This window comes from Chelonoidis abingdonii, chromosome 7, assembly GCF_003597395.2.
Source record: "Chelonoidis abingdonii isolate Lonesome George chromosome 7, CheloAbing_2.0, whole genome shotgun sequence".
Taxonomy (NCBI): domain Eukaryota; kingdom Metazoa; phylum Chordata; order Testudines; family Testudinidae; genus Chelonoidis; species Chelonoidis abingdonii.
Window position 1 is genome coordinate 37,811,736 of NC_133775.1, and position 144,179 is coordinate 37,955,914.

Below are 144,179 nucleotides of genomic sequence, written 5' to 3' on the forward strand. Positions count from 1 at the left end.
GCACGCGAGCCATGGTGTCACCCTCGGCCGCAGGGCTCCCGAGTGGGCAGAGCAGGGCTAGCGGCGGGCGGGCCCAGCACCGCCCCGGGGGCGGACTCCCGCCTCCGCTGGCTGGAGCCGCTGCCTCTCCCTCGTCCTGTAGCTGCGGCAGAGCAGGCCCTGTGCCGTATTGAGCAGTTAGCTGGTCAGTGAAACCAAGAGCGCCGCACAAGTGGCCCAAGCCAGGACAGGGAACGGGGGGCACAGAATCCACTTCGTGTCCGCTCCCGCAGGGTCCTACACTTGCAGCTAATGAGCGGGGTTGCTCGCTGGGAGTTAGTTTCCGGAGTTTCTAGTCCCGCAGCTACACGTGGGTTTATGTAAACAACTTTCGCCCGGGGTTATTCAGGCCTAATAAGGGCAGTTTTCCCTGCCACAGAGCAACAGAAACTTGCAGGTAGGTGCTGTGTCTTGAAATGAGCGCACAAGGTAATGGCTTGTAGTGGCCCATTGTCAGTGGTATTCAGGGCCAGGGCCCACATTTTGGCACCTGAGGTGGGGAGCTTAAATGACGCCTCCATGTCCCCTCGCTTGGGCCAAAACTTTAAAAGGTCTCAATGCTGCCTTCTTGCTGTTCTATTCCTCTCATGGTACTGCTTTGCTACCTACCCCAATAAAGGAGAACTAACAACTTAAAATGCATTGTTCAAAAATTTGAAATATCACCTAACTTTCAAATGTCCGAAGAGCAAATGTAACTTCTCTTGTCTGCATAAGTAAACGATTAGTCAAACAGATAAAAATGCCAAAGTGGTGCTTTCCATGCCTTCTTAGTTGCAAAGATTTGAACTGCTCCCTGCTGAAGGTCCACAGTCTGGGCCAGCTCATGCTCTATTGAAATGTGTGCAAGGCCAACCAGCCTCTCCTGTGTCATTGTGGAGCATAGATGTGTTTTTATTAACCAGCTTGGAGAAGCTGTGTTCTCCATTGGCAACTGTTACAGGAAGTGTTAGAAGTATGCACAGAGCAACAAAAGCATTCGGAAAGAGGGTGGTCGTCTTATTTGTGCACATGTATTCCAGAACAGCCTTTGGATTTGATCCTGCTGAAATGCATCTTGAAAAGGCTTTCAGTTCATCACCTAAATCACTCACACCAATATCGCATTGCTGGTCTAGGTCGTCTTCAAGTATTGTGAGGAGGTCTGGAATATCACAGAATATCCCAAATATACTGCTGTGTTCCCTAAGCTGCATGAAACGTTCTTCAACTGACTGTATTGCATAATCTAGCATCTGGTTAAAAAATTTAACTTTGAATTGTTGTTTGGGGTCTCTTATGGGATTATCCCGTGCCTTGTAATCAAAATGTCTTCTTCATCGATGACTCTTGTATTGTTGAATGGATGGGAAAATAGCTTCAGTGTGAAGTTCCTCTGCCAACTTCTGTGCACTCTTCAGAACATTTTGAAATCCCTCATCTGACTGGTAAGACTGTAGGTAGGACTTTGCTTTGTCCAGTTGTTCCATTGCTCCACATATATCAAGGTCAACACCTTGGATTCTCTTGCTTACAACATTTCTTTCAAACAATATGTTACGCCACAACACTAAGCCACACAGAAATTTGAAGTTATGTATGTTTCTGGTGATTCCATTTCCTCTGCCACTTTTCTCCCACCAACAGTTCCTGCCATAGCATTATCCTCCATAATGGCAACTATCTTCCCAAAATGGTGTTCCACTCGACTTTCCCATGGTGTGGCATTCAGTGGTTTCAGTGAGAGATAGGATGCTGCATCACTGACCACCAAGTTCAATGAATGAGAACTACATGGGGAAAAAAAGCTGAAGGGTTTAACTCTCGGATCCGTGTCTGTACTCCTCTGTTCTTTCCTCTCATGTTGGCACCATTATCGTAGCTGACATGAGAGGTCAGGGCTATCGCAATTCCTCTATCTTCCAACTTTTTAAGAAGCACATTTGTCATAGCAGCTCCTATAGGATCATCAATGTCAATACATTCTAGAAAATGCTCCGACAATCACCATTGCAAGGACATTTTCACTAGGTTCTGTTGTTGTTACAAAACGCACCATTAAAGTCATTTGTTCCATATGGCTGATGTCAGGGATGCAGTCCAGAATGACAGAGTAATATCTTGCTGACTTCAGCTCTGCCACAATCTTCTGTTTCACTTTTGTTACTAGTAACTGAATAATCTCATTTTTAATTTTTTCCCCCCCCAAGGTAGTGGCGTGTGTACATTTCTTGGGTGGGGACTCTTCTTAGGTGCTCCTGGAGTACAGCATCAAACTCAGCCATTAGCTGAAGAAGTTTAAGGAAGTTTCTATTGTTTGGCACATACAGCTGATCTGAAGTGCCACACGGTGCTAGGTTTTGGATAGCAAGCAGTCTCACAAAGGCAATGAGCCTTTTCAGAACATTTTGCCAGTAAAGAGACTGATGCAACCTTCTCTTGATGCTGATCATCTATGATGGCCTTTAACCTTAGTCTCATCTCAAGCTCTTTCCACCTATAGAATGTCCTCTGGTGATTTGGTGCCTTTTCATGACATGTCAGATTTCTAGCCAGATTCTTCTAGTCTGTTATGTCTCTTGTGCCCTCCTTCCTCCAGCACAGCACTCCACCATCTCTGTGCATCTAGAGCAGAGAGAATACATATGCACCAGCAGCAGACATAATTTTCTACACTCTGGATCCTAGTGGCACCCTCCCCCAATCTGAGACCTGAGGAGGCCACCTCAGTTTGCCTCATGGTAAAGCTAGCCCTGGTGATATTACCTCGCCTTCTCACAGGGCCACATCACCATTGCATAGAAACGTGGAAATGAGCACCTATTAGAAAGTTCCCTAGCAGCCAACAGAGAGCCAGTCCTGACACCAGCTTTTAAGCAAACCTTCCCAATAAGCACAAAATGACCCACTGATATTGTCAGGATTTTTTTTCTACATTTCATGAGAGCAGAGAGATGGGCAGTGTGATCAGTATTTGCCTTGGGCATGCAATGGGATGGAGGCTCCTTGCAACTCTGTGATTGGTGTTTTTGAATGAAGCAATCTGCCTCTTGGTATATGAGCAAGTTTTATATCCATGCTAATAACTAGGCACCCAATATTAATTGGGACTGCTTTTGATTTTATCTGTGTCTCTTTCAGGACAAAGGTTAAAAAGGATGGACTTTTCTCCCTTTGTAAAAAGCACATAAAAACAGCTTCTGGACATTGATGGCACCTCTGGGTCACTTATTTATCCCCTTCTCCCCATTTGTCTCCTTTGAAAGCATGAGAGTTTGCTTTTTAAGAGGCAAAAAGGGTTTCTCACTACACTGTTACTTTATTTTCTCCCATCCTTGCATATGAAGAGTTTGAGATTTGCCATGTAGATTTATTTTCTTGTTTGCCAGCTGCAGCAATAAGCTTCTGTTACTTTTTAGCTCCTCTGCATAGCTTGCAGATATATGCTAGATAAGGCACAGGCATAAGTTAAGGCACTAAAGCAATGTGCCTACAGGCCTGAGGCATGTAAGACAATAGCTTAGCTCAGCAGTGCTCAAACTGTAGCAACCCAAGAACCTCCATTTTGATTTAAAGTTTTTCAGGGACCCTTGCTCTCATCCAACCCTTGCCCTGCCCCTTCCCAAGACCCTGCCCCTTCTGACTCCATCCCCACTCTCTCTGTCACTTGCTCTCCCCCACCCTCAGTCACTTTCACCAGGCTGGGGCAGGGAGTTGGGGTGCGGGCTCTGGGAGGTGGGGGCAAGGGTTTGGAGTGTGCGGTGTGGGCTCCAGGCTCCAGCCGGGTGGCACTTAGCTCTGGCAGCTTCCGAAAGCAACCAGCACATCCCTCTAGCAGCAGTTCCTAGGTGGGAGGAATTCTGCGAGCACTGCCTATGCCTGCAGGCACCATCCCTGCTGCTCCTATTGGCTGCAGTTCCCAGGCAATGGAAGCAACAGGGGCAGCACTCAGGGTGGGGGTAGCACACAGAATTCCCTTGCTTCCCCTGCTGTAGGGGACGCAGGGACCGTGCCAGACACTTCCTGGAGTGGCACAGAGCTGGACCAGGTAGGGAGCCTGACTTAGCCTTGCTGCACTGTTGGACTTTTAGCATGCAGGAGGCACTGAGAGGGAGGGGGATGAATTGATTAGCACGGCCCGTGGACCCCTGGGGTACCTTCGAGGACCCCCCATAAGTCCACAGACCCCAGTTTGAGAAACACGGGCTTAGCTAAACAAGATATAAGGCCCAAAAGCCTTCACATACTGCTGGTTAAGTGTATAGCCCCAGTTCATAAGAGAACACTGTAGCAACTAAACTCCTAATGTAGGCACAGGATTTTCATTTGTAGCAGATTGGAATGATCTGCTTTTACACATCCAGACTAACATGGCTACCCCTCTGATAAGTGAGGAACATCTGCTGATGTCTGACTACAAGAGTGTCGTAGTAACTGACATGTTGTAATATGCTTGAGGTAGAAGGCCTAGTAAAGGCTGGGAGAAGAGCACCTCACCCTTAGTACAGTGGGGAAATACAAATAAGGAAAAAGGGAAGAAACCCCTAGTGAATATGCATTAGGCATAGCAGCGTCAGCATAACGCATTATAAAAGTTATATCCCAGCCTGTGTGGTTAGGAGTGAGGAGAGATGTAGCTCTTGCACAATGAGGAAGATAATGGCTAATATTGCAAGGAATCATAGAATATCAGGGTTGGAAGGGACCTCAGGAGATCATCTAGTCCACTCCACAGCTCAAAGCAGGACCAATCCCCAGCCAGATTTTTGCCTCAGATCCCTAGATGGTTGAACTCACAACCTAGGGTTTAGCAAGGGCCAATGGTCAAACCACTGAGCTATGGAGATAGTATATAGATGCTCAGATGTACATTCAGTACTACTTCTACCTACCTTGCTGCGTTGAAGTGATTGTGACTAACTATTATTAATAAACCTACTACAAATAGAGAAGGTTGTTCTTAAAAGTGTGAGTGTTGTAATGGCACACATTGCAACTGAATAGTAATTCTAATACTGGGCCTGATCTTGGGACAAGAAGTTATCAAACTTCAGTGTTAACTTAGAATTCATAAGTAACTAATGCACAATATATGGATCAGGCAACAAGTCTCATGTCTGAACTGAGACCCCGAAGGGGTAACCCCACAACCTGTGGCTTAAGCCCAGGACAGATTTAGCTTACCTTGGATTTTTACCAAAGTTAAAATCCATGTCTCTCTACAGTTTGGTAACTGTCACAAACACTAATTCTCCAGAGTATGGGACTTCTTTTTCTCTTCTGCTCTTCCCCTTTTCTGTTTCCTTTGCTTCTAGTTTTTAAAAAGAAAAAAACAAAACAAACAAAAAAAACCCACACAGCCCACCTTTGTAACAGATGGAAGGTTATAGTATCCTGGAAGGAATAATCTATGGTCACACACTATTCTCTCCCTTTCCCCATGGAAGAACGCTCAAGATCTTCAGCTTTGGACTTTCTTGGCATGCCAGAGACAGGATAGGACCCTTGTGAAGCACCACCTGTCTTCCCATCTCTAGGTCTCAATAGGAATTGTTAATGTGAGAACATCCCATGTCATTTCACGTGCACATCAGCCTCTCTGCACTCGGTGCATTCTCATTTGTTGTTACTGATTAGTCATTTGACTTCAGCATCTCACAAGAAGGGAATTCCATGTGGTTTGGGGGTATATACATGCACATAAAGGGGGGCCTAGTAAATTGAACTGATTGAGAATAAGTAAATGGTACCTAAAATTGAATAAGTAGTAGCAAAAGGGCCCAGTAACCCAAAGTTTGCAGTGGTGGGAAGCCAATTTTATTTTATGCACCAGTAGGCCCCAGTAATTTAGAATCTGTCCAGAGCTGTGAACAGACTGGCACAGTTTAGCAAAAGTCCCAGAGCTCTTCCAGACTGTAACCTTGAGCCATCCATCATGAAGAAACCATGCAAAGTGTCACAGCACCTGGTAGGTCCCAACAAGGTAAATAGCCCCTGTGCTACTAGACCACATGCTAGCTGACAAGGGAAGAGAGGAAGCAATCCCCAAACCCTCTGCTGTTTAACTCAGGATGCATGCCCCCATCTAATAGAAACAGAGCCTGCTTAGCCTTTCAGAGTTGAGAAATTGTTGAAGCCAGTTAACTAGGCACGGGGGTTACCATTTTGGGATGGACTAATACAAACTAAGGATTGTGGAGGAGGTTTCATACGAGTGGAACATAGCCAAGCTATTTTTAGTCACCCTCATCCAGAGGGTTTCATGTGTCGCAGCCCAGGAAGCTGTGTCACATTGCTTTGGAAGTGCCTGAGCTTCTTGTAGCAAATTCCAGGAAACTAAATCAAACAAGGTAAGTATTGGAAGACCAAAGAAAAAGAAATCTACGATTACCAGAAAAAATAGAAAGCTTAGTTAGTTCCCTATAGGTCTAGAGACCTTGTAATTGTGTATTTTGTAATCCATGGAAAATGTCCTGTAGTCAGGCAGGCCAACAGTCTCTGTGCTTTTAATTTATAATTCCTAAGTAATCTTCAGCACAAAAGCTGACAGGAAGAACATAAAAAGCTCTTTGGTCAGTAGCCAACATGTTGCCAAAAAGAAAGAGTTTCTTATGGGGGGGAGGGTCAGGGTTAGGAAAGCAAGTGAAGCAAATTGCTTTTAACCTAAGTTTGGCTGAATGAAGTTAGAACTGATGACCCAAAAATATCTAATTAAATATATTTTAAAAATTAAAAATATTAACATATAAGATTCAGCATCCTTTCAGACAAGGCTATACCTGATATAAATCTAAAAAAGTAACTTTATAAAAATAGAAGTAGGGTAAAAGTAAACCCTGCTCACTACCCTTCTAAACCTAAGGTATGGCCTGGGGAGAAAGAGGAAACAGAAGCAAAAAGGTAAAAACCCTTATGTACAATTTATATTGTTCTGATGCCTCCATGGGCCAAATTGCAGGCACAAAACTGCAGGTTCAAATTTTCAGTTAGTTAAATCAAGAATAAGTTAATTAATAAGTTGTTGTGCATCATTAACCCAAAAGTGAAGTATCAGGCTAAGTATGTTTGGAATTGCAACTAACATGGCCATGATAAAAATGATGCAACATATAATCTGTTTTTTTACACAGGAATTATTCTTTTAATGGATTACTCAAGCCTCTAAAACTGCTACCCATAGCTTAAGTCATGGTTATTACTCTAGGTCCTGATTCAAAGTAAAATGTTCAACTTATTTCTTGGTTGTTTTTCTAAATAAGCCATGTGTCAATATCTTACAACCTACGTGTGTTTTAATATAGGATATGATAACAAGAAAACACACCTCTACTTCCCAACTAGACTATTTAACATATTTTTAATAGCCAAACTAGGGACAATTAATTATTTTAAACCTTTAAACCAAAGGAGATCTAGAGGCCATGATGTAAACAGACCTTCATACATTTATGGGCCAACTTGTCACACCTATTCAATTTCTTTGATTCAGGGAAAGGAAAAATGACTTAATTCCCAATTTAAAATCCTATATTTTTCAAAGTGGGTAATAGCATTTCCCTTAAAGGTTAACATACCAGAAGCTTAACAGAGACAAGTTAACACAGATGTTTTCTAGCTGAGGGCTTTGATTAAAAAAAAAAAAAAAAAAACGACATCAACTTTATTGGTTATATGTTTCAAAATTGTTTATAATATAATTTAAGGAAAGTTCCACTTTTCTTATCACCCACCATTTTTGGGAGGTAGTGAAAATAATCAAATTTAAAAGGTGGTAATTTCCCATGAATAGGGGAGGAGTACCTCAGTGTTGTTTGAGCATTGGCCTGCTAAACCCAGGGTTCTGAGTTCAATCCTTGAGGGAGGGATTTGGGGCAAAAATCTTTCTGGGGATTGGTCCTGCTTTGAGCAGGAGGTTGGACTAGATGACCTCTTAAGGTCCTTTCCAACCCTGATATTCTATGATCATTTCCCCAAGGGTTGTACCAGGAAAGGGACATGTCTTTGCAGGTATCCAACAACAATTCAGGATCCTCAGAGGAGACAAGCCAGAACTGGCTCACAGCACGATGTAACTGGCATCATTTTTCCTTCACTGCAGCAGCCTTAATATCCTGACAGTTGGTTTGGGGAGGCTCCTGGCCACTCAACTAAATACAAACTCTCTACTTCCAGTATTTGACTGTCATGTGGAGGAAACAAATGGACTCTTACATAACTCCAAACAGCATGAACGCTAACATTGTTGTAATAGTGATCTAGAGCCAACAGCACCAGTCTGCTATAAGAACACATTTTTGTGCCCTGATATTATCCCCAGAACAGTATGATCTTATCCTCAGATGGCAGTATACCAAATTTGGGGAAGACTAATAACCAAAACATGGGATGGTATCAAGTTTATCACCTAGACTAATGATGTCAGTTTATATATTTGAAAAAGATATGTACTTAAAAGGAGTCTCAATGGTTAAATCAGTTCCCCTACTCCAGTAGTGTAATCAGGGGAGCCAACCCCTAATAAGCCCTATCAAGTTATAAAGAACATATAAACAGAAGTGACCCTTGGCTATGAGCTAGTGAATGTAACCATGTCGCCTTTGGTAAACTGAGAAAAGGTCTTTCCACTAATCAACAACTCTAGGATGGGAGGTGGATAAACCTACACTCAAGAGTGTTAAATAGTCACATTCAATTTGTGCACATTCCTGTTGTGTTAAGTTGGCACACTGGATGAATTCAATTCTTGTAAATACGCCGTAGTGGCTTCTTTTCCTCTCACTTATCCTACTTTGTGGATAGGATTACTGCTTGTCAGCAACGAATACAGTATGGCATGAATCCTTTGCTCTGCATATGGTAAATGTGTTAACACCATCACTAATATCCTCTAATTTTTAAAATCAAGAAGGGTCCCATTAAGGATTTGCAGTTGCTAATTTGTATTGTTGACACTGTTTTCAGGAACATGGAACAGGAAAAAAAAAAAGGCACCTGTTTAAATGCCTGTCAAAAATCATCATTAGGAGCAATTGGACATATGAGGTTTGACACCACACCCTAATCAAGACTCATTTAATTAAAGTTGCATTGTGGAAAAATCCTTGTCTTTTCCAGCGACTCTTTGCCTGCATTTGATCCAGATAAGGATATGTTCAACCTGTTGGCAGCTGCCCACTTAGTAGGTCACCTTGAAGACAGTATCTACAAGGAATGCATCAACATTCTGCCTCTGGTACTTGATCACCAAATGACCCAAACATGGAAAATTCCACCAGTGTTCTATTGCTCTGAAAAGGGGCATCAGTACATTTTCAGGTACAATAGGTTTGAGATGGACACCATTGTGTGACCAAAAGGGTACCAACAGAACCAGCTGTCATGTTCTATCAGGCTAAGTAAGAGGCTCTTATAGAAAGGGTGATCTACAGGGAGACTACCAATATTGCGCAGTGACCTACCATCATAGGTACTTTATGGTCAATTTGAGTGTAAGGCTGCAAACTCAAAATTGTTATGCCCCAAAAGCACATATTGATTGAGCATGTGACAATTCCCTCTGAATCTGTTACCTGCATTGTGTTGTGTTATATGAAAAATCAGGAGTTTAAACAAAGTGTAAGGCCCTAACTTTATGTGAGAAGATTTATTAACGATCACCCTATCAAGCAGAGGAGAGAAGGGGAAGACTTGTAGCCTAAAGATATAGGTATTTGCTAGGTAAGGCATAGGCATAAGTTAAGGCAGCAAAGCAATGTACCTATAGACCTGAGGCCTGTAACACAAAAGTTTAGCTAAGCTAGGCATAAGGCCCAATAGCTTTCATATACACACTTAACCAGGAGTAACCCCAGATCAGAAAATGCTGTAGCGACTAAACTGTTAATAGGCAACCACAACATTTGAGTTTATAGCAGATTGGGATATTTTAAGTTGGGAACAACCACAGATGTCTGACCATAAGAGTGCCATAGTAACAGGCATGTATTCTAATATGCTGAGGTAAAGAGGCCTAGTAACCTATGGGAGAAGAGCTCCCCAGCATTAGTAGTGTACTGCAATACAAATAAGAAAAAAGGGCAGAAACTCCTATTGAAGTATGCATTGGTATAGTGGCATCAGCACATCACATTTTACAGTTGTATTCAGGCCTGTGTGCTTAGGAGAAGGAAAGGATGTAGCTCCTGGGTGGTGCCAGGATGAGGAAGATAATGGCTAACATTTCATGAGGATGAGAGTATATGGCTATTCAGGCATACATTCAATAATATTTCTACCTACCCTGCTGCACTGCAGTATTTGTGACTGCTGACTATATTAATAAAAAGAACAAGAGAACAAGAACAAGATGCATCCGAAGAAGTGGGCTGTAGCTCACGAAAGCTTATGCTCAAATAAATTTGTTGGTCTCTAAGGTGCCACAAGTACTCCTGTTCTTTTTGCGGATACAGACTAACACGGCTGCTACTCTGAAACCTATATTAATAAAACTATGACAAATACAGAAGATTTTTTTCTTAAGTCTGAATGTTAGGAACCCTGACATGCACAGTGGCAACTGAGCATTAATTCCAATACTGGGCCTGATCTTGCAACAAGAACCTATCAAACCTCATAGTGGTAACTAGCCATTCTTAGGTAATCAATATAATTAATACAGAATCCATAGGTCAGGCAACATGTATAAGCTCTGTTTCTTGGATTCTTTATTCCCTGTTTCAGAAATATCACATGAAAATACTTGCTGATTACAATCATCCAAACCAATTACAGCAAAGTAGGTACTGTGTTGGCACAAAAATCAGCAGTTAATGAAATACTTCTGAATGTTGGAGATAACTAATATGGACATATAACTGACTGAGTGGTCTCTTGTTCCACCTATTGCAATGTTTTCCAGTTCTGTTTATGCCTGATCTACAAGAGGTTGGACAGCATCAGTTTTTTGGCTGTGGACATACATCCTCACTGCAACTAATTTTTCCAGGGAATCTTCTCATGCCTATGAAGTTATGAATTGAGTAGCTAGTCTGTGCACAAGTTTTACAATTGTTTGATTCATACACTTCTGAGGGAGCTGGTAGCAACCTCTATATTTAAGTTACGTAACTTAAAAAAAAATTAAGTACTAACACCTCTGTTATTTGCAGCAGGGCTTTGAAGCAGGGATAAAGCCTTGGGACTAGAGACATGCCTTTTACTTGTCTCATAAGTCAGGCTTAGCTGAGTTATGAACTTTTAAAAAATTGCTATTCCCCTTCTATTGCTTATGCTGATCAGATAATATTTGGCAGCATGCAATTACTAATTTGACATATGAACATTCTAAAGAACCAGGCTCATACTGCCAATGCAGCAGCATCACCACACTACTGGGAATGCCTGGGAGCTGTTGCAGCAGCTGTAGCTGAGGGGGAGGCAGGGCTGCACCTGGCTTCCCCCAATCCAGCAAGTAGGCTCTAGCAACCCATCCTCAACTCTCTGATAACAGTCTTTTTCTGTTGCCAAGTCAATGTAGTTAGTTCAAATCATAGAAGTGCTACAATTTCAAGGTTCAAATCCTGCTGATCATGGGGCTATTACTGTTACACAAATGAGAAAGATGAACACAAATTCTATTAAAAAGACTGAGGAATTTTCAACCTGAATGTTGTCTTTTTGTATGTGGAGTAAAGTATTCAAAAGATTAAGAAATGCCAGATTTAAGGATGCCAGTACTATCTTAATTGATCTCCTTTGTGCTTATACTTTATGCTATAGCCTTTAACCATATGCTGTCTTTTTTTGGCATAGATCCCCTGCCTGTTTCATTGCTCAGGATGGACACACAAGGAGCACAATTAAAGTTATATGTACAGCCTTAAATTTGGCATTTTGTAATTTTTGACTGCTGAGTCGTGCACTCAAATAACATTTTAATGTAGGTTTTGTTGTTTGTTTTTTAAGGTGGTGGCTTAACAGTGAATTGGCCAAATTCAGTGGTGGGTCCCAGAAGAGTCTGGAGGGATTCCAAGTTGGTAAAATTTACACATTCTTCTAAGTGCCTCAGTATTTGTTCTCCCTCAGATTTACTTGCTCCTCCTACTTCTTATCTCTAAATTTGGCCCATTGAGTGCCGAGGAAGTGTGACTGATCTACTGAGGGGCCAAAAGAGGAGAGTAGCAAGAAAAGCAGCTAACTGAAGGATAAAAGAATGTCTACCCTACTCTTTAATTTACACATTCTTCTGGTTCCTGAGCATCTCAGCATCTGTCTAGTCAAAGTTACTGCACAGCAAACTGGGGTGTAAAGCTATGCTGCAACTTTTGCTGGCTGCCTCTATACTCACTGCTACAGATGGCATGTGCAGATTGATGTAAATTCTAACACTGCCCAATATTGGACTTCACCTACAAATGGAATTATTGTTGAAAATAGCAACAAGAACTGTGACTTGCTCCAAAATGTCTACCGGAATGGTTATCGGTTCTGAAAGCTCCTTGGAACTAATCATGTGTTAATGGGATTTCTTTATTCACATAAGAGCAGGGACCATAAGATCTAAATTGCCACTATGTAGGACAGGTCTCCTCCAGAGCAAAGTGGAGGCTGCAGCTCCACTGTCTGCCACCACACCAACTCTGTTGTTTCCTGTGCTGGAATCCCTCCCTCTGCTGGTGTCAACACAGGAGAGATGGGGGGAGTGTGCTGGGGGAAGTCTCAATACTGATGCAAAATTAACATTATTTTAATTTACTTTTTATAGTATTAGGTGTTCCGATTTAATAACAGTGGAGACAAGTTTAAGAACTATTTCTCTGTACTTGTAGATAGACCATGCTTGGAGAATAGCAGTTTATATTTGTTTTCAGTTGCTGGTCTTATTTAATAACACTCAACATAATTAAAGAAATTTAGAAAAATTTCCATCTTTTCCTAATGTGACAAGCCCAAGAAGCTTCAAGGAGATTACCTCCTCCTTGTCCAGATATCTTCATTTATACCCCCCCAGTCCAATTGCAGACTCAAATGCAGTTTTATAACTTCCATATTGTTGTAATATTCTACATAGCTTATTTCATGTAATGTTAGTTATTGTATCAAGTGTTTGGGATGAGTTTTTACTTGGGAGTAAAGCTACTTGACTGTAGTCATACAAACCATTTGATAAAAAGGCAAACATCCAAACAGGAGAGTCCCTCAAAACATGCAGCCTGCTCCCCATTGCTAATGACTGTGGAAATACTGTTTTTCCTAGGATTTCAGACAGAAGCTTTAAAAGGCATACGTGGTTGAGACAGTATCTGAAGACTATCTAAGCTAAAGACAAATTAAAAAAAAAAAGACTTTATATAAAAGTAGGGATAGTTAGGAGTTGAAATTCTGTTTTAAATCATTGAACCCTAATAAAAATAAATGAATCTCTCAAATGAAGGGCTAAATCAGAGTTCAAAATTGTAAGGGATGTTGAGACAGTTCTACCCACAAGAAGACTGACAAATACCACCCTTGCATGTGCAAAGAGATTACATTTTCATGAGCTGATGTTACCAGGACTATTCCATGACAGTTTTAAACCAATGAAAGCATGACAACAACAAATAAATATTTAAATCCAGCCAAGCCTGAAGGCGTGTATCTTTCACTACCCTCCAGTCAAGCTATGGAAGGAGTAGAGTATAAATCTTTTCACTTGCAGCTGCATTCCCCTTTCACTTTTATCGCAGCCTATTCATCTAATCTCTTTCAAGCAAGCAAACAGTGACAAGACAAAGAAGCCGCAATAAAGCATTAAGCGGCAACCACAAATTAGGTTGCCATCACCCTTTAGGATGGGCTGCACCAGGTGCATATAGCCCATCCATTGACCTCCACGGATGAAGTTATGCCCTGCCTTTGCAGTGTTACTTTTCCACAGGCTTTCCAAGCACATGGCACAGGTCTAGCCTTTGGGAATGGTCTTGTCCAACACAGCCAGCCTCACTATTATGCCTATTACCAAACTCATGTCTGTATTAAATACAGATTTGCATTTTTCTTTGTTTCCCCCCACTGTCAGTCATGTGGTGTACCACACTGCAATCCAATTTAAACTCGTATAGCCAGTTTCTGCCCATCAGCGGAGGCCCATTTCCTTCAACTACAAATTAATTTAACAAGTAACAGATAATTTATAAGTTACAGTGACAGGGAATCTCTATATAATTCTATAAAAAGATACACCACAGGAAGCATTTTTTGCACACCCCTTCAGAAATCACAGACTTGGCCATTCCCGTATCTATTTTCATTTTCAATATTACATCATTTACTTTTACATTAAGATAATATGGCGGAAGGGGACAAGATGTCTGTACATTTTCTATCATGTACTGTCTTACACATCCTTTCATCCAGGGCTCTGAAGCAGGTTGTCCCAACTCCTCCAGTCATGTAACTAGTTCAGTGGCTCTACTTGTAGGCACTGAGAGCTTCCTCTTGGCATATCCTTTGGTGCACTACAGAGCACTGTGGCAAACCTGGTGTGGCATCTCCTCTTACAGCACTTTTACTCCCTGCATTAAAGCAATACTGCTCCTGATAGTGTGATGTCCCTAAACAGCAGAAACATAGCTCCCTCCATAATCCAAAGAGACATACTGATCGGTGTAATCATCCTTTTCACCTGGCTGCTGATGCCTTTTTTCCCCAGATAAACTGACCTTTCTCACTGTGGTGTATTTTCAAATTTTGGCACCTCTTTTTGTGGATTTAAAGAGCAGTGTGAACAGTTCCCTTTAGTGGCACTTCCTTCTTGTATGTAACATTCAGTCACCACTTAATTCAGGGCAATTTACTCCAAAAGACAAAATTGATTTAGTTTACTGCACAAGACGACCAGGTTCTTGGGGTAAAGAAGTTTATTATTTTTTTTTAAAAGCACAGTACATGTGGTTTTAGCCATCAGGGTTAGGAAGACAACCCTTTATTTATTAGTCTCTAACATCTTTATTAAAGCACCACTTAAATCTATGTATGTTGCAAAACCCTCCCTCTTCCATTAAATTGGAGAGTCCATATTGCCATGTGTAGCCATTTTATATATAAAAATGCCCATCCTTCTCACTAGTTGTTACATTCACAGCATATAAACAGATGTTAGATAAACATAAAATACCATTTCTGCAAGGTTACAACATAAAAGTTATTTCTTAAGATCCAGAGCCTTAACATACATGAATCGAAGAGAGAGAAAGCAGGCTGCTTGCAAGGCAGAGGCACATAACTCACTACATCTTGCTTCAAGGTGGCTCTTCCTGTGCCAGGAAACCCCCTTACAAACTTAAATTGTTACCTTATAAAATTTAAGAATTATCAATACACTACAGAATTAGATTTAAGGTTTCCTTGTGATAATTTGAGTGGGATATTGAAAAGTAAGTGAAGTACAGTTTTAAAATAAGTAACAGCTTCTCTTGTTAAACAGGGAAATGGTTTAGATTATGTATTCCTGGAAAGGATACATATGCTAACCTTGATAAAGAAATAGATTTAATTTGAATTTAAAAATATTCATTAGAGCTCCTTGAATGGCTTCTTTCAAGAAACTGAATTTAAATATTTTCTTTGGTTTCATAAGGATTAGTTAAGATCGCTCACCTTTGCCTATTTATAAACTGTTTCAGTTATCCAAGTTAACTGAAACAGGACTTTCCAAGAATTAAACAAGATTCCTTTACCCATCCATAACCTTTTGCATTCTCTATAATACTATAAACTAGGACTTACTACTAATTTTGAAAATAAAATACCTTTGACCTTGACTCATTTAGAAAGGAGTGCCCCCACCACTGGTAGGCCCACTCAAAAGAGTAATCTATGTTAAAAGCTCTTTACAGAGACACATACAGGAGATTGTAACAGAAGTAACCAGGTTTTATTATATGTGTTTTATTAAATTTCTTTCTTTAAGAAGATCGTCCTATTTAGTTGTGATGATTTTACCTGTAGCATCTAAGGCATGGCAAAGATCCACAAGTAACTAAGTGGGAGTCAAATCCCGCGAAGGGCATTGAGAGACAGTTAAGATTAGAGAAACAAATGTTAGGCCACGTTTATACATTTTCAGTGATTTTTGGAATAAAATTTGGCATTCAACAGCCTTTCTACCCTACAGGGCATGATGGGAAGTGGAATGTGTGGGGACTCTGTTATGCCTGATTTCTAGTGGAATGAGATCCTTGAAGAGTTGAAGGAAAAAAAAATATCAAAGAGCTGTGCATGGTCCCTTCACAGATCTCCCCCCTGAGTTTTAAGTGAAGGCTATCAAAGTAGTCCAGGCAATGACGACTCGGGGTTGGGGAGGAGGTGAGGGGAGAAACCCTAGCAGTCAGTATTGCCTCCTAGTGGTGTATGAGTAATTGTGTGACTCCTATCTCCCACTAATTCAAACCAGTAACTAAATCCTTGTGCATCTCTTCATAAATTTAGGAGTAAGGATGTGATTTAAATTTCCATTAGCAAAGAAATTAAGTGTTCAGCCTAAATCTGCATGGCAAATCTGCCCCTTTATGGTGAGATTTTGCAGTGGTCTCCGGAGAAGGTAGCTATGGAGAATAACCCACGACATCCTGCAGTACATTAGTACAATAGGGTGTGTTGTGGATGGAACTATAAATTCTTCTTTTTGGGGAGGAGGCAAGATGATAAATTCAAACCCTTACCATTCCTTTGACATGGCTTTTATGTTTTACAATTCCATAGCCAAATAAAAAAAGTAAAGTCACATAAAATGGCCACCCTGTGAGCTTTGATAAGTATCCAAATTAATTTTAAACTAAAATGAACTGCTGTTTAGCAAGTCCACTAATTTATTCCAGCCATCTGTAGCAGTGTAAACAAAAGCTTTTCTCCAAAAATGCTTCATACTTTTTAGATATAGCATGGACTAAAAATGCAATATGATCATTATGAACAAAAAACATGAGGGAAGAGAACCCACATATTTTCACACCACAAACATCTTTGACAGTGGTCATCACAACTCAGAGGTATTAAAAAGTAAAGCATTCTTCTGGCATAGTGTAATGTTTTCTATTTAAATGCCACCAAATGTTTCTTCTAAGATATTGTGGTAGGTGGAAAGATCTGGCACTCAATTCTTTCTGTCCATGGTAATGACACATTTTAGGCAAATCTTATGTTGCTGAGTTTGAGAGTTTAAGTCTAAGTACTGGGTCATACTGCTTGTATTGACTAACTAGGAGACTGTCCTCCATGCACACCTCTGTCAAATTGTCCATCTGCAGTTAGACACTTTCCTTCTCCCAGCCCTATCCCACGACATGCTGTGGTTGCTATGTTGCTAGAATTCAGGTAGAGAGGATGTATAGCATGCATGTGTGTAAACAGAAACTCCCATGAGGCCTGATTATTCAAAGGTACTGAGCACCTGCAGATCCTTTCTATGTACATGGGAGTTGAGGATGCTCAGAAGTCAGCCCCAACGTACTGTATATGTATGAAAAATACATTGGGCCTCATTTTAGAGATGCTAAGGAATAACCTAGTTAGGTTGGGCCAAATCCCTTCTGTGGATTTTTCTCCATGAAAGGGCCATGTCACCATTTCAAGTCACCGAGTTACCATAGAGTTACCCCATTGGGGTGAAGTAGTTTGCCCTCTTCTCTCAACACCTTGTGGAGCAAGCAGAAGGCGTGACCTTTCAAACTGACCAATTTCTGATCTCCATAGGAAAGATCTCATGGATTTTGGAAGAGTCATGAAGGGCTGTTCCGTTCACACAAAGACTGAGTGCATCTGTGCTACTTCTACAACCCCTGTGGCAACATGCCTCCCCACGACCAAGGGCTTACATGAATTCCACTTTGGGAGCTGGTTTCAGTGTGTGTGGGGGCGGGGAGGGTTTGAAAATGAGAGTATGTTGGAGAATGGGGCCCTTATCAGATATGTAAAGGGGCTTTCAGGTTTCAAGTGACATGCAGCTGTGAAGACTAGCCACCCACTCCCATGACTGTGGTGTCCCAGCCATGCAGAACAGGCTTCCATTAAGTTATGCTCTAGTCATATTAGAGAAGCAGATAGAACATATCTTTGATCAGGTAACAACTGAAACATTTATTCAGAGGTGATGCCCTGCCTAGCTCATGGCTGCTCAGAATACGTTACCTCTGATCCAGAGGGAAGCACACAGGGAAGTCACAAAGAGATCAGGCTCTGAAAAACGCAGACACCTCATATACTGTCTACCACAGATCACTATACGTACACCCTGTGATAAAGCTTTTTGGGTGGAAATTTTGTAGTTTTACTGTGCTCCACAGACTAATAATAATAAAAAAAAACAGGATCTGAACTGGTTGTTTTGTCATTTAGAAAATAGTGCTGGTACTTGCAGCAGAGTTCTATTGAACTGGATTTTGACAGCCTTGCAAATAGTTTACAAGATATGAGCTTTTGACAACAACAAAAAACAGTAGGCTACTATTTTGGATTACCAGACAGCCATCACTTAACTAACAAGTCTTTAGCTTTCAAAGAGTTTTCCTCCCTTTTTTCAATTTCTAGATCTGAGAGATAACAGAAGTGCAATTGTTCCTAAATTTACAATATTCCTTTTTAGTTGCAGTTCACCCTTTGTCTTTACATTAGATCTAGAAGCCACTATATGGTTTTTCATGAACTGAGACCTCAGCCTTACACTTAGATATTGACCAGATCAGTTTTAGCTTAAGAAAGGAGTCAAGGGTAAAGTTTCCCTCCCAAAAAAAAGTTTTCAAGTAAATTAACTATTGCTTGGAGTTCTTTTGTTAATAAGTACATTACAGAAGAAAACATATGTTAGCATGTAGTAACCACTAATATGGCAAAGTAGTTTTGTAGACAGGATTTACTTAAACAAAACCCACACACCTTAGTTTTAATAATAAAGACAAAGTTACCTCATCTGATCTTGTAAGAAGAGCATTTTCCTTCACTCTCTCTGCCATTAGCATGTGTGATATATTAATCCCCACAGGACTGTGTTTGCAATGACCTTGCTTAAAATATAGACCTATTCCCTTGGATTAGAGGTGACATGACTTACATGTTGTCTTAGTTCTTTAGTGGTGTTTGAGCCCATTAGCTATATATTAAAATACATTTTCCAATTTGGAATTATTGCAGTACACAGTAGCTAGTTTTATTTTTCTTGGAAGCCAAATACATGCTGGTTTTTTTCATTAAAATGATATCTATGCAATATCTGCCTTTACCATTGCTCGTTGAAAATGGGATAAACAGATTTTGAGAGGTTTTTTTGGCAATAAAATCTTTGTACTATAAAAAAAAAAGTCTATGAATTACTGTCATATGCAGACTTCCATTAACTTGCAATTATGTTTACGTTGGGCTTTGAATGTGGCATTTCCAGCCCTATACACAGTACAAAGTGCTGCTTCTAATTTAACAGTTAATACATAGTTTAAAAGTGTGAAATTAAATGCACCTCTACCTCTTTAGAATGCTGTGCTTGGGAGCCAAAAAAATCTTACCATGTTATATTGAACTTGCTTTGATCCACTGGAATGCGCAGCCCCGCCCCCCCGGAGCACTGCTTTACCGCGTTATATCCAAATTCATGTTATATCAGCTGACGTTATATCGAGGTAGCAGTGTATTTCTTCAGGCCTAGGAACAGGCCTTTCTGCGAGTCTGTACAGTACCTGGCACAATAGGGCCCTGATCCTGAATGTGGTACTGGATGCTATCAAAACAAGTAGATACAAATAAGTACAAGAAAGTGCTCAAAAGGTCCTTGATTTAGGACTACATAAGTTATTGCTGGCTGCAAAACCAATGATTGGGGAGAGGAACATGTCTGGGGGAAATTGAAGAAGCCAGCCCTCTCCTATGTGTAAGCAAGGGAAAGCAAAGCAAGTTCAGCACAGGAGGAAGTGGTAAAAATAGAGGAAGTGGTAAAAATTTAGGCGCCTAAAGATGCAGATAATTACTTCAGGGGTTCTCAACTCCTATTGCTTGGTAGGCACTTTGGAGGGCACCTAGTGGCATTTATCTGCATCTTTAGGAATCTAATTACCTTTGAAAATCTGATTCATCCTGCCTCCTCCCCAGAACCCATATCTGCCTCTACATATGAATTCCATTTGGAAACCTGTAAGAGTTTTGGAGAAAGATAGAGTGGGGATAGGAAGGACTGAGAAATAGCCACTCTCCATGGAATGCTTTCCTAGGCAATTTACTGTTGCTAAAATCAACTTAGCTCTCTATTCCTGCTGGCAGCAATGGAGGAATATTAGAACAGGTCTCCTTCAGAGTCCCCTGGCATGCACAGCCTCTAAGATCATAACATGCACACCTGAAGTGGACATTAAAAATGAAATTAAATATACATAGGGGCATAAGTATGATGGGTGGAATGCTTATTGTCATTAGTATAAAACCACAAAACCAGCATGCATACAAAGCATTTAAAATTCTTATATTTGTGCTAATAAAAACAGAAGTATCTGGAAGAGGCCCATTGGGTTGACAGCCTTATCCATAGGCTATCCTAGGGACTTTACCTATAATAAAGGAGGGCAGCATTTGACTAGAGATCTCAGGTATGCAATTCCTGCTGACGACAATAGGAGCTAAGAGCAGAATTTAATGCTGAGCCTCTTAAAAAGAGTTTTTCCATTTGTTTTTCTATATTAAAAAGAAAAGAAAAGAAGTTTCTCTTCTCCCCAGCTATCAGGAAATATTTTTCTCTTAGAACAAAAAAGAGTTAATATTAGAACAGTGGAAACTTATTCCTCTGCGCTGTCTGTATGCTGGAAATTCATATTTTGCTTAGTAATTGGAGTTTAGTTACTATTCAAGAAAATCTGTGTGACCAGACCCACTGACAAAATGTTTAGATGTGCAAGAAGAATAAGGCTATGCTCTGATGTGCACATGTAACTCCTATTAATACCAATAGACAGTTACCGTGAAAGGCAGAATATATCTTATGCCTTAAACTACATCTTTTTAATACCTTACAGAAATTTACATTTTGAAACAGTTCTTTTATGCACTGCAATTGTCAACCAAGTAACAGCAATTCTAATAAATTCTGAATCCAGCATTTGAGGAGCTTGAAGAACTGGAATCTAAACAGTAGCCTCTTCTTGACAGGACCAGCTGGAGTTCTATTTCTAATTTGCTGTGAAGAATTAAGTGACTGAATCCCCATACTCTAGAGTATTTGACACAGAAGTCAACTGACTCTTGCATTTGAAAAGTTGCCCCCTAATTTACTCAGTTTAGCATTACTTTCTACTCCTGAGAAGGCTAAATAGTATGTGTCTCAATGAAAAACTTCAAGCTTCTACAATGCCACAATTATGACTGATTTTAAAGACCTAGGAAGACGAGCATTGTAGGACTACCAGATCACTCCAAGGGTTGGTAATGGGACATGTAGCTTTTCATTTCTAGCTCACCAGTACAAATCTAGGCCTGTGGAGATGACCAGCCATCAAATAGGTAAATACCCTAGTTGGTATTTCACTCCTGTCCCTAGTGGGTAAGTATCCACACCTGATAGTAACCTTCCCTTTCACTGAACAGGGGAAAGCAGCACTAAGTAGCAAGCTATTCTTACATTATTTCATCCTTTCCCAATAATTAACAGATGAAATTTACCTGTGAAGATAGATAGTGAAGCACCTCCACAGCAGATAGGCCCTTAACAGTTTGGTGCCCAGAAAGCAAATGGGAAAATTAGGAAGACAAAACCTAAACGAGATTTTCCATAGAATAGCAGCTTTAGGAAAGGAGTTGTTTTTGGATTAGTTTGCTGTTGGCCAGGTGACTCTTACCTGCCCAGGAGGGAGCTGCTCTCTAGTAGGCTGCCTGGAAGCCAGCTGACATCTTTTCACCCAAGTTCTACAAGAGCTGCTCAGGAGGAACATGCAGGAAGTGAAGGAAAGGTATTAGAAGATATACCTATAAATTACATTCAACTCCATCCAAGGACTAGGGGATATAGAAGGAAAAAGATAATGAGGTGCTTTCCCAATGGAAGATTAGATAACTGATGCTCATATATATAATAGCAATACTTGAGTGTCCTTGGTGTACTAACAATCTAAAATCAGCTGAGCTAGTATATTGGCTCATTTTGACAAAGTTCCATGAGCACATCATAACTACCATTACAATTGGCAATAATTACCACCTCACTGGCAGTCTCAGCAGAGAGACACTAATCATGGAGTAAGTAGAAGGAATGAATTCCTGCAGGAGGTGCCTGCAATACATGAATGGGAGAAATTTTCACTACTGCTTCCAGAGCGAACAGCTTTCATCCCAGCTTTTCCTCGTGAAAGTCATTAGGATAAGCCAGCCTGTATCATCACTTCCCCTTCAATTTAATTAACTGAACAAGAGATCACTATATCAAGCCAAGCTGAGTCAATGGGATTAGAAAATTCTCCTTATCCAAGCTCATTTGCACTACGGCAAGTAACCCATTATCACAAATACTGCCAATCAACCCTTACTTTGTTGAGGTTGCTTTTCCCCCATCACATACTTAATGGTATGAGCCTTCTGTCAGGTGGATAAACCACTTTGATACCTTCCCTTCTCCTTCTCCTTTCCCCCCCAAGAAAGCACTCATGCCTCAGTTCTATGTCTCCAATCTGTTTATTCTCACTATTCCACCACTTCCTCAAATTCCCCTGTACTGTCTCATCTTCCATCAAACCCTATGCAGAATATCAGTCCAGCCAACCACAACATTTGCAAATAGAACTTTTACACAGAGCAAGTCCCTCTCTTTTACACAATTGTTTCAGCCAGATACTATCTAAAAGGGGCTGTCACAAGAAGATCCCAACTTGCATGAACAAAATCAGAATCTACTATTGGCACACTATTCCTTTTTGCACCATGCACTGTCTCTCAGGCAGTGCTGGATCTAAGCCAAGCAGCAACTGCATGGTGTTGCTAAAGCTGTCTGTTAAGCTTATTTCGCAAAGAAGTGCCAGCAAAATAATGTGATTTTTGCTCTTACATTCCATGTCCAATATATCCAAAAGCTCCCTTTCCCAGATCTGTAGGAATGATCACCTCTCACAATGACAGCTCCTAAACCTCCCAGATTTTAACCTGCCAAACTGCATAATAATATTCTGTTATGACAGCTGAAACCTTGCTGGTGGAATGACTGCCCTAGTCCTGCATAAATATACTTCAAAAAATCACTAGAATATCTTCCATATTCCTTGACATGTTTTAAGCACCCATATACTGCCAAAGCAATTTAATTTAAAAAAAAATTTGGCAACTGACGATCAAAAACGTGATGTGATATTATACTCACTGCAAATTAGAGTCTGTATCATTGCTGCTGGGCATATTTAATATAATCAAAGAAAAAGAGCACAGTATGAGAATCTTTCCATAGTCATAGAAGGAATCAATAATGGTCACATAACTGAAGCTATTATAAACAAACGAAGCAATGCACCATTGGGCAGATTCTTAGCTAGTGTAAATTGTCAGAGTTCCATTGAAGTCAATGGAGCTATGACAACTTATACCAACTGAGAATATACTCTCATTTCTGCAGTTGAACCATGTTGTAAGAGTGACTGTCAGATCTGTTTGTTGCATTTATCGGTTATCTCATCTTATTCTTATATTGTAAGCTCTGTGTTAACACATAACAGAGAGGGCCTTGATATATGACTGGGCCCCTTGGTGATTCCATAATAAATAATATAATTTGCTTTAGGCCTGATTCTGCCACCCTTGCTTGTGTTGAATATATTAATGGACCACCTAATATGTGCTACTCATTAGGAATGCACGCTGTGATCATACAAGATATAGCTGAGTACCCTCAGTGGGAGTTGAAACTGCCCAGGGTCAGTGGGATTTGAGGATTCTCAATATCTTCCAGGGCTGAGTCCTAACTGATTTTGCTTTCTCTGCAACCAGTTTCTTTTAAATCTGCATCTCCAGTTCATGCTGCTTCCACAACAAAATGAAATAGTAATATTTGGGAATGCAATTCTAGACTGGAGCTGTATGTGAAAGGGAAATTGGATATATGAATACTGTAGGATCTACATATACTGATGACTTGTTATACATCTTTTAAAAAGGTGGAAACAGGAGATTTGAACAAGATGACTATGTCTAGAATGCCTTTGTCTAATGTTTTAGAGGAAAATATGGTTTGCAGTTAGATTTCATAGCTTTTATTGAATTTAAAATATTTTATAAATAGGGTAGTATCTATGGATTATGATTTTTAATTTTGAAATGTTAATTTAGTAGTTACTTATGCTATTAACCAACTGATAAAGTTTATATCTGATCACTAAGATAACAGTGAACTATTACATTTAAAAAATGAAAAACTTGTATGCTGATGAATTTGTAATTCCCTCATGCACATTGCTGAAGGGATCTTTTCAAAGCATATCCAACGTTGCAGAAGATCTGTCTAGGTGTTTAATGATAACTTGCTACAAAATTAGCCAGTTAGAAATGTTATTCATCTAGACATCTCCGAGTTCTGGAAAGACTGAGAAACTCTACAGTGGAGTGTTTGCAGACATGGACAACTTGGTTGCCTGAGGTTTAAATGACAAAGTATTGATTAAAGTCTCTCTCTCAGTTAAGTTTTTCCCATTTAAAAGAGGGGAATCAAGAGCTGTTTATATTTCTATTACAAGAGACTGTGAACGAACAGAATTTCCTCTCCATTAGGGTTGCTTCATGCTACCTCATTGTAACTGCCCACTGGTAGGGTTGCTAGGTGTCTGGTTTTCGACCAGAACACCTGGAGTCAAAAAGGGACCCCGGCGGTTCTGGTCAGCACTGCTGACCGGGCCATTAAATGTCCGCTCGGTGGCACAGCAGGGCTAAGGCAAGATCGCTGCATGCCTTGGCTCCGCACAGCTCCCAGAAGCAGTGGTACATCCTCCCTCTGGCTCCTGTGCTTAAGGGCAGCCAGAGACCTCTGCATGCTGCCCCTGCCCCAAGCACCAGCTTTGCAGCTCCAACTAGGAACCTGGCCAATGAGAGCGGTGCCTGTGGATGAGGCAACGTGCAGAGCTGCCTGGCTGTGCCTTCATGTAGGAGCCAGAGGGGGGATACGCTGCTGCTTCCGGGAGCTGCCTGAGGTAAGCGCAGCCTGGAGTCTGCACCCCTGATCAACTCCTGTGCCTCAACCCCCTGCCCCAGCCCTGATCTCCCTCCTGTCCTCTGAACCCCTCAGTCTCAGCCCAGAGCCCCCTCATGCACCCCAAATCCCTCATTCCTGGTCCTACCCCAGAGCCTGCACCCCCCCCCCAGCCAGAGCCCTCACTCCAATCCCCTGCCCGGTGAAAATGAGCAAATGAGGGAGGGTGGGGTGAGCAAACAACAGAGGGAGCGGGATGACAGGGAAAGGGTACTCAGTTTTGTGCAAGTAGAAAGTTGGCAACCCTACTCACAGGAAGATCACAATAGTTTATTAGCTACTCTGCCAACCTATCACTGCTGCCATGCACTTTACAATGAGGTATGTGAGTGGTCTTCCTGCTGGTGCCAGAGATTCTCCTATGACTATGACCACCCATTTGGCAGCCTGCGTTACACTATAGGACTGGACTGACTCACAGCCAGATCAGAACCAGAAACCGAAGTGGTGGGTGAAAGCTTCCATTGCAACCTCACACTCCTGAGTGTTCCTCAGCCACAGATCAAGACCTGGGTTTTCTGTACACTGTAAGATATCCCGTTTAAAGCATAGCTGATTTATGTGCACTGTGAAATTCTAGAGATATGCTAGTATCATTCAGTTTTCTGTTAACAGAAGAACAATACAGAGGGATTGAGGATTTATTTCAGATTTACTTTTAGTTAACTTTGTGACTAAGTGAAGGGTGCTGGCAGCCCTCATTGCACAGAAGAGGTGAAATGCAGGCTCAATTGAAGTGAATGGAGTCTTGCCATTGACTTCAGTGGGGCCAGGATATCACCAAACATGTACATCACAGACAGTAACCTTGCAGAGTTTCCAATGCTACCTAAGTCCAGAACTGGGGTCTGGTTCATGTCCATTTGATCTTCCTTACAAGGCTGGCAACAGTGATTCCTATTGTGAGGTGGATGGATGTCTACTAATAGTTGGACTGAGACTACCAATGTTGTTTACAGGACAACAGATGCTTAAGAGTGAACTTCTGACCTTGTGTAAGAGCTAAATAATATCAGTAAGAGAATATGGGCTTCATTCTATTCCTGCTAATTTCACTAGAGGCCCAATCAAATCTTATGTAGAGAACTGAAGACCGCAAATGTATTTTAAAATATTTCAGATTCCATCCACCCCAATGCTTATTGGCCATATTACAAAGTTCAAAGCTTTGTGCTTCCCCTGCACTGATGATGACATTATTAAACACAGAAGTGCAGTACCCTGTTCAGAATTCAAATGTATCTGAGCCAGATTTTGTACACAGTAACCTAACATTAAGCACCTCAGTTAATGTGTGGGCCTCTAAGTAATTGGCATCATTTTCATAGGCACTGAGCAGCTGCAGCTACAGCTCCCACTGAAGTCACTTTCACTTCTGTTACTGATTTAGGATTTAAAGAACTTTTTATTTTAAGTTTTTTTTAAACAAGAGACTTGCATCTCAGCTTTCAGACTGATGTCCAAAGCAGAATAAATTAGATTCAGCAGCAGCATGAAGCCATCACCCTCTACCTGTTCTCTGCCCACCTCAGATGAACAGAGCTGTGGGAGGTTTCTCAGAAATACAGATAAATGCCTATGTGTGTTTGTCTCTTAAACTTTTTTCTTTTCCAAGAAAAACCTTGGTATGTTCTGATATGTCTTTCTTCATCCTGCCCCAGCCTCTTGCTTTTTGTGTTTAGGTTTCCTACTTCTTCTCCATCCCAATGATTTTAAATGCCAAAGTAGCACCCCCTTACTGCCTGTGCTCTTCTCCCCAGTCTCCCCTTTACATTATCTCCTCCCCATATTTTGTTGTTCCTTCCCTGCCTCTATTCTTATCTTCTGTGATTCTCTTTTGCAGCTTGTTATGACTTTGAGTTCTTTCCCTAAGAGACCCTACCCTAGTATTCAGCATCATTACTTTCTCTCCTATTAGTCTCAGATTCATTCTGCTCGGTCCAAGAGAGAATGTGTGAGCTCAGTGCCAGATTGGATAAGTAAGTACTTTTTTTAAAAAAAGGATAGCTTGCTAAAGTAGTGCCTGAGATGAACTGAGTGTTTTTGTATATAAACTTCATCTAGTTGTGTGATTCTTTTGGAATTATTATTTATGCTCTTGCTGTATTTATTGTAGTAATTAACAGGTCTGCAGGGCATAAAGGAAGACTACTCTTTTTAAAGAAGAGAGCCATTACTTTCTGTCTGATGGGTCCTGTCTCTCTTGGGATGCACAAAATCTGTGAGGAGTGGTAGTCAGGTTTCTGTTTGGAGATAACCCAGGGCACCAAAGTGGGCCTTGAAAAATATCTTTCTGAAAGAGAAGGTTTGGAAATAATGGAATTAATCTAGCCTCAATGCAGGATGGTGGTTCCTTCCACTCAGGATGATTTTACATACTGGTTAGCTTCTCAATTTTCAGCTTTTTAGAAGAAGAAACATGCCAGTGGGGGACGATATAGCTTTTCCTTTTTTTGTGTCTGCCACAACAGAAAAACATTAAGAAATATTTTATGAATATCAAAATTACTTTTATTTATGTTGTATTTCACAATGTATGTCACCTCCCATTACCAAATGTGCTGCAGCAAGGTGTGAAGTTAACGTAACATCACACTGAACACAACATCTTTGCTCCATGGGGAGATATAGCTATAAGTGCTAAACTACTGGTAAAACATACATGCTCTAAAAACTAGGAGGATATGGAGATGTCTAATCTATAGTTTAACATGTTTCTCATTACAGCATGCACAGAGACCCAGTGAAATAGTCCTCCATGCATTAAAATGAAAATTAAAATGATTAGTAAACAAAGGAGAAAAAAGTTAACAGGCCAGATTCTTTACTGTGGTAAATGAGTGTAGCTCAGTTGCAATCAATACTAGTTGAGGATTTGGCTCATTTTGTGACAGGTATAATTAGAGCATGAAGCAGAGGAAGTCCACTACTAGAAACTGTCATTTACAACCTTCAGCAAAACATCAGAACCTTCCTGAGCCTGGCAACTCTTCTTCAATCCTCCTACAGGCTATTCTGGTAGAGACTCTCTCTAATGCACAGCATGCTATAGAAACCACCCCATTTTCTGTAGCTTTATACTTCAACTGAGCCTTTATGGGACTCAGGTGCCCATCAGGAAATCACCTGATCCCTTCCCAGCTGGGTGTGCTAATCCCCTATACCAGGCCCAAACACCTTTTTCTAAAGGGGTGCACTTCAGAACAAGTCTCTCTGGCTCCAGGCTCATTGGCCCTTAAAGCGACAGACTATCCTCTTACAGCATACTTACATATTTTTCTGAAACAGGGTCTAAGCACAGTGACCAGCAGCATCCCTGCTAATTTGACACTAGCCGTTTGTTAGCAGAGAATATGAACTGTGCCAAATATGTGATGTTTTTAGGTGGCCTGAAGACTATGATGAAGTCCACAAACTCATTGTCACTCAGATTTGAGTCAAGGTCTCCTAAACTAATACTTAGCCTCCATATTTCAGCTTTCCTCTGCATCTCTGGTGGAGATCTGACTCTCCCAGTGTTTTTGCTGTGTGGTCCCTTTAAGTGAAAGTTTATTTTGACTTTGTATACAAAGCAGAGCAGAAAGTCATCCTAACCAATACAGAAGATTATGGATTTGACAGAGCACAATGTATATCAAAACAGTTTTAATCATTACCCCCTGTTTTAATTACTACTTGACACATTATCTCTATTGTCCTTCTACAAGTATCCTTTTTGAATTAAATATTAAAGGCGAGTCACAGCTGAAAATATGTGCAGTCTACAAAGAAAATGGCTTTGAACTATTTAAAATGATTTATTGTCCACATTTCTTTATGAATATTTATTTGCCATAACGAAAGTAATTTATTGAAGAGAAAACATGAGGCCCGGTTAACTGAACATTTGCATACCCTATTGGTTAAAAAGGGAAGGAGAAAATGTAATGCTAAAATCATGCTAATTCTATATTTTTTCTCTTTATAGTAGTTAATTCAAAATATTGCATGTGGGCAGAATGCACATGTTGGGTTTCTTAGGAATTCAGAGACTGAAAAGGAGAGATAAATAGCCTACAAATAAGTGTTCCAATCTCTTACATGTTTTCATTCAGAAAAACATAGATGTTGTAAAACATCATGTGTATTGTTAAACTTTGGAGAGAGCCTACCCATTTGCTTCCAAAATACTCCAGCTTCCTATTTTCAGCAAAAATATGTGCTAGAGATCCTGATCCTGCAAGGTGCTGAGGGTCCGCAGCGATCTGGCAGGCACCCCTGATTCCCACTGAAATCAAAGGGAGGTGAAGGTGCTCAGCATCTTGCAGGATAGCGCCTTTTGTCTGTACATATGAATACATAACACCAAATGAAAGATCACACAAAATGAGCAGGACACTGCCCTCTCCTGTTCATCAGCAGAGGAAGAAAATGATTTGCAGGATTTGATCAGCTGCCTAAAATTTAAGATTTCACCATAATGAATACAGAATTAATTCTTATATAAGAAAAGCAATCACACACTGAAATTAAATTGAACATGCACCTTGTAACATCTTTGCAGCATGTTGATAGACAGGTACAAAATAGTCCTGGACAGAGTTGATATTGATTTTCATATTTTCCTTTCTTTTAGATTTTTTAAAGATCTTTCTTTTAAGTACTAGAATGCAAATGGACAAGTTGGATTAGTATCAACAATTCAATAAAGAATTTCAACAGTTTTTTACAAGAAAACTTTATTTGTAACAGTACAGTACATATTGTATTTGAAAAGGATGAATTTAAGATGTAATAATACTAGATTAAAGATGGTTATGTGGTTAAAACATAGACCTTGGACTTGTCACTTAACCTCTCTGAGCCTCAATTTCCTCCTCTGTGAAGCTGGAATAATAATAATCCCCTACCTGAAAGCAAGTTGTGAGACTAATTCATTAACATTTGCAAATTACTTTTTGATTCTCAGATGGAATGTACTCTAGAAGTGCAAAGTATTGTTATAATTTACTCTCTGTAACTATTTAGTTTTGGAACAGAGAATACAATACATTGCTCTCTCTGATTTGTCTGAATACCACAGTCTTAAAATTCTAGCTGTTGAGTTTTTCTTGTAGTCAGTAACAGGCACACTGTGTTATTTGTAATTTATGTTCAGGTTAACTCCCAGGTCTTCTTTAAACTTCTGCTTTTACAATGTTTTACAGATAATTAGGTCTCAGGTGGCTGAGTGGTGTAATGGAGAGTGCCTTGGCCTTCTAGAGGGTGAAAGGATTCAGAGGTATTGGCTTTGCATCCTGGCAGAGTTGCAGTTCTTTTAACAGTGAGGGTAATTAACCATAAGAACAATTAACCCAGGGTTGTGGTGGATTCTTTATCCATGGCAGTTTTGAAATCAAGATTAGAAGTTTTAGTAAGAGATATTCTTTAGTTCAAATGGGAATTAATTCAGGGAAGTTCTATGGCCGGTGTTATGCAGGAAGTCAGACTAGATGATCATAGTGATCCCTTCTGGACTTACATTCTGTGAATCAAGATATTCCTGTGAACTAGCTGAGTAGAATGACACCTCCTGGGCCTGTGAATACACTAAATCACAGACAGTGTTTACATCGTCCGAGGTCACAGTTGGTATCAGAGCCAGGAATAGACCCCAGGAATTGTGATTCCAAATCCCATGCTCTAAAATTGGCTACATACTTTTGAAACACATCATCATATATTCTGAAGTATTCTTTAGTTATACATCATTGGAAATCTATTGCAGACAAAATGCCTGCTTAATGTTCCCAGGTAACACAAAACTTTCTACTTCTGGTAGTCTACCAGATCCTCAATTTACTTGCAAAAGCAAAACTGTTATTCACAAGTGAAGCTATCCAGATACATTTCCTCTGGTTATTATCTGCTGGACAGCTAGAATCTAATGGCTAAAATCTATATCTGCTCAACATAAGAACAACTGGATATGATACTGGTATCTTATGGTTCCAATCAGCCTCCTGGTATTATAGTAGTACTTCTATTTAACTGTATTTCTACTGCGCTCGGTCTGCTAGAGTTATGTTAGTTATTTTACATGGCATCTGCATTGTATATTGTGATAATTGAAAAGTCAACACAGCCCTGAGGCAGCATCACAATGGGATGGGAATAGTCAGTGGCATAACTCAGAAGAACGAGACAGGCAGGCAACAACAGAGGGGATCCACTGGCAACAACTGAATGTATCTGCATAGCAGTCAGGTTGAATCAGTATTGTAGAGGGCCTAGTAGCCCATGGAGCAAGACATGCCAAGGTATGCAGTACTGGCAACAACCAAATAAAGCAGTGAAGCAGTCAGAGAGAATCTGGACTCATGATGTGATAACACCATATGATGTCATGTTGCAGGGTAAATGAAGTGTCGCTATCTGTGAATGTCTTTGTCACATACAATCAACCCTTTATAGGGTAATTCCGATCCATTTGCTGGATAGTTTCTGTTGCCATGAGGATTATTAAATACAAAGCTAATAGTAGGTTGTTCCCTTCATCTGTTTTTTAAAGAGTATTTCAGAAACACGCCATATATAAATAACTGGCAGTTATTTGAATATTCCTAATCAGAATCAAATGCAATTACTCAAATTAAATGGCCAGAGTGGGGCTAAGTATCTTTTCCTATTAGCTGCTGTGGAAAGACAAATGACCACAGATGTGGTAAAATGGGAGTGGTGTGGAGAAATGAAATATTTCTTAACTGTACTGTCAACTTTTTTTCTATGAGTTCCTTTTCACAACCCCAACCAAACTTAATTAGCATGTGACATCTGTTCATGTGGCCAGGGTATGATCCTTGTGACCTGAAATGCTGTCACAGGGGCAGGTGATTTTTTCCATGAAGCAGGCAAATAGGTCTTTAAAGTGGAAGGTGCTAGGTTCTGTGCAAGTATTTGGCTCTACATACTGCAGCAATGCTGCTGGAACCTGGACCCTCACTACAGAATACCAGAGGGAGGGACAACGTAAGAATGGCCATACTGAGTCAGACCAAAGGTCCATCTAGCCCGGTATCCAGTCTTCCCACGGTGGGCAAGGCCAGGTACTTCAGAAGGAATGATCAGAACAAGTAATCATCAAGTGCTCCATCCCCTGTCACGCATTCCTTGCTTCTGACAAACATCGGCTAGGACACCATCCCTGCCCATCCTGGCTAATAGCTATTGATGGACCTATCCTCCATTTATCTAGTTCTTTTTTGAACCTTGTTATAGTCTTGGTCTTCACAACATCCATTGGCAAAGAGTTCCACAGGTTGACTGTGCGTTGTGTGAAAAAAGGCTTCCTTTTGTTTATTTTAAACCCGCTGCCTATTAATTGACTAGTTCGGGGCATCTTAATTTGTGGGAGCATGACCCTGAAATGGATTCCCAGAGATCAATTGCTGAGTCACACCCCACTGGTTGGGAAACTCACTCCTTCCAAAAAAAAAACCCAGTAATATCACAATGGACTTGGCCCAGTAAAAGCCAAGTCAAGAAAGCAAGGAGCAACTCTTTTCCTTTCTTCCTTTTGCCTCACCACATGCCTCCCCTTATTGTTCCCTAGCTAACCCGGTAGCAGCTCCTCAGACTTCCCCCTCTTCCTCCTGTGTGAGTGCACACTATTTGTAGCACTGGGACTCCTGTGCAAGTTTACTGTTTGTAGTGCTGGGGCAGGCAGGTCTAGGACAGCCCATAAATAAAGGCCCACTCCATCAGTTAAGGGGGAGGGGCCACTGTGTGAGTACAGGGGATAAGTGAGAAGTCTTTTATAGCTGTCCATCCCACTCAATTCACCCTGCACACTGAGTGCATGCCCCCATCCGCACTTGTACACCCATTCTGCCCACAGGAATCCTCTGCCCGGCAGCTAAAGTAACCCATGTTCCTTGCTGTGACCCCAGTGTCTCAGGCTTTTGAAAGATTGTGTGATTTGAATATATCACAGTAAAAGAAAGCTGCAGGTGGTTTTTGTGTCCTGGGTGGAAAGAAGCTGAATATCAGTGGTCTAAATGGCAAATGCCTGGGACTGAGAGGTAGGGTTCCTGTCTTGTGTCACTCGCTCTTGCGACTTTTTGCAAGAAAGGAAACCATTTTCTGCCTCAGTTTAGCCATCTGTAATATGGATCCAATAATGCATATTTCCTACTCCAGCTATTGTCTTAATTAATTATTGTTTGTACAGTTTATGAAAATTCTCAGAAAATAGGAGTTATTTTGTGTGCAAAGGATTGTCACTATTAATGATAAAATAATACAGCTATATGCTTACTTCTTTTCCCTTCTTTCATTTTATCTCTTAATTTCTGTTATTCTTCCTTTTCTTTCTTCTCTGCAACATCTGTGAAACATCAGTATTCATATTATTGTTGCAGGAAACTTATTTACATAGTCAGTTCAGTGGAAGGACATATTAGATCATCTAAGATAAAGACTTTTAATTACGTAAATTTCCTATACAATTCACTATGGACAATCCCATCATAATAGGCATTACTTCTGCACACTAAATCTTAATCTTCACCAACTCCAAATGAACTTGTTACAATAAGCATACATTTTATATAGGAGTTGTACAATTCCCACCGTAAAGTTACCAGCCTTTATATTCAGCAATATGACAACAGATCTATTACTAACAAATTTTACTGCCAGTCAAAATTCGGATCAGATATGTAAATGAGATCAAATCCATGCTGGCATATTATTTTCAGTTTTTATTAAAAAGGTAAATTGGGATTTTCATAAACTATCTCTTCAGGTTCCTTAATAAAAAAAAAATATTACAGTTAAAATCTGATGAGGTTTCTTGGGAGCATTTTTTGAAGGTTGTAACAGCAGTAAAGCCAGCAGGCCCAGTGCAGCAAAAGTAAGTATTTACTGAGCAAGAGAAGAATGCTTCTTTCCAGTTATTTTAATCATTTTATAGTATATCTTAAAAAAACACCAATGGAACCAATGCCTTCTCCACCAATTTCTGAGTACATCACAGTTTGCAAGAATTTTTTTTCTTGTGACTCTACAATCCCTATTGGCTATTTTGTTATTCTGTTTATACCACATTTAGGGCCAAATTCTGCTGCTTCTACTCATACTGGGTATCCTCATACTTGGTCTAACTGAAATCAGTGTAGTAAGGTATGAGTAAGTGTGAATACATGTAGCAGAATATGGCTCTGAGAATTCAATGGAATATTAAATTATGTCACCAGGGGAGGCACCAAGGTCCAATGGAAAGGGCACTGGACAGGGAATCAAGAGATCCGGATACTGTTCCTAGTTCTGCCACTGACCTACTGGGGTATCTTGGGCAAATCATTTAATCTCTCTGTGCCTCCATTTTCCCTCTCTCCTTTTGTCTGTCTTGTATCTATTAAGATGATAAGATTCTCAGGGCAGAGACTGGCTCTCACTGTATGTTTGTGCAGTTCCTTGCACAGTACAGCCTCAGTCTCAGTTAAGGGCTCTAGTTGCTATCATAATAAAAACAAATTAATTAATAATGCTAATAATCGTTCAGTTTCTATAGTAGGGTCTTAACAGAGGAAAGGCCTTTCCTTTCAGGACTCTTCATCCTTTAGCAAAGTTCTTTTTTTGCTTTCTCAGCTGCAGTTGAGAGGCTGGCTTGGTAATTCAGACAAAATTTATCATATAAATAGGAACACACATCTTTGATTATACCGAGTACTGCCTTGTCTACAATTTACCCTCTCTGCAGTAAAGGACCCAACATGATTAAGCAAAGAAATGATAGATTGTGTAGTATGTGTCAAGACGGTAAAAACATATTTTGCATCTAACTAGGAGATGATCATCAACAAAAGAATGAAAATCCAGAAGAAAAATATCTGAATATACAATAAACAAGCTACCCTGTTGCTGCCTTATATGACATTGTTGCTCCTCTTGTTCATACTGCTGTAACAAATGCCGTTGTAACCGGCAATATGGTAATTTTAGAAAGCTGTCATACTTTTTTTAATTATATGAATATTTTTAAGACATGTTCACATGTTCTATTACCAGACAACCTCGTCAGGAATGCCAGCAGCCTTTTTGGTTTTGGTGGGAAATGCCACTGTAATCTCTCAAATTGTAGAGCTGTATGGGATATTGCTCAGAGATTTTGAAAACACTGCTGTTTTGCTGAATAACAATACTTAGCTCCTACATAGCACTTGAAATCTCAAAGTACTTCACAAAGATGGCCCAGCGTCGTTATCCTTACTATACAGTCAGGGAAACTCAGGCATAGAGAAATTTAGTGACTTGCCCAAGATCACACAAGAAGTGCATTTCAGTGCAGAAATATAGCTGTTTTTTAACTCCACATTTGGTGCTTTACCTATTGCTGCTTCTTTTTTTGCCTTTGACATTATCACACACAGTACCGTGCCACTGCAACAGAATTACATACAATGGTCACAATACGGGAATGTGCTTTGATGATGGCAAATGTAGATACCCCAACAAACTGTGCAGCTAAGTATCCCACTTTCTGAGTTAGTTCATGTATGATATTTACCAACTTCTCATGTCTCTGGTCATTTTGGGGTCTAGTCTCACTAACTAGACATTCTTTGCATGGCATGATGAAATTCTGTGCTAAAATTCAGATGATAGGGAGTGCTGGCAGTTTTCCTATAGATGTGTCTTTGATGGAAAGAACAATTCTATAATAAGCCCATGATGAAAAACCCATCAATTGACTTAGTACCACGTTGCCATGGCAACAATGTAATGTTAATGAAATTGTGACAGTTTATGGAACTTTATAAAATGGGCTGCCTAAAAGAAGGAATCTTACTGGTCACCAGATATTTCAAACTGTGGCAATAATATTATAACCACATGCATTGTGACTTGTTAGCATCATTTTAAATACATTTATTTTTGAAAGAGCAACAGCACCCTAAAAGAAGTGAGATTATACAGGAAAACCTGCTCTTGTAAGTGCTTGATAGCACCTCGACTTCAGCCTTCTACCGTGTCACTATAACAGGATTACATACAATGGTCACAATACAGGAATGTGCTTTGATGATGGCAAATGTAGATACCACAACAAACAGTGCAGCTAAGTATCCCAATTTTTGAGTTAGATCTTGACTTGTATGATACTTACTAACTTCTGTCATGTTTCTGGCCATTGCTGGGTCTGGTTTCACTAACTAGACATTCCTTGCATCGTATGATGAAATTCTGTGCTAAAATATAGATGATAGAAAGGGACTGACTGCCCCTGCATGTCCCACTGCAGAAGTAGTATGAACGTTTCTGAAAAGTTAGAGGAAATCTTCAAATTTGTCTGTGGTCACGCTTTTCCAAAATATTACCCACTCGTTAGCTTCTAGGTCAGCTGAGTTGCTGTGCCAGGCTTTTATCCCTGGAGGCCGTCTGCTCTTCCGTCAGTGATATGAGTCATTTGGCTACAAGTACCGCTCTAGAGAACCAAGCTTTCTGTGAGTTGATTAATTCCTACCAGATGGAAGCCGAGATGTTGCTCTCCTTTCCCCTCCCTGTTCCCTTCCTTCCTTTCCTTTTTTGTTTCTCTCTTATTTTTTTGGGGGGGGGAGGTTGGAGGGAAAATCAATTATAGATAGATTAGATAAAGAATTAAAATCTTCTGGCAATCACAAATCTTGTTATATGTTGTAATTGCTTGTTTAAACAATTACAGAAATCTATAAAATAGACTAATCTGGCATTTTATCACTTTATGTATAATGATTACCGCTGAGTAGAGTTGGTTGAAACTTTTTGTACAGAAGCTTTTGCATCAAAAAAGTCATTTTGTCAAAATCCAAACATTTTGCAGAAATGTGCCAATTCTGACAAAATTTTTGTCTGAAAAAGGTTTTGTTGGTGGCAGCAGCAGTGATCCTTATGTCTCTCTCCTCTCACCCCCTATCTTCAGACACATTCCACCTGTCATCAGAGTGTGACACAGGATAAAGTAGCAGCGAGAAGCTGTGAGGGACCCAGGAAAAGTGGTGGTGGTAATGGGAATAGTCCCTTCTGCAGGAAATTCTGAGGTCAGTGTTTCATTTTGATTTGGAATGGAATAAACTGTGGAACTCTCAGAATTTCCCGTGGGATAGAAATTTCCTTCTTAAGCCATCTTTACCTCTTGTCAATTTTTGTTCTATTTTTTTCTCACAGCAAAACTTTCATTTTTTTAATGTTCATGCTGCAACCTTTCCTCATTGTTTTCACCTTGAAAATAAAGGGGAAAATTCATAATTCCCCACAGAGTCAGTATTATGGGACTTAAGCCAGAGCAAGCAGGTGAAGCCGTAAGCAGTGAAGTCCGTAAGGGCTGAGGATGTGAAGTTCAACCACCTTGAAACTGGGGCCGAGGCATGGCACTGTAGCTCAGCCCTCCACTGCTATCACTGCTTCATCCCATGGGTTTGAATAATGGCTGCAGTCTTTCAGGCTACTCATGCTGAGGCCACTGTATTTACGGAATCAGGGAACTTGGGACCCTCCTTATTCCTATCCCTGATCTGCTGTCCACACTGTTGTTTGAGAGGTTGGTACAGTGCCAACTCCACAACATAAAGGGCCTCGTGTCTGGGGTGAATTGCACCCAAAATATATAGGGATAGGGATAAAAATACCTAGCTTTTATATAGTGCTTTTCATCCATAGACCTTAACACTCTTTACAAAGGAGGTCAATGTTATTATCCCCATTTTACAGATGGGTAAACTGAGGCACGGGGAAGGCGGTGACTTGCCCAAAGTCATCCAGCAAAGCAGGGACAGAACCAGAAATTGAACCCAGGTCTTCTGAATCCCAGTCCAGTGCTCTATCCCCTAAGTGCTCCATCTTCAGTCTAATAAACTTGCTCCTCATTTTGAATCTATACTAGACCATTAGTAAAGATAAATGTTGAAAATGTCCACAGCAGTAAACTGTGAAAGAATGTGAAAAACAGATTCTTGTAGTGAATACACCTTCCACCCCAAAACCAAATATTCAGCTTCGATATATGTACTCTGTATGACAGTGAATTCCGTTCCAGAAGTCTGAGACGATATATACATATTTAACAATAATAATATTGGGATATTAAGTAACACATAGTGTATTTCAATATCGCTCCATTTGGTAACAGCCAGCTCCAAAACCTATTAAAGTCAATGTGAGTCTTTCCATTAACTCTAATGGGCTTGGATCAATCCTTACTATGGGTTCTTGTAAAAAGCTGAAATATTTTGGAGGAGTTGGAAAAGGAAGAAGTTAATAAAGCTTTGTTGTCTCTAAGGCTTGTGGGAAAGCTCTGCATTGAATTTATGACTTGATAAAAATAATTTAACTTAATATCTATTTTGCATTGGATGGTAGTTTTATTAAGCAGAACCAACAGCCAGCATTATTCAGGGTTGTAACTAGCTCATTAAAAATGATCTCATTTTCCCTAATTTTAATTTAACTCTTAGACTACGCCTTGCTGGAATTGCTAGAATGGTTACAGTTAGGCTTCTTAAGAATTTAAACACTATGGAAGCATAAGTCTTCAGAAAGGTAAGTGCAATATTGCTGTATGCTTGCTGTTAAAATACTGCTAATGTCAGAGCTTCTGCAAGACATTTAGGTGACGTTTCAGACAGTCCAATTTAGGAATTACAGCATCACCTTTAATTGCTTATTGTCTTTGATGTTACAGTTCTGTGCCCTTGTTTCATAAAATGTAAATGATGATGTGCTTTACTTCCAAGTCTGCATATATACCCCTTAAAAAAGTACATGGCAAAGCATCTTGCCAAGGGCACTGATGAAGAAATCTGACAAGAAGAAATATTTCTGAGACATCCAGTGATGGAGATGAAGACACCAATCATGTTAAATTATCCTCTAATGAAAATACGATGCAAACTGTGGCATCTAAGCAGATGTTAGCAGGATGTTATAGAAGCTAAAACTCACCTAATAGGCTTAATCTATAGGTTATTCTTAATGACCAAAGCAATGAAACTAGCATGAATTCTTTAAATGTATGGTATTTAACATTAAGGAAGTAAGCAGTGTATATTTACCAATGCATGCTGGGGATAGGTCTAGCTATGCTGCGGTTTATTGCCCTTTGATGTATCTTGAACAATCCTAAGGGCACTTTGGGTTGTGTTTCATATATTCCACTGAGATCATAACAGCAATGTAGAATAATTCCTTGGCCCAAAATTTCAAAAGTGCCTCAATCTTCCCTTTAAATAAATGTCTGTAATTTTTTTAATGCACAAGAGCATTAGTTGCTTAGCTACTTGATTTGCTCACGCTAGTGCTGCTTACATTTGCAGATTTTGGGAGTTGCAAATTTAGGTGCTATATTTGAATGCATGACTCATAGGAAAAGAAACAAAGACCTCCACACGAACAATTTAATATTGACAAACACATTCTTTACAGGTTAATATGTAATAAATGAATGTTCTAAAAACTTTGTTTACCATAGGATGTCACTGTATGTAGTTGTGAGCCACGGAAAGATAACTAATTTTTTATTTTTCATTATTTAATATTCCCCAGAACTTCTCCAGAACAATACAAAAAGTCAGGTTCTCTTATGAAAGCATCCTGTTTATGAAATCTTTTCTCTTTGAAATTCTGATCCTTTTTTATTCAGTCACAATATTATTTATTCGGCTATCAGGATATATACAGTGCAGTGCTGAAAAGCATTCATTATGCTGTTATCCAAAGATAATTTGATAGTCTCTAAGTATATTTTACTATCACAATGGTTTCAGCCATTATGGTCCCACTTGAAACTATGACTTGAAATATCTTATGTTATTCATGTTATCCTTATAGTGGTTTCACAATATATGTTTACATACATGTTAAAAACATGGTGTGGTATGCAGCTGTGTCAGTTTGTCCTGTGATCTCATCAGATTCTGCAAGGTAGGATAGGTCAGTAATTGGATGATCATCTATGATGAACCCCTAGGTTCTGTCGGAAGTAATGCTGGTGGTGACTCAGTAGGTGACACTCCCCTGTCTGAGTCAGTACTACTGGGCCAATGCATCAGCATTTTACTATAGAGAGCTAACCTGCTGGAAGTGCTGATCTTCAGATAAGACATAAAGCTGAGGTTGTGATCTAATGAGGCCATTAAAAATTCCATGTCACTTTTCACAAATGTTAACCCCTAGGGTTCTCTTTACATTCTGACTGGAACAATTACATTCTAGCTGCTTGAATACCCTAGGCAATCTCAGTTGTATATGGCACTGTTTTCTTCACTCCCTACCATGCTGCATGGTGTTGCTGCCCACTGTTAAACAGCTACTCTCTTTCACCCAGATGTGTCTGCATTTCATTGGTGGATGATGTGATTCCTGTGCAGAGTTCGGAAAGTGCTTTGGGATCTTTCAGGATGAAAAGCATTACATAATACAACACGTTGGGCTAGATTTTATTCAGGACTTAACCCAGCATAGCCTCTGGTGGAGGTCTCTGGTGAAGGGGCAGGGGACAGTCCGCCAGAGGAAAAGGATGAAGTGGTAGAAAGTCTCATTTATACTCTGGAGGTAATAAAGGGCCAGTGGAATCCAAAAAGTGGGTGGCACTCACTGGAAAAAGGGTCTAGTTAGGTAGCTGCAGGGCACTCTTATTCAGAGCGTCTTCTTGGTGACTTCCACTGATTAAACTTCTGTGGAAGCCTGGTGGAAATTAAAGCTGCCACATCTCTGGTAGGGATAGTGATGTGTGAGGGCATTTAATATCACTTATCTTGTGTGGAGGTGAATCACTCCAGGAGCACAAAGGGCTTAACTGGCTCTGGAAGGTGTAATTTACACCTTCCCATACCACTGTGCTAGATTCATTATTATTCATTATTTGATGCAGAGAAAATTAATGTCGAGTGAGTGGCTTATAAAATTGATATAAGGGCTCAGTCCTCATTTGGGGTAGCTGAAGTATGGGGAGAAAGTGGCTTTAAACCTCCTTTCTGATCCTGAGCTAGTCAGAGGCTGAAACAACTCCCAGCACATCATAGAGAAGCTTCAGGGTGACAGCCAGGGATATTAATATGTAAAAGCATGACGGTTAACAGAGAACAAAGGAGAGCTGGCCCTACTGTGGGTGATGTGGAGATGCTAATTTGGGATGATAAAACATAAAGATGGACAGAGAATACAATTATGTGGATATGCCTTGGTAAATTCTAAAAATGGAAGAGGAAAAAGAAGGAAGTGGAGCTGTCTAAAACATAGAATAGACTTCTGAATGGTTTGGGATACAGGCAATAAATATGGCATGCACAATACTGGGAACATCACTTGTGGGTGAGATAAGAAGCCAGGCATGTCAAATAAACCTGTGAATCAGGTTTAGTGGGACATGATCCAGCCCATATGGTTCCTAAACCTGCGTGTCTTTGCAAGGCCAATCCTCGTAAAGGTGAGAAGTCAATCTCTAAAACTGTATTATATTTGTCATTCTCTTTAGATAAACTTTGGGCCAGATCTTTGGGTGCTAACGCTCCACTGAGGCTAATAGAACTATGCAGATTTATAGCAGCTGAGGAGCTCATCTGTCCCACAGACATATGGGAAATTACCTGGGCCCACTGACGAGAACTGAGTTTTAGAGGCATAAGGTAACACAACTTTAGTGAACTGGGCTTATTCTTAATACTGTTACAACATGTCTATGTCACAATTTTATAGTGTGATAAATTTTGCCCTTGAAGAAACAACTGTTTTACAGTTAAAATACTCAGAGATATAATGTCAGGCTCTCTGGTTTAGCTTCTCTTTATATAACACTCCTGCACAAACCAACACCATTTGCCTCTTTGAGAGAAAGGGCTTAGCTACAAAGAGAATTATAGATGGGCTGCAGTGACATATTCAGAAATAATTCTACTGATGGTTTCTCCTTCCTCTTCTGACGTATGGAGTCACTGGACTCCAAGATTATTTTTCTCCTGTGTCACTTCAGCTAAATATTTTTGTAGTTTTAAGACTCTGAATCCAAGAACAAAATTATATTATATTGAAAATGTTGAAATTATCCCCCCTCTTAACAATAAAGCAATTATTTTGTTTTCTGAGAGAAAACTGATATGAAATTGTCTTTCTGTTATTGAGGCAGATTAAGAATTGCAGTTTTTTCTAATGCTCAGAAATATATATATCAAGCTTCTTTAAAGAAGACACAATGAACCATCCTGATGTCAGTTAATGATGGCGTTTAAGGCCTTTAAACAACTATGACCTTTTGTTGTTTGTCTGACTAACAATTGTTAATATATTACACATGCTACATAACACCCTTGTCCTTCCATGATAATGACTTCAGTGTCCAAGACTGTCTCATCACAACATGTGCTCAAAGTGGTTGATCTCATCCAGAGGTGAGTGGCTCCAGATGATCCTTTTGAGCTTTTTGTCAATTAAAATCCAGAGTGAAACTGAAGCCTAATTTCAGGAAAATATCCAGGCTCTAACTGGATCCCTCAGACTGCTTACGGGGTTGCTTTTATGACTTTAAATAATTTCCTGAATCCTGTCAGAATTGTGTCCTTTTATATGGAAGTTACTGAAGTTCAGAAACTTCATTCTTCTCTTAAAAATCTGAGAAATGTTGGGAAAATCTGTGATTGCTGGTTTCATTATAGTGACCTTGATTTTGTTTTTACTCTTTAATTTCATACTGGATAGAATAAGAAATTTTCTTCAGCATTTGGGATAAAAATCTTTTGCACAATTTGTTTTTATTTCCAACATGCACTTTCACAATGACTCAGTAGTGATAAACAGGTTTTGGTCAGTAGCTTCATGAACTGAAGACAAAACCAAGAGCTCAGCAATCTCACAGTCTACATACATTCTAATCCCAGAAACTGAACAATTAGCACAGAGTATTGGTATTTTGTGCATTAAAAAAATTAACATCTTCATTACTGTGTAGTGATATTGTGGCATTTGAAGGAGCATGGCAGGCACAGTAGCACTCTAGACATTTGGGAACAGATTTATTAACTGGAATGAGTGGCCAAATCTGTGGGCTCTGTCATCTCACTAAAGAAATTTATGTGTCGATTACTCAGGAGTCAGCAAGTCACTGCACAGCCACAACTGAAGAAGTTATTTTGAATCCTTTTCAGCCTCTGTGTAGCCCTGGCTTTTGTGCACTAGGCTGTGGGAAGATGTTCTGTAGCTGTACGACCCCCAGAACATGGTCAGTGTTCAGCAAATAGCTTACCCTGTACACAGGGCTATATTCACAGCCATTGTTGCTGCTAGCTGGCAAACCCCTCACTACCGCCTAAGTGTACAAAAGTTACCATCCTGTCTGGCACAAGCAGACTCCATAGTGCTGGTGTGTGTGGGGGGAGGAGGGGTTAAATATCAAGCTTGAAAATAATAGTGATAGTAGATCATGTCATTAATTGGAAGGTCCAGCCTAAGCATGTGTGCCAAAGAGGCAAATCTCATAGGGCAGGGCTGATGGATAGAACACCACATGCAGACTCAAAAAAGCCTGGGTTCTATTCTCAGCTCTACTATCATTTTGCTGGATGACATTGGGAAAGTCCATTCACTGCTCTGTGCCTCAGTTTCCCCATCTGTAAAATTAAGATAAGATACTGCCTCGTTTGTAAGGCAGTTTGAGATCTAGTAATAAAAGTGCTATAAGTGAGCTAAGTGCAATCAAATTATCAGATGCAGATCATTGGCACTGATAGTTTATGTGCAATACTAGAAAACAGTGCACACCGTAACAATGCAATCAGTCAGCTTTATTAGAACAAAAGTGGAAATTGCAAGATTAGGGCAAAGCCTATTATACCTCTCATGAGCCAAGTAACACTGTATTTATACACAGTAGCACAGGAACACATCTCACTCCAAACACATCACATAAAACAATAGGAATATTTGCATGACAGTGTACAAGTCTTTTACTGAGCTTCCTCATGAACACACAGAAGAATGAGCTTCACAGTAAACACAGCCTGAGACAGTCAATGTTACAAATAAATATTATATAGTCATCTGAGCCACACCATTGGTTAGAGTCACTCCAAATACCTCTGGAAATCAATCATTAATAGAAATGCATATAGAAAAGTGATTGTCCACACCTGAAAAAGATTACTTATATATAACGAGTCTGTTTAAAATGAGACCCAGAAGGTTGAATATCTCCCAGCTCCCTGTAATCCTGCTATAGTGCATTTCCCACATGGAAGTTTGATTAAGATTACAAGGTCTCACAACAATGATGCACCTGTAGTCCAGCAAGACAATGTATGGCACCTGCATTTCCTGATAAGAATGTGATGTGGGCATGTAGCATGCATGTTATCGATTGAAAATATATTGACACATCTGATAGTTTGTGATATTTCTGCCAGAATATTATATGCCAACTGTTAGCTGTGACCTGCAAAGGTAACAAGATGGGATGGAACAACTGCATTCCAGATGTGCTGTGTTCTTTTCTCTTCACGGGTATCAGTGCCACATACTCCAAATGCAGCACAAAAAATGTCATAATGATAATATTTTTGTCATAATTTGTACACGGTGTATAAAACAGGTTCACAGGCCACAGTGGCAGTTTAGCCTCTCATTATGAGTACTGATGCACTATCAGTTTAATCTCTGTTTCTGAGAGACTAATGTATACAGCTAAAAGGTAAGTGACTGGACATTTTTTGAGTGCTGCTGTGAAGCATATGGTCATATTTTCTTATTCTATCAAAAGGGACATTTGGGACCTGGACTTTATCTTTTACTAGCATGGCATCTTGGAGAACATGTCCCCTGGAGATAATCAGTATGATGCTGTTGATCACTAATGTTTGCTTCCAGACTTTAATAATTATGGATTCAGCAAGGATGGTGTGATCGGGGGAGTTGGAGTTGCAGAGGCTCCTGCCCCGTGGCTGCAATTGAGGCGACAGGAGGGTAGGGAAACCTGGGCTCTCCCACTCCACTGGGTTCCAGTCCAGGCCCAGTCTGGTTCAGCTGCTTACCTGTCTCTGTATGGTGTCAGTCACCAGTCAGCTTCCCTGGGCCACTTCCTACTGTAATCCATATCCCATCCGGTCCCCACCATTCTCTGGGGAAGTCACCTTCTGGACTTTCAGTTCTTGTGTCAGTTGTTGAGTGCTGTGGCTCCCCTGCTCACTAGCTCAATGTGGGGTCAGCTCCAGTCCTCCTCCAGGAGCTCCCAGGGCACATCCTCCTCCTTGGTTTGCCCACCCTAAACTGAGTGGCCTGGCTGGCTTTTAAACCTCACCTCCAACCCAAACATGCTCAGCAAGAGCAGAGGGAAGGGGCCTTGGTCCACAGTTGTTCCTTAACCCCTTCTGGTCCAGCAAGGGGTTTATACACCCTGTCACAGATGGTCAAGTGGTGAGAGTGCTAACCAGGGAGTTGGCAGATTTGGGTTCAATTCTCTACCCTATGACAGACACTGTCTGTGCCCTTGGACTAGTCACTTAGTTTCTTTGTGCCTCTGCTCTCTGTCTGAAAAATTGGGACAATAGTACTTTTCCATATTACAGGTGTGGCAGAGCTCTGACCTTGCCCCTGTGGGTCCTGCGCTTCTAGGTGGTTTATGCTAGCCTCAGTGGCTCACTGTGACCCTTCACGTAGCCTTTCTCTCTCTAGGGCCATGGTTACAGTCTACTGAGCCCTTTTCATTATAGGCCAGCAAGGAGGTTGGTGAGAACTCCCACGGTTTCTGTTGTTCCTGGGAGCTTATTTCAGAACAGTTTAGCCTCCTGCCCTGACACGGGCCTGACTTCCCCTCCCAGGAGATGTTCCTGTAGTGGTGGGTTGGGGGGAACCCGGGCCCACCCTCTACTCCAGGTTCTGGCCCAGGGACCCTAATGGTAGCAGCTGTTGGCAGCCAATCTTTCACTGCCAGAGTTGCTACATTTCCCTGAGCCACTTCCCCACAGCTCTCCTGCTTCTCCTTTCTTCACCCGTATCTTAGGGCTCCCTTAATGATGGTTAGAGGGTATCTTCATTAACCAGCCCTTCAGCAACACTTCCTCTCTGCTGGATTTCCTCTGCCTGACTGGAGTGAGCCCTTTTTATAGCATCAGCAGGGCCTTAATTAGAGTCAAGTGGCCATATTAGCTTAATGGCCTCACCTGACTCTTTGCAGGTTAATTAGAGTCAGGTGTTCTCATTAGCCTGGAGCAGCCCCTGCTCTGATCAGTCAGAGAACAGAAAACTGTTAATCCAGTGGCCAGGATACCTGCCTTCTGCTATTCTGCTGCACCCAACTGGCCTGAGTCTATCGCACAGGATATAAACATTAAAGATTGTGAGCTACCACAGTAATGGGACCCAGGAAGTGTCATTAAAACCCTCTGCCTTCCTTTCTCTGAGGTGCAGGATCTTTTCTGCAAGACATTTTCCTGATTCATATATATGTTGAGGCAAAAGAATTTGTATTGGAAGTGTAGTCAGCTAAACAAATCTCTTTTTGTTCACAAGTCCTCCTTTTGAAATCTGTTGAGCCAATATCTGTCAGCTGCATAAACCTTGTTTGTAGAAAGAAAACCTGTGAAAAAGGTATACTTCTTTATTTTATGGAAAATAAGTAATTTTCTCTCAAGGTCATATATGATCCCTTGGTCTGGATCTTCCATGTTGGATCACCTCCAGACTACGTCCCTGTTGTGCAAACTTTATGCTAAAAAGCAATAGAGATTAAATACTCACTTTTAACCTCTGAGTCCAACCTGCAGCTATAAACTAGTATTTTCACTTTAGTTCGGTTAAATCAACTATAATGTAAGCAGGTAGTAGTGTTTGGATGAAAAGATATATTAGTTAGGATTACAAAAAATCTCATTCTTACCTCTAAGGGAGGTTCTGACATATAAAATGTTTATACAATTCTCTAGTGAATGGAAAATCTGCTGTGAGTAGCCCAGCAGCTTGGAAGAATGCTGCTCTATAGTGTACACGAAACACACAGATAGGGCTAAATTGTCAAAGGGTGGAGGTCCATTTGTGTGTACCAAAAATATTAATGCAATGGTGCACACATTAGAGAATGCAATTAACACTCTTGTGCTCAAATCAAGTCCCTGGGCATATGTTTGATCACTTAAGCAGCCACTACCTGTGCAATTAGAACTTACAAAAGCAGTTGCATGTTTGCACAAAGCTATTTGCACATAGTCTCCCTCCATTTGAAAAACTGGTCCAAAGTGTTTATTTAGGCAGTCTGTGCACTAAGTAATATATTATTATACACCTTTTAAAAGCGTTTAATACAATCTAGCGGAACAATAATACAAAAGGAAAACAAAACATGGTTATAATGTTTGATTTTTCTTTATAATTATTTATGCTTGGTTTAAAACAACAAAACAGAGATGAGGAAAATGTAAAAGGGATTAAAGTTGTCTCATTCAAGGAAGGCATACTAGGGCTTGTCTACTACAGCTTAGACTATGGGGGTATGAACAGCCATGTGCACCAAGCTGCTGGGTGTAAACTCTCCTGTGTGGTCCCTGCAGGAGTGAACTAAAAGATTCCTAGTTTACATTCCTGTAGACTCTTCAAACATGATCACACTGATGAGAACTAGGAATCTTTTGGTTTGTGCCTGCAGCATCCACAAGGGGGGAGTTCCAGCACATTGGTGCACACTGCTATTCTCTGCCCCTGCCCTGCAGTCCGCCTTGCAGTGCAATGTAGACAAGGGGTTATTGTGATGTACAGTAGTAGAGTTTAGACAGTAAACACTTGGGGCAGGGGCCTTGTCTTCATATGTGCCTGACAAACACCTAGTACATGGTTGGTACTATAGAATAGTAACAATAGAATAGGAATTGATGAATAATTAATAGTTAATCAAAAATAACTAAGATATCAATCTGACTCTCCATGCTGTCCCTAATTGTACATACTTTTTAAACTCATTACGTCTCCAAACTTTTTCATTTCACTGACCACTCCAATATGTAGGGATCTGCTTATGGACTATCTCTACACTCTGCATCCAATCCCCCACTGCTTGGTTCTCAAAATGTTTCATCCTACAGACCACCAAGTAGGATTCTGTGGACCACAGTTTAACACCCACTATTCTTACTTGCTAATAAAGTAGGTTAAAATAGCATTAAAATTCTGACTTGAACTTTAAAATGCCACTCTTTGCATCCTTGGTTCATACAGTTCTACCTCAGTAGTGCCAGAAGAATAGTAAGTAAGATTACAGACAGACCTAAACAACTGAAATATGCAGACACTTTGACATGATAAAATTAGAGAGCCTATTCCTGCAGGACTGACTCAGGCCAATTTCAAATTGGCTTCACTGGGAGTCTGACCACCATCAAGACTACAGGATGAGGCACTGTCTGAGAAACCTTAGCTCTGAATTTCTCTAATGGCTTTAAGTCAATATCTTACCTACTATCGGGTCTGATGTTATAGCTGCTCCATACAGAATTGTTATTGAGTTGTGTGTGGAATGGATGCAGCCCATTAAAATTTATTTTGTAAGTTTATATCTAGGAACCACAACATTAAGGCTGAAAATTTCAGAGATCTCTCAGGAAGCCATTATCTAGTGATATGGATCAGTACTTCAGTGTCCACTTTTACTATACGTAAAAGGACCATATCATTTTTAGGCCCTGAATTGGATACAACTTTTGATTGTTATCAACTAATGAAGACAAAGTTAAAAAAAAAAAGATAAAATCATGACATTTTCAAATTTCAAGTAAGGTATTTATTAAAAATTGGGTAGTTTACAAAAAAGGAATGTTTATACATAAAACAATAGTTGAGACTATTCTTTCGAACCTTTGATCCCTGATATTAGAGAAATTGATGTCTATGTATCCTGTCAATATACGGGCAGCCAGGATCCTTAATCCCTGGATTGTTGGCATGATACATCGCTAAGGTCTATTGTGGCAAATGTTTGCACTTTTCAGTTAACATTGAGTACTATATTTTCAAGGAAAATTGCATATGATAAATCCTCATTATTAAATATTGAAAGACATTACTCTACATTATAGACTAGCAGTTGTAAATGTTTTATTTTACAGGCAAGCGCTTCCACATTCTAACACACCTAAAGTCTCCAAAACCACAAAACTTTTTTGGTTCTCTTGCCTAGATTTTTTAAAAAGGCCAAATGTAAATAAAAAATTTGGAGGGGAAACAGTTTGGGGGCTGAGCTGCTGGCTAAGAAATAACCACCATAAGAAATGAGACTTTAAAACTTATAATGGAATTGGTTACAGCGACCACAGCCACCCTAGGGGGAGCTGCTCTCATGATGAATGTCCATGCATGACGTAAACTTCAATGCTAGTGATGGTGGTTTAGTGACTTCTATCAGAGGTGGATATTGCATTTTTAACTGATTTCTAGCAGCACAAGCTGTATCCTTCATTGATACCCATCCATTTCATGAGGTTATTGGCTTTCAACATATCTCGTTAGCTGTTATAATGACACAGAATTTTGGCACTGACTGATGTGAATCGATGTTACATCAGTTTATCAAGATTGCAAATCATGTTGCAGGGCACAGCATTTCATTTTTGCTGCATCGTGACCTGAGGCTTAAAATATTCACTCTGGGGCCTATAGAGTGCCTGGTATCCATCTCTTGGATAAATAATTTAAGACATTGTTGAGAAATCATATCTAATTATGAGGATCTGTGCTCAGTAAGTGCCCTCTGATTTGAATTATATTTGTATTTTGATGGGTATTGATTTTAGGAGTTGGAGAAATGAATAATACATTTTACCTTTCTCCATTGTTCCTAGCAATATGCTGAGAGAGGTAATGAAGGAACAATTTTTCGATGGGAACAATGTCATTGGAAACCAGAGCAAGAAAAAACCCATAGAAAAACCCATGGAGAAGTTACAGGAACTCCTAAATCAGAGGCAGTGTGGTCTAGTCAATACAGCATTTGTCTGAAAGTCGGGAGACGTGAGTTCTATCTCTTGCTCTGAAGCTGACTTGCTGTGTCAACCCTGAGTAAGTCATTTAACCTCTGAGTACCTCTGTTTTCCCAGCAGTAAAATGGGGATTAAAATGCCCACCTTTGGAAAGGACTTTGAGATGTATGGATGAAAAGGGGTGTGTATATAAATGTTAGTTAATATTATTAATATTCTGCACATATCTTTTCAAGAAGTTTCCAAGCAATGATCAGTGAGATTGTGGCATGAAGTGAGATTTGCCTTTCTGTGGAATAGATACAGGGAGTGTGGTCTCCAACTTTACAAGTGTCCCAAAATCCATGGTGAAATCTCATAGTTCAGGGCATAAACACTGGACTGGGTCATTCATGCAGAGGACTAAACCTCTGTGCTGCTTTCTGAATCCTCCCATCCTCCCTGGCAGGGTGAATCCTCTATTTACTATCTGCTATTCATGGTGTGTGAGTGGTCTCCTAAGTCACGTGATATTGCTTCTGCTGCCTGAATGGATGACAAACTTTTTAAGCTAGGGAATAATGATTAATGCAGAGTGAATAATGATGAGTACTGTCAATTGAGCAGGTATCCCCTTGTTCACTTATGAATGCTGGTATCCATACAAAGAACAGCCACTCCACTAACATTCGTGTGAATATTTGTGAATAAGGAAGAACAAAGGGGCAAAACCACAGTGAAAATGAACAACAGTTTGGAATTCAAATAGATCTTTATGAATGCTGTTTTTCAGCACCCAACCAGCCGTAACAAATACAAAGCACATGAGATAGTGATCATTAAAGAAAGGCATAAAAAGCTTTATTTTTCACCCAACATGCCATCTCTGATTAGAAAGGAAAACAGTAGGCTCCATTGTGCAATACAATAAATCAAAGTAAGCCTCAAAGTGCCCTCTCAGTTGCAGGCAAGCTGTACCAGTCACAAGGGGAGAGACAATGAAAATACAATAAATTGAAATAGTAATTTTTCAGCACTGTGTAAATACTTTAGACATTTTTAATTCAAAGATAAGCAGGATCGGCAGGAGTGAAAGCTGTAGATTTGCTGAATATCAATGGGAAAACTAAAATGTATTCTCCCTAAACGAAGCTGAAAGACCAAATGAGCAAAGACATTCTGCTCAAAACTGAGAGATTTCTTTTAATATATCTCAGAGACAGCGGGCTTAATTTTTTGTTCTTTTATCATCTCTGTCTCACTGTAACTGAAATATCTGGTTTAGTAGGTGCTGTACTATGCATATAAAAGTAATTTTATGGTCTTGTAAAAATAGAAATGATATTTAAGCAATTCTAATTATTGTTTGAATATGCATCCTTAAAAAAAAATCCCAGAGTGCATGGTTGGGAGTCAAGACCTTAAGCCCTGCAATGGAAGGATCCATTTCATGTTGAAGAAGAGAGGATTCAGTAGGCATTCTAGTCTTCAGTCTCTCACAGGGGAAGATTTAAATAATGGATGGTGGGTTTCTTTGTGATGTGTTTCATTTTTTGGTTAGTATTTTACATTTTTAAAAGAAGTATTACCTGTATTTTTAAGGGCCACATTCATATTTTAAAAATCATGAATGTTATGTAATTCATCTGTCTATCCAGTCAGATGTCACTATCAACAAATTCAGAAAAATCGAGGATGGCTAATATATTGATGAAGTGTTTTAGAACGCATAGCTGCATGCATAAGAATGGACCTGTTTGAACATCTTTTTTTTTTTCTCATTAAACATTCATCTGAGGAATTTTTCTGGGAGCCTTATTCAGTAAAGTAGCACTAGTCACTTTTTCATTCCCAAAGTAGCAATAAAATGGAAGCGTAGAGGGGAAAACACATCAGAGAGACTCATTCTTTCTTCAGCCAGATGTAATAAATTACCTGCTGTGTTACCTTTTTACAATGGACAACAGGAGAAATATTAATTATGCAGAATGTATTTTACAAAGGAATAAACATGTATGATGTGCTCGCTTGATACAAAACATTCTTTCCTTTTCAAACAAAATAAAATGTGAATTTAATGAGTTTTGTTTTAAGAAGGTGCCAGATATCTCATGGGTATCCCCTATAGCAATGATTCAAGGACCCTTGAGAGGCTGTGAGTAGGTTTCAAGAGTCCACCAAATAGGGCCAGCACTGGCCTTGTTGGGGCCCAGGGCAGAGAGCTGATGCCCCACCGCTTCGGTCTGAAGCCCAGGGCCCTGAGCCCCGCTACCTAGGGCTGAAGCTGAAGCCTGAGCAATGGAGCTTTGCAGGGAGTGTATGGCATGGGGCCCCAGGGAATTGCCCTGCTAGCTACCTCCTAATGCCAGTCCTGCATTTTATATGCAGAAAACCAATTGTTGTGGCACAGGTAGACCGTGCAGTTTGTTAGAATGTTGTGGGGGCCTCAGAAAGAACAAAACTGAGAACCCCTGCTATACAGCAAGGTCTTGCTCCCATTCAAATCAATGAGAGGACCATGTACATTACCACAATAACTATACTGAATGCTGAAATGCTCCATGATTCCCAGGTATTTTCAATGAGCTTTGGCCAGCCTAATCCTCTGCAACTCCTGCCTTATAAATGTTTTATGTGATTTTCTTCAATAAATATATATATTTTGCCTTTTGAATCTCTGAGTCTCTCAGCCCATTTGTGAGCTGCACGTCTTTTAGAATCTTAATGGAGAAGTAGCAACATGCAACTGAAAATAAATGTTTTTAATAACTAGGGAAAGTATATATTTCACCAAGAAAAATATGTTTTAAAGTGAAACACAAGCTCCTGAAGCATCAAAATCCTCCACATTTTCTGCAGTGCTTGCTATAGCTATTGATATACTGTTGGTTTTCTATGTCCCAAGTTGCATGAATTATTACTGTCATTCAACATTTTATATTCCTAGTTCCATAGCCTACAGCAACACTTACTGTTAGCTGTTGCAGACTATATCAGACCTCTGGCAATCTCTGTTATTGATCAAGCACTGTTCAATGTTTGCCTGCTATGTAATGCAAGGATGTGCTAATTTTCTAAAATATAAAATCCACAAGTTACTGTATTTGTAATTTCCAGTTCTTTTAGAGACATCAAGCTTTAAACCAGAGCTCGCAGAATGCCTGAACCTGCACTTCCCCATCTGAAACAAAATTGATGGTTGAATTATGAGTTTTAGTTTCTATAAAATAAAATATATTGTGCACTACTGAATAAAATGAAAACAGACTTTGCATCATGAATTAACATTATTTGTAGGAAAATTATTAGTAAATACACATTGGATGTGAACCAAACATGCTAGTGAAATGTGTCAGTCATGCTTTCCAACTGTCTGTGGTAATCTTACAGTCAGATTTATTATTCTTTTTTTAAAAAATTGCCCAGCTAAATAGAATAATATAGGGAGTCTAGTATCAAGAAAAAGAGACAAAGGGATTTGTAGTTATAGGTTTCCAGGAAATGAAAATATATTGATTCTGATTTGGATTAAGTTCCTAGAAGATGGCAGGAACATGGGTTTGTCTGAGTGATAACAGAGGTGAGGTAAATCACAAAGCACCAGAGGAATGCGACTAGTAAATGCCTAAGGGCTCAGTGCTCCTGAAAGCACTTACTGCTGGCGTAGTGCTTCGGGGTCTGATCCAAAGAGAGACTACAGGATCAGGCCCTTGAGCACTATGCCCAGCAAATGATTGCTGGTTTGGGCCCTAATCTTGGAGGAATAGTTTCATCCTTTACTTCCCCTTTTTCCCTTTCCTTGCTTCTCTTTTATTCTCTACCCCTCCTCTCTTTCTCTGTCTTCCTTCTAGCACTGTCTCCTTCTGCTTTCATTCTCCCACCCCACTCTCCCCTTAGCAGCAGCACCCTCAGCAGGCTTCAAAGATTTAGCAGCTTCTTCTGCTCAGCTGAGGGGAGCAAGACCTGTGGTGGCTTCTCTTCTGAAAACTGTTCCTGCTCGTGCCCTTGCCATGGTGGAAGGAAAGTAGAATGAAGCAAAGGAGAGAGTGTAAGGAGAAGAGATGAAGGGAAGAGATGGATGGAAAGGAGTTTTAATGTGGAAATATAGACATTCTAGACAAAAGCAGATTTTTTTCTTGTGTCTCCACTTTCTAAAAATCCCCTACAATAGCCACAGACAATGGAACTTGTTCTCAATATTTTTATCTTTATTACTTCTTTAGTTTGCACTTTGTTTTGTTCTTGTACAACAATATTGTTCACACTGTTTAGTTTTGGAACCTCTTTTAGGCAGATTAACATTTTCTAAATGTAGGGGGCCAAATTCTCAGCTGGAGTCAATTAATTGGCATGCAGCCACTGATGCCAATGGAGCAATGCCGATTTGCGCAAGATGAGGATCTGGCATATTATATTTAAATGTGTCAGGTTTATTTATTTTGTTCACGAAGCCATTCTGGGTTAGACTGTGATCTGACAAGCTGCTCTGAGTAAGAGGTAGCAGCAGGTAGCTGTGCTGCGCCTACAACAGACCAGGGAAGGAATTGTGACTCAGAATAATAATTCAGGTAACGGCTCCCCACTTGCTCCAGTACCAGAATTGATTCCCTTCTGTGCCAACTGAATTGCACAGGCTGAGGTGCTGAGGGTGGGTCCAGTGAAGGCTTCACTACTCCATGCCATTGACTGCCCACTCTTCATCCGCTTGCGCAGCCTAAACAGTCTGCTGTCCCGCCCCGCCATACTGTTAGCCATGGGGCACCTTTGCCCCCTGTAGGACAAATTATGATCCTGAGAAGAGTTCACTTACACACTCCAGAATGAGTTTTCATCAGCCCATGTATGTGCACTTTGGGTGTGCTGACCTGTGACTTGTGCGTTAGCACATCCAGATTGTGTTTATGCTGGTGAATGCACACATCCTATTGTGCGCTATAGCTTACACATATCCTCCTATATGGATGGACTGTCACAAGTACAATATACTGAGGATATGAAATGTATCTTAATGAGTCTGAGGCAATTTCATCACTAGTGAGAGGCATAGCTTGGACTGTGCAGTGGCTGAAATAATATGTAGTAGAGAGGGTCCTAGTTCTGCACTCGTTCAACACAGGAGCAATTGCTGTTAATTGGAAATTTCTCTTAGAGTGGAGATGTGACTCAAACTCTACAGCCAGATCTTCAGTGTGTTGTAAAAGGTAAAGTCTGTGGATCAACTTCTGCCCTCAGATTGACCAAAGATCAATGGGAGCTGTCTGCATGAAACTTAGGGAGAATTTGAGCCACTGAGTCTTCGTTTAATTAGAGAGGCAAATGGCAAACCACACAGTTTATGTCTGATTTGCAGTCCCTCCCGAAAAGGACCAACTTACTCCCTTCACAGCTCCTGTTAGACCTGGAAAAGAGCAACTCTAGGCCCGATTATCTCCTGCACTGAGATTGTCTTGGCACAGGGGAAAAGTGTGTGCTGGCCATCAGGGAGCCAGTTACGATTTTCAAGCCACAGCTGCTTGTGGCCCCAGCCCTAATATACATTTGAACAGCCTAGGGGATGCTTTAATTTATACCAGCTGATTATGAGTCCTAAGAGATCATATATCAGCTGAGAAATGGTGGAGCACAGCTGCACTCCTTTCCCTCTTTCTCTTTGCTGGCATGCTCTTATACCAGACTTGGGGAGACGACTGGTTTAGGATCCAGTTTTACATCAGCTGAACCCCTGATCCACACCAGTGAAATTCTCAGCAGAGCAGCTGCAGCCAGATTCTGACCCTGTTGTGCTGTCTACACCAGTGGTTTTCGATCTGTGGTCCACCCTGGGGGTCTGCAGACAATGTCTAAGGAGTCCACAAAAGGTTGTCATTACCATAGAACAGTGGTTTTCAATCTGTGGTCTGCAGACCAAGATTTCCAAAGAAGTCTGCGCCTCCAATTGAAATTTTTTAGGGCTATGCAAATGGAAAAAGGTTGATAACCACTGGTGTAAGCAGTGTAACAGGACCAGAACAGGTGGGGAATGTGGTTTTCTGTTTTTGGAAATGAACTTGGATCTCTATAGGGCAATTCAGAGAGCATCATGATGAATGCACCAGTAGTCACATATTCTGATAATTTATTGGTTTTAGAGTAAAATAAATGGTTAAAAATGTTATTTTTTCTCATGACATTTCCTTTGATCACCTTGTGTCTCTGGAGTTATGTGTGGCATCCCAGTGGGGAAGATACCTTGATGGTTTAAACATTTCTATGCCTGTTAGCGAACCATGATTCACCGATTTACTTACAAAACCTCTGATGTGGTTTGAACTGGGGAATTCTCTAGGGTTTGCGGACTGTCAAGCCTTTTTGGTTCTAATTCTTGAGACAATACAGAGCTTCAGACCTGACATCTTCAGAAAGTGTCAAGCAGCCAGGAGCATGATTATTGTTACCTTGATCCTTGCTTTCCACTTCAGAGACAGAAAGCTATCACTCTCTCCTGAAGAGCTTTTAAGTGCTCCAGTGGTCTCTGTTAAGGGGATCTTCCTGTGGATGCTATTCTATGCCCAATTACTCTAAAGTATATCACAAGGGCTAGATTAAAGTAAATGAATAAACTGCTACACAGTATCTCCCTCTAGCATTTCCATCTCTCCTTACCCCTTTTCTCATTATCTTCTTCTCCTGCTTCCCTTCTCCCTCCTTCTCCATTGTTATTGGCACTGAGTCCCAAGCAGCTCTGTATTTCCTTGACCCCTCCCATTGGAAGCACTGGATCAAGTACTCTAACTGGGTGGGATGCGGTCCTTGTTATAATAATGAAGTTGCTAGTACTGTCACTATCCATTGTAACAGAGCACCACATCTCTTTAGCTTGTTTGCCTATTCTTTAGAACTGATTGATGCACACTGCCACACCTTTGCACTGATAACATTCCTGGGAGCCACCAGATGATGCTATTACAGAGTGTTATAGATTCTGTTTATCTGAATGTATAAACAGTTAGTTCTTGGGGGAATGCTTATCATCATTTCTGTTAAGATGTTAAGCATATCACTAATAAAAATTCAGTTTTTGCCTAAGTCTCTCTCTCTTTAACTGGAATCACCTCTCTAGGGATAAAGCTGCTACCTGCAAAAAACAAAACAAAAACAAAAACAAATTACATGGCACCAAAATGTTACCTTGATGACTCTGTCATGACTTTTTGAGGCATAGGCTTGTCAGCTGTCCCGCTTATCCTAGGATTGTCCCATTTTTTAGGTAGCTGTTCTGGGAAATCTCTAAGTTTCCCTGGACAATAAAAGCCCTGGGTTTTGTCAGTGACACCCCTGCTGATGTCTGCACTGGCTCTTCCAGTCCCTGGTGGCTGTAGTAGGGGGAGCCATGGGATGGAGGCATTTGTGCAGGGGGTGCTCTGGCTCTGGAGTGTCTGAGAGACATGAAGATGAGGTGGCTCATGGATAGCAAGTGCGACAGTGGGAGCTTGGAGTCACCACCATGGCAGCCACCACCAGTGGAGAGGGGGTGGATCCAGCCAGTGCTGCATCCTGCTCAGTGAGGTTGCTGCCATGAGGAGCATGGGAAGCAGAAGCCTGTGGGAGCTGGTGCCCGCTCCTAGGGGTGGGACGAGGAGACAGTTCGCTGGTTGGGGAGGCAGATAGATGTCCTAGTTTTTTGCACTCCAGAGGTGACAACCTGTCATAAACAGATAGCTAAGGGTTAATGTTTCTTTTACCTGTAAAGGGTTAACAAAGGGAACCAAATACCTGACAAGAGGACCAATTAGGAAACCGGATTTTTCAAAGCTTAAGGGAGGGAATTTGTGGGGGGTTTTCTTGGTCTTGGGTCTTTGTCTGTTCTGTGCTCTCTCAGCTATGAGAAGGTCTACTTCCAGTCCTTCTAATCTTCTGTTTCCCAGTTGTAAGTACAAAGTTAGCAAAAGTATAGCCTTTTAAATTGTTTTGCTGTATTTGCATCTGTGTATCTGGCTGGTGGAGTCTTTATGTGTATTTGGCTCTAAGTACTTTAAATGGTATTGTTTTTTGGATAAGGCTGGTTATCCCTTTTCTATTGTTTATTCATTTTCTATAAGTTGAAAACTCTGTATCTTACCATCTAGGTTACAGAGAACTGTTATTCTATTCTTTCTTTCTTTTTTTATTAAAAGTTTTGCTTTTTAAGACCTGTTGATTTTTTTTTTCTAGTTGACCCACCAGGAAATTGGTGGGAGAAAGGAAAGACAGGGGGGAGGGGGAAACTGCTCTCTGTGTTTAACTCTCCTAGTGTCCCAGGGCGGGAAGAAGCTAAGGGGGAAGAGAGATAGAATCTTTTCTGTTTCCTTGTCTTTGGGTTTGTCTCTTTGTGGAAGAGAGAAGACATGCTTCTTGGTATTGTGATGTAAAGAGGTTGCATCAGTAACTCTCAGGTTAGCCCAGAGAGGAAATTCTGGGTGGGAGAGAGGTGGGGGGAATGGTTTATTTCCCTTTGTGGTAAGACTCAGAGCCTCTGAGTCTTGGGGTCCCCCAGGGAAGGTTTTGGGGAGACCAGAGGGAGCCAAAACCCTGGAATTTTTGGCTGGTGGCAGCGATATCAAATCTAAGCTGGTAATTAAGCTTAGAGGGGTTCATGCTAGCTTCTCAGGTTATGAACGCTAATGTTCAAATCTGAGTAGGAAAGCTATGATACAACCCTATTGTGGGACAGAATTTACTCAACAGTGGAAGTGTTTAGCTTCTGGGTCAGCTTAAGGAAGCGGGTTGAGGGCAAAGTCCGTTGGTGTTAAAGTGGTCAGGCTAGTATACCAAATCAGTTACAGCCTCTTAGGCGACCTTATCTCAGCAAGAAATCAATTTCCTGCCAAAAAAAAAATCTCAGGTAAGTTGACTTTTATGAAAGCAGTCTTGGCTTGTCTCCACAGCCCTGCAGTGAGGACTATGGAGGTGTGAATTGCAGAGTGAACTGAAGGGTTGTCCTGTAACTGCCCCATGTAGACCCTGCTAGCATGAACTATAAGGTGCCTAGTTCCCATTAACATACTCCCATTTCAAACAGGACTACAATAATGCAAACTAGTTTTAGTTCTCGCTAGCAGGGGACAGCTACATGGGACAGTTACAGCATAACATGTTAGTGGGTGCTGCAGTTCACACCCCTGTAGTCTGCACCGCCAGACTGTTTAGACAAACCTTCAGCTACTTCTTGGGCTGTGGCGTTCTGGAAGAAGGGGTGATTCTCTGCAGACTCTCTTGCATTCCCTTGACCTGAGAGCTATGACAACTGGATGTCACTGGTTCTCTGTCTGATGCCCTCCTATTTCAGATATACCTTTGATGAAGCTTTCAACAGGATGAGCTTAAATTTTGTATAGCCCCATATGAAATAAGACAATTGAGGCCACATCTAGTTCCCTTTTCAGGAACTGCTTGACTGTCTGATGTGAATTGAATTAATTGACATGGGCAGTACAGTACTCATCACTGACACCACTGGGGCACAACGAGTACACTTTGGGCTGCAGGTGGCTTGTTCTGTTTCCTGAAGCAGATGTGCTGCCTCTTCATATGCTTGCAAGACCTAGCAGCCTTTGTGTTCATGCCTGTCTTTCATGTGCAGTATATAAAGGCTGCTGGAGTGTGCAAACCAGGCATCAAGCAAGGAAATGAAATCAAAATAAAAGTTAACAGGCTGGGAGTAGAGAAAGGCACTAGAGAAGCAAAGGAATGTAATCACTGCTGCAGCTTATTGTTGGCAGAGACTAATGGGACCACAAACTGGGAATGAGGGTGGTCTGTGTGTGTGGCATGAAACCTCTGGAACACCGCAGCCCTTAGCAGCTGCATAGGTTGCATAGGCCTAATGTCTTGGCTTTGGCTGAGCCAATCACAATATTACTAAGAGGGTTGATAGTCCCAAATCTCCAGTTATAAAGTAGGATGTAGTTTCTGTGTCTGTGCAGTTTACTCAGACTCTAGGCTGGTGGGTCATCAGATTAAATCTGCTCTGTGTAGTGCTCCAAAACCCTAATGTTGTGTCTTTTGGAAACTTCCGTGCTTTGGAAGCAAAGGACCTAATTCTGCTCTAGTTCTGTTGACCTCAGTGGAGTTACTGATGATTTATACCAGTATCAGTGAGAAGAAAACCAGGCCCACAGTACTTTCCAGTGAATTCTAATGTTCAGTACAATGAAATTAAAAGACACACTAGTACAGCAGCCACTGGAGCCCAGCAAATATTTCTTATTTATGTTTAATTCTATCTTGGAAGATTAAAAATATCTATGATCTGTCCATCTATCTGTGACTCAGTAATCAATTTTAATGAGCTATTAATTTTATTATGAATATACAGTATATAAAAGCAATCAAAACTGCTAAAAATATTGCTAAAAAATCCGTATACAGGAATAATTTTTAAAAGCCAATTTTTTTTCCCTGTTAGATGAAAGAGAATTAGCCTGGGTCTGAGATCTTGTATATAAAATTTTAGCCTGAAGTAAATGTTTTGTAGCTCAGATTAAAAATCCTTGAAAATAGGTGGCTATGATGGGAACACTTAAAAGGCCCTTCAATTAAATATAGCAGGAATATACTGCTGTCATTCCACACATAACATGTTAGTTGTAAAATAAAATGCTACACATGCATCAGAGATTTGTTTGTTGGTGTTTGCGTATAGGCTATTCATGTGATACCATAACAAGCCATAAAAACAAAAATCAAAGGGCTTCTGATAACACATGAACACGATCCTCGGATGTGTTGTTATCATTCAAGATCCTTCCATTTTTTTAATGCGAACCATTATCCTACCTAGATTAAAATGGAAAAGAGAAATATTCCTTTGTTCTCATCCAACTGGTATTTGTTCTTCTCTTTCTTTCCATCTCTGTCTGTCCAACTCCTTCATTTCTCATCATAGCTGCCTTAGCTTCCTGTTATTTCTGCTTTCAATCAATTTGTGTTAAGCTATCACTGTTGTAGATGACACTCTACTTTATTTTTCTGTTCCTACTGCTCAGGCAGAAGCAGACTCAGCGGTGCCATCCTAACTAATGAAGGTTATTTAAGAATGGCTCAAACCCTTTTAAAATCTAATGGCTCAATCCTTGCTCCGGGCAAACTCCCAGGACTGGTCACAATAATATATTGCTAACATAGAAATGCTATTGCTGTGCCTGTGCTGTTGGCTGAAGACGTCTTCACACTTGGTATTTGTTATTAAAATATTATTACTTAAATGAGCTTTCCTTTGGCCTCAGCATATGCTAAAAATGCAAGCGATACCTTGGATTCTGCCTTGTGTTTTGAACACCTATAGATATCACTTCCTTTTATAATGCCCAAATTCAGACACTGATTTCACAACCTCACACTGCAGCTCATGCTTTTTGCTGCTGCGGCTGCTGCTGCTTTTTTTCAACATCTCCACCTTTGGTTATTGCAATATCTTCTTTTATGGCCTTCCCAGAAAATTATTTATAGGTTCAAGCTTGTGCAAAAAGCTGCTTCTAAAATGTTAACGCTCACAAAATGGACTTTGGTATGTTACTCGAGTCCTTAGAGAATTACGCCGGTTCGCTGTTAAACATAAAATTGATTTTAAAATTGCTTTGATGACTTGGAAAGTGATGCACAAATTGGGATCAGTGTGTTTATCAGAGCTACTGTCTTTGTGTGAGCTTAGTTGATGTTTGAGATTATCAGAAGACAGCCTCTTGGTTATTTCAAAAGACAAATTAAAGATTGATGGAACACATGCTTGTAGTTCTTGTTCACCTGAAATCTGGAATTCACTCCCACCAGGTTAGGAAATGCTGAGTCAATAAATTCATTCAAATCTGATGTTAAATCTTGTCTTTTTAACTCAGGCTTATTTTTATTGATTGAGCTCTCCTTGCACTTTCTGGTTTTATGGTAAAGCTCTTTGGATTGCTTTTTCACAAAGACACTTTATTAGCTTATTCTGCATTGAGCTTTGTTTAATCTTCAGCTTTTATAAGGTGGTAAGGTGTGGTATAGAAATATTAGTTTCCACGACTTATAGCTGCTGTTCTAAGGTGGCACAATGAAAGCAAAGATATTCTATAAACACTGTAAAAAAAAAAAATCCAGAAACTGCGGCCTTTTGTAGAGATGTATTGATTTTAGTCAGCCATATCCCACTGGCAGTTTGTATTAAAGCACTGGACACATATTGTACTTTTAAAAGCTCATTCCTCTAAATCACAATAACCTGTAAATTTCACGACTGTAAGTCTCAGATAGTTCAGTATAACTGACTGGTGTATACTGATGACCATCCATTTATAAAAACCAACAGAACAGGTCAGAAAGTGGTCAGGTAACACATTTGCTTCATCTTCTGTGATGGTTTTGTAAACTATAAAAATGTTGAAATTTAACGAGGAAATGGAGCTTACTCCTGTAGCTAACAGCACTTGAGTTTGGGCAAAAGTGCATGAACAGATATGATCATGCAAAACTCCAGTGCCTTATAGTATCAGCCTGAGAGGTATTTCTACCATAGATCAAGAAATTTTGCAAGCCCTTCCTCCATACCCAAATCAAAAGCAGGGTAGGGAGAAGGATTATAAATACTTCTTTCTAAAAATTCTCAAAGTCACTTCCGTGCTACTTACCACTGGTTTGTAGAACCAAGAGTTAAATAAAAATACAGTTTACTCATCTCAATATTCTGTTTGTCTATTCTTGCCTTTCCTTTGCTTTTTCCAATTTCTATAGTATCTTCTCTTTCTCATCTCCTATTTCACTTTCACTTATCTCACTTTTTTCTTTTGCCTCTTTTCTACTGTTCTTTCTTCACCCTTTGTTACCTCCTGTTCTCTTCAGCTGTGCTTCTGCCCTTTCTCTACCTCATTTTTCTTTTCTCAAGTCTACTACCCCTTTCCCTAATGTTGCATTCACTCTCTCTCTCCCTCTATAGCAAGGGAGGTGGGCGATGGTGTAATTTATTTCACCACTCTGTAATGTACCCGGAGCTGGGCAAATGACAAAAAATAGTGATTTGTCAAATATTTTATTTTAAAATGTCACACGATGCTTTAGGCACCTGATCCAAAGCCCTCTGAAATCAGTGGGAGTCTTTCCATTGATTTAATGTACTTTGGATCAGGCCTCAAATGAATTACTCAAGTAATATATAAATGAATGATTCAGCTGGCTCTACAAGCTGGTGAAATGCTAGGAACAATATTTCTTTGACGACATCTGCAAAATTAATGACATTATTTTATGAATATTATTTGTCTAGCTCTGTATTTATCACATGGATATATCGATCTATCTAGTAACATGAGCAAACACACTCTATTGGCACCGAAATAGATCAATTCATCTATTTATTAGGGTACATATTTTGGTACATTTTGTGATGCAATAAGGTCTCTGATTTCTGCTTTTAAATCACAGTCCAGCAAAGTGCAAAGCTCACAGCTGTAGTGAGAACTCCCACAAAAATATTCACTCTAGCCATTTCCATTATATCACCTCTTTAATACGATGTAGTAATTTATATCTCAGACTTAATGCAAGAAGCCTAGTCCCAAGTACAACAATGTCTGGAGAACAACATTCAGAAGCAGGAAATTACAAGCACACTGACAGGTTTTTAGGTGTTGTTTAAAGCCTAGAAGATTATGCTCTTTGTTACTCAGGTCCTTTGTTTGGGAAGGCATGGTGCTAATAAATCTAAAGTTTATTTTGAAGATTAATATCCAGGACTGCAAAATACAGATGGAATTTATAAACCTTTGTATTTTATAATTGTTTCTACACAGGACTGGAATGTTGAATCACACTGAAATCATTTTTTTTCCTGTGAGGAGCATCAGAATTTTAAGTAGCTTAATTTCCTCTACTCGATGCCCGATATATAATCTCCAGTGATCACAATTCTGATTAGATTTGAAAAGACTGATTCTCCTCTCACTTACACCAGTGGAAATGAGAAGTAAAGGCACTTAAGTAAGTAGAATTATACCATTGTGAAACCAGTATAAATGAGACCAGAATCAGACCTGAGGTACCTAGTTCTCATTCAGCTGTCTACAAGGTGTTTGGGGACATTATTATTGTAAGTATTTCTTGATATTTCATTTAAGGAGGTAATAGTCTTGGTTTAAAACTCTTGCAACACCCACATTTATCAGTATTCAAATCTGCTATGCAATTAAGATTTGTTTTTTATTGATTTACATTATTGCACAAAATACTTTGCTTGGAGCTGTCAGTCAGATAGTTTCATGAATCATTACCAAAACATTAGGGAGTTGCATTTACAATGTACAGCAATCCATTTTAATCCAAAAAAACAGAGCTTGCTGCAGTGTACATTTTCCCCCTATTCTGTTTCCATGGAATTTGGAAGAAATGCTTAAACAATTATGTTGCCTGAATCCTGCTTGTGAGCCTGGTGCTAAATGGAGAAGGGGGAGTGGGTTATCAAAAAGAAATCAAGATAGGGGACAAATATGAATTCCTTGGCTCAACAAGCAAATGACACCTATCCTCCGCCACCCACATGTCAATCTGGTTGCTCAGATTTTTCTTACGGGTTGAATTGAAGGAGGGATGGGAGTGGATCAGGGAGACTTTTTGGCAGAATGGCTTGTGAATATTGAGCCAATGTAAGAGTATGGCTGTTTTTCTTTTTCAGATAATGTTCAGCTTGCATGTAGCTTTTAATGCAGTTGGGGAAATAAATAACAGGACCACAACCAGATGTATAAAAAGAAAGATGCTGATATGCTGATGCTTTGACTTGGTGCCTTCTCTTTTATACCTTTCAATTACTTTCAGCTCTTCCCTTTAAACCAAGACAAATGTTTTTTTTGTAAACATCACCAAATCCTTAGATTTGGAGTGTTAACATTTATTATTGAAAATAATTCATTGAGTCTTTCATCTATGTTACATTAAAATGCTCTTTGATTACACAGGATGTTTTACACATATGTAAGAGGAATCCTGGGGCTAAATGCACTACGGGCCAGTTTGTGCTATTAGGACATAGATCTGTGTATGGGAAAAGGTCAACCTCACTGCCCTTATAAGACATTGTTCCAAAGCTCCCGGGAACCAGAGGTGCTTCTTTCAGAGCACAATTGGCACTCTCTTCTATGGCTGGCCACCAGTATGAATGGGAAGGTGTGGGTATGGCCACACTGTCTCCTTGCCCCTTTTGGAGAGTATAGATCCCATGAGGGCACCAGACTTGATCAAGGCCTGCAAGCCCATCCCTGTACATTTCTTGTACCTTCCCCTGGGCACACCTAGTCAGGGCCATCAAAGACTGGCCCTAGGAGATGATAATATTAAAATTCCATACCAAAAAGTATGTTAACTACATTATTCGGGTTGCAAAGCATAGCGCTTAGAAGTTACAAGACATGAGAATAAAAGCAACCCATGTAGCCTTAGCTCTGCCCCACTTGTGCATAGCCTTATGATGTTGCCTTTAGTCACATGATCACATATTTAATCACATGATTACATATTGTTTTCAAGAAAGGATGGAGTTTTGTTGATTGAGCTGCATAGTCCACTGATCCTGTCTATCTCAACACCAAAATTCTGCTCATGCTCTCATACAAAGATTCCCCACCTATACCTGCATTCTATGTGGCACATCAGTACAGGTTCCTTGTATTTGACATACAATATATGCAGTATAGGACTGCACTGTTTTATCTGGAGTCAAGATACTATATTGCTCTGGTTGGGGAAGCCAGAATCCCTACCACCTACCCACCCACAGACATAAACTGGAAAGAGTGGGATTATGAAGTGCAAACTCCAGGAAATTTAATTAAGAAAACAAAAGAATAAATTCTATTAAGGAATTTGTCACAGTCTTTTCCATTCTGTCATACAGATACTATAGCCTAATCCTATGTATGTAGTTCATACTGCTAGTGTAATTAAATAACTAGTCCCTTCAAATTACTGGCCTGTTGCAATGTGTATAGGTGTTTGTGTGTATTTCAACCCCTTGCGAAACAGAAGTGCTTAATTTTAGTGTTACGTTGTCATAATCAATAAATGCCTTTTCTGCTTGAGAAAAATCTTCACTTATTTCATCTTATTTGTCAATCATGATATCTAAATTTGGAGAGCATGGATTGTTTAATAAATGTGATTTTCAGTCAGTTCTACATTTAAGTAGGATCTTCTTAATGCTGACAGTGAACGGAAAACAATTAGGGTCATAGTTCAAACTAATGCCGTGTTAAAAACAGGAATAATTATTACTGTAATGTGTTTTCTGGTGGGCAGTAGCTCATTTTCATGAGGAGATCTAGTAGTTCTTACTCAGGCAAAACTCCCATTGAAATGAATGAGAGTTTTGCTTGAGTAAAGACTGCAGGATTAGGCATTTGATGACATATGTGGCCACAAGGACAGTATTTGGTGTTTTCACTTTATGCAGAGGAAATAAATGGCTGCATTACTAATCACTCCCAAAAGATGTCCAGGAGAAACAATAGCAAATAAGAAAGACTAGTATATGACTTGGTTTTCTGTGTGACCTTGTGGTGAAATATTTAATACTGTAAATAACATATTCTCTCTTTGGTTCTGATCATTGTTATTTAGGGTATTTAACATTAGATTCACACACACTTACATTCCAATACAAGTGATCATTTACATTCAATCATTGAATAATATTTTATAAAGCACCAGGGCCCTGAGTCTAATCAGACTGGCCCCAATCCTGGAGTCCTTCTTCAGGCAAGTCTGCCAGTAGTTTTGCACCAGTGTAACACCACTGTCTTAAGTGGAGTTACTCTTAATTTACATTGATTTACCTAAAATCAAGATCAAGCCTCTACAAGTTCTTCTTTCCTCTTACTTTTTTTCCACCCTCAATGTAACTCCCACTTGCAGTTTGCCAGCTCCTGGCACTCTGGATTGAGGCATTAGGGTGTCCTACCCTATGGATTACAACAATAATAGTTACCAGAGCCCTTGGACATCATATCCCAGCATGCTTGGAGTCCGGGGTGGGGACAGAATAGACTAGAAACTGCTGCTGAGGCCAATTGGGAGGCTTCTGCATGGGTTGATATGATCAAGGAGTTTGCTGGGCCAATGATGAGCCAGGGCTACTTGGCCCCCTCAGTGCAAGGGAAGATGCTGACTCACAGGCACTAGGTTTTGTTTCAGTTTTGGCTGCTTGAGTTTGGGAGCTGAGAGGGAAGCAGAGTGGCTCAGAGACCCTTCACCACAAAGGGAGTCTTTGAACTGCTGTGAGATCTAGTGCATGGGCCAGGCAGTTCCAGCCCTGAAGAAACCAGCCTCCAGAGTGGCAGAGAGCTGATTTGGTGCTGGGTACTAAAAGCCATCTTAGACCCCTCACAGAACTCCAGACCACAGATCCAGGAGAGAGCCCTGTCCCACCAAGTGGCGAAGGCAGAGTAAAGGACACCCCTTTTTAAAGTCAGCCAGTATTCACAGCACTACAGCACTTATCTCCAGACTCATCCTCACTGTGTCATCTGCCTGGGAAGGTGCCAGGGAAGGAGCTGGGGGTTGGGAAGAGTTGTGAGTGATGGGAGTGATGGGAGGTGGGAAACTTGTCCATTTGTTTATATTATTATTAATAATTTTATACTCATTATTTGTACTCATTATTTATTCCTAACTCTTTCCTTCCTCAGATCCTATTTTTCTGCTCTGAATAAAGTCCATGATTTGTTGTACTATTATATATTGGGTCTCCTAAACCTTTGCAAGGTTTATGTTCATTTATTGTATTTTTTACACCTTGCCAGCAGTAGTAGCATTATTCATTTCCCCAAGGGATAGCACCCTGTGTCTCAAGAACAGTAAGGAGTAACCTTGGTTAGAGGCACGAGGTGTCACAAAAAAGAGCCTAGGATCCAACCCATGTTAGGAGAGGGGAGAAGCCACTCCAGGTTGCAAGCATCAGAGACGAGGCATGAACCAAACCATGTATTTAACGTATTTCCTGTAAGTCTGAAGGAACAGATACAGAATGGCAAGTATCAGTGCAACTCCTTGTTTGTTCACCTAGGCACTTGGTTAGGATGCTAGACCCAGAAGCACAGGCTTTGCCAGGAGAAGGGGTGATAGAGAATTTGCCGATGGAGACAGGGATTTTTACTCTAAAATTTGTGTTTTACCTGGTGAGACTCCTCAAATGCTGATATTGATTTAGGCCACATTAGATTTGTGGACCTTAATGGTTCAAGGCAAGAGCTGGTGGAATTTGGAACGATATAGAGCTACATTTTTATAATTATTTTCGCCCCCTGTATCACCACTATAGCTGTAGTGGCTTGGCCAAAAACCTCCATATGAGAGATTGAAGAGGATGCTGTCTCATGTAACAATATCCAAACAAGTACAACTATCAAGTATATACAACTTCTTCACCTATCAGACCACTCTACGCATGCTGGGCCAGATTCTGAGCTTATTTACATCATTGTTAATCCAGAGGAGCTCCACTCAAATCAGTGAAGTTACTCCTGAGTTACGGCAGCACACCTGAGATCAGAACCTGGCTTGATAACTATATCTAATACAATAATAACATTCATAAGACACAGTTAATCTAGTTAATCTATTATAGAATAGATTAACTAGTTAATAGTTAATCTATAATCTATATAATCTAGAATAGATTAACTAGTTAATAGTTAATCTATAATCTATATAATCTAGAATAGATTAACTACTTAATAGTTAATCTATTCTAACTAACAATATTTTTCAAAGGTAAAAATCCTTGTTTCAGCTGCCGCCTGCCTGCTCTTTCTGTGCTGCTTTGCTTCGGATGCTGCCACTCTCTCTTTGGCTAAATCTAGTATTTAAGGATTGTATGCTCCTTCCTTTAGCGTGTGCAAGGAAAGGGATGATGTAAACATGTTAATGGTTTCACTTGGACATTCTGCCATATGCTCCCTTTGGTAGACCCATAGCATGCCCTCTTGTGGTAAAATCTGAAGGAGAGGCAGGGCCTGGGAGAGGGTATCCTGGCACTGGCTATGGGACCGCCCCCTGGAAAAAGGCTGCCCCAAGCCCTGGTGAATCCCCAGAGGTCCATGGGAGGCCAGTCTATCTCTGTGGAGGTCCTGTAGTTCCACACTGGCTTTGACTCCTGGCAGTGCTCCGCACGCCAGCATGGCTTCCTTAGGATTCCCCCTTGACGTGGCTGCCAGGAGTGTGTGGAAAAGACTCTACAGGCGCAGTCTGCATTGTTGTCTCTGAGGATCTCCATGGGAGCAGAGTGGGGATAATGCAGCCTGGCTAGGTGACCAGATGACCGATTTTATATGGACAGTTCTGATATTTGGGGAAGGGGTTATATGGGCTCCTATTACCCCCTACCTCTTGTCCTGATTTTTCACTTTTGCTGTCTGTCACACTAAGCTTGGTCCCACTACCAGTCTCCATCACCTCTCCAGAGTAGACCACAGAGCTAAAGAATCCAGTGAAGGCAAGCTGGTGTTTCAGAGACAGAGCCTCCCACTTCCATGCTGTGTAGGAGGAGGGAATTCTACTTCCCCTCCATATGTGGATCCCAGGAACGATCCCACTGGAATGGGATCAATAGCTGCTTACAAATGCCAAGAAATATGTGGCTTTGTGCTGCTCTCGTGGACTCCCTGGATCTGTGTTTTTTCTGGCCACCTTCCTCTTCCCAGATGGCACAGCTACCTCCGCACCATGCTGCCATTTTACTCTGCCTTAGCAGCTTGCTCTTATGAGCCCCCTCCAATAGAGTTCATGGAGTGCACGGGTAAGGCAATGTATTGCCCAATGCAGTGTCTTGTTTATTCCAATCCTGAGCCAGCATTTTACCTTTGCCAGGAAAATGTACAGGTCTTACGTCATGGGCACCTCTGTTCCTACAGATTTTATTTTCAGTGGTTAAAACACTGGTCTGCAGAGGTAGATTTTGATGCCAAGGTCTGTAAGGTAGGGATAATCCTGCCAACAAAATGTTTGGACCCTCTTTCCCTGTCTGCCCTAGGTAGGGGACAATTTTTTTTAACAGTCTTTCCCCACAGTTGAGTGGCCCACAGTGCTCCACTGTGATTAACTGCAGCGCTTGGTATTTGTTAGCAATTTAGTTTCAGTTATTCTGACAATTCTGAACAATTACCCCATTTTTTCCAGCTGTTTTTCTATGCCAGCCATGCAGCTATTCATAGTATATACCATCAAAGGAAACCTTTGTTCCTGCCCCAGTGGAAAGCAAGGTAGCCTGAATCTTTGTTTGTGTTTTACCTGGCGAGACTCCTTGAATGCTGACAATAATTTGGGCCAAATTAGATTTGTGGACCTTGATGGTGCAAGGCAATAATGGCATCAGTTCGATTGAGTAAGAAATAAACGTACACTGACTAAACAAATCACTCTTCTCATTCTTGTGCACAGCCTTGGGCATTTCAAAAGGTTTCCAAAAGAGCCACAATAGCTCATGTCAAGGTCTGAGCCCTGTAAAACCAGAAACATAATTAGTTCCAAAAGTAGATGGTCCCTTCAGAAGCTATAAAGAAGTGCTGCCATTATTCACCCTCTCAGGATCTCTGTCTGCCTTTCAGCTTCCCCTAACACCTGATGTGAAAGCCACAACAGCAGGAGAATGTTGTGGGGATGAAAATGCCTTATGAACCATTCCGCACCAAGCAGACTACGTAAACTGCCCTGCAAAATCCCGCTTTCATGCTGTGAGTTCACCCCAGCTTAGGTTCAACATGAAGGTTTAAAGAATCTATGCCTGGCCCCTTCCTTACCCCTACTGCAGGTGGTGCATTAAGGACAACTTGGAGATGAAGATGGGGTAAGAGGTGCCAATGCTTTGGCTATTTAGCAGCATCATAACAGGCCACAGAGGAGCAATGCTGGAGCTGCTAAGTTGTACCAGGAAGTAAGCAGGCACCTGGCCTAAGCCTGAATTAGGCACCAAGGTTGCTTTTCTAGTGCAGGAAAATGACTAAGGAAGAATTCAGCCCCCTGTGGATCCTAACTACACACATACTGCAGTTACTATAATGTCATTCAAACAGATATGCCATTGTTGCAATTTCTTTTGCTGCTGCAATTTACGGTTTTATTGAGATATTGTCTAGAAAAGGGCTATACCTGGAAAATAGCATTATATCAGTATTGGAAACTAGTGCTATCCTCCAGGAACCCCAAGGACATGCTGCTTATTCCTGTGTCATGGGATGAACTGTTAGAAACCAAAATAAGCTAGAGCTAAAGAATTTGCAATGGCTGTATGTGACAATGATAGCAGCAGCAGTCCTAGTGACAGTCCAGATGCAAAGGGCCAAATTCTCTGCTGGCACAGGTGTTGCCATTGTCATAAATTGGCATCTCTCCAGCCTGTGGCAATTTACACCAGCACAGAATCTGTCCCAGTGTCCTCACACCAGCAACCCTGAGCTGAGCTCTCATATAAAGTTGAGGAAATAAAAGAAGAAATTCTTGAAAGGATGTAGAAGAAGAGTTTGTTCCTACTTGTCTAATGGAAAACTTCCTCTCATCCTACAGTAGAGGTGTTATTTCCAAGCTGGCACATAGCAAATACCTATTTACAATAGGCATTATTCTGTCATCCTTAGGTGACATAATCCTGTACTCTGCAAATAGTTCCACCGAAATCACTACTATTCTCCTGCAGCACCTTCTGCCCTCTGATGAGTTCTCTACCTGGGTTCAGGTGGCACCTGAATAGTTAGTGCCTCCATGCATGACACCTGCAGTGAGATTTTCAGTGATGTAATCTCTACAATGGTTGGACAATGAAGAGAAGAATGGAGAGGGAAGAAGGGAAGGTAGCTCTTTGATGCTCAGTATTATCTGTGTCCCCCGACTAGCAAAAAGAGTGTAATCCAGTGGCTGCACTGCCCATAGTACCAGTGCATAAAGAGCGCCAAGACTGGTTCAAGGCTTATCACAGCTCACATATTTCTTTCAAATATAGGCTCAGTGTGCCACTGTTGCTATACTATGAATAGTATCTTAAGCTGGGTATAGTCCCATTAATTTCTGAATGAGACCCTATATTTTTTTTCTGTTTTCTTTGGGGGTGGCGGGTGGAACGTGCTATATGAGAATGGTTCTGGCTCCTTCAAGCACTGAGCCGTTGTGAAGAAGGCATATCAGTGCAAGATTACTACTCTATCTCCACAAGGAATGTGAGTTGTTCTTGCCCCCAAAATCTAACAGATATAATAACAAATACCTTAAACAGCACACAATATTTATGCCTCTGCTAAGTCAGCTGCTAAACATACCACAAGGTGTTTGCTTCACTTAACACAAATGGTGAGGGGTGTGCAAAGGAGTCCATTAATAAAAAAGGGACAGATCCTCACCTGATGTAAATTGGCATAGCACCATTGGAGCCAGCAGAACTATGCCAATTTACGCCAGCTCAGGATTTGCTTCAAAGTTTTCTGAATGATTAATAACCACATATTTTTTTTCTTTCCACTGCTCTCTTTTTATCACTTTGTTATCTCTTTTGCTGTTTGGCACTGAGAATGCTTCTGGGGCAATACTTTGATCTAAACTCAAGCACTCATTTAGGGGAAATTAATTATACTTTGCACTTTAACAACACTTAACAGGTCTGATTCCCACTGGAAGATGACAACTAATTTTCTTTCATGTAGATACAATAAAATTGCTCACTGTAATCTATTCCCTGTCCCTATCTGGTTGTGTTGTTGCGCTATTAGCCAGTGGCCAGCAGATTCTCCACTCATTTCATGTTGGCACACTGTTGTGCATGTCCTTGACTTATTCAACCCCTTAGTTTGTGGCTGATCAGAAGCTGATTCCTCTGGCTTCCTTGGGCTTGCTTTCAACATTTAGGGACAGATCATCAACTAGTGTCAATTGGCATAGCTGCGTTGACTTCAGGACACCGGTTTGCCCCAGCTGAAGAACTGGCCCTAAGCAAAGTACTCTTAAAATGTCTCCTATCCACTTTCTCCCTCGTTATTATATTTTTTGAATTCTCCATTGTCTATGATTAAACTTTCCATGGACATACAAGCCTGGTAAGCATTGTTTTAATTTTAAACAAAAAAATATAAGCTCTTTCTCTCTCCAGGTGGAATTTCCCAAGATCAACCAGGTTCAGTATTTTCATAAAATGTATTTGGATGGAGTAAGCTGTGTTTAAATTATCATTTTGTGATGTGAAGATTTAATTTCATGGTGGAATTAAGGTTGACATTTCCTTTTTATTTACACAACACCAAAGGTTAATAAGGTTATCATAAACTTAATCTTTGGTAGCTCAACAACACTGTATTTCAGGATTACTGCAAAGCTGGATTTTAACTCTTTTAATCCCATTATTGTTGATAACCTTATCAACACAGGAGTCCACAACAGAGTATGTAGAGACACCCTAGAACTGTACAGTTCAGTTTTGCTTGCCAAAGGAAGAGCTAGACAGTTGCTTGGTTGGTGTCTGCAGTGAGTTTCACAGTTTGTGTTGAGGCTGCAATTTTGCTTTTAGATTCCTTATCAGAGATCTTTGCCAAGAAAAACATTGGTCCATGGCATACATTGGTGGGGCAATGCAAGGTTGCGCTAATTCACTTCTCCTTTGGGGCAACTGCTCCAAGAATCAGACCACTAGTCTGGCAAGTTAAGATACAGAAACTTACTGCTAATTGCAGTGTTTACAATTCCCAACCTGTTTGCAGGCACCAACAGTCTAACTGCATCCTCTTGAGTGCACCAAGAGATACTTACTGGCAGTAGTTTGCCAAGGTTCCAGTCTGGGTACATTAATTACTGTTAACTTAAGCTTTGTGTATTGAGTAGAAGCTTTAGTTAACTATTTTAAGGATTTAAATGATCCTTCTATGACATTAAAGACATAGCACCCTTAGTTATATGCTGTCACAAATCTCTATAATATACTTAGTTTGGAAACACAAACTGTAGGACTTTTATTTGTGAGCTGCCAAATATAATAAGGCTAGATTTCAAAAAATTCACACCAGAAAATGAAGGGCTATGTCTTGCCATTGAAATAAAATAAACCACCTAACAAGGTGGTAATGCTCATTTTTAGCACTTTTCACTGAACACTTGATTAGACAGAATAAACAAAACTTCTTGCAATGTATCATTATATCAACCTGTTCAGGCTTTATAGAATACATCTTTGTTTTACAATACGGCTTTGAAAAAATGGCATTTATTCAGAAAATACATAAAAGATTGTATGACATCAAACAACTATGCTCCAGACCTTCAGTGGAGACACCCCAGTTTACATCAGTGAGGGATTTGGTCCTATATTTCTAACGGCTATGCATCAGCCTGCTTAAGTGAATGGACTTCAGGACACCACTTTAGGCCCCACTTCATCAGAATGTTTTAACATGCTCTAACTTTAAGCATGCATTTAAGTCTCATTGAAGTCAATTGGACTTCAGCACTTGCCTAAGTTAAGCATGTATTTAAGTGCTTTGCTGAGTAGGGATGAATTACTGATTCAGGGCCCCAAAACCCATCATATTTGTATATTTTATTAGACCGTCACAATTTATAATGTCACATTTTGGGTGTTTTCTGCTTTTTCTATTTCTGCAGAGCTGGTACCATGACACCAAAATTGAGCCATAGACTGACAGTTTTTAAGCAGAATTCTTCTCTGAAATCACAGGGTTGGCATCTTCATTGACAATCTTAAAAAGATGCATAAGATTAGGATTTGCATGGATGTGGAATCTGAAATACCCCGTCACCCTAAACTTGTTCTTTCCAGCCAGAGCGGAAGTGCATTCATGGGGTAGTGTGGAGAAGTTTCTTGTTCTGGACCTATTCTGTGCATAAACAGAGGCTACCAAATTTCAGATATGTTAGTGTTCCCTTTCATAAGAAATAAATTACCTTAAAACAAAAAAGGAAAAAATGTCGTAGAGATTGCTCGATCTGTATTCAAATTTGATTTAAAATAAGGAAAATGCATGTTGTAGGCTACGCTAATTCCCAATGGATGTTTGTTCACTTTACAACATTACCATACAATTTGGTTCTATATGCTATAAATGGCAGACTCTGTTTATGTGAAATTGCCAGAACTGACACAGCAGAGTTTCTTTAAATCAAGATTTCAGGTTGTTTGGCAGAACTGAGTGAGAAGCTGGCATGGTGCATACCCATACTATGCCTTGTTCCCCCAGAGTTCATTGTCGGTCTCCTATTCTCATGAGAAAGTCAATTAATCATATTCATTTTAAAATAAGGGGAGGGGAATCACAGGAATCTGTTTTGCTTTTCCCTTAACCCCTTTTTACTCTTCATTTAGCAACAATCATATTGGAAAAAATAAGCTATGTTGTTTTCTTTATAGGACCCAAAACTTCCGCACAGACGCTTGCAGCAGGATTGCAGGAATACAACTATAGTCTCTGAGTCACTGACCTGTAGCTTCAGGTGATATGCAACTAAAGCAGTGGGAAGTATCCAAGATGAATCACGAACAATACTGGCATTGTGTCCCTTCATCTGCAAACATTTCCTTTATCTTCATGTGACAATTTTGTTTGCATATGACATATTATACTGGGCTTGATTCTAAACTCAGATATGCATCAGCACATAACACCATTTCTTAAATACCCACTGGTGAGTCTATTTCCATAAAATCTATAATGACTTTTCCAAGGTACACCTTGATGCACATCTCTATGTCTGAGATTAAAATCCAGTTTTTAAAAATGGGGTCATAAAGTCAGGATCATAATTCAGATAATCTTTAAGGTGCCTAAATGTGTTATTTGGTATGTTTTATAAACACCCAAGCACCCTGCAGCTCTCAAAAGTCGGGCTACTTTTAGATGCCTAAATATGAATTTAGGAGTTGAACTTCAGGCCCCAGTTTATTAAAATCTTGACATAAATGACTAATAGCAGATCAAATCTGACACCTTCTTTTCTGTCATGTACAGACTCTTCCCTCTACTCATGGAGTCCTAAAGATACCTACCGATTTACTTGCCCTTCAACATTTCCTTAGCATGACCATGAACCTCCAACTCAGGAGGTCTGCACCTTTGGAGCACATTCTTAACTGGCTCTATAGGTTACTGTGAAGCAAAGTGTGCTGTTAAGAAGAAAATATTATGGGAGGAAATTTAAGTGTATGAAAATTTGAAGAGTACAGGAAAGGTGGATGCAAAGAAACTCCAAGAAGGTAATGGACTGAAAACAGCAAAAAACAAACTGATGGTAAAGCCAAATTATTCTCTCACATCACAATACAGTGGAGAAAAAATCCAGAATTAATCCATTTTCACCAATGGAGCTAGTTTGGATTTACTCTGATGTGAGAGCAGATTTTGTCCGTAAAATAAGAAAACACAAAAAAAGCATTAAAAGCAGTTCCTTTACACAAAGGGTAACAAATGTGTGGAACTAACTACCAAAGCCAATAAAGACTGAACATATTCCAAAAGGAATTGGACCGACACTTTAGAGGCAAGAAATACTAAAGGATACAAACCCTAGCTAAAGTAAATAGGTAGAAGGAAGGATGGATTCATACAGGTCATATATCCTAAATTACTGCTATAATGCTCTCTCCTGCCCCTATGCCTTTATCTAAGCATAATAGGTTTGATTTCTCACTTTTTGTATTATATATGGTTATATTCTAAAGAAATTTGGCCAATTTTCATGCAATTTATAATATAACACATGGAGGATCCTGATTCTTCTTATTTACATAAGATTTATATTATCCATACTGGATTGGGGAAGAAAAAAACTTTAGAGCATATGGGTAAGTCCCACTGAAGGGAAAAGAAAAAGAAAATAGCACAAAAGTGCCTTTTAGATTGAACTGGTTTTTAGGATTATTTTTGAATGCCAAATTTATGACAAACTTCTCATAGGTGAGTGACCATTCATTGCCACACTAGTGTGCATGTTAAAGCTGCAGCTGATTACAATAATTTCAGTGTCCATGATGGAGACTTATGCAGCCAATAAAACGCTTTATTACATCAGCATCTTTATCGTAGGTAACAATGAAATGTTACTGATCAAAGTCTCCAGTGTATTAGACAATAGATTTTGGTGAACATCACACTGGTTATGTCCTCTTATTTCATGGTCCTTCTTGAACACATTTTTCTTTTGGCAAATGCAATGAAAATTTCACCATCTGTTTAGGTTCAGCAGGTCACTTACTGAGTACTAGTATTTTTTCCTGCAAACACATATGTATTTGGTTGAATTTCCCCTTTAGAATATCAGTGTCCTAATAGGTAACATGTATTGACGTTCTTCACCGTAGATCCATCTTTTGAGCACTGTGGCTGATTTTCCTTGGCATGTTAAGCTTTATAGCGTGTCCCTTTTCCCCATTGCCTGAATATTTCTCATGGTTCTAAGAATAGAAGATATGGATACAGGCACAGATAGGGTTCACTAACACAGCTGTGTATGAACTCAATCATTTCCAGGGTTCAGTATGTAGATAGATGTTGTCTCACATTATTGATGCAGAATGCATTGTGTTGGATGGAGGTCTTGCCTGCTTTCCTTTTATGGTTGAAAGGAGGCATCCAGGCCTGTATTTGAAATCTGTGCACATTTCTGTCAAACCACATGGGGAATGAATGGTTTGCACTCTAGTTTCTTCTTAAATAGTATGCAGCCACTGCAGCTACATTGACATGTCAAGGATCTATGGGAGTAAAAAGCATATATAATTTTTTTAAATAAATTATAATAGAAATCCAATGCTTTTGCTCTAATTTTGCAATGCCTTTTAAAGTCTCTAGGCCAGATCCTAGCTTGGTATAAATGGCATAGCTCCTTTGACTTCAGGAGAACTGCACGGATTTACACTAATGGATAGTCTGGCCACTTATTTAAAAATAAAAATTCCTAGAGGATGGAATATGGTTCTAACCTCTTGGGCCCTCACTGCTGTTGCTGTCGTACATTGATACTCGCAAGTTAAGTTCTATTTGGTCAGCTACAAGTTTGATTCTTAATTGTGTAATACAAAGCCCGCTGTCAATATTTTACAAAGCCATTCCTCACACTTCTGAGCTGCAAAGGGCCCATCACTAAGAAGGCCAAGCCTTGTCAGCATGAGCTGCTGACTTCTAGGAAAGAAAATTCTCACCTAATCACTAGCTCTGGAATTAATCTCAGAAGAAAGGTTTTAACAGGAAAAAAGCAGAGCTATTATGCTGTGCCAATATCTATGTTTTGCAATAAATAAATATGTGAAATATTCTAAATATAATTAAATGTGGTAATAGTTAAAGTCCAAAAGCTCAAGCAAATTTTTTGTTTGTTTGTTTTTTTGCCTCTTGGCCTATTCCAGATCAAATTCAATCCTGCTTCCTTTATATTTCTGTTAAACACACATTGAATCAAGAAAACTATAAGCATGAGTAAAGTAGCAGCATGAGTGGCTAAATGTTCAGATGGACATGAAGATTAAATTCTTACTTTCAAGAAGACGTGTAAAAAATAAAGTTTTGTTTGTGGCTTTTTGCGCATACTCTTTGTGATGCACAAAGGAGACCTGAATATTGTTTTTCTCTTGTGTCAACCTTAGAAATACCAGGGTTTGTATATCCAGGTTTTACAGAGGAACTGTATGAATGACTGAATGAAGACCTAGTGTTTTATGACATCACAAGAGACATAATGGGATTATGACATCATGAGAGACAAGGAATTGAAACATGAGCAGTTGAAAGGTGAAATGCTTTTTAGTCAATCTGTGTAAAAAACTTTTTTTTTAAATTTAACTCAGATTATGACAAATGTGGGAGAAAAGCTCTTGTTCTTAATGATTAAAAAAATCTCTGCTTCTTCAACTGATGTCTGACAAAGCTCCCACTACATTTCCTTAGTATTTCCCCAAGTCCTCTAGGAAAAATAGGGAATTTAATGCTCCTGACATTTCTAAAGCAAAATACGAATTGATAATAGGCCTTTTGTATATATCACAAAAGAGGGGAGAAAAGGCACATGCACATTTTTTCCTTTGCAGGTCACCTTTAACTACTATAGCAGGAAGACAAAACAGTTATCTCAATAAAATGGCAGCTGCAGAACTGTATAATTATAGATTTTAAGGAAAGGTTGTTCTATATCATGGCTGAAGAGGTCATGTGCTTAGAACAACCGTATGAATTACCTTTTAAAATATAACTATTAAAATTTTTGTTTCCAAAGGGTCTAATCTATTAATGAATCAAGTCTCATGGCTCATATCTGTTGCCATTTGTCTTTTCAAAAAAATCTATAATGAATAATGACAGTGATGCACTTTTAAAATACGAATTTTTCATCAACCAGTAACTTCTTGGTAAGATAATGCAAATCCTTACAGAGACATTGCCATTTGATAATGTGATATGAGTCATATCAGATTTACATTTGCTATGTAAACATTCATGTAAGATGCTATGAGATGCTTCTTTTTGGTTACTGACTGTACGATTAAATAATCTTCAATTCTACTTCAGAATATTACTGGATCTCCCATTAAAGAAGACCAATCCCACATGATCATTTTGCCATTGATTTTCAGTTATTTAAAAGACTGGTTTGAACTCCAGATATTAATGAATTTTGTGGTATTTTCCTATCTTATCAAGAGAACTGTTAATATTACAAACAAAGGTTATGAATCAGCATTTTTTAATATTAAAGGAAAGTCAGCTAGAGTATTTCAACACTGATTTCATACCTAATGTTTAATAATTTGAAAGGGGTATACATTACATATAAATTCAAATAAACTAATACAGAACAATTTATGGTGACAACTGACTTTGAAACAGATAAGAGACTAAGATGGATATGAGTTTCTACAGTGCATCTGAAATATACTCACTTGGACAGAGTTACTTGGAAACTTTCAAAGACAGTAATGGCCCTACTTCTTTCTAATGGCACAAAATATCAGAGAAATACCGGAGTCATTTCAATTTCATAGAATCATATCACAGAATTTAGAGATGAGAAAGACCTCTAAAATTCAATCTCCCTGACAATGCAGGATGATTGTTCCCTGCAGTACCTTTTCTAGTAGTTTGGCCAATCTAGTTTTAAATTTCCCAAGTCAAGAGGTTTCCCCTTGGAGGCTCTTTCACTGCTTTCTATAGTCTCCAATTGGCTAAAATGGGAGCAGTATTGGGCCCACTTAAAGGAAGTTTTTCTTGAAATCCAGCTGGAATTTTACCTTTCTTAATTTCATCCCATGTGTCCCAGACATGCCCTCATGCATCACCCTGCAAAGGCTCTCTCCCTTCTAGAATGGAAATCTTGGTTATTCATTGCTTTCATTTAAACCATTGGCTCTCTTACTTACTAATAAATCAGTCCATCCACCCCTTGGATTATTTTTTTCTGTTCTTCTCTCATCTGCCACCAACTGGTCACTATATTTTTGGAAATATAATCCCCAGACTGAATATAATAATCCAAGTGAGATCACACACACAGCTGTTGCATGATTTTTCCAGTCTGTTTTCTGATACAATATCTCTGCACATTCAGCCCCAAATGTCATTAGTGGTTTTTCCTGCCATATCATTTTGCAAAGTAATGTCTAATTTACTCTCCACTGTCACCTCTAGGCCTCTTACAGCTTTACACTTCTCCAGGATTCTCGCTCCCTTTGAATACGTGTGTTTCAGGCTATTTCTCCAGAGTTGATGTGAACTCTGATTCTTTTCCAATCTGAGTCCTTTTGCTATTTTCCACCTATTACCCTAATTTCTCTAGGGCCCACTGTTTCATATTGTTTCATTTCATATCTATGGATGTTAGTTATATGATAAAATGCACACTAGACCAATGAGACATTTGAGTTTTGAATAACTTTGGTTTCTAAATCATAAATATTAAAGGAATGTAAGGTTCAGGGGAGATTCTCTAATAAATGTTTCCATATTTAAATGTTTGAGGGAGTAAAAGTTGAATCCTGTAACATTTTGTGATGATCTGTAATTGGTGTTATAGTTTCAAAAAAATGTTAGCAGATAATATAATAGCTAAATATAATAAATCTCTTCTTGTTGCTTTATAATAAAATGTTACATTTTAAAAAAATGATACAGAAGCCCACTGTATAATTGTATACAATGCTTGCAAAACATAAAATTCCAACTGTATAGCTATACAATAATGGGAGATTTAAATCTAAAGGAAAAGGCCAGTTTGCTTAGTCCTCATGAAGCACAATTAAAGGTGCAGAGGGATAGATGACAGATTATGTGTGTTTCTTGAAGAAAATTCTCTGAATCTTGGCAGTCACCTAGGCTGGTGAAGTGCAATTAAATATTATAGAAATAACTTGAGCATAAAATCTGAAAGGCTAGTGTCTGTTCCTACATTTTATGTGAACCCCAAATGCCCTTTGAAATCAGTGAGGCTCTTGGATGCATCAGAAAGCAGGATTGGTCAGAAAGGAATAAAACCTGCCTAACCTGATGCAATCCAGCTATTGTGCTGTACCTTGTGGTATGACCCTTGTTTTTGACAAATTTGCATGTGGGAGGAGGCTATGGAACATAGATCACAGTCTAATCCTGCAGTCCTTGCAGAGGTCAGTGGGACTTTAGCCTATGTCGGGACTGCAAAAGTTAGATTTTTTTGTTTGAATCAGCCTTATAGCAGCAAGATCCATTTTTCATGTATTTGCCCTTCTGTAAAGTGTACTTACCTGTATCAGAGAGGTGTTTGTTATGGGAAAGGGTACATGAAATCAGACTGAAGTGCAGATCAATTAATTTAGGACCTGAGTTTGCAAACGCTTACTACCAAGGGCAGTGCTAGCTACTGTGAGTAGACCAACGCAGGGTGGTGTTTCTTTGACTGCAATGGAAAATAGAAATGAATTCTCCTATTTTTAATAAAGCAAATCTTCTCTTGGGACATATTCTGCTTTCATTTGCACCCATGCAATTCCTATGGACTTATACAGGCTTAATGGCCCATTCCTGCAAAGGGTTGAGTGGTCTCACTTCCTGTTGAAATCAGTGGGAGCTGAAAGCATTCAGCATCTCTCAAGAATGGCTCAGCAATTTGCAGGATCAGACTTCTAAGTCAGGGTAGCATTTGATTGTTTTTATGGACTTACTCCTAAAGCCAGTTACATTTACAAAAGAAGGCCCTGATCCTTCAAAGAATTACACACCAGTAACTTTAGTCACACAGTAGTCCTATTGACTACTCATATGTGTAAAGTTACTCATAGATGCAAGTCTTTACAGGATTAAGACATTTACAGAACAGATTAAACTTTCGGTGGTCAGGGTTCACATGTAAAACTAGTGAAATAAATGCTATAAATCTTGTTAAAAACCTTTAGAACTAGGACCCTCTCCTGTCCACAGTGAAGTCAGTTGGTGTTATGCCATTGACTTGAATGGGAGAACTGGGCCCTGAATCCTTTAGCTGTATACATGAGTAACTGTGTTCCCACAAAAAGTCCCACTGAAGCCAAATGTTCACAGAAACAGGCCCTTTGTATGCACAGCTTATTCTTATTGATGTGTTGCTTGGAAGTCAAACCTAGCTGATTTTTATGAGTTTGGATGTAAACGTGTGTGTGTCAGATCCCAAGAGTTACTACTGAAACTCAAAGGTTGTTTCTTTAAGGAGGCTGTTGGGAAATGTAATTCTAGCAGCCTTTATGCAATTGAGCATTTAAACAACATTTTTCCAACTAATTTTGATGACCACACTTAATATTTCTCTGATCAGACTTTATATTTCAGCTGTTAGTAAGCACATAACATAGCAATCCCCTAAAGATTTTAGAGGGGAAAAAAATCTACAATCATCAAAATGTTAATTTAGTCAATGACAAAGAGTACATGCATTAAAAATGCATCAGCCCTATCATTAAGGTATTATTCAGCAGAAACAGCTAATCATATTAAAGAGAAAGTAGCTATAAGAAACAAAGTACAACAAGATGTTTTGCTAAGCTTATATATATGGATAAAACTAAGTCCAATCTTTACTGCACAAGATACTCAACCAAAACAAAAAAGCAAACAAAACCACATCCTTTGTGTGATGAAAGGGGAACTCATGATAATACTCTAAGTCATGACTCAAGGGAAAATGTCAACTAAAAGCTTAGATCAGAGGAAGGTTTATAATATAAACCTGGCGTTTCAATTGCTGTTCTTGCAGCAATTATGAACATAGGTGTGTGACGGTGCTGAAACTGACTATCATTTAGCAACTGATCTTAGCTTTCTGCGTGACTTTTTAAAGTGCAATTTCACATTATTTCTGCAGCCGCTGAACATAGGAAACTACAAATAAAAACTGCTTTCAAGTGATATTAGAGAACCAAGATGATCACAGTGCTGTTATCAAACAAAATGTCTAAAGAATAACAGATCTACATATGTCTGTGTCACAATGAGAGCTCCACTCTCTATTGAAGGGTAAAAGTCCTTTAGCACTTTGAAATAATTAAGCTGAACATAGATGGTCTTTCAACTGCTATGCAAGAGAGGGAAATTCTCGACGAGCCCCACCTTATATGCGCAAATTCATCACCACTAAAATCTTGACTATCATTGTTAAAAATAATCATCATCATAACTGAGTATATGGAAGGCTCCATCCTAAAATATCCTATTCCATCACCACACTTCTGTGTTTGCCTAAAATGGCTTCTAATCTAATTCACTGCGCTCACATTTATACATGGGTAGCATCAAAAGAAGTGGCATTATCTATGCCTTTGAAGAGGGAAGGGAAAAAGACTGGGTGGATTATGCCAGGCTCCCCGCTATTACCAGTTTAAAAAGAAAAAAGCAGAAAAAAAACCTGTGGATGAGTGCGCCTGTGTGCCTATCTAAGTCTCTGTGTCTACTGTATGTGGAGTGGGACGGAGAGAGAATGAACTGGAAGTTGAGGGTATGAATGCCATGGCTTTGACTTCCAATCTGAGCTCTGCAGTTTAAACGTTAACCCAACTTCCAGCCAGAGCTCTAGCTGTGCTGCTAAGCTATGTTGGCTGGAATAAGTGGGCCGAGTGTACCTGTTTTGTCCAAACTATGCCCCACCTTTGTTACCTTATAAAACTGGGAAGTTTAGCCCTGCAGCCTATTTTTTTCACATCAGCCTGCCCGCCTCTCGCATTTCAGGCTATTTTATTCCATACACTTCCTGGGATAAGGCCCCGACATGAACTTTCCCCTTCTGTGTAGCCGACAGGGATCTCTTTGCCTACATTTGATTTTACATGAAGAGATCAAACTGGCAACCCCAGCTTTGTGGCTGTGATATACTCCAGAGAAAGTCAGGGCCACAAACTATAAACCACAAACTTAGGGGCTGGGATTTCTTGACTGACAAAAGAAGGAAAAACGAGAGCTTATGCAGCCAGGCCATTTGTTTTACTGTCACCTAAAGCATAAATGGTATTGGGAGACGAGGACTTCAGGATTTAGTTCAGCGCTAGTAGTAAAGAAAGCTCATTTTAGCACTATTCACCCTTTGCACACCCAGCTGCAGCTGAGTAAAGACTGTTTACTGTTACACGGTAACACACGACAAGACATTCAGGCTCAGCCAGTGTCAGCACCTGTATCCAGCTGAATAGCACATACAATGCAGTTACTCTACAGATTCAAATCTTGTGCAGGACTGACCAGTGGGGAATGGCAGCCTATGCAAAGAGGTTATCTCCTGAAGCAAAATAGTTAATTCCCAAGATAAATCATCCAATTGTGATTTAAAATTTTAATTTCCTCCCTCTCTTTCTAAAGCTATTCGCTTTTTGCTTTACATATTATTGTTAAAAAAAGAAAAGCTCTTAAACTGGCAAATACATTTGCACAGTTCTAGTGCTGCATCCTGTTGGGAACTTATGGAGAAAGGCTATTGATGTTGATTAAGCATTCTAGATCAATCACTACTACAAGGTCCAGCATATCGTGTGGTTCAGTTAAATAGGGTTTGCTATGATTTCTTTTAGATTTAGGTCTCCCGCCCAGGAATTTTCTGACATTCCCCCAGGAATCCCTTCTAATGAGCCCTTGCTGTAGGTTTTAGCCCGGACACAGTGCCCCGGGTGCGACGGACAATGGCTTTCCCTCAGCACCGATCGCAGAAGTATCAAGCTGGACAGAACACTTTTCTCTCCTCTCGTGTGCTCTCTCTGAAAAGGGGAGGCGGCTTTCTATTTAAAAAACAAAACAAAGCAAAGCAAAGCCAGGCAGTGCCTATTGTGCTGTCGCCATAAAAGGCTCCTTCCAAAAGGCCCCTGCCTCCGTTTCCCTACACTGGGCGACATGCATCAAACTCTCGTTTCAGTCCAGAGAAGATGCTGTGAACAGCTCGAACGCGGCCGACTGGGCTAGAGGCACCATGGTAAAAACCGTGACAGGCTAGCAAGGAAGTTGGGATCCCTGAAGCGTGTGGGCGGGACAAAATCTGTTATCGCCTTTTGAGCTCAACAAAATTCAAACTGTGTAACAACCTTCCTCCACTCCCCCCCCCCCGAAAAAAGACCCCAGAAGGGAAAAATTGTTTTGCTTTCTTGCGCCTGCCTATTATTTCTTAATATGACATTGCCCCAACGGGCTCTCGTTCTGGCTGTGGGCGGCAGTTGCAGAAGGCCACAGACTACACCAGCAGTTTGCAATGTTAAAAAGGGGACCATGGGGATATACTTTGACTTGGAGGCGGATTTGCTAAAAAAGAAGTTTGCGTTGTTCTTGTCAGGAAAGGCTTATAAGCGAAAGTTGGCAATTTAGGCTGGAGGTTCATTTGCTTAATTAAGGGAAAAGATGAAGTGAGAGGATGAGCAGAAATCAGAAAATACTCTGCCATGGGGAAGTTTTAACTCAACAGCAAATTCCTCGTCTATCGCTGTCTGGCTGTACCTATATGAATGCTCCAGCAGGTGTAACGCCTTTGGGTAGCTGCTCTTTAGATTAACTCTGTCACTTGAGTTCCCCAGGAATTCATGAGACCTGTAGCCTTCTACTGGAGGCCAGGAGATCTCTTTGGAGTGTTTATTTCCTCCTCTGCGCTCCTTGCATTAGAAACCAGGGGCTCTAGGGCACTCGCTGGCGTGCTAGCTCTGGCCCCATGTTGCTTCTTGCCAAGACCAGGGCTTGACAGCGTTTCCCATGTCTCTGTCTTTAGGCGGGGGTTTGTCTTCTCTTTTCCCAGCTACTGAGCTGAGCTTCCCTGAACCCATAGAGAAGGATTAGGGCAAGAAACGTCCCCGGCGGAATTCAGGCGATGGGTGCGCTGTGCGGTCCCGGACCCCGGGAGCACCACTCCCAGGAGAGTGCAGCATGGGGGGAAGCGGGGTGAGCTCTACTGTGGGGTCTCTGACACCAGGGACCAACGCCACGGAGGAGCGAGCCCCCTCGGCCGCCAGGATCAGACCCTATGAAGGAGAATAAAAAACCTGCTTCGGACCCATATTTGAAACGTTACGATGCACTGGCAGCGTGGGCAGGCGGACTGTGTGTTCTGGGTACTGATGCCCTGCGAAGTGAATTTGCACAGGCCAAATAGTGCCTAGGCTGCTTGCTTAGCCCATGGCTAGCCAGACCCACACAGGGAATAAAGGCGACTACGTGTAACCCGATCATCAGCAAACAACTGCTTGTGCCCGTCCTGGCGCAGCTTTGTCGCGCGCTCTCTATGCCGGGTTCTGCACTGCACCAGGGATCGTGTTTCTCTGCTCGCCTTCTCTAAGGGAATCGGCGCAAGAGGGTTCAAGGGGTAATTCGAGTACTATCCAGTGAGTCTCCAGTCTGGGTCCCCTGCGCACCCAAAACTCCCACGGAAACTGATGTAATCTCCAGTGGAAGCCAATGGGCAGGATGCCTGAGCAAGAGTTGCGGGATTGGGCCCCCCTCTGAGCTCGTCTAATCGTCTTTCAACCCCGTTCCCAGCCCTCGACACCTGCCTGCCACCATCGGGAGACCAGCCAGGCAGCTCCCTACAGACTCCCTGGCAACCATGCAGCTCCAGCAACAGATTACAACGCCGATCTCAGGCGAGTCCCCTTTTCTCCCCCGGGTTTAGGTCGCGGGAGGTTTTCTCTCCTCCCTGCCTACCCCAGGGCCATCGCCTGGCGCTCTGCTAAGTGCCCAAACCAGAAAGACAGCTCAGTATTTCACAGCATTCATGGGGAGGGGGTCGCGGACACATGAGGACAAAGGTCATAGACACATCCTCCTCCTCCCCCTCCCTTTCGACTCGGCACTGTCCCAGCCAGACACGGGCTTGGCGCTGCAGCCTGTCACGCTCACACGCTTTGGGGAAAGAGAAGCCTGGGGAACTACCCTAGGATGCACAAGACTAGGCTCATCACCAGAGTCTCCTACCCCTGCCGTGTACATAGCAACCCCTGGGATCACCTAATCACAGACATAGAGACATAGCAAAGTGCAGGAAAAGATTAAAAAGGGACTACCTTGGCAACTATAGTAGATTAGGAGCCAGCTGCTGGGCTGGGGGCGGCCGCTGCCTGCCTGCCTGCCTGCCGCGGGTACTCTCCTCGACTACGCGTATTCTTAAGCAATAACAACGTAATCCGTATTATCCACCCAAGAATACCCGTCACCGAAGAGAGTCAGAAATCTGCTGAGGCTTTTGCTGTTGCTGCTGCTGCTGCTGCTGCTGCTGGAACTGCTGCACCGGGGCAATAAATCCATAACTATATTTCCCCTACAGAGGAAGGAGGAGAATCCACAGAGTTGCCGACTGATCCCGTCCCATTATCCAATGGCTGCTGTACTTCCAGTCCTGTAAAGGCAGAAGGGAGAAGCGAGCATTTAATACACACGCCTGCATCCCCTCTGCGGTACTGCCACCTTATTGGGGCAGGCAGGCTCTGGTAGACAAGGTGAGAAGGAATTAAATAAATAAAGGTAAGGCTGAATTTACCTGGTGATTCCCTGATTTCTTCCTCTGTGCTTGCCTGGCATCCTATTCCCATCTGTGTGCTCCATCAGTTCTCTCTGGGTGCTTGGAATAGATGTCACTCACAGCAACAGATCCCTGTGAAGGAGATGCACAGTTAAGCAAACAAATATTACAAATCTGTTTACTTAGGTGGCTTTGGGGGAACTCAGATAAAGAAGCAGCTGCCTGAGAGAATTTCATCTGTGCATTTGGAAATTCATCTTACAATTCCTGACTTACACTCTCCCACTGCATCATCCATTAAATAAATAAATAAATAAACAAACAAACTAGCTAACTAAATAAAAGCATTAGAACTCGCTACGATTAGGCAAGTCCTTTCAGGCCTGTCTGATGAGCTAACATCTAAGGCGAAAAATACTTCCTTTCACCCATGTGCCTGGAAAGAGGAGAAGATCCAGCACCCATTGAATCGACAAGCTGGTTCCGTTTGAATGGGTTAGGCATCATTTTGTAGTATCCTAATGTGTGATAACACAGTCGCCGTTCTAATATACTCTTTCCATGCATTACTGTGCAACTGACGAGAACACCTCCATAGTAACATCTTATCACCTCTATAGTCCTGCAAACATTGCAAAAAAAGTTATTCCCAAATTGTGCCTGAGATTCTGACGGTCAGAGACAGTAGTTCTGTTAATGTTCTCTTATCAACATGACTCTTACCGGGGGTGGGGGTGGGGGCTTTGTTTCATGATCCTGCTGCGGATACTGTGATAATAAAGGTTTATTGTTCACCTACTAAATAGAAAGGATATCTGAAACGTCATTGCACAATATACTTTGCATTTCAGTGACGAAGTTCCCGATTTTGTTTCACCCAAGCTGTTAATATTAAGAACAGCGTCCTTCTAGAAAAGGAGGGGGCTCTGAAACATGGCAATACAGTTAAATTCTGCAAATTGTGTGGGTACTATACACTTCTTCAGTCATGAGTAATTATACAGCATGCATGGCTCTTACTATCCAGTGTGTTCTGTCACTGACCAGCTTGTTGATACGATTGCAAATGAAATTAATATAAAATGTTTCCAATTATTCCAGATTCCTTCTTTAACATTACTTCTTGTCTTTCCTGACATATGCTTCCTACAAACACATGCAAGAGGCTAACATTTTTTGTGTATTGTTACACAGACCGTTTCCTGAATGAATGAATGAATGAAAAAAAAAATAACAAAAATGAACACGACTTTGGTAGCTACATGAAAACACGATTTCCATTCACTCGTCTACATTTTAATCTCATTTCAGCGGACTTTCTAATATACGTGGAACAGAAGAGGCTCTGAAGTTGCATTTTAAATGGCAGATAGAAAATAAATAATAAACAAATGATCATTTTCCCTACTGTAACATTTAAGGCTACCTGACAGATTGTTCTGGCATTCGAGCTAAAATAACTGATGCAGCGGATTTCCTTCAACTTGAACAAAAGCCGTTTGAGAAAGTCAAATGCACCGGTTCATGAAGAAAACATTTCATAGAGTTAAAGCTGGACCAATACTCTTTGAAATTCGAATAAAGACACAACTCCACAATAAAGACCCTCGAATAAAGACCCTCGCCTCCACGAATGCATCAATAAATAGACAGACGTCCAAACTTTTTTCGAATACAATTCTTGCACAAGAGAAGACCTGGACAATGCGAATAACATTATAGTTTCCCTTAGGAGATTGCCCCCCTCTTTTTCCGATGCTTTAGCACCCCTTTCCACGAATAAAGATCTTTCCTAAACTTGATCATGTAGCCTCCCCGGTTTAACACTCCAGAGCAGTGATTGCCTTGCTCTGAGCCCCCCCCCACCTCCGCCCCCCGCTATACAGCACCTACCAAAATGGTTGAACGCATTCAGCACCCGGAGCTAGTGGACAGTTCAGTCCTTGGAGGCTCCCGGCAGCGCCAGCAACGCAAGTGAAAGCTCTGAGCACTAAGCAAAGCTTGTGGCTGCTTCACTGGGGCAGCCTGACTTACGAGAACACCATTTCCTACGAGACCACTGCCTCTGGGTGCATATTCAATTCAAACCTCCTTAAACTGTCGGATCTCACCCCACCCCACCCGTACCCCCCCCCCCGCAAGCCAGTACACAAATACCCACTCAACACACCAGAAATAAAAATCCCCTGCCATCGCTGGCGTTTTGCTGATCAACTCACACCTTTGCCTCTGCAGATTGTGGATGCCCTTAGCGAAGCTCGCGTCGCTATTAAGTACCTTTGTTCCTGGATTCTTGAAAGCCATGTTTATTCGAACCTCCCTCCCCGCTTCCCCACCGTAATAACGGGAGGTGTCGGAGCCCCCCAGCCAATGCCCCTTGAAATATACCGGGAAGGCACCGCTTCAAATATCATTGCGATGACTGGGGGTGGGGGGAATGGGGGATTTCACAATTAGGCAATCGGGAATAGAGCTTTAATCCGAGCTAGAGAGCTGCCCCGTTTTGCCAAACAGAGCGAAATTCAGGGGAGGGGGCATATCAATCAATAGGGAGACGCGATGTCTCTCTGTGCGGAAAATTATTGTGAATTAGGGGGTCCGCAGGCAGCGGGGAGGGGGAGAAAGGGAAGGTTTCTCCTGGTTAAAATGCTGCCTCCGTTAAAAATCTCTGAGATTTCGCTCCTCGCCATATACCCAAGTAACTGCCACAAATCCACCTCTATTGAGACGCGCTTACCCTTTAAATCCAGGTTTCAAGCAGAACTCCAACTGTGTGTAAAACCAGGGAGTCATCTGATATGTGGCGGGGAATAGGCTCTGGGCAGCAGAACGCAGCTTTCTCTCCTGGTGCCGGATTACTGCGCCCTGGGAACGAAGCCCGGCGCCTCTGCCTGGCCGTGCCCAGTTGCCTTCACACATCGGCGGCTGCTGGTGCTTTCCGAGTCCCCGGCGATCGCCTTTCAGATGATGTGGGCTTCCAGAAAAGGAGTCGGACGGAAAGGAGGGGAAAAATGGCCTAATGCAATCAAATCGATCTGATCTACACCATCTGTCGCCTGCCACTACATGCGAACGTTAAAATGGGAAAACGGGAGACACTGACAGCTCAAGAAGGTTGGTCTGCAGAGTTCATTTTTAGCAGAGCATAATTGGGTATGGACAGCATACAGTTACCCAAGCCGCTGTTAACCATCCAGTAGTGGATCCCAAACATGCTAACGGTGGATTAATTGAGGAAGACCTGACGTGCAAGCTTCATAGTCTCTTATTCATGACTTCCCAATGGGAAAGGACCAATGCCGTGTGGGACTATGGTAACATACAGTCAAAAAGCTGCTAAGAAAATGGCTCTGTGTTCATAGCACCTCTCTCTGATAATAAACATATGTCGACCAGAGCCGTTTAGCAGGATGGGGGAAATGAAATTTTCTTGACCAGGGTTAGCAATTCCTATCACTTGCACTTAAAGAAAAGTAAAAATACAGCCTGTAAGTCTAAAAGGCTTTTAACATGTTTGTCTCTGGATTCCCATCTAGAAAAGCAGAACACTCCTGTTCAACTGGGGGATAAAAAAAACTCTTACTCCTTCTTACTGTGATCAAAGTACAGCCATAACAAGTATCTAAAAACGCAGGGATGCTAATTTCATCAGGACTGACGCGAAGTCGTTTTAATGCCAGGAACCCTTTTGACTTTTTCCTATGGGAAAGGCTTTTGGGCAAGACATTTCCGATCTTTGAAATTTGACATAATCTTAGTTAAATATGATTTCTGAGGGAGGGCGGAGAGATGGTATGTGTGAATGTGTTCACATCTGCAGACACTCTTGCTGCCAAAACTCCGATTTGCTCGCAGTTTCTCGTCTTTTCCGACTATTTTTAAATATATAGATAGAGCGAGATGAAGAGAATATGCACCCCATAGTTATTTTCTGTTCTTGTCTCTAATAAATACATAGCTAACAATAAAAAATGTTCCCACTGACCAGAAGAAAAACAGATTTTTTAATTACTTTAAACATAAATCAAATACAGTCTGGGATGCATTTATCTGAGGAAGAATTTAGAGGGGGAAAATAAAAAACAATGCAAATAAGAGGATTGCTGTCCACATGCGTAGTGCTGAAAGGAAAGCTTAGACAATGGGCACATGCGCCCAGACTTATTAACACTGAATATGGCAGTTAGTGATTTTATTCTCATTGTATAGAGTCTACACGTTTCTCCTGTCAGCGCTGAATCATCAGGAAGCTCCTGTTCATTTCCACCTTTACCATAGAATCAGCAGATAATAAATAAATATGTAAATAAACAATCATCAGAATGTCTGAATGTAAATATAGCAGTAAACAATTTGCGTTTGGGGTAATTCTGGAGTTAACTGCATGTGTCTTCTGGAAATTTGTGTTAATCTCTTTAGAATAAAGCTAACAGTTATGAATTAGATTAGCCTTGAAAATGTAGCCTAAAGACAAATCAAACAATTTACCCGATCTTTTGTTTCAGTATCCGTTAATTAAGCACTACTGCCTAGCTACACAGCATTCTTGGGTCAGAGCCACCGATCCGAGCCTAAAATACCTTTATCATCATTTGCGTCCAACTATTGCCCTCTGCAGGTCATGCTCCAAGTCCTAGGCAAAGCTATGGCACATCAGAAAGACACGTAGGGCAATCAATTTATTTTAGACTTTGTTCCCATATTTAAAGAGGCAACTTTTTCGCATTACATTTTTTTCCATTTGGACTTTTATAGCTTGTAAATCAGGAAATCCATGTTTTAGAAGCAGGTGCTCTTTGTGGGTTGCGATAGATAAGAGATTTTTTACTATACAGCATCTGTGGGCCTGCAATCTTATGCCCTCCTTTCACTTCTGGCCAGGGATCCAGAAAAAGCCAAGGTGCCAGTTTTGAACTTTGTTTTCTTAGTACAGGACAAGAAAGCTCTCTGGGCAAATTCCCACTGGATATCTCAGGAAAAGGAATCTCTTCTCTGGGTATCTCAGGAAAAGGTGGACATTACACACAAACATTGTGAGATTCCTCCTCGCGCCAAGGAGCTCTTCTGACTTTCCGAGTGTCACTGGGAACTTTCTCCCTATTAAAACTAACATTTGTCAGACTCACTCCCAGAGAATTCGCTTGGCGAGCCAGGCAAGTCACTAAATTAGCCATTCTGCCTTGAGACCGGACAACTTAGAACTGCTTCTAGAGAAACAACAGAGCTCGTCTCCCAGCCACCCAAAGAAGAAAGTTCATTGCCTCTTGTTAAGAGATCATGTCATATTTCTGTAGGGAATTTCAGTAATTTTTGATTCTCTGTCAGGTATGATTTCCTCAGTGACAGTTCGCTGTCCTTCAGACCTGTATTCCCCATCACAACAGAGCACTCAATCAATAGCATGCAAAATACCTTGCTAGAGTCATAGGAAATGCTGAAGCAGTCTAATTATTAATTGAGAGGCTAAAGATAATTTAATAGCATCTCTCCTCTATAAAGATCAGTGGTACGATAACAAGCCTTTCCCCTCTTTGCTGTCAGGTTTGAATAAATGGCTATAATAAAATTCTGAAATAACAAAAATATTGACAGTGTGATTTTTTTTAAGAAAATACCACTGCCCCCATAAACTGAGTGACAACATTCAGTGAGAAGCAGAGCATAATGATGTCACCACAGCGCAGCAGGCCACTTGCTGGAAAGAGTCCAACTGTGCCCCTCAACACTAAAAACAAATTGCATCTTATTATCTTTTATATTCCGATCTCTTTAGAAGCATCAACTTATATGTCACACAGGAGCTGGGAAATTATGCTACGACTACAATATTATAATCGTGGCCAATTCGCAGACAGTCCAGGGGAAGAATTCCTCCATGTTAGGGAGTTTTTAATGTTACCTTGCCTCTTGTTTTGGATAAATCTTTATTTACCCTACGCAGGAAGGAAGATATCTCCTATGGCTTTCTATCTTAAGTACTGGAAAGATGCATTGCTACTGGGCGGACCGCTCTTCCTCTGACTTTAATTACATGCAAATATTATTCCCGGCTTTCCCGCCATACAATCCGCACTCTATGATGTAAAGATCTGGTGAAGTTTGTTCCTATGTTCGCACAGGCAATCTTCCCCTAGCCTCCTAGCAATTTAACTCTAATGTACTCCAAGAAAATGCTCGCACATTCCGCTTCCTTCTCATTTGGTATTTTTACAAGAAGAGCAGAATATGTAAGGGGAATACAATGCAGCCTTGTTAGGAACTTTCTATAGTCACCAAGTTAAACAGCCCTTTGGCTTGCAGAGAAGTACATTGCAGTTTTGCCTCCATGTCCATTTGGTAACGTTTGACATTCAAAACGGATCATTTTGTTTAATGAACTTTCTGCCCTTACGGGTGTTTTGCTGTGTGCCCGCGCGCTTTAATCACCAGCTTTTCAGCTCCGAGTTCTATTTTCAAACGCAAGGGAAAGAAGCTGCTTTTTAAAAATGCACCATCTCCACAGATGTTTCAGACAAATCGGCGGAGAGACGCTCATTAAGGCGCTATAAATGCCTTCGTTTGTGCTGCTGTGAGAAGTTGTGTGGCACAATACCAGCTAATGATCTTAAAACGGGGAGCGCGTGTTGACAGGGGCTATCGCCCTAGTGCATCTCCCTAGAGGCCACTTGTTCCGAGATGCAAACTGCGCATGGCCCATTAGCCCAGCGCGTCCCCAGAGGGGGGAAACACCACCAAGCTCTCTGACCCCCCCTCTTCTCGAAGTACCCTTCAGCTCCGGGACTGAGAGACAGATCAGAGTGATGGAGGGTGCAGGAACTGGCTCATTGAGATGCAGCTCACGGAGCAGATAAAGGGCAATGCTTAAGACTGATCATATATTCCATTGGAACAGGCCGTCCGGGCGGCGCTCAGGGCCCTGCATCTCCCCGTGGACGGGAAATGTACGCCGGGAACTGGAACGTTGTGCGGGTAACATCGAGTTCTGCTGGCGGCAGCAGCAGCAAAGTGCAAGTCGAGGATCAGCGCTGCCTAGCTGTGCCCCATCATTGCGTGGCTGCAACTGCAGCTCCGGAGAGGCGCCTACGCCTGTGCGCACCCCCCGCCCCCGCCCACGTCCTTCTGTTCCTTGCACACACACACCTCAGCGGGGCGCGCTTTGTAAAGGGCCCTCCCATGCGGAGGACTCGGCTTTAGGGGCACCTGCCGCGACCAGGCTCGCGGCCTGGGAGCAGAGCAGGGATTATCAGCAGGGCGCTAGAGCAAAGTTGTGGTGAGGGGGAGGGAAAGTGGCAGCGGCACGCGCGGGGCAGCTTGCCGTGCAGAGCCGAGTCCTGCGAGCGAGGCTCGGATCACGCCTGGCAATGACGCCTGCTCATTGTCGATCCTTAGCGCTTACATTTGGCCTTCCTCCCTTCCCCTCCTCTCACCCCCAGCCAAAGCTGGAGTGCGTTAGGCAGAGCGAAGGAGCCCCCTGCTGGCCGGACGGGAGGTAGCGCAGAGACGCTGCCAATGCTGAGCAGGTTGGCGGGACTCGGGGCTCCCCGCTCTCTCCCATCGAACTGGCGAGAGAGAGTGTGTGTGTGTGTGGGGACTCGAACACAGTCTTCCCTCTCCGCTTTGTGCGGAGTATGATGCTCCTGTTTTTGGAAGCATTAGTCATTGCAATGGGGAAAGTTTACCGCGCTGACTGGGATACCTTTCATACTCCCTGCTCTCCATGGAGGGAGGCTGGATTGCGGATACTGTTTGGCTCTAATAGACCCCCCCCCCCCATTTTCGAGACCTCCCCGCATACAAGCTATCAGTGGGCTGGAGTTTAATCCAGTCGCCTAGCAGCTGCCCAAGGCCTCAGACCTCCCGCTGTCCTGCTGCCCCTTATGTTTCAAGGAGAAGCCTAAAGGGGCTATTATACCGCAGCAAACCAGTTCAGTGTCTTGGGAAGCAGAGTGCTACAAACTGGATTGCATGTGAAAGCGGGTGTAACCCCGAGCTAGGCGACTTGCTTCGAATGGCAGGTTGCATTCACTGTTCAGCAAAGGTTCTTAGAAGCGCCGTGCCTTACTTTTCACTCAAACCTTGACATGTGTTTATGCATTCATGTGCGTTTATGTCTATTGCCCGTAGTTGTTTAGTGAAAGAGACGCTCTCTTACGCAGAACCTGGGAAACGAGAATGCAGAGAGAACACGGATCAGCCCCACCAGGTTGAAAGACGCAGACCAAACAACAGTCACCAGTTGTAGTTGAGTACCAGGACAGGGGTCTATGAGATCGATCCTATACATTACGGCTCCTGCCACTGCGATGTGCACTGTTTTCATCTACATTTCACTGCCTTTTGGGACAGAAAAAAAGAGACAATCTAGATTTATTATAAAACATCAACAGCCAAAAAAATAATCCATAGAAAACAAAGCTTTGCTGAAGGACGTGATGTCTGTAATCCACATATGCCACACACGTCATTGGAGCAAGTGTCTTCCGTGGTGGGAGTGGCCGGCGTGTCTGCTGGCATCGAGAAGCTCTACCCTGTACCTTTTCTCTGTGGTGAATTAAAGATGTACGAACCCTGACAAAAGATGACATGATATCAGCAGTTTTAGCTGAAAGCAGGTACAGGGATGGCTAAATTACACTACCTCAGCAGAACCTCTCTAATGCCTCCTGCCATCAACAGCAGTCACTTCTCTGCCGGGTCTTGGTCATAAAGGATTCCAGAATCAAGCCTAGTTTGACAAGTTTAATCTTGACTCATATCTTGCCATGTTGTGGCAGTGAATGATAACCTGAAAAAAATGTCAAAACAGGGATCCTTGCATGGCAAAAATGTATGATATATTAATTGATGAAAGGTTTTGACTGTCTAATTAGCCTTCCAGTATCTTTACCCATATTGCTGAATTCACAGAGATGTCTATAAATGATCATGTTTGGTGTGTAACTTATAAAACCTCAGTTCAGATCTTCACAGGATGTCCAAAAAGATCATGAATTGTGCTTCCTTTTCAGGCATATGACTGAGGCATAAGGTCACATGGGCCACAGTTTTTCAAACTTTGAGTCCTTTGCAATCTGCTGGACACATAGGCCTGTGATGTTTGTGGTTTGTAACTTTGCAAAATATCCGGTTGGATCTTGTGTTTAAGGTACTGGACTGGTTCAAGAAGAGATCTAGGTTTGAATCCCACCTATGCCAAGTCATAAACTCTCTCTGTTTCTCCTTTCCCCATATTCCAAATATGGATAATAATACTCTTTTCTCTGCCTTATTTGTTCATATTATATGCTTTCAGGCTAAAGAGTGTCTCTTATTAAGTATACATATAGCACCCAGAAGAAAGAAGCACCAAACTCATTTGTGATTTTTAGGCACTATAGTTAAGATATAACAGCTAGTCATATCACTCTGTTAAGGTGATGTCTGTCCTAAAAACCATTAGTCAGTAAACACAGTTGGAACTGAAATTCCACCCTTCACTCACCTTGGTGTGCTGAGGATTTGAGGTTCAAGCAGTATGTAAAAAAAATGGTCTGAGGTCATTTGCATAGAAACATATGATCCCTGCAGTCATTGGTAGAATCAAATATATTTAAAGACAAAGTTTCAGTCTTAGCTTTGATTTTCCAGCTTTTGGTTCATTGAAGCCAGCTTCTCTGCTGAGTTATTTTGCATATATTTAAAAAATCACTTTCACTCTGAGATTTTCTTTGCCAAGTTTCATTCCAAATGACAGTCTTTTGACCAACTAATAAAATGACTGTAACTAGACTAAAAAGAGAAATGCTGACAGATCCTTAGCTATAGCCAGCACTGATAGGTGTTATTATTCTAATAAATGCTATCATTGTCTTTTGCCATACAAGTTTGGGGGTTTGAAAATAAAAACACAAATAGAGAGCAAAGAATGGAGTTGAGGCAAAGTGACAATATTTATGGGAGAAATTATCACAGAGAAAAACTGGAAAAATATGAGTCCAGTAAATTGTAACTCTCTCAGATACGTTTTCATTAGAACTAGCTCAGTTGAGACTGAAATTGCATCCACACTACCCCAAATTCGACCTGGTGGAGTAAAGAAATAGATTTAAAGAGCCCTTGAAGTCGAAAAAAATGGCTTCATCATATGGATGGGTCCAGGCTTAAATCGAGGTAATGCTGCTAAATTCGACCTAAAATCGTAGTGTAGACCAGCCCTGAGCCTAAATGAACACTAGCCTGGGAGTGTCAGACAGTGATTCTCAAGATGTGAGGCTGATATAAGCAGATCCTTTGAGCAGATCAGGCTCCAGCTCTAGCATATTAGATATCTGTGTGTTCAACATCCTACCCTTCCTCGTTGGCAGCTTTCTGAAGTGGCACTAACAAAATGAGACTGTGTCTACTCTCCTGTTGGAAAATGTGGAAGATGACCCTAGGGGCTAAGGTGTTACCCCTAAAGCTGCTGTGATAGAAAAAAATCATTCCTCAGAGCAGCGGTGGTTCACTTTCCAAAAGTAGAGAGACACTTCCTTATCAATTGTGGACAGACAGGCCACTGAACAGCCTCTAAATGACACTCAGACAGTATACCATTACCATGTAAACAGGATAATGTGACCTCACAATTTGATATGACACAACAATGAAAATATCATAGCACAATGTTAATACATTTGTTGCTTTTTTCTGCCAATCCATTTGTTACAACTGCTCCCCTCCAGACTTCTTGGTCTTCTTGACCCTCATTTGCTTCCTGGCCTCTTGATGGCTGTGGTCCATCTGGTCACTCTGCCTTATATGTGGCATGCCACCTTAGGGAGTGTTCCTACAATCAGCACAGATTCCTAGAGTCATGCTTTGTGTTACAAGTTGAGTGTGAGTGCCTTAAATTATACGAAAGGGAAGTGCTATCCTCTGGAATTGCTTAGGAGGAGATAACTCCATCTAGGGAAAGCAATGGGATGAAAATCCTCTCTCACAAAAAAGGGTGAATTGTTTCAAGGAGCCTAGGCAACAGCAAATCCCACAGTTAGGTACAGAGGAGGTAAGAACATGCTTTAGGCAGACAGTTGTGAGTAAGCCTGAGAACTAAGCCTGCTGCAGGCTCTCTGCCCCAAGGTGAATGTTACCCCTTACAAGTAAATTAAGTTTTATGAAATAATTTTTCAGCACTGGTATCCATGATCTATTATCTTACATGCTTTGTGCAGCTAATATTTTACAACTGACATTCATCTATCTATAGAACCTATTGTTTGGAAACAAATGAATCACCAACTAAAGTAATGCATTATTATTATTTTTTAAATGTGCCCTCCTTTGGATGGATTAAATGCATCCAAGAAATTCTGCAGGCAGCTTGAGAACTCTGTAGGTGTTGTTGCTGCTCTAAATCTGTCTGTGAGAAGAATTATAAGTGGTATTTACCTTTTAATTAAACAAAGCATCTTGCAAATTAAACACATGCTCTTGCACATCAAAATTTAGTTAGCATCTCTTTTTATTGTGCATCCTCTGGCACCCTAGCAGTATACTGAGTCTACAGCCAATACATGAATACACACTGTTAGTTCCCCCGCCCCTGCACTTTGTGTACTATATATTAGATTTTTTCACATCGAAGGAAAACATTCTGTAACTTACCTTTAATAATTAAGTAGCTCTCCTGCTTACTGTTCTTTTCTGCTTAAAATGGGGAATATACTGGTGTGTCCTAGAAGGGCAAAGAAGCAGTTTTGGACATTGTCTGACATGTGTCTTATTATCTTATGTAGGAAATTTGATAGTGAATGATAGAACACCTTAGAGGGTTTTAAGAGGATGATAAAGGCAGCGAAGTTTCACACGAATGTACAGTCTAGTTCCTAATAGCTACATACATTTTTACATGCATCGTAGTAATTTGACATTTGTAATTCACTGTACTTCTGAGTCTCTGTCATTTTCTTACTGTCAAGATCTCCACATTTGGAAATAAATGTCCTTTCTAATTACTATATGTATTTGAACTCCAGCATTCAGTTCTCTCTTCCTTCCTTATAAGGTAGTAATACATTTTGTCTTGTCCACATGAACCGGGCCTTTGGTGAAATGTATGTAATTCAAGCATATCTGTCCAAAGCATGTTCTTCTCTCTTCTCTCCGATAGCTGTGAATCTGCTTATTTAAACTCCATCCATAAATTCTATTTGAAAATGCAGGGAAAAAAATTAATTCATGACAGAACAAAACTAAAGCAATAAAGAAACTATCCCAGTGCAATATCAGACAGAAAGCAACTTTTACCAATAAATGATAACACTGTACACAGTGCAATGCAAGGCATATAGTGCCTTTCACACAAAGTATTAAAACACTTGACAGATATTTTTGCTTCATAACACCTTCATAAACTGAGTATTATTATAGCTATTTTACAGTTGGAATAACTGAGCATAGATGAAATAAGAGACTTGCTCAGGTTACATAGTGAATCAGTCAGATAGCTACAACCGGAATGCAGGAGTCCTGGGCCTCATCTGAAGTTCACTGGAACCAATGAAAAGATTTCATGGTTTGGATTAGCCCCTCTCAATTCCAATTCTCACCTCTAGCCACTTTATCACAGTTGCACTTGAGCAACTGACGTGCTAGTGCACTATTGCCTGATATTCTATTTTGTTGTTGAATGTATTTGAGATTTAATATAGTTGAAATGAAACCCTTCAAGTGGAATATTGTCACAGGGTAAATGCCTCCTGCTTTGAAAAGATGCACCTTAAAACAATGGTCTCATGATGCTAAATGAATGCTCAGATGAGATAAGTTTACTGGAGCTGTTGGAAACATTATGGCCCCATTGTTTTATTTATTTTTGAAGTTGGAGACACTGAAATGGTTTTATTTCTATTGAATCACTGTATTCAGTAAATAAAGGGCAAATCAGTTTTTGCTGATGAAGCAGAGTGATAGTTGTCCACTGCACCTTTATTAAAAAAAGGTACTTTCAGAATTACTTCAGAAGAGGGCAAGAGGATATTCCTGATTTTTAGCTGATCAGAAACAAGTCAATTAATAAAGGTACCTGCAATCATTTTCAGTGTTTCCTAAGTTTTTGATTGAGACCATCAAGTTACTTGAAGAAAAAACCATAGAGCAATACACTAAAAGAAACATGAGGCAAACAGAAATAAAGAGCATATTTAATATTTAATAACTATTTCTAAAAGAACAAAGAAATATGAACCTGGGTGTCTACCCAACTGCTCATGATGGTAGATACAAGCACTGGAAGTGTTGTGACAACCAACCCTATCTTCACAGTTCTGCAGGTGGGTTCTGGAAGCCAGGATTGCTATGCTGTGACTGGTAATGGAGCTTTTTGCTTCCTCTTTATCTCATTCAGAAAACCATATCTCACGTTGTCTCGTTTAAATGTTTCACAGTTTAACTGGATAGGATTTTCAATTGTGAAGAAAATCTGTATTAGTCAACAAATATTGATCATTACTTCCGCCACTATGTAAAATGTATCTGGGTTTCAGAGGTGAATTTCTCTTCAGTTTTTTTTCTTTTATAGTCTTTCTATTGATCCTCAAGGTTCCACTTGGTTTACTCAAGAGTAATGCAAGAAATAAAGACACTTAACTCTTTTTCAGAACTGTCTAGTCTGTGCAACATTTTTGTGCCACACGTTGGGTTTAGTTTTTCTCACTGCTTCATAATTTATTCTAAAAATATTTGGGGCAGTAGGTATTACCAAAAAAAATAAAAAAAGCTGTTCTGAAAATATAAGTAAAATCAAAAAGCATGTAAGTCTTTTTATGTATAGCAGAGAGGCCAAGTGACTCAACTAATTACTCATTTTAAAACCAAAACAACTTATGGGAACATATTTTGTATTTTTATGCTAAATATATTTTATGTTCTTTAGTACATAAGAGCCATAGTCAGAAATCCTTATTTTCTATTCTTCTCTTACTCAGGCAAAATTCCTGTTGATATCAATGAGAGTTTTAAGTGAGTAAAAACTGAATAAGAATTTCAGAATTTCTCCCCTGGTGAGGGGCATCTCTGTAAACAGAATAACTAAGGGAATTTGCAAGACTTTTTCCACAGTGCCTGATTTTTTAGTTGGAATTCTTTCAAAACATGAGAAGAACTGTATATTGCCATGGTTACACATAAAGGAAACCATGACATAATGTTAAGGAAATGGCTAAATGTCTACAACTTTATTGTAAGAGTTCAGGTAATACAACAATGAATGTGAACAATCTTTACAGCCATAGGAACATGCTGTTTTTCTATCAACTGAAAAAGTTCTTGAAGCAAATTAAAATCAGGTGACCTCCTGGGTACTCTGCATTGTCCCACTGTGTTAAACCTTTGATATCCTAGACCTGGCCGTGTGACCCAGAACATGTGCCAAAACCACTACCTGCCCCTGTCTCCCTACCACTCTCCACTGGTGGTTACCTCAAGCATGCATAGAATCATAGAAACACAGAATATTAGGGTTGGAAGAGACCTCAGGAGGTCATCTAGTTCAATCCCCTGCTCAAAGCAGGACCAACACCAACTAAACCATCCCAGCCAGGGCTTTGTCAAGCCGGGTCTTTGAAATCTCTAAGGATGGAGATTCCACTACCTCCTTAGGTAACTTATTTCAGTGCTTCACCAACCCCCTAGTGAAATTGTGTTTCCTAATATCCAACCTAGACTCCTGCACTGCAACTTGAGACTATTGCTTATTGTTCTTCCATTCCGTGGATTGGAATAAGCCCCCTTACCCAACCAATCAGATGGGGAGTCACAGACAGGCCAGCCACCCACTGCAGTCTAAATCAGCTCCACAGTTTATTCTTCTGTAAGGCCTACCTGCTTGTACACAGACAGAAACAGGACATGACATGGGTACACAATGGCCAAGTTTTTTTCAAACTTGGGTGCCTAAAGATTGTCCTGCATAGTGGTGAATTTCACTGTTATTGTACTCACTAATATTTACAATATGGCAAGAGAGAGTTCACTAGTATGCATCCATTTATCTCCACATATGATTTATATCTGCTATTTTCTGATCCTATTACTTCTAAATCAGCTATGAGAATGTATATTTCAAGAATAGAAGACAAATATGAGACAAGCACACTTCATTAAGCATTCTATATGCATGCAGAATTGGGAAGCCAGGGATTCCTTAGTGTCTCATTCTCAGCAGGTTTGCAAAAAATAAAACCCAGAATCATTTCAATGTATTCAGAAGCAGTGCAAACAAAATTATATAAATCTCAAGTGTTTCCTATTACCTTCCCTCCTTACTCAGTTTCCAGCAACAACTTCTGACATTTATCAGAAGATGTTGTAACTAGAAAATAGATGGGGGTATGTGTGTGCTGGGAATTTTGCCTGCACAAGAACTGTGGGATTAGGCATCTTCTCTCTTCCTAGAAAATAATTGCTAAATAGAGGTTGTGGTTCTAGGGTAGGATTCTTTCCTTAGGATCAAGAGGTCCTAAGTCCATATCCTGGACAAGCCCTCATAGCTATTATTAAAATTATGGTTCATTTATAAAAGAAGGATGGTCTTGTGGTTAAGGCACTAGCCCGGGAGTTAGGGCTTGTCTACAGAAACAGTTTGTGGCAAGATGGAATGTAAAGCTACCCCACACTAGACTGCTGTGGTCTAACTGTTCATGTGCTGAGGGCATTACCAGTTTGTTAGAGCACTCTCAGCTAGTCCCATTTCCAAGAGGACTAGATCAAAGCACTCTAATGAATTGTTAATGTGTGTCAGCAGGGTCTACATAGACAGTTAATCCACACCCCAGCTTCCTGTCAGCTAAATGTTAATATCCACAAGCCCTTAGATTATTTTAGTTCAGTTCCCTGCTCTGCTACCCACTCACTGTGACTTTGTGTCAGTCACTTAATTTGTCTGTGCTTCAGTTCCACATTTGTAAAATGGTGGTAATTATACTCCCTTTCTACCATCCTTTGTCTATCAGACTATACACTCTTTGGAGTGGGGACTAGATGTTTGTACAGCATGTAGCACAACAGGGCCCCCATTTTAAACAATGCTGTAATTCAAATAATAATAATGGTGTTATAACACAGTTGAAAGCTGAAGTGCTGGTCTAATTCCTAACATTTTGTCCAAAGGGAAGGTGCTGGATTAAGGCTTCTAGGAAAGGAAAGGCAATGAAAGCGATTCATTTAATCCCTAAGGAAAGAGGCTCCTTTGTATTTTATCATTTGGCAGGCCTCTTCCAGTTCCTCTTCTTTTCTTTTTTCCCCCTCCAAATGGAAGGTGGAATAGAAGGTGAGAACCAGGAACCTTTTCGTACCAACTGGCAGAAGGCACAGAGGTGCATGAGGGTGACAAGGATTCTCTGGGGCTGGTAGCTACATGACCAGAGTTCCATGTAAGGTCTCTATTGAAAGCCTATGTCAAACTGATCTTCATAATCATTGTGAACCTTGTGTACAGATAATATGTAAAGAGGTTTGTGTGTGCATATACACATACACACCTACATACATATACTGAAAATTCTGTTCTTATGATAAGTAAGACAAGTCATCAGAAGGTGATGAACAGGTTCTGTTCAGACAAGGGATAGGAGACACTTATCTCCCTGGCTGGCCATTGTGTATTGTGTGTCTTGCAATAGAAGTCTATTTGCATATGACATCACCAGCTAATCATGATTACCGGGTCAACAGGAGATCACAAAATCTACAAGGAGGAACACACATGGACCAGTTTATGACTAAGATCAAAGAATTAGTTTGGTATATCAGGAGAATGCAAAGAGAATGCCTAGGAAGTAAACTGACAACGGGCTTGCTTCATGAACAGGAAATCACAGCCAAGCCTGGCAGTAATCGACTGGAAGGATTTTGGGTGAGCTTTTGCTTTTATGACATAATAATCTCCTATTACTTAAGTTTAGACTCTAGTGTGATTTTATTGTACGTGACCCTTTGTTTCCAATATTTCTGCTTGATATGATTTGAATCTCCGTTCTCTGTTAATACATTTATACTTGCTTTCTATAGCTCTGTGTAGCTTGGAAGTTTGTCTCTTTCCCCAAAGGAAGTGGGTCCAATGAAAAATATTACCTCAACCACCGTGTCTTGTGTCTCTCTAATATCCTGGACCAACACGACTCCATTTCGGTCTGTTAATTCAGTGAGCATCCAGTGGATCAGAGGCTGGACACTGCAGGAGGACGCTTAGATACACACCAACCTTCAAGTCCTCTATTGCTCACCTGCAGGCAGCCAGGGGAGCCTGTGTAGCCTGAGAGGGAAATACTTGTGCTGCCTCTGGCTGTGGATGTCAGGAGCTGACCTCTGGCTTCCTCATGCTAACAGCAGGTGGTAGTGAGGTGCCTCACAACCCTGGGTATCCCTAGCAAGTATCACAGGAGGTTCCCTTTTCACAGCAAGGATCAAGAGAGGGAAATAAAAAGGATATTGTACAACTTTCACTTTTTGCCTCTAATGGGTTAATGTTAGTTTCAGACTTCAGGATCTCATGGACACACATGTATTCACTGAAATAAGGATGCAGTTGCCTTGTGAGAACTTTTCCCAATAATTTTCTTAAGAAAGGAATGAAATCAAAAGGCAAGAGAAGGCTTTGTACTGGCCTTCAGTGAGTAAGGAATGTTGGAGCAGCATCTCCCAGGCACCAGCCATAGTAACTACTAAGCAAAACAAGTGGTAGTCAGTAATGTTGTCTTACAGCTGTAAAAGACATCATGACAGTTTAGAATGTGAAACAGTGAAGCACACAAGACCCAATCAATTGACAATGCAGAGTCTGGAGAGAAGACAGCAGTGACAGGAAGCATCTGTACTCTGGTAGCCTCAACAATGAACACAAACATTAAAAATATGAAGCACTATCGATCAGTGGCATTGGAACAATGTGTATAGTGGGAGTGCTGAAAGCCATTGAACCAAACTGTAAACCCTGTATATGATGGAAACCACTTCAAGCCAGGGAGGTGCTGCCACACCCCCATCAGTCTTAGTTCCAGCACCATTGCTATCAATGCCTCTAAAGCAGACACTAGAGGCAAAATCTTGCAGTTGTTACTCTGGTAAACTCCCATTGCCTGAATGAGAATTGAAAAGTTTGGACCTAGGCTATTAAGAATACTCCAATAATTTGAAATAATTTTTTCATTAGCTTTTACTCTTTGCAGTCATATCAGATGCATGTTGAATCTGTAGTTGGCTATAGCAGTAGTCAGAGTTTGCCAATGTTGAGACATACTCAATTTCCCTGTAATGTGTAAACACAGTCCCAAATTCTCTCCATTACTGTTGCAGTCTGTTCACCTCTACAACAGCCTTCCAGGCTCCATTGTATTAAGCAGGCTAGTGATACAGACTCAGTATATATCAAAAGTCAAGCCCCCTTGTCAATAACAATACTACCAATAATACTGGAAGTGGTATAACTTAATATAACTCTTTACTGTTCAAGACAAGTCTTTATCCAAATCACTCGGCCACATGAATAAAAGCAAATGATGCTGATGAAAATTAATAAACTGGAGAGGTGGGCAGCTGTGCAGAGTAAGGCTAAAACTCAGCAAGTGACCACTGAGCTCAGTTATTTAAAGCCCTCACTTACTCAGAGTCAGATGAGTTTAAGAAAATAAACACAAAGTTCAGTTCTTTCCAGTGTTTCTTTGTATGTAACTCTAGCTATGGATTCTCCAGTTGAATCATAAAGAACAAGTGTATCTGGAAACATGTAGGCGCCTGAAGCCAAGTGTAAGTCAAGGTGTAGGTTTGTGCAGAAATTAGGGGCCTGATCCAGGGTCTGTTAAAGTCTATGGGAAAACGCCCATTGATATCAGTGGGAGTTGGATTGGGCCCAGATTGAAGACACTGAAGAATCTGTTTTCACTTGCTCTGAACGCTAAGAGTTGCACAATCAATGTGCTAGCTCTTCAGAAAAAAACAATAACAAAAAGCTACCATTGTGTTTGTATTTTCCCAGAGCATAAAGAAAAGAAATGTGCTCACATCATACGTTCTTCACTTTCTGCTTTCTCTTTTGTCCCCACTGAAATGTGCTTTCTATCTTTTTCAAAAACAAAAAAGGATACATCAGGTTTAAAAAAATGTTCAATAGGCTGTGAAAGACAAAGCTGTATACTCTATGTTAAATCAACATTGTGATGAGGGATGAATACAATTCATTGTACTAGATTTTTTCTTGAAAATTATTAAAATTTATAGCTCAGAGGTATGAGTGCTTCTTTAAGAAAGGTACTTATGTTATCCCCAAAATAGCACCAGTGCCATGTGATGTTCAGTTGCCATGGTTACCACAAATTTGTTATTTAACAGCAAAGAAAATAGATGCACAAAACATGCTAATTATAACTGGTACAAATCTTTCTAAATGTTTTATATGAATATGCATGTATGTTTGATGCATAAGGAATTAGGAATGCCCTTTCTCAAATAATTCTGCAAGTTTTTAGAGTATTTTTGTACCTGACTGCCAAGTAAACTGTGTGGCTATTACAGCACAGAGAAAAGGGAGATTGAAAAATTGCAGTCGGGGTAATTTATATAAAACAGTGCAGTTTTCTATTAAAAAAGCTTGAGATTCCTGCAGACCAAAGATGTTTTTAAATCTATTGAATCTTTGTACTTTTAAAGGACTTTTGATGCATTTGGTTTGTTTCTTCTTTTCTCCTCTCTTTCCCTGTGTGAAAAAGGCTTCATTTCTGGACTGAAATGTCTGAGAAACAATTCTAAGAATGTTTTAAGTGAAGCTGCATATTAGTAAATTGATATGTTAATATGAATGGAATAACTGGCTTCCCTACAAAGTACAGTCAAACCTCTCAATAATACGCCTCGCCATAACGCAAAATTGCATATAACTCGATCATAAGTTGGCTCCCCTTTAACACCTAATACCAATGGTCCCCAATGCCACGGCGCCCACCGGGACATTGATGTGCCCCCGCCTAGTGCTCAGCAGGGGAGAGAAACTGTGGCCCCATGCCTGCTGGGGACAGAGAACTCCAGGGTTGCAGGCGCCGGTGCTCTCTATCCCCGGCAGGCACAGGGTCGCGGCTCCTCTTGAAGCCGGAGAGAAGCTGGCCCTGCACCTGCCGGAGACAGAGAGGACTGGCGCCCACAGCCTTAGAGTTCTCTGTCCCTGGCAGGTACGGGCCATGACTTCTCTCTCCTGCTGGGCATTAGGCACTAGGGGCACTAGGCATTAGGCGGTGCACATCAATGCACTGAGTTGGGGACCACTGACTTAAACAGAACAGCTTGAAACCCCGCTATACTGTGACCCCTCATTTAGCGCAATGGCATTTTTTGGACCCCAAACATCGCATTATAGCTGGGTTTCACTGTACTGTACACCAATTATCACTGCTAAAAGAGCTACTGCTGAAGCTAGATACATACCCATGTACCTTGTGCACCGTAATACTATGATCACAACATCAAGGGCTAGCTTGTGCTTTTGGCATAGCATCCAAGGTAAGGGGTAATTCATAGACAAAGTTTTCCCCAGGGCTGTCCAGCTGTACAGTGAGGGAAGATGGTGCTGTTATGGTAGGTGCCCAGAGTCATGTCTCTGCCTTTTCCATGCCCATTCTCTGCTCAGTTACTCCCAGAGAGAAGCATCTGGGGCACAGTCTCTATTCTTCCTCGAGTGTTGGAGCTGTAATACTGGACAGTCCTAATGTGGTCTGAAAAACAGGGCAGGGAGGAATCCTTACTTTCTTCATAGCTATTTTGGAAAGGGTCTCAATTGACTTCTATATTAAACAAGACCATGACTGTGAATTCTTGTGAAAGAACAACACAAGGCAGATATTGGACAGCTGCAGGATGCTTGCATTGGCAGATCAAGCACTGACTGAGCAATTCTCATTTCATAGTGCAGATGGGTCAGCGCTTCACATCCCCAACAGCCCAATGTTGGCTAGAATTGGATACTCATGGCTGCAGACTTGGCTTCCTATACCTTCCTGATGAAAGGAAGATGATCTATGAGCCTCTGGGGCAGTATTATCATAAGGTGGTCTTTGCCACAGTCTTGTATTGCTGCTAAAATGCCATCACTCTTGCTAAGACATGGTGGGTGAGGTAACATCTTTTATTGGACTGGTGAGAGAGACAAGCTTTTGAGCTTACACAGAGCTCTTCTTCAGGTCAACACAGCTACCACAACACGGCATCACTCCTGCTGTTATTTGAACTCAAGCCCTATTTCTTTTAAAGGCATTTATTTCTTCTTTTATGATGATACACGGGCAGAGTTAAGGTCACATGCATATGTTGTGCTCCCAAGTGATCACATTAAGTAATATGGATCATGCAGTCAGTCATTTATTTATAGCACATTTTTTTCACTTTCACACCCAAAGCACATGGTAGTTGGCTGCTGTATTTCAGACATCGCCATGTGTCAGGGATATTGACTGGAAAACCTCCTATTCAGCTTGCTGTCACACAGCTATTGATATCAGCTGTAACAAGAAAAGATGTTATAGCATCATTATTCTGTTTGATGCCAGGTAATCTTTGATATTTTACCATTACGTATATATTATATATATTATATAAATGATATCCTTTTACCAGTGTCATGGCAAGTGCAAGTTAAATTGGTGACGGTGGAACAACTAGCATCATAACTGGAAAAATGTAAAGTTTTCCTCTTGTCTGGAGGGACTGTGGTGGGTTCTCAGCCATGAGTTGGGGACCAGCTGTGGTGGTGGGGGACTGACAGCAACTCTCCATCAAGTGAAAACAATTAAGGAAGGAACAATGATGCGCACTGTATGAATTATTGCTGGATAGTCCCCAGATGAGTTAATAAAATTACAGCCTAATTAAACCACATCCCTTGTATCTTGTCAGCCTTCCTGAATGTCCAGGGTAACAGATCAATTCATACACAGGCTTTTGAAGGTCCTATGCATATGTGTGCACTTTTTCACCCTTAGTGACTGTGAAGGAAGCCTTAAAAAAAGCACAGGAAAATGAACTCCTCTAACAACAAAGAGGTGCAGAACGGACAATGAGAATGGAAGATTCCCAATAGTGACCCACACATGTGTCTTATATCTCTTAGGGCCAGCTCTTGTGGTGAGAGTGCAATTCAGTTTTGCGGTAGTCTCTTGAGGCTGCCTCAAGAGTCAGTTGGTCAATTAGAGTCAATGTTTTGTAAAAAAGTCACTTTTTTGAAGAAATGACAAAATTGACCAAAGATCAGGACCACACACATCTGCTACAGTAAGTTGCTACTGCTTCATTCATATCATAATTCCTAAAATATTTTAATCAGATGGAAAAATCTGTGTTATCAGAAAATGATGTATATAAATTCAGGAACCCAATGGTACACTCAGTGAAGTTTTCTTTACCAATCAGATGCTACTATCCACAGTGGGATCAGCCTGCAACATCATAATACTTCTCCACTTTGCACTGGGGTCAAATGCTTGAGCATACTACCTGTACTAATTACTAATATCCCTTCCAGCTCAGCAGGCAGTGCTGTTGTACTCCATTGTGCAAAGTTTGATTACATTCTGGCTAATCTTTCTGAAAAAATTATTTCCCCACAACAATAAAAATATCTTGATTTTAAACCAACCAAAACATTGTATGATCTGACTTTCAATCATATATCTGAGAGTTACTTACAAACAGAGGAGTAGAAGTGGGAAATGTCAGAAGGGTAGGCCAGTCAGTGCAATAGACAGCTAGCCATCTCCTCCTACTTCATATTCAGGGTGAGTACTCATGCACCAAATCTGTCTTTTCATTTAGCATTATTTACTTGCCTCCTGCTGGCTTTCTACTTCCCTGTTCTCTCCTGATCAATCTTTTATGCTACATGTATTGCATCTAGTGGAATTATGATAGTCTGGCTTTCTATTCTGGGGTACAGCTAATTCATCGTATTACATACCATGGGTTTATCCATGCCATCTTAGAGTGACTGCTGTATTGGCATCAGTTTTTAGTTTTACTGAAATGAAGAGGATAATTTGCCAATTCCGTACAAAGATTTTCTGCGGCAAGAATGGGGGGCAACTTAAAGGCCATGATTGTTTTCCATGTAAATGGCTGTTTTGGTTTGTGTTTACATGATTATCTGTAATTGATTTGTATGCCTAACTACAACTGCCTCAAGCTGTTTTTAATTATTTTGTTCTCAATACAATACTGGGGATTATCCATACACGGCATCACAAACCACTTTACAAAGAGTCAAACATAAACTGCAGTGAACAGGAAGGTTCTTAATGAGCGATTTAAAGGGAAGAAGTGACCCTCCCAATCAGAGAATGTGAGGCTACATTCACAGGTGGATCTGTGGGTGCTATTCCCAGCCTGAGTAGACATACTCATGCTAGCTCTCATTGAGCCAGTTATGCAAGCAGCATAGCTTAAAGCTGCTCCCCTGCAGCTACTATGGAAGTTACCATAGGGCTGGACAGAGTATAATCACGGAGTTATGATTGGATCCCTATCAGAAGACCTCGGGCACAGAGGAAACACATTATGCTGCTACATAATTGACTCATATGGTGCAATTAAATTCACAGACAAAACTGAATGCATTGTTTAGTGATTGAAGCAGACAGGTCTCCTCTCATCTTCAATTTTCAGCCTTGCCACTACTTGCTTTATCAATTAGGATAAGTCACTTAACCTCTCAGTGCCTCAGTTGAACCTTCTGTAAGATGGGTATACTACCTCTAGACAGGTGTCATCAAAACTGATGGGCGACCACTGGTCAAGTGGCCATTCTTTGGCAATGAAGGAGAGCAGGAAAAGATTGATCTGTATTTTAGCAAACAACAACATGGAAGCTCTTTCATCACGAGACTTCATATCTCTATCCTCACGGCTGAAAGGAATTTCATCCAGAGGTAACCTTCAGGATAATGCTTTTCAGATGGTGACTGGGCTATAAAAGTGAGGGGACAAAACCACCCCAGGTTCTCTCTTTTTCTCTCTCCCTTCCAATCTCACTCTCTTTCCTCTAAGAAGACAAAGGAACCAGACTTTTGTCTTTGGGAAGGATCCTGACATGAACATTTTAACAATGTTGCTGGGAACATGTGGCAAGGATTTTACCTTGAACCAAGTCTAATTTGGTAAGTTTTAGCTACTAGAAAGCTTTTTATCTTTACTTTACTTGTAAACTGTTCTGACTTTAATATCTTATACTTGTACTCATTTAAAACCTCTCTCTTTGTAGTTAAATAAACTTGTTCCACTTTTTTTTTCTAAATTAATCCACTGTTGTGTATAAACTGAACTGCTGAATAACTATTTAAAGTAGCAGGCTGGTGGATATTGACTCCTTATAGGGACAACAGACCTCGAATATTTGAACTGTCCAGGAGAGGACTGGACAGTGCAGAACACATATTTTGGGGGAAATTCGGGCCTGAGGGTGTACTGGTGTCACCCTGCAAGTAGTAACCAGGACTGCTGGATGCCAGAGGGTGACTGGTGTGTTGCTAACAGGCTCCTGGGGTCAGAGCTGCTGGACTAGGACTGCAGCTATACACAGACACTCAGGGTCTGACCTGCGTGATGTTTATGAGTGGCCCAGTTTGGATTCAACAGCAGCAAAGCACTGTGAAATATTCAGATTTTCAGGGCAGGTGGTGACCCAAACCCTCACTGGTGTGGATTGCACCCCGGAATGTGATAGGGGTGTAGTCAAAACAGGATTTACACATAGCATACTATTTTAACTGAGATTTATTATTTAAGCGCTAGTGTAACAGTGTTAAGGGAGTTTCAAGTGTGGTGGCTGGGAACACTCAGAGAAAGATTACAGCTTGTTTTCTGTTTGCTTATTTCGGGTAAGGAAAATAGAAACAGCCAGGCATAATAGGAGTGCCAGTGAAGCAATGGTAAAGCTAGATCTGGCCAGGTTGGAGAAAGAACAAAAAGACAAAGAGCATGAATACCAAAAGTGGCAAGCAGACCTGAGAACCAAGGCTTCAGGGCAGGTGGTGATACAACTCCTCACTGGTCTGAACTGCACCATGGAATGTGACAATAGTATCATGGGAAAATGTATGGAACACTATAGGAAATGTAACTATTTCTGACCTCCTAATATTTAACTTTCATTAATAGTCCGATTTTGAACCAGTTGAAATATTTGCACTTTTTGATCATGGAGCTGAGATGAATACTTTTGAGAGGCATATTCTGATGGATGAAATAGTCGATGGATTTTAGCAATACAGAGAGCACAGATGGAGATATTTGTCTGCCCTTATATAGCTCTGAGTCCTTCCTGTGCCATCAGATGTTGTTGAGGTCATGAACAAGGTTCTGCTATCCATGGGCCACACTTTGCCTCTCCTCCATGTTGTTAAATTCCATCAATTTTCCCTTTATACCAGATAAAATCACATATGTTATCACCATCTGTGCTATGAGTGGAAAAGTACATAGACAGTACTGGTTTACAAGAAACAATGATTAGTTTCCACATAGCTATGTGTTTTCATGGGCTTTTTAATCTTTTAAATAATAATTAAAATAACAGCTACAACACAATTTTTATGCCCTTGAAGGACTCACATTTTTAAATTAACTATTAAAAAGGTAATAAATGGTGCTGTACTATGGGTCACGTAAAGAAGAAGAAAGAGGGGAAAAAAAGGAATTTGTAACGTCAACAGAAGTTTGTGGGCCTGATTCACCACTTCATTACTCCAATGACATGCTGGTAAAACTCCATTGATTGCACTGGAGTAATGCACTAGTGATTCAAGCCCATTGACTGCACAGTGGCTGTTGTAATTTTGTAGCTTTCCTAACTGGTTACAGTCAGGCTGGTAATTGCGTAGACACATTGAAAAAATAGTTCCACTATGTTTCTCACTGGCAACTGGGACTTTGGGACAGCTGATCCTCTCTTAGTGAGACTTTTTTCTGGAAAAAGTGGTCCTTTTCACCTGCTGATGGTCTGGCAGCCGCATTCTTGCTAATCTTAGCTTCTGGGCATCAGGGAACCTGATTATGATAATTCCCTTCCCTCCTTCTGGAGACAGTTGTCTCACTTTGTATGAGAAATCCTTTTTTTTAACCAATGCTCAGAAACCTCTCAGATCAGTTTCATTTGTAGAATAAAGTAAGCAAATTCCTTAAAGCAAAGCTAAACTCTACACACTGTGGCATAGAATCCATATGATCAATAAACACTAGAGATATTGGAGGTCGATTTTTGCAAGACATAAAAGAGTTGGGCCTCAGCCAAATATTGTCTTCTCTTGTTTGTAGCCAGGCTAGTACCAGGGTAGATAGCATCTTTACAATCATATTTCAATCAGTATCTAACTTACAGCAATAATAAGCCGATATGAGGCTCATTCTAATGAAAGGAACTGAGGGTCTTCATAGCACATAGTTGGAAAACACAGTATTAAACAGGATTTAAAATCTCACTGTTGCTATCCTATTGCCAGAGTTTGATTCCAAGGGCTGGGAATCTGTCTATAAGCATTTCACTTAGACAAAAAAGAGTCAACTAATATTTTCTGAAATGAAAACAGCCCTGGATGTATTTTAACTATCCAGCTTAGATTCAAAATACTGCTTGGTTGTGTAAAAAGAAAAAGTTTGCATTATAGGGAAAAAAAGATGTTAGTTAAAAGAATACTCCCAAATAGCTTAGGCAAATATTGGAACTACCTTCTCCTAAACATTTAACAATGCCTTGAGCAATGTTCTCTGAATTTCCAATAAATATGCTTCATATTTTTTATTTCTAAATCCACCATTCTCCCACTGATAATTTAAAAGTAACAATATTTTTTATGTAGGACCTATAATGTTTTGTACTTGCTGAAGCAGAATTTCCAGAGGGAGCATATGTAATTCACAACCCTATTCCCATAGTTGTGCTGGCATCACCGAGAAGGCTGATGCACATATAACAAAATAAATAAAATAGAGGCATATATGTTTGTTTCATAATAAGCAAATGGAAGCTAAATGGAAAAGCAAAAACTCAGCAGAGTCTTAAGCAGGCATTAAAAAAAGAAAGTAGAAGAAAATTAGAAATGTATACTATGGAGACTAAATAAAAATATTATTTAAAAAGAACTAGTCATCAGCATCTCTTTAACGTGATGATAAGCACATGAAAGGGAGGGAGAACTAACTCTGGACAACCCAGTTTAAGTTTGTGTTGGAACAAAGGTGACAAGATTAAATAGTTATATACTGGAAAAGATGACACACTATATGACTAAAATGATGAGATAACATGAGATAAATGGCAGTTTTGTGTGTGAAATAAGGACACAATATGGTTCTATGACAATGATGATTTATTTAGACAGCTACACAGGTGCACATGACATCAGTAAGTAAAGTGATAGGCCTCTGCCCCAAGGAGTTCACAATTTACATGAACACAACCTGGAAGATATGATAAAGAGAGAGGAGTGCTAAGATAATATCACATGGCAGAGAGTAAGCACTTCTGCACTCTGCAGGCAGTATTCTGAGCAATAAAAAATAGAAAAAAATTATGATTTAGATGTTTCAAAAATGTGGGATTAGCCACACTGAGTAGACCCAAGCTCTAGTTACCGCTTATGGCCTCTGAATAAGTTTCCCTACACAACAAATGTCACAACACTGTTAATCTGAGCAGTGAACATTCCTGCAGTTCAAATTTTGGTTCCCCCAGAATAACAACACAGTAGACTGGTTTAAATTACTATGAAAAGATAAGTGACAATAATTATTGCTTAATTACTTATACAGTGTGAAAATTTCAGGAATGCTTACAGTTACCATTTATTTAGCTGTTGTTTCACTAAATAAACAGCTTCCAAAGTTATAAATGATATCTGTACGTATTATTAATTATTATCTACATGTCAGGAGTGCCTCGGATCCCCAGTCATCGATCAGAACTCCATTGTGCTAGGCACTGTACTAACATGGAACCGTCTCTGCCCCAACAAGCTTACAATCTAAGTATAATGCAGGAGACAACAGATGGCTTCAGATACAGTTTTGTGGAACACAGTAACAATGCCTGACTATTGAGAACAACAAAAACACTTTATTTTTTACTTTTTTCCTTTGTCTTCAGATTCACATCTAGAAAGATGGTTATCTTTTTCCTTTGAAAGTCAATGTCTTATTCTTCGAAATGCATATAGAATCCTCGCCTTATCTCAGAGCTTCTTTCATGTTGCAACCATAGGATTGTTACATATGGATTCCTTGGTTTATTTTGGGTGACTCAGCATGAATGGTGTCATTTTTTTCTAGCAAATCCAAAAAAGCACATCCAATTTCTCATATAATCTATGGACTTTTTTTTTTCTTTCAGAGCCCCACTGTTAGACCAAAAATCTTTAGCAAGTCTTGGCTTTCACTTGATCTTCTAAAATATCAGATCTTTAGCTTTAAAATTAATTCAATTTCAATAACTTTCTTTAAATAATTGTCCCAACTTGTTTGTGCTCCCAGGGTGTGATTCTGATCTCACTTAGACCAGTTTTCTACTGATGTAAGGCCACTAACTGATGTGGAATTCCTTTTGATTTACACCAGTGTAAATGTGATCAGAATGGGGGGACACAGTGGACTTTTTTCAGCCTATTAGCATCTCTCTCTCTCTCTCTCCCTAGACCATCCACTGATTCAAACTGCTGCTGTGTTTTCCTTTCCATCACTGTAAATTCAGACTATGCTGGGTCAGCTTTGCCCTCTAAGAAGCTTATTATGAAGTTTATTAATTCATCATTCACAGATTCCAGTACAGATCTAACGGCCTTAACTTGCAAGGTGCTAAGCATTCCAGTGAAGTCAATGGGAATTGAGAAAGACAATACAGCACTCCATGGGACTGGGCCCTTAAAGAGCTAGCTGTCTTTGCCAAGGTCAGTGGAGAAACAGTCTGGGTCAGGATATCTCTGGTATATGTGTACCTTGAAGAAATCTTCCATGGTAATTTTATTTTTCCCCTTCTGGTAATTTTTTTAAAGTTTCCCTTGCTGCTTGCAAGTCTCACTGCAAAAATCCACCACTAATGCATTTTTTATAAAATAAGAGCCCTAACTAAATGATGTATTCCAAGTGGAAATCTTTAAATTATCTCCTTGAAAGTTTGAGTGTAGGATTTACGACTGTCAGGTTACATATGTCATTATCTCCTTTATGTCTGGAATCTCTTTCAAAAAGAATATAGAGGTTGTGTTGGCATTATCATAATCAATTATGTCAGTTATATTATTGGATTTACTTGAATTTCTGAACAGCATCATTTCTTATTGTTGTTTTAAATCTTCTTGGATATTGTGCAGCCTACATAGTATCTTTTATGATTTTCTCATCCATTTACCTAACTTGAACAAATGAGATTACTAAATGATGGTAAAACTATCCATGAACTTTTTCTGAACTAGAAGAAAATACAATGCAAATTATTTAGCATATTGTAATGACTAGGAGGTCTATAAAGGTGCAAGTTAATTTGAAAACCAGAAGAAAGCATGCTTGCTTTGTAGTTAGCATCCTTTTGTACATAAACCAGATTAAACATATATCAAGCTAAAGACATGAAATCAGGTCAGGGCCAAATGGCATTGTGAATGAAACCGGACAATGCTACCAACCAGTACAGTTCTACATGTGGTTCAGCCATCCGAGTCCTTTATAAAATTGCTCAGTTGACACACAGGTATGTTTAAATCATTCACACATCTTATAGGCTGCAGTGCAGTATGGACAGCAAAAAGGAATAAGATACTTAATGGTGTGAGATACTTACTACAAACTATAGCCTCTCTTTCTCTTTCTTTCTCTCACTCTTTGTGATATAACTGTAGTTCTTTTTCCCCATTTGCCTGACTTCTCTCTTACTAACCCAAGGGGCTCTGCTCTCCCCACTGGAAAATATGATTAACGCCAATGTCAGATCTGCTCAAATGCAGGATGATCGTCTCACCCTTCAGCATCTATATCCTGAAGAGAGTATAAACCCCAATACTAGTGTACAGATGTATTTGTTCCAGGGGATGCCACTAGTATTAAAGCAATGCACCTCTAAAACATGTACATTACGATGTAATTCCTTTTAATAATTACACTATGTGCTGGTGACATAAACAACATACTCCAAGTTCACTCTTGAGGTATATGTCCCTGGAATTCCTTGATGGAATTATCACTTCAGATACAATGGGAGCTTCCTGATTCGTGATACATAACATCATGTAATGTGTGTCATTAATAAAATGACAAAATAAAACTTGAATTACCACTCTAGAATGTGGTTTACTGGACCATCAATACATTTCTTGGGCTATTGGAGTCATTCAGCCTTTGAAGTCATGGCTCACAACACACCCAATGTATTATTAATGTCCCAGTAAAGAACACCCTGTTGTGTCTTAATGCTATAGCATAAGATGCCTGAAAAAGTAAACAGCTATGTAAGGAATACTGTGACTGGTGACTGTTACAGAGACGAATGAAGGGACAGTATATTGTATCTGTGAATCAGTCAGTTTGGATGATCCATCAGTAATATTTTTCTTTTTAAATTCTGCAGATGCATTTTTAAAATTTCTAAACATTTATTACTGTTCTGCATGGTGCTTTACGTGAATATAAACAAACCATTCCTGCCTTGAGAAGCTTAGTTATTGTTAATGAGTGCCAGACATGCACATGGTGCTTTACAGCTCACTAGGTGACACTATCTATTCCCAGAGAGTTTACAATTTAAAGTCCATACCCTGTAGAACTGCATCTTAAACAGATATTTGGTGGTGGTTAAGGACAGTGACTTTATGAAATTTTTAGTCTGTTTGTGCCTTGTATAAGGAGAAAAATGGGAGGAAGAGTGGAGCTGCTTATGAGGGGCATGGATTAATGGGCTCTGATGGATGAAAATATTGGTAAATTGAAAGCAGATCTGATAGGCAAGGTGTGTAAGTCATTAAATCTCCTAAAGAAGAGGATAAGAAGCTTACATCTGATGTGATGGAGAAAGGGGAGCCAGCTGAGGGACATATAATGATAAGCCAGGGAGAAGATTTTTTGGCAGTAATGCTCTGAATTGATTTGAGGGAGACAATGTTGCAGCAGTCCAGACTGGAGAAGAAAAGGTTACAATTGCTGAGACATTAAATGCTAAGAGACTGGGGAAGAACTTTGGCTGTCTGGAAGGAGAGAAAAGCCTGGAACTTGGAGATGTTATGAAGGAAGAAGTAATCAAGGTTTAAACTGTTCAAGGAATAAAATGTATTACAAGTAGACAGTCTATATTCCAAACTATAAAGAATTGTAATAAGTCTTTTGTAAAGGAACTGTTGAAAGAATAAAATATTAAACCAATATTTTTCCTCTTTACAAAGCTCATGCATTCTGTAGTTTTCCAATACAGTCACATACGTTCTGTGATAAATTACAATATGATTAACATAAAAATTCACAACTGTTGTCAATATATTTACTTAAAGGATATCTCAGCACATCTGCATACATGAAACAGTTGTTCAAAACATTGCAGCTAAAACAGATAAGGACTTGAATGATTTTCTTTTCTTTCATGAGGAATAGTTATATATCCTTCAGGAGCAGGGAAACAAATAGGCTGCTCATGAGAAGGCATGTAACAGATTGTCAGGTGCCAGGACCCTGAATACAGATATAGAGCTATTCCCGTTGAGTCACAAGACCAGACAAGTCCTATTAGTTCCAACCCAAGAGTTTGAATATTAGTCTGAGTTTGGAAGAACTAGGGCAGTAGCAGAGGTTATTTCAGGGAGAAACTGTGGGAATAAGTTGAGCACAGGGGGCAGTTTCATCTGAAGTGTGTTTTGTCATTATTTCAGTTAACAGTAGCAATCCCCTGGAAGGATCTGTGTTTGGACACTAACCCAGTAAGTGTATGTGCTGTGTTAAGTTTCGGGTGGGGTCTCTGCTTACAGTCTCCTCCAGGGTGGACTATTACAATACATTTTATGTAGGACTAACCCTAAAGACCACACAGTAACTTCAGCTAGTACAAAATGCAGCTGATCATCTCTTAAAGGACAGAACCTAGCGCAATAGGGCAACCTCGCTGAGGTGTTTAAGGTGCTATAACAATATAAGTTTTAATCATCATCATAAAGATATTTCATGCTATTTGCATGCTCCTCATCCAGTTACGGACTGACTTCAAGATCTTGGTTCTTATCTTCAAAGTCCTCACTGAATCAGGACCAAGCAACTGTACCTCAACTCTCTGCTTTAGCAATAGGGATGTTGCATCTGAAATGCCCAAAGGCCCTTAGCTGTTGAGCATCATGCTGCTAGAAATCAAGCTGATTCAGGTCTTTCCACCTTCACAGTGTGATGACTGCCATCGTGGCTGACACAGGCAATTGGAGATCTTCTGACCTAAATGCATGTCTGCATAGCTTAAGCTAAAAAGCCAGGTGCTGCAGCTGTGACTGGTAACAGATTCTGCAGCTGTGGGCTGTACCAGACCCACATCCTCTGTGGATCAGGCACAGGGAGCAGGAGAGAAGATAGGTAGCACACACTGACCAGTGGATTGCCAAAGCACAATGTAAAGACTTGCTTCTTTGAGCAGGACTTCCTCAATAAACATAAGATTAAGAATGGCCATAATGGGTCAGATCAGTGGTCCATCTGGTCCAATATCCTATCTTCAGATAATGGTTGGTGCCAAATGCTTCAGAGGGAATGAATAGAAGAGGCAGTTTATTGAGTGTTCCAGCTAGTCTCAGCTTCTGGCAGTCAGTTCAGAGACATCCAGGGCATGGGGTTTCATTCCTGATCACCTTGGCTAATAGTCATTGATGGACTTGCCTTCCAGTTATACTTTTGGCCTTCACAAGGTCCCCTGGCAATGAATTCCAGAGGTTGACTGAGTGAAGAAGTATTTTCCTATGTTTGTTTTAAACCTGCTGCCTGTTAATTTCATTGGGTGACCTCTGGTTCTTGTGCTTCAGGAAGGGATAAACAACACTTCCTTATTCATTTTCTCCACACTGTTCATAATATAGACCTCTATTCTATCGCCCCTCAGTCGTCTCTTTTCCAAGATGAGCAGTCCCACTCTTTTCAATCTCTCCTCATATGGAAGTTGTTTCATACCCTTAATCATTTTTGGAGCTCTTCTCTGTACCTTTGCCATTTCTGATATATCTTTTCTGAGATGGGATGACCAGAACTGCACACAGTATTTAAGGTGCAGGTGTACCATGGATTTGTATAGTGGTATGATGATATTTTCTGTCTTATCTATCCCTTTACTAATGGTTCCTAACATTCTGTTAGTTTTACTGAATGCCACTGCACAATGGGTGGATGTTTTCAGAGAACTATCCCATAATTCCAAGATTTCTTTCTTGAGTGGTAACAGCAAATTTAGATGCCATTATTTTGTAAGTATAGTTGGGGTTATGTTTTCAATATACATTACTTCATGAGAACCCTTTGTAACTCTTCACAGTCTACTTTGGAGTTAAGTATCTTGAATAATTTTGTATCATCTGCAAACTTTGCCAGCTCACTGAATACCCCTTTTTCCAGATCATTTATGAATATGTTGAACAGCACTTGTCCCAGTACAGATCCATGGGTGACTCTGCTATTAACATCTCTCCATTCTGAAAACTGACCATTTATTCCTGCCCTTTGTTTCCTATCCTTTAACCTGTTACTGATCCATGAAAGAACCTTACATCTTATCCCATGAGCTCCTACTATCCTTAAGAGTCTTTGGTGAGGAACCTTGGCTAAGGCTTTTTGAAAATCCAAGTACACTATGTCCACTGGATCATCCTGATCCACAGATATGTTGACCCTCTCAAAGACCTCTGATAGATTAGTGAGGCATGATTTCCTTTTACAAAAGCCTTGTTGATTGTTCGCCAACATATTGTGTTCATCTATGTGTCTGATAATTCTGTTCTTTTCATCCAGTTTGTCGGGTACTGAAGTCAAGCTTACTGGCCTGTAATTGCCAGGTTTGCCTCTGGAAACTTTTTTTTTTTAAATCAGCTTTACTTTAGTTATCCTCCAATCATCAGGTACAGAGACTGCCAAAGGAAGCTGCCAAAACTTTTCCCTTCATAATCAACACCCAAGAATGAGCTGTAGCATATCAAAGGTGAGGCAGAAAATGTTGTCCCAGTTGAACAGTAATATCTTCATGTCACACCTGGATGCCACAACAATGGATGCATTAGAAATTCATAGATAGATTGCATCAGTTCATTGTTCTAGGCATGTTTGTTCTTTGGTGGAACGGACTGCAGTACAGAATTAAAATAAGAGCCAAGAGCCAATATATATTATATATTATTATATATTGCTAATTTATAGCTGTTTGCTAAAGAAAAACAGACAAATTTTTCACTGTGAAAAGTATCATTCAATAGAGCTGATTCTGCGACCCTCACACTGTTTAATTAGCACCTAACTCATGGGCCAGAGGGTGATATTCTTACTCATATTGAGGAGTGCACCTTACTCCTCAATAGTTCCATTGATTTCAGTGGCATTAAATGAAGAGTAAAATACTACTCAGTGTGAACAAAGGTATCAGAATCTGGCCCCGTGTGGGCAGCCCAACTGATTTAGGAATCATCAGCTTGCGATTTAGCACATTGCAAGGACATCATGTTGTTGCTCTGTGCCTGGAGCCATCTGGGAGGGAGACCATGACTTAGGAAGTCAAAAACCCCTTCTCAGCATGCCTACAGCTCCGGGGAAGGTCTATACCCCATCACACTCCATCTATAACTACACTGCTGGGTGCATTGGAGGGGTGTGTGAAGTCAAAGCTCTGCCCACTTTGTACTACCTCCCCCTCCTAGTACAGCTGGATGGGGGAGAAAGGGATGTAGCCTCTTTCCCCTTGGACACAGGAAGCGATGGTATGGCACATTGGTATAAGGGGACACCTTATATCCCCTCTATGCCATTGGTTAGGCCACAATCTGCCCCTTTAATAGTAAATTGCTGCTTAACAGTAGGTCCTTAGCAGGTGAAATTCTTTGCAGCTTGTTTATGTACCATTATGTCCTGTTCCCTGTGAAAATCAGAACTTTCCATATTGCAGTACAACTTTAGTAGGATCTTGTCTTTCATTTAACTTCCTTACCTGTGCAGGGTGAGATTTTCAGAGCCATCTAGGAAATCTCTGCCATACAGTATTACTAATAATAGGAAGCTGCCCATAACTTTTAAGTTACTAGGACACATTGCAAAGTTCACTAAACTCAGAGAATGACAGGTGATTGATATGTTAAACAATTAGTATCAAATATACAGCAAATGATCCATAATATCATGGATGAAAAATGTGATATTTAGGCAGAATGTAGATTGATGCCAGAAAATGCTCTCTCCTGTGAGAAATAATCAAGTAAAATACTTGATGGATGTATTATATAGTCTATTTACATAAGTTGGATTCAATACACTTACAAGATATTTGCATCAGAGACATATCTATAGTCAACCAATGGAAAAGAATACATGATTTTACCAACATGCTTATACATTAATAATATTACTTGGCAATCTGATGTTTCAAGACCCAGGGTGAATTACTTATTAAAAACCCATATACTGCTATCTGTCTTTATCTTTCTTTCTGTGTGAGCCATAATGGCTCTGATTGTTTTCAAAATTACATTTGGACAGGATATGACTGTTACATGAAACCTCTCAAACCAATATCATTTCCCTCACTCATAAAATACATTATACTGGTGGGTGCATTGAGCCAAATCATTAATGAAAGCTTAGCCTAACCTTTGTGCTTCTGAACTAGCAGTTAAAGCAAATTGCTGTAAGAATTTGCTTAAAAAGTAAAATTGACATGATTACAAATATTTATATTAAGTTCACTTATTTTCTTGGAGAGTCTCTCGACATCGTCATTTTTAATAGTTAGTAATTTACAGGAGGTTTAGTTACTGTGTAGGAAAAAAGAAATATTTTCAGTTTAACATTGTTTATAAATGCAGACTGGTGATAAATTAGCTGCATGATGTCAAATTAAACAATGCTTGTTTTAAAACTTTTATCCAGAATACATGATAAAAGATAAAATATATGTGCTTGTTTTGAATTTGGAAAAAGGAGAGCTGATGGCAAATGTTAGTAAAGTCTAAAGACAGATACTTCACAAAGAGTGATAATTGTAGCCCCATTTCAGGAAGAGACCTAAGCATATGCTTAACTTTAAGCACAGCCACCCAATAACAGACCAATAAACCCCACCAATCACTTCCTCCCCTAAAAAGCCAAGACCTCCTAGGATTCCCACTGAAAAAACAAACAGTATGATTTGAGTGAAAACCACTGCCTTGTAAAGGGTGTTAATCTCATCTCCAAGGCATGTAGGATGAGTTTAACAGGCAATACGTCTGCATAGCAGACAGTTGCACCCATAAGGGATAGTTTGTTTGCAGCTGGTCTTGTGGCTCACTCAGTTCTCACTAGTGGCTCCAAGTAGCTGCGTATGCTGTATATGCACAGCTGGCAAGGTCAGGATATGCTGGTGAGGGTAGCTAACAGCCACAGCAGCTGTTAGTGAAGGGCACGTCTGGCCCTCCAGGTGCATGCTAAGGCGTCATGGTCAAAAACTTGGTGAATACTAGACCACAGAAACCAAACAAAGAATAGAAAAGACTTAATTTGTCCCCATCATAGTTGCTAAGCTGAGAGATGGGAATCAAAGAAGAAGAATCTCGTCTCCTCCAAGTTTATGAACAGGGTGTTTACAAATGAACCACACTCCAATCTCTCCCTGCCTCTTCTTTTGAGTCTCTTATTGCAGGGCAAGAATTTCTCCCTCTCTCCAAAAAGGTAACACTATCCTCACACTCATGATTGGCAAGATCAGGCACTGAGCAAAAGCTCAGAGAAGAGATATCTAGTTCCCAAGAATCAGATGGCAGTAGGAACAATTTTCCTGGAAGAAAAATGTGTCATTAATTGCATGTACAAACTGGCAAGTGCAACTCAATAATGTTAGCCTTGCCATAAGTACTGCCATCTCCTCTGCTCCCAAACATTTTGAGGAAGGTAAACATCACAGGAGCAGATTTTATTTCTTTTCTTCCTCTTCCATTCCTACTAGGCGCCTACTCTCCTCTACCTCTGTCACTTGCTATTCCTGAAAATATTGAACACAAGGCATAGTATAGATTTGTGCACACAAGAAATCAGGTGATTCCATCTGATCACATAATACACCAGGTAGATTAGGGTACTGTAGAGGGTCCATGTTCTACATAAATTGCAAAAAATGTAGAGTGTAGAACTGCAAATCTATGATCATAGATACATAGTTTATAGTGGTTATGCCATGGGAGTTTTGGCATAATATTTCATCTCCTACATCATCAAACAAAGAAAGTGTGCCATAGAAGCTTTGGGATGAAATATCATCCAGGAAAGCCCTGGTTTGGAGTGCCTGGATAAAGATGCTGTCTCACAGAACATAGCGAAGTGGTGCTGAGTGTTTGAGTGGCATTACATATTTAAATTTCCTGTGAGATTAGATGTCTAGAACCTAATCACAAAATAAAATAATAATAATAATAATTAATAATAAATCAATAAAATAAAATTAGGGCACTAAATCCTTATTGAGGAATTGACAAGGTATAACAGGGGTATTCCAACAGAAAAGATCTACTCCATAAAAATATAATGGACTCACTATTATACAACCATACCTACTGACTTGGAAAGTCTGCGTAAAACGCACTTCACACTCATGGGGAGTGAGGCTATGGTGCCTTTCACCCTCCTGATCTGGACTGCTACAGAGAGAAGTCTGGTATAATTTAAACAATCCTGAGGACCTGTTTTAGTTACAGCAGCCTCCCAGGGCTCCTTTCTAGACTGCTGTGTTGGCCAGAATCTCTGCTGCGCTATGTGCTGTTGCCTAGCCTCCAACTCACCTCATCCTCTCCCAGCACCGCTTTGGCCTGGCCCCTACTCCAGGACTTATGAGGGGGCCCTTGGAAGGAGCCTTATAACTGTCTTCTGTAGTGACTGCATCACAGGAATTTTTCCCCTGGCAGATTCAGGATTTAGACCCCCCTTATGTCAGTCCAGATTTTTTTACCAGGCATGAAGTGGCCAAAGTGACAGTGAGGAGTTCAACCTCTGCCTATGCAAAATTACAGAACACTCCTAATATTGTGCAGCTGTTTTGGAAAAAAAAGAAACAGAAGAATCTAAACATTATATTATGAAAAGGTTCCTTAATCTGAAGTCAAAATCCATAGCTGATGCCAACCTAAAATGATCTGGATTACGTCTAAAGAAAGAACTTCTGGATTTCCACACACACACACACCCTTTAATTGCAGACTTGATTGGATGAAAAATCCCTACTTGCTGGGTAGGAGACCTTTGAAATGAATTTAAGGTCTGTTTCTGCAACGTACACTAACAGCATTAGCTAACCCTGGATAGGTTGATTTCAGTGTAGACTGGACTTGGGACCTCTGGTTGTAAAAACATCAGTCTCTGCTACTTGAGCTAAAGAACCAGTGTCCTTAGCGCAACAGCTGTAGCTGAATCATAAAGTAGCATGACATGGGCACCTGCATCAGTATCTTTCCTTCAGTGCCCCCAGAAATAGATCGAATGGTCTTTCTGAATACAAAATGGCCCTTGTGGGGTTACTTTATTACAAAAAAGAGCCCTGTGCATGTAAACTAATCCTAACAGACAAGACCGAACTCTGAGTCCCACAACCATAGTCTAGGCAGCACATCAGGTAGAACCCTGGCATCCCTCACTGAGCCCCGCCTCACTCGTATGGCACCAGCATCCCTCACCACACCTTATTTCCAGCCTACATCCCTCTCTGGCTCTTTGACTGCAGCTCTCCTGCTCTGACATTATTGCTGAAATTCTTCCCTCTTGTAAAGCCCTTACTTCTTATGTTATGGTGACATTGATTGTTCTCTCTTCTGGGTTGGGCCCAGGGCTGTGCTACTTTTGTGAGTTGCCTAGCATATTTTTGGATGCACAATAAATAAAAAAATACACCTCTACCCTGATATAATGTGACCTGATGTAACACAAATTCGTATATAATGTGGTACAGCAGTGCTCTGGGGAGGGGCGGGGCTGGGCACTCCAGTGGATCAAAGCAAGTTCGATATAACACGGTTTCACCTATAACGCGGTAAGATTTTTTGGCTCTCGAGAACAGTGTTATATCGAGGTAGAGGTGTAATAATACATGATGGTATCATATTTCTTCTAAGAGCCCCCTCTGTTATTACCTCTAGCAATGGGAGCTATCCATGCTGCTGAGACGGGGCTCTCAAACTGGGGGTCGGGACCCCTCAGGGGGTCACGAGGTTATTATATAGGGGGATGTGAACTGTTAGGCTCCACCCTAAACCCCACTTTGCCTCTAGCATTTATAATGGTATTAAATATATTTAAAAGTGTTTTTAATTTATCAGGGGGGTCACACTCAGAGGCTTGCTGTGTGAAAGGGGTCACCAGTACAAAAGTTTGAGAACCACTGTGCTAAGAAGAAAATACTAGAAGTAATACAGCAAATATTTTCTTTATTAAACAGGCCCCAACTCAAAATTTATAATACAAGGCTGTAGTTAGTGCTGTCAGGCAGCTTGGAATGGAAGCTGGCAGTTGTCCTTCCAAATGGTTATTGCTATATGTGCAGGCCAGAAGTGGCAACCTAAGAAATCTTTTTTTAATTTGAACTCTTTCCAGTTTCATTCAGCAGGATACTACTGCAGACTACTTTCGTGTGTTAATTATTTCTGCCCTGATCGCCTGGCAACACTTAGCACTGGAGCAACAGTATCACACTTCACCATTTGTTAATGCTTCCAGCTGAACACAGAAAGAAATTGGAATAAAAAAGGTTCACCTGGAGAAGAAACTCATGAAGACGAGGGTAGAGAAAGAAAGTGGTAGGAAGGACTCAAGTGGAATAACTGCATTCATTAAACTGCATTTTTAGGAAGTCTTAAGAATTTAGAATGATGCAGTACATTACTCATTGGAAAACATTTGTTGGGCCTGATTCTGAACTACGTTGCATTGGTGTAAATCTGCAGTATTTTCAATGAGGTCAGAAGTTAATCAAGGAGAATACTAAATGCCTGATTATGGAAGATGGACTCTACATTCTTAGCAAGCACAAAAGATAGGATTTACGTATCTAATTACCACATTGCCCCCTTGAATCAGAGAGTTGATTAGCTAAATCCTAACATTTTGCACCAACAGTCAATTACGGCCAGGTGCCAAAATGTGGGACCAATTCAATATGGGTGCAAAACTGTGGCTGGAAGTCTGAGTGCATTTGGAGGCCAATCAATAACAAATAGAAAGTGATATGATTAAGCCTACAGTAAAGAGTGAAGACTGAAAAAATGTGAAAGGTAATATTGTGCATAAGAGGTTGCTCAAAGAGTTGGACTTGGGGAACAGCTCAGTAGGGTTTATAAAGGGCTGTTTCTTTGACATGAGATGCTAGCATGATAAAAAGAAAATTAGCACAGTTTGATAATCATAGCTAGCATCCATCTTATCAAATGGATTATGAAAATTTTCTGCATGGGAAAGCATCTATATGAGCAGAGGGATATTTCCATTTGCATAGCATTCACAAATATCAGGATCTGAATTTAGCTGCAGCCCCTTGGAGATTCTGCTTTGGTAACGTACATATTCTGGAGCTATGCCATAATTGTATAGGTTATACTATTGGAAACTTAGGGGTCAGGTCTGTGGATACTCAGCTGAAGTCAATGTAGCTGTGTCAATTTATGCCAGCAATGAATTTGGCCCTGAGTTGTCTTAGATCAAATTAACTGGAGACTATTGGACAGATCCTGCAAAGTGATCTGCACTTATTAAGTTATGCTGAACCACTCTAATCTTGCAATGAAGTTAACAGACTGACTTCACATGAGTCTTGAACATAATGGGCATCATTCTGGATCTGCTCAGGAAATGACCAGGTCCTCTCTGAACAAATATAAACCTCTGAGGAGTTACATCATAATCCTGTTTGAAGTAGTAGTTATTTGTGAATCATAGAAAGAAGGGGAAAATATTGATAAGAACATGAAAACTTACAATCCTGCCTTAGTTTGATAGCACTAGAACTCCTAGTTCTGATAATATGTGATATATAATGGTAGAGAACTATTAGTTAATGAATAACTACTACTTAAGAGTCAAATTTTGTCTTCAGCTACATCTCACTGGGGTTACAAAGGCAGAAGTGATCCTTAAAAGAGACATTGTCACCTATAACGATGATCATGTGTACACAGTAAAAAAAAAAAATCCAGATGAACCTAACATTTCTCACTTTTTAAAAATCTGAAGAAAACATGTTATTTTTGCTCTGTGCATTAACCGTGCAGACTTTCCCCAGACAGCTATGTGGCTGATGACACTGTAGTGAAAGTGCTCCAAAAGTTAATTGGGAATGTTAAAAAATAGCTTGACAATCCAGCGAGAAAGCATCACAGTGTTGTTTCCTCACTTTAGACACTTACATCACAAAAACTCTCCTGCCTGCTTGGAAACAACATTTTCCAAGCTGGTGTCTAAAGCAGAAGTAAAAACAGTCTTCCTCCAGTCCCTCCTCTCTTCATATAATTATTTAGTCTAGGTAATCAGTGTATGCTAACTAATCTTGAACTCATGTGAAGTTGATAGTGAGGACTAGAGGTCAACAAATTATGTGAAAGTATTGAAATTAATAGAGGAGCTGTGCAGGAAGAAAAGTGTGTGTGTGGGGGGGTCCATGTGAACAAGGCATGAAGGTACAAAGTGGAATGTATTTCATTCCACCCATAGACGTGACCCTGAAATGTTTTCGTTGTGTAGGCCACATCTTAGTACAAATTGCCTCATGAGCCATCTCTTCCCTATTTGCAGTCCTGCAGACCACCTGTCCTCCCTTTGGTGATCCTTGGTGCAAGCAGAGTTATTGTTTCCACGGAAAAGTAGTATTAAGGGATTATTGAAAGTATTTTCAGCAGTCTTTTCATATAATGTGCAGCTGGAAACAAGGACAGTTAGCATTATAAGACCAAGTAACTCTTCGCAGACCACCAGTAGGTGCCCCATGGGCCAGTTTGAGAACCACAGATTTTTAGTATTATGAAAAAATAGAGAGTGTTTTACTATTGGAAAAAACAAAAAAAACATATAAAAAGTATGTCAGGGTAAGCCCAGCATGGAAGAAGTGTTGTCAGGAGTAACATCAGAGGACTCGGAGTCCAGAGATCTGGGTTCAGTTTATGGATCTATTGAAACCATGCTGTGTGAATAAGCCACTTCCCTTATTTCCCAGCATGTGGATGGGTTTGTGCAGCAGTGATCCAAGAAGCTTCAGTTCTGAGGGAGGAGGACCATTCTGCAGCCTGGGGTGAAGATATCTGTCCTCCTTGTCTTCAGTGTAATTGCTGGTGCACAGTGGTGTAAGCAGGCTGTACACTAGGCCAGGGTTTGCCCCATTGTGGGAATTAGTTGTTGTTTGTAAATTGCTAACACGGGGAAGTGCAAAGTAGGATTAATTATTAGAATTCTGACTAATTATATAAAACATATCTCTTGAACCTCCCTCTGTGGATCTGAAATTGGTGCTGTTCTCGTTTCTGTTCATGAGGTTTCACATTATTGATTTATTTCACATGCTGAATGATCTGTTTTCTTTATATTTAGCAATGTAGATAATCTACATCCTTGGAAACATTTTCAAATATGTTCTAAATTTGCACCCCAAATTTTCCATGTGGAGCCATTTCCCACATGCACAAAGCCCACATTTATAATGAGGTAACACCTAACTCATGTTATACACAAGCTAACTACACAGACAGAAAGAGTCCCCACCATGAAGAATTTTACTTAGATGACAATGTATCTGCTTAAACAATTTATGCTTTCAAATGTCATTTTTAGGCACATTAAGTACCTGCTTTTCAGAAGAGATGAGCAACCACGACTCAGCTGAAGTTAATGGTATCTGCTGATGCCCAGACCCAAGATTTGCCTGCACAATTTTAGAAGACCATAAGAAGATAGGGGACTGAAAACTATTCCTCATCTTGCTGACCAAGCTGGGTGATATGTGTTGCCTAAGAAAAAAGTTCATGTTCTAAAAAAGAATATTCCATAATCCTGGAATGTTCTTAAATCCTGGGTGAAATTAATCTACGTCCATTTGGGAAAATACAAAGTGTGTTTAATGCCTACCTCCCTAGGTACTTAAACAGCCCCTATCACCACAGCATCTGAGCATCTCACAATCATTAATAGACTTCTCCTCCTACACAGCCCCTGTGAGGTACACAGGTATTAGGCACCGGGAAATTAAGTTCCTTGGTCAAAGTCACAGATGAAATCTGTGGCAGAGACAGAAATTGGACTCAGATCAACCAAGTACCAGTCCAATACATTAGCTTTTAGATGAACCTTCCTCCACTTTTCAGGATCAGAAGAAATGAAAACCCAAATATGTGGATATTTATATACCTCTACCTTGATATAATGCTGTCCTCGGGAGCCAAAAAAAATCTTACCTCATTATAGTTAAATTATGTTATATTGAATTTGCTTTGATCCACCGGAGTGCGCAGCCCCTCCACCCTGGAGCATTGCTTTACCGCGTTATATCTGAATTCATGTTATATCGGGTCACATTATATCGAGGTAGCAGTGTATATTGAATCAGACCTATTTTGTGAACATTTTATTGTTCAGTGCGCTCTCTTCTTTCTTTCTCCTGGACACTTTTTGGAAATAAAAAAATGAACAAACAAACCAATCCCCCCTCCCCCTCAATACCTAAATCCCTTCTGAGGGCTATTTAACAACACATCTCACACTCATCTCTGTTTCTCTGCTGCACCTGAGCTGGCTTTTAGGTGGCTAATGCTTACCAAATAAAATAATATGTTCACAACAGGACCATAAAGCAGAGAATCCTGAGATTTTGCAGCTCATGTGTTCTTGGAAAAATCTGGAACTTCTATAAATTTGTTTGGGCATCATTCACATTTATTATTGTTATTATTATTGCACTGATAGGGTGCTGAGTGCTGTACGGAGCACAAAGGAGACAGTCCCTGCTTTGAGAGTCTTATAATCTAATAATGGGAGGGGGGAAAAAAACAATACATGAGACAGAAAATTCTGGGTGATCAGAAAGTGGAAACATTACATAAGCGTGGGCACTGGAGTAACCATGACAGCCTTACTGGAAAACGGAGAGATGTGACAGTCACTCTTGGACACTTGTATTACATTTTTAAGTCATAATTCTCCCTACTACTAAGAATTAGGCAGGAACATCCAGAAAGAGCTATTGGACAGGCAGCCAAAGATGCAAGTCTGATCAGTGAGGTAGAGATTAATCAGTTAAATCTTTCAGGCTCCATTGATGTCAATAGATCAATTTACCCCTAGTGAGGACCAGGCCTGATATCAGCAGCTTGAAATTAATATTTCTAGATATTCATTTTATATCAGATATTTATTTTCTGCTGACTGTTTCTGTGCATAATTGAGCATATACATGGCCAAATCCTAAATATGGGATACCCGGTATACCCTGTAATCCAAGACAAAACTTGATGACTGAGTCAATGACAATAATCTCATTTGCTTCAGTGAAACCAGGATTTGAGCCTATGTACACATTACAGGCTGAGTTAAATATAAAATTCTAGTTTTAAAGACTAACTGTAGATCAGTCAGTTTTGTACAAACAATTGAAGGATTTTATGGAACCACAAACAGCCAGCAATATAGTCTTTATCTAATGCACCACAATTCAAAAATATAATAAAACTTAAAGCAAATGAACAGTCTTTAAAATGAGTGAATACAGTGCAAAATATTCACTCTGTTTAGACATACAGTAGGTATTCTGAGAGTTCTATTTTGATTCCCCGCCCCCACCTCCCTCTGGATAGTCTTTTAATCAGATTGCCGAGGCACAATGCATTGAACCCTTAAACACCAGTGTGTGGTTTTGAGCAATCATTAAATATCTGCAGGCGTTAATATAAAGGAACAGACTTTGAATGAAGATAAAAATTAGGAAATTGTACTTCTGATCTTGATTTCATTCTCTCACATCACTGAACACATCTTAGCTCTGTTCATCATTTTTGCATATAAACTAGGGCTGTCGAGCAATTAATAAAATTAATATCTATTAATCACATGATTAAAAAATGTTTTGTGATTAATCACACCATTAATAATAGAATACTATTTAAATATTTTGAATATTTTCTACATTTTCAGATATATTGATTTCAATTACAGCACAGAATACAATGTCTACAGTGCTCACTTTATATTTATTTTTGATTAAAAGTATTTGCACTGTAGAAAAAACAAAAGATAATAGTATTTTTCAATTCATCTAATATAAGTATTTAGTGCAATCTCTTCATAATGAAAGTTGAACTTTCAAATGTAGACTTATGCCCAAAAATATTTGCATTAAAAAATAAAATAATGTAAAATTTTGGAGCCTGCAAGTTCACTCAGTCCTACTTCTCGTTCAGCGAATCGCTCAGACAAACATTGTTTACATTTTCAGGAGATAATGTTGCCCACATCTTGTTTACAATGTCACCTGAAAGTGAGAACAGACATTCTCATGGCACTATTGTAGCTTAGATATTTACGTGCCAGAAGTGCTAAAGATTCATATATCCCTTCATGCTTCAACCACCTTTCCAGAGGACATGCCTCCATGCTGATCATGTGTTCTGCTCAATAACAATCCAAAGCAGTGCAGACTGATGCATGTTCATTTTCATTATCTGAGTCAGATGCCACCAGCAGAAGGCTGATCAGAGTGTTGCTTTTTTAAGACTTCTGATTGACATCCCTCTCAAATTTTGGAAGGCACATCAGATTCTTAAATCTTGGGTCAAGTGCTGTATCTATCTTTAGAAATCTCACATTGGTACCTTCTTTGCGTTTTGTGAAAGTGTTCTTAAAATGAACATGTGCTTGGTCATTATCTGAGACTGCTATAACATAAAATATATAACAGAATGTGGGTAAAATAGAGCAGGGGACATACAATTCTCCCCCGGGGAGTTCAATCACAAATTTAATTAACTTTTTTTTTAACGAGCATCATCAGCATGGAAGCATGTTCTCCAGAATGGTGGCCGAAGCATGAAGGGGCATACAAATGTTTAGCATATCTGGCACGTAAATACCTTGCAATACTGGCTACAAGAGTGCCATGCAAATGGCTGTTTTCACTTTCTGGTGACATTGTAAATAAGAAGAGGGCAGCATTATCTCCTGTAAATGTAAACAAACTTATTTGTCTTAGCAATTGGCTGAACAAGAAGTAGGACTGTAGGCTCTGAAGTTTTACAGTGTTTTGGTATTGAGTGCAGTTATATAACAAAAAAAATCTACATTTGTAAGTTGCACTTTCATGACAAAGTGATTCCACTACAGTACTTGTATGAGGCAAATTGAAAAATACTATTTCTTTTATTTATCATTTTTACAGTGCAAATATTTGTAATAAAAATAATATAGAGTTTGATTTCAATTACAACAGAATGCAATATATATGAAAATGTAGAAAAACATCCAAAATATTTAATAAATTTCAATTAGTATTCTATTGTTTAACAGTTCAATTAAAATTGTGATTAAGCCTGATTAATTTTTTTAATCACGGTTAATTTTTTGAGTTAATCGCATGAGTTAACTGCGATTAATCGACAGCCCTGATGTAAATCAAACACTGAAAACAACAATCCTCATCTGACTGTCATCTATCATTACTAATGGCAGGGTAGCTTCTGTTCTAAAGTCACATAAAAAAGACTGTTACACTGTAATGATCCAATTCTCTGCACTTCCCCTTAAAATAGGATATTCTACAAATGATCACTACTGACAGTGACATACATTTGTAACAGAATTCCAGCTTGATTCTCTAGCTTTTATAATTGACTTGTCTTTTGTTTTTCTTCTACCAGTCATGTAGTTTTGCTAGCTGAGTATTTGTCCCAAAGCACATCCAAAATACATGACCGCATAATACAGAGATGGGAGAACTGGCGGCAGCAAACAGTCTATTTGACAAAGTTAGCCCTTTTCCTGTTTTCAGATTATCCATGAACACAAGCTTTCACATTTTACAATGTTCTTGTTCTCAGAAATTATTCAGTGAATGCTTTATGCAAACTCACTCCAGCATAGAAATTGCTTGCAAATTATTCACAACTACTGCTCAGAACATTCACTATCAGTAATTTGCAGCTGGCTAGAGCTGGTCAGAAAATGTGGGGTTTTTTTCCCATGAAAAATGTTGACTTTTCAGGGAAAATTTCATCTCCCAAGATGTATCACAATCTCCCTTCCAATAATGGGTTGTTACCCCGACCTCCCATAATACTATTAATTCCTTTTCCAAAAGCTTTTGTAATTTCTTTCCCCCCTGATTCCATTGCTGTGCTCACTGGCTTACAGGCCGTCTGAGAGAGCTCAATAACATGTCAGCTTTCTTCAGTCAAGGCCAAAACCTACCCCCACCTGCCTTCTGCACTCCCATTTCTCTCAAAGAAATTTTGCTTTTTCCACAGAAATGACATATTTAACGTTTTCCATGAAATGCCAGACAAACATGAAAATTATGCAGCTTTTATCATGATATTTGAACTTTTCCCAGAACAGCAATTTGGGATCCCTCAAGTGGTCCTTTCTGGGTTCTATAGCAGAAGCTACCTGATCCCAATACAGCAACAAAAGCATATATGTAGCTAAGTCTTGTATGTTTGCACAATTACTAAACATGGTTATTTGGAACCCAACTCTATCCTTGTGGTTCCCTCATATTATTAATATGGTGCAAAGAGAAAAGGCACAGCTTGACTACTCAAAGAGGTAAAATTAAGCACATGCATAAGTGTTTGCAGGATTGGGCATCAGAACTTTCCTTATCATGGATAAAACTAATATGTGCTCTTCTGTGAAGAAAAAGAGAAAACAGACAATCATTTTTCTGCTCAGACATTGGGAAAAGCATCCAAGAATATTTAATGTGTGAAAATAGGGCACCAATGCTGCTGTTAAAAATAATGAAATCTGGGGTGCTAAGTACTGTGTGTGTGTGTTGTACAAGTTAGAACTGCCTGAGGCAGTTTTAATTTATCTATCCAATTTTTCTTTTTTAAAGTTTTTAGTGATACAAAAAATAACATCTATAGCTGTGAAAGAGGGGGCTGGATATTGCTCTAGGTATAATTGGTTGGGCTGACTCCCTGACTATTGCACAGCATGCCTACTTGGATTCAAGCGGCATAGGAGACTGGACGATGTGACCATGTGCATGTTGTGCCTTATTTGCATACTTGGAGACCCTGATCCTGCGACTGGATCTGTTTTGATAGTTTAGCTTTGCTGAAGTCAAAGAAACTCTGTGTGGGTGCAAAGCTTCACCCACATTGATCCAAGTTCAGGATCAGACCTTTGTTCTCCAACACCAGGGTACTTATCTGCAGTTCTGAGACCTGAGTACGAGCCTAGTTCCTTGTGACTAGAAAAGCTTTTTTAAAAATTAAAGGTGCTTGTTGCACACTTGTGTTAGCAAACCTGGACTGGGGAGAAATCCAAGTCACACCCACTTCTCTCCTCATATATAGAGCAGCACAGGGTTGGCACCTCTTTGATATATTATAAAAATAAAAACACTCTTTTCCATCATTTTTTGAAAACGGGACAGCCAGAAAGATCAGGTAGCACAGAAGGTGTGAGTAGATTGTGACAAACGTGTGCATGGCACAGAGCTAGTAAGCCACTCTGTGCAGATGGATTGCAATTGCCTTTTTCCTGCTGCTTAACCCTTTACTGCACTGGCCCTTCCTTATTTTAATATTAAATAATGAAGATTAGTTGATATGAATATCAGCATCTACGCAAATCATTTTCCAAAATGCTTTTTCTATTGTATTTCAGGTCTATGATGGAAACACCCAGAATATTCACAATTTTCTGCCCTACAGGTGAATTTTTAACATTTTTATTTGCCCTTATAAATTCCCTTTGGTCAGGTCAAAATGCTCAAATGTACCAGGCTGCAAACTGTCTGATTCAGGTTCCTCAGTCCTTTTAATCAAGCAGATGCGATGCTCTTTTTCTCTGGATAAACAATATATTGTGTTGTATTAACATTTTCCATACTCTCTAAACTTTAGCTGCTTGCTATTCAATACTGTTATTGTCCTGGCTGAGCATCTCACTTCTGCTTTATCTCTAAATACATTGAACTTGTCAAGAAAGAAGTGAAATTAAAATAGCTACAATTATTAAAATTTGAGATGCAAATGTAATGCACAATTGAATAGACACAAAGAAGTGGCAGCCACATGAGCACACTCTCTGGGTGGGGCTCTGGTGGGCTAATTTACACGTTTGCCTTCCACAGATAGTTATCTGCCCAGACCAGCAGAGGTCAAATTGTGTCTTGAGAGAAGAGTGTTCTTGGGGCTATGGAAATGGACTGGGAGACAGGCGACTGGGTTCAGTTCCAGACACTACCATAGGCTTCATGTCTTATGTTGGGTAAATCCCTTAATCACTCTAGGTCTCAGCTCCACATCTATAAAATGGGGGTAATGATACTTTCTCTTTCCCACCTTTGGTCCATCCTGTCTATTTAGCTTGTGAGCTCTTTGGGGCAGGGTCTGTATCTTACTATCTTCTATCAAGGAGGAGTCCCTGTGCTTAGGACAGATGGTAGGCATCATTGTGATGCCTGTGCTGTTCATTTGGGGTAGGAGAAGGGTACAGAAGCCTTTCTCCTTCCCATCTCCCTTCTCCTGCCCCTCTGTGCATCTGCATGGATACAGAAAACATCTGCCCTTCTATTAGGGAACGTCTATGCATAATTTTTATTCTGAATCACTCAGAAAATGCAGATAGGTTGGATGAAATAAAAGGTGTGGTGTTCTCTTTTCATGTGCTTAGTCAATTTTTAATGAACCGGCACATAAATATTTGGCTTGTCCTTAGATTCCCAGAAAATATTATTTTAGATTTGCATAATCTTCACTATTTGTGATCTACTGCACTGAACTGCCACTGGTTGTGCTTGATTTAGTACACAGATTAAAGTGAAATAGCTGCGGGGGAGAAGCGAGAGTATATCCTGGAAGAGAATCAACAAATATACCACTGAAAACTGAGCAAGGACTACTGGCAACTCCCCATTGCAAATGAAACAGGACCCTCTGTGCTGAACTCCCTGGCATTCTGACAGTGAAAAAAGCTAACCTATAAATCATATTTTTAAACATTTTTTTAACTGAGGCTATTCTATGCCTTCTAAGGCAAAGGAAATGTAAACTATGGAGGCATCATCACCTATGATATATGATTATGCAGAGGTAAAAAAAGTGTGTTTGAAAAACTTGCCCAATGTTAATCTTATATTACAATAATAAAAATAATAACCAGACCATAACGCTGATAAGCTATCAATTGTTTTTTCTTGTAAGGCCATGTAGACACGCTGGTATGCTATCAATGGGCCTCTAATTGATAGAATCCAATTAATAAATACATACAACTTAATCATACTAAAGTATACTTAAGCTAATATCATTTGGGGGAAATGAGTGATTCCATTTTAGCAAAACTCTCCCTGTTTCATAATTAGAAGTCAGCTAAATATTTGCAGAGGGATTGAAAACCCACTACAGTTGCCCTCGCTTATGTTCAGGTTTCTTGCAAAATATTTCAATTTATGGACATTCTGACAAAGCTGGGCATGACAATTTTTTCCATTGAATGTCTGAAATTTCAATGCCACTTTCCACAGTGCATTTTGTTTCAGGCTAGGTTGGTAGAGGATTTGCTGAGTGTACCCCAGGTGGTCTGCAGATTAAGCAGAAGCCAATTTTTCTCTCTCTCTGATGGAAGGGCTGTAGTTAGGCTGCTCTCTCTCTCTGCTATAAAATAACCATTATTTGTTGTCCTGATTTTCATTAACAATCTAAGACTTGAGGAAGAGCTCTGTGTGGCTCGAAAGCTTGTCTCTCTCACCAACAGAAGTTGGTCCAATTAAAGTTATTACCTCACCCACTTTGTCTCTCAGAGGTCTGCGTTGTCAGCTTGGAGTCTAGTCTATACAGAAAGGGCAGCATGTTATTTGCACTGCCTCTGGAGCAGCCCAAAAGGGAGATTATGACTCTCATCTGCTCTGAGGAGCAAGTAAACTGCATCAGGTCTACACATGTTACAGTGGACACTCCTTGACATGTGGCATAACCATGCCACCAGACATACTAGTGGAGAGGAGTCTAGGCTCCAGCCACTCTCCATCCCCTGCTGACCCTTCCTGCCCATTGGCATGAAAGGGAAACACAGCTGCTCTGCAGGGCCTACTTCCCCCTCAGCACACAGGAAGCAATGGTGCTGTTTACTAACACAGGGAAAGAAGGTGGCACCCTGTAATAAGCCTCTGTCCCAAATCTGGACCTTAGTGTCCAAAATCTGGGCGCTTAGCATGAACCTCCAAGCTTAATTACCAGCTTGGATCTTATCTCGCTGCCACCAATCAGGATTCTGAGTACCTGATAAACTCTCTGGTCTCCCCAAACCTTTCCCTGGGGGACCCCCAAGACTCAGATGCCCTGAGCCTCCAACAAAGGGAAATAACCCACTTCCCTTCCTGCTCTTTACTTCCTCCCAGATTTTCCCGCCCTGGGGATACTAGGAGATTTCCCTGCTTCAATCCCTTGAAACACAAAACAGAGAGGACGATTTACCTTCCCCCCTCCTTCTTCTCCCCCCTCCCAGTCTTTCCCTGAGAGAGACAGTACTCCTGGCACAGAGATTCCTATCCCCTTGCCTTAACTAGGAAAAGAAAATCCAACAAGTTTTAAAAAGAAAGCTTTATATAAAAAAGAAAGAAAAAACACATGACATGATCACTGCATCAAGATGACATAACACAGGGCTATTGCTTAAAAGAAAATATGAATAATCAGCCTTATTCAAAAAGATATCCAATTTAAACATTCCAGCAACTCCACACATGTAAATACAAAATACAATATAAACCTATTGCTTTTCCTTTTGTACTCACAACTTGGGAACAGAAGGGTAGAAAGAAGCTTGGAGATAGAAAAAAAAAAAGCTCTTCCCTCATAGCCGAGAGAAACAAACAGACAGAACAAAGACAAAACACACCCAGAAGTTCCCTCCCTCACTTTGAAAAATCCGGTTTCCTGATTGGTCCTCTGGTCAGGTGTTTGGTTCCCTTTGTTAACCCTTTACAGGTAAAAGAAACATTAACCCTTAGCTATCTGTTTATGACACACCCTTACTCCCTCACTGTCCCTTGTGCCAGTGCTTGGCCAGGCAGGGATCTGGACCTTGACAATTGGAAAACGACTATTTCACATTTGTTCATCCCCTCACAGAGTGTCATGTTCTAAACTGAGTAGCCGTTCTCTGAAATTTTGTTTTGTTATTAATACAGGCCTACTATCCCTGGGCTCATTTGTGCACCCATGCAGGTCAACCCACTTTTCCACACACGGAGAGATGTCATCATCACTGTGGCAACACCCCCAACGGGGTTGTTTTGCAGGTCCAGTGATCCAGAGGTTGGGAGGGAGTGGGGACACAGGAGGAGACAGCAGGCCAAGGGAACATGGATTATTTTTCCATCAGCTATATGGAGGCCAGCCCTGTTCCTTCAAATGATCCACAAGGGTGAATCAGTCAGTTACAGCTGCAGGGATCTGTTCCTGCATGCCTGTTGCAGAATCAGGGTCCTTGTCAGTATTATCTGTCTTCTGCCCTCCCCTTCACAGTTGGAGTCCTTGTTTCAGGGGGCTTCTCAGGGGCAGCCTCTGGTTGAAGGAGCCATGCTATCAGGGAAAGGAGAGAGTGCAAGCCCAAGACCACACAGCTGGCAAGAAGGATCTTACTGAGAGATCTTTGAGGCTTTTGTTATCTCTGTTTAGTTCACCTGATTTACAGCCAGGGAAATTATTGCATCTTTCTGTTTCTCAGGGCTGATTGCAGGCTTCTTAAAGCAACCTTGCCAACCATTGCCAGGTCACCCTGGTCACTTTTTCACTGATGGTGTCTGCATTGACTGATAGACCGAACAGTATCAGAATTAACTGGTTTCCTCTTCCAGTGTTTAAGAGTCTTCGTAAGACTCACATTAACCATTAGCCTACTGTTCTATAGAGCACACGAAAGATGAGCAAAGTCTCTGCAGCTGTGGGATCATGGGCATTCCTCATTAAATGAAGAGTATCAGGAGTAGTAGCAGTGGCAGATGGAGTTCTACACTCCTGAAAGAAAAAGGCATTTCTTCATAAAAACATCACTAAGAAGAAGTCATAGCCAGGCCCAAGGAGTCAAGTCTAAGTGTGAAATATAGTTATCTTGGCACCCATAACTGGCTTACTAGGGTCATGTGGCCCGGTTGTCAGATCACTAGGACTAAATCTGTTAATATCCACTTGGTCAGCCTTGAGCAGAAGAAGGTTGTCAGTATTACAACAGCATCCAGTAGGATTTCACATAAGTATGCACAGGTTTCAGAAATCACATAGTGCATGCTATCTTTTGCACAAGATGAAATCTATAGATGAATGGGTGGCCCATGCCTTTCTTTCTATCAGCTCTATGACCCTGATCAGTCGGTGTATGATTATGGTAACTTTGTCCATGTATCCTGCATTGTACATCTCATTGACTTCCATTTTTTTTTACAGGAGTAACATTCAAAGAAACCCAGAAAAAGGACCAATTCCATGTCCACTTGACAGTTCCTTGGGGAAAAAAACTCTGAGAGGAATGAGTTTTGCATGTTTTTGTGTCATTCAATGAAAAAACAAAATAAGAAACCAAACCCCTCAGAAAAGCCCAATCCACCTCAAGCAGTCCCAAAACTTCACAAAAAAAAGCAAAAAATGAGAGGGGATCTAGAATGGAATTTTTGGTACAGTCGAAGTTTTGAACTCTATTTCTCCCTCTCTATTTCAATTCAGAATCTAATTTGTCCAAGATTTCAACAGTTCTGAACTTTCCCAAAACAGAAGCAGCAAGCTGCTTCACAACAACATATACTTGGCCTGTATCCCATCTATCCATAGGCAGCAGATGTAGAATTAATCTATTGGCACAAGAAGCTTTCTGCTGATGGCTTCAGTCTAGGTCTTCTTTAGCATCCATGTGCAGGAATAAATGTGTGTATTGATGAACTGGAAAGATCCAATAACCCTTAACTATAACCCATAAATGAAGGTTTTCCTCAATATCCCTTGATCAACAATTCATTTAATTCCTGCATCTCAGGACTTGTCTCTGAGTTAACTGTCTAAACAAAACTTTAATGATTCCTTCCAAATTATATAAATCCTTAAAGATCCAATCATTTTCAACACATTTTTAACCATTTTTATAGCATAGACCTACAGATATATGGATTTTATGCAGACACCAATTGGATCAAGGATTAATTAATTTAGAATACATTTTCTTGCAGGCATGGAGAACTTTTTCTTTTAAATCTTGGCCATGCTACCAGCATGCTACAGACATTCTGGGATGGCCTGGAGAGCAGATGGGAGCAAGCAGAAAAAATTGTTTCCACAGTATCTTTTCTGTTGAAAATGATTGGTTAACGAGATTGTGTTTTAATCAGTGAAATAAAAGATCATTAATGAAGTAGTTAGAATGCAATATTTTTGATGAAAAAGGCACTGTGTCTAATGGTTAAGGTAGAGTATTGGAGATCAGCACACATTCGTCACTTTGTTCACTGTATGTTATTCACAGGTAACTAGCTAACAGTTTCTTACTCTGTAAAATGGGGATATTTCCACTTATGTAAGGCACTTTGAGATCATTACATGCAAGCACTATTTTGCATAAAGTACTATTATTTTGCCACAATTCCACTGAGTTTTTCACTCACTCTTTTGAGTGGTATTTAAAAATCCCTACACATATGGAGCAAAGCAAGTTCTGCATACTGTGAAAAATATGATGTAGGGGACTGATAATGGTATTTAGATTTTTTGTTTCAAATCCAGTAAAGTCTGGCAATTAAATTAGTGTCATCTGGTGGCTTTTGTGAAACAAGTTGGCCGTGCCATTCCATTTTTTGGGTGTCCTCATCACAAAAAAACATCACTGCAATTGACATCCTTGCTGACAGTCTCAACAAAGCCAAAGATTGGATGAGCATGTATGCTGAACGAGTCTGTTTCCAGAGCTCAGACACCAACACTATTATTGGCAGAGTTGTTTTATCTATTGGCACACAAATGAGCAAAGAGCTGAACTTTGCACGCAGACTTGGGAGCAGAGACAGAAAATCTTGTACTTTAAATTCTCCTCAGTGAGCTTGTTATGCTGCATTGATTTTCATTTCACTGCTTTTTCATGGCAGACGAAGAGTATGATTCTCAAAATCTTGGTGTTTTACTCCATAAAACTGGTGTCATTTCTGACTTTTATTCAACTGAAATTCTAAACCTCAACTATTATGCTCATTATGAAATTCTAAACCTCAACTAGATATTGTCTAATGGACCAAGCATGGGAGTAGTTGCTAAGAAACTAGAATGATACAAAAACAACTTGGCACCTATTCAATGGATTAAAAACAGATTAACTGATAGGTCTCACAATGTAATTGTAAATACGAAATCATCCTTAACTGGGTATGTTTCTAGTGGAGTCCTGCAGGAATCAGTTCTTGGCCTTATGCGATTTAACATTTTTATCAATGATATGGAGCAAAACAGAAAATCTCTCCTGGAAAAAGTTTGCAGGTGACACAAAGAGTAGGGAAATGATAAATGATGAAGAGGATAGGTTACTAATACAGAGCGATCTGGATCACTTGGTAAGTTGGGCTCAAACAAACAATATGTGTTTTTTTATATAGCCAAATGTAAAGTTATATATCTAGAAACAAAGAATGTAAGCCATACTTCCAGAGTACGAGACTCTATCCCGGGAAGCAGTGACTTTGAAAAAGA

The 144,179-nt window shown here is 40.3% G+C and overlaps 1 protein-coding gene and 1 long non-coding RNA gene across 6 annotated transcripts in view; both read right to left on the minus strand.

The window, feature by feature from the left end:
* Nucleotides 1-88, minus strand: part of DPYD (dihydropyrimidine dehydrogenase) — a 594,472-nt gene extending 594,384 nt beyond the window's left edge. For all 3 annotated transcript variants that reach the window (XM_075067810.1, XM_075067809.1, XM_075067811.1), the window contains exon 1: nucleotides 1-88. This exon is cut by the window's left edge and continues 26 nt beyond it. In XM_075067810.1, the coding sequence (XP_074923911.1) occupies nucleotides 1-13 (13 nt within the window). In that variant the 5' untranslated portion in view covers nucleotides 14-88.
* Nucleotides 89-33,497: 33,409 nt separating this feature from the next.
* On the minus strand, nucleotides 33,498-91,535 carry LOC116839214 (uncharacterized). 3 transcript variants are annotated; one of them, XR_012656249.1, is made up of 4 exons: nucleotides 90,800-91,535; nucleotides 88,081-88,194; nucleotides 87,608-87,939; nucleotides 33,498-33,566 (listed from the first exon to the last, which is right to left on the minus strand). It is a non-coding gene; the product is annotated as an uncharacterized LOC116839214 (long non-coding RNA). The 3 variants fall into 3 exon arrangements; XR_004377075.2 differs by lacking the exon at nucleotides 33,498-33,566 and having other exon boundaries at nucleotides 74,277-87,939; XR_012656250.1 differs by lacking the exons at nucleotides 33,498-33,566; nucleotides 90,800-91,535 and adding an exon at nucleotides 89,956-90,056 and having other exon boundaries at nucleotides 74,277-87,939.
* Nucleotides 91,536-144,179: the final 52,644 nt, after the last annotated feature.